General features: G+C 46.5%; 1 protein-coding gene across 3 annotated transcripts; it reads right to left on the reverse strand.

Annotated features, from left to right (window-relative positions):
- Positions 1–17,635: 17,635 nt before the first annotated feature.
- On the reverse strand, positions 17,636–119,729 carry LOC141102687 (galectin-1-like). Of its 3 annotated transcripts, none has more exons than XM_073591606.1 (4): positions 119,609–119,729; positions 31,594–31,652; positions 24,925–25,096; positions 17,636–18,352 (listed from the first exon to the last, which is right to left on the reverse strand). In XM_073591606.1, exons 1-4 carry the CDS (start codon positions 119,618–119,620, stop codon positions 18,209–18,211), a joined length of 387 nt encoding a protein of 128 aa, XP_073447707.1. In that variant the 5' UTR covers positions 119,621–119,729; the 3' UTR covers positions 17,636–18,208. The 3 variants fall into 3 exon arrangements, with proteins under 3 accessions (XP_073447707.1, XP_073447706.1, XP_073447708.1); XM_073591605.1 differs by lacking the exon at positions 119,609–119,729 and adding an exon at positions 41,589–41,710; XM_073591607.1 differs by lacking the exons at positions 17,636–18,352; positions 24,925–25,096; positions 31,594–31,652 and adding exons at positions 83,844–84,428; positions 86,656–86,827; positions 101,508–101,566 and having other exon boundaries at positions 119,609–119,666.
- Between the last annotated feature and the right edge of the window lie 24,450 nt (positions 119,730–144,179).

The raw sequence follows: 144,179 nt of genomic DNA on the forward strand, positions 1-144,179 counted from the left end.
TGGGGCACTATTCCTACCACTGACACCAATGACGGGACACTATTCCTCCCACTGACACAACAATGGGGCACTATTCCTACCGGTGACAAAATGATGGGGCACTATTCCTCTCACTGACACCAATGACGGGACACTATTCCTCCCACTGACACAACAATGGGGCACTATTCCTCCCGGTGACAAAATGATGGAGCACTATTCCTCCCACTGACACCAATAATGGGGCACTATTCCTCTCACTGACACCAATAATGGGGCACTATTCCTCTCACTGACACCAATAATGGGGCTCTATTCCTCCCACTGACACCAATGATGGGGCACTATTCCTCTCACTGACACCAATAATGGGGCACTATTCCTCTCACTGACACCAATGATGGAGCACTATTCCTCCCACTGACACCAATAATGGGGCACTATTCCTCTCACTGACACCAATAATGGGGCTCTATTCCTCCCACTGACACCAATGATGGGGCACTATTCCTCTCACTGACACCAATGATGGAGCACTATTCCTCCCACTGACACCAATGATGGGGCACTATTCCTCTCACTGACACCAATAATGGGGCACTATTCCTCTCACTGACACCAATGATGGAGCACTATTCCTTTCACTGACACAATGATGGGGCACTATTCCTCCCACTGACACCAATGATGAGGCACAACCACCCTAAATAATTATGGGGTTCCAGCCAATCCCTGGTGAGGAGTGTCCAGTAGGGGGCTGGAATGGAGATAAATAGCCTGAAGCCCTGGAGAGCAGGGTCACTTCTCCCCAGGAGGGTTCCAGAGCCAGAGGGGCTGCTGCCCCTAGGCTGCCCATGGACTGAACTTCTGCTCTTTAGGATCTCAGCAGTGCCAGAGGTGGACTTTGCTTGGAGCTGTCATGTTCCTGGTAGAAGAGCCTATCCCGATGAGGAAAGCCTCCCTTCCACCTCTGGTAGAGCAGACAGGAGGCACAGGAGTGGCAAGACTGCCTGTTGGTTTTGCTAGCAGCAGGGCTGGAGGGACTCTGTGGATCAAGCAGGGGGCAATCGTCACTAGACGACAGCGGAGCAGGAGTGCTGGATGGATGTGAGTGAGCAGGAGCAGGCTGGCACTGGTGACAGAAGACAGGCGGTGTGCAGGCACCAGAGGAATATAGGCAGAGGCTCACGGCTTGCAGTTCAGCAGCGATGGGGACAGAGTCAGACAGATCAGGTGTGTAGGCAGCAGGCAGGCCGAGTCGGTAACAGATCTGAGGATGGGGAGAAGGCAGAAGCGAGGTCAGAGGCAGGCCGGGGTCAGTGCAAGTGAAGTTTAGGAGTAGTTAAGACAAGGAGGGTCAGTAACAGGGTGCAGGTATGCACGGAAAATGCTGTAGACAAGACAGCACTGAAGCATAGCACAGGCTCAGCTTAAATAGCCCGCTGTGTTCCAATGCGAGCAACAGATGTGCGCGCATGCGCATGAATATGCGCGTGCGCGCGTACATATTTCCTTCATGCATATAAAAGATTATGAATCAGCCTGTGCCTATGCATAGGATGCCGTCCACAGGAGCCATCTTGCCTGCTGGCATGCCCTTCCTGACAGGAGCTGGTTTCAGAACCACAAGGGATCTGATCCTGAGAGGTGCCATCTCACTGACTGGACCGTGTCCGGAGGAAGCTGGAAGGAGGCAGCTGTCCTGGGGAGTTGTGAGTGGCGACCTTAAGCTGATCCCTGTAACTGGGTAGTGCCCTGGAAGCTGCACTGGGTACAGGCAGTTGTGCGTTGGCACAAGGTCACCAGATGCCAAAGACTTGCCTTCAGCCTTTGGTCCTTAGTTAATAGCACTCACAGGCTACTTTTAGATGCACCTGTTCAGTTGCTCGGTAACACAAAATTGCTAATCAGCCAATCACACAGCAGCAACTCAATACATTTAGGCATCTAGATGTGGTGAAGACGACTTGCTGGCGTTTAAACCGAGCATCAGAATGGGGGAAGAAAGGGTATTGAAGTGACTGTGAACGTGGCGTGGTTGTTGGTGGCAGACGGGCCGGTCTGAGTATTTCTGGGATTTTCACACACAACCATCTCTCGGGGTTTACAGAGAATGGTGGAAAAAAGAGAAAATATCCAGTGAGCGGCAGTTGTGTGGAGGAAAATGCCTTGTTGGGGTCAGAGGAGAATGGGCAGACTGGTTCCAGATGATAGAAAGGCAACAGTAACTAAAATAACCAACCAAGGTATGCAGAATACCATCTCTGAATGCACAACACATCCAACCTTGAAGCAGATGGGCTACAGCAGCAGAAGACCACACCGGGTGCCACTCCTATCAGCTAAGAACAGGAAACTGAGGCTACAATTGGCACAGGATCACCAACATTGGACAATAGAAGATTGGGAAAACGTTGCCTGGTCTGATGAGTCTGGATTTCAGCTGCGACATTCAGATGGTGGGGTCAGAATTTGGCGCATGGATCCATCCTGCCTTGTATCACCGGTTCAGGCTGGTGGTGGGGGTGTAATGGTGTGGGGGAGGGGGTATCACCGGTTCAGGCTGGTGGTGGGGGTGTAATGGTGTGGGGGAGGGGGTATCACCGGTTCAGGCTGGTGGTGGGGGTGTAATGGTGTGGGGGAGGGGGTATCACCGGTTCAGGCTGGTGGTGGGGGTGTAATGGTGTGGGGGATGGGATATCACCAGTTCAGGCTGGTGGTGGGGGTGTAATGGTGGGGGGGGGGGTATCACCGGTTCAGGCTGGTGGTGGGGGTGTAATGGTGTGGGGGATGGGATATCACCAGTTCAGGCTGGTGGTGGGGGTGTAATGGTGTGGGGGATGGGATATCACCGGTTCAGGCTGGTGGTGGGGGTGTAATGGTGTGGGGGATGGGATATCACCGGTTCAGGCTGGTGGTGGGGGTGTAATGGTGTGGGGGAGGGGGTATCACCGGTTCAGGCTGGTGGTGGGGGTGTAATGGTGTGGGGGATGGGGTATCACCGGTTCAGGCTGGTGGTGGGGGGTGTAATGGTGTGGGGGATGGGATATCACCGGTTCAGGCTGGTGGTGGGGGTGTAATGGTGTGGGGGGAGGGGGTATCACCGGTTCAGGCTGGTGGTGGGGGTGTAATGGTGTGGGGGAGGGGGTATCACCGGTTCAGGCTGGTGGTGGGGGTGTAATGGTGTGTGGGGGATGGGGTATCACCGGTTCAGGCTGGTGGTGGGGGTGTAATGGTGTGGGGGAGGGGGTATCACCGGTTCAGGCTGGTGGTGGGGGTGTAATGGTGGGGGGGGGGTATTTTCTTGGCACACTTTGGACCCCTTAGTACCAATTGATCATCGATTAATCACCACGGCCCCCCTGAGTATTGTTGCTGACCATGTCCATCCCTTTATGACTACAGTGTCCCCATCTTCTGATGGCTCCTTCCAGCAGGATAATGCACCATGTCACAAAGCTCCAATCATCTCACCACTGGACAATGAGGTCCCTGTACTCCAATGGCCTCCACACTCACCACATCTCATCCAATAGAGGAACTTTGGGATGTGGCGGAACGGGAGATTCAGCATCATGGATGTGCAGCCGACAAATCTGCAGCAACTGTGTGATGCTATCATGTCACTATGGAGCAAAATCTCTGAGGAATGTTTCCAACACCTTGTTGTATCTATGCCACCAAGACGAAGGCGAAAGGGGGTCCAACCCGCTACTAGCAAGGTGTACCTAATAAAGTGGCCGGTGAGACAGGTCCTCTTTAACACCGAGCTGCAGCATGTATACACCCATATGGAATGTTTACCCAGTACTGACGTTACAGCAGCGAGTTGCACGATTTCTAGGAAAAAGCCGCCAGTCCCAGATAGCAGAAGTCTGGGGGAAAGGTCGCTGCAGATTGCTCCTTTGACCTGTCATACATTCAGATTGTAAATCAGTCCCAAGCTGGCCGTTTACATCTGCAGGGGTGTAGCTACAGATCACTGAGCCCCATAGAAAAACTTTGATGAGGGCCTCCTGGTGACCTCCTTACTGTCCAAATGGAGGAGGGGGGGGGGGGGATCAGTGCATTACTATGGAGAAGAGTCGGTGACAAAACGTGTCAGGGAGGAGCAACAGTGCAAAGAATTAACTTTTACCTTCATTTCTAGCTAACTGCTCCCCCCTCCGTATCCCTCCAGTCTCTTACATCATCTCAGATCTCAATGTAAATTCTAAGTCCCCCCTCCCCCCATCCACCACCCCAGTAAGGGCTGAAAGCGGCTGGCAAGGTAAAGAAGGAAGAGTTGTAGTAGAAATCAGGGCACAAGGGGCAGCTGCCCCGGGCCCAGTCATTGTTGTGGGGGGCCCAAAACAGCTGCCCCTTGAGCCCCCCCACTGCCCTCAAATAGTTTATAAGTGGATTTGGGAGGGGCCCGAGGAAATGTTTGCCCAGGGTCCAGTCAACCACTTCACACCCCGGCTATTGTCAAATGACTTCCGCAGGAGGGATCTTCCATCCTGGGCGGGCGTCATATGACGTACTGGGCCGTCTAAGGGGTGCATGCGCGTGCCACCGGCAGCATGTGCGCGTGCCCGCCACGTTACTCGGGACCCGGTGTGCGTGCCCGGCGGCTGCGATGACCGCCGGGCACCCGCGATTGCCGGTAAACACACAGATCCACGTCCTGTCAGGGGAGAGGAGACCGATCGCATGTTCCCAGTAGAGAGGAACACCGATCGGTCTCTTCCCCTTGTGAGTCCCCTCCCCCCTACAGTTAGAATCACTCCCTAGGTAACACACTTAACCCCTTGATGGCCCCTAGTGTTAACCCCTTCCCTGCCAGTGACATTTATACAGTAATCAGTGCATTTTTATAGCACCGATCGCTGTATAAATGCGAACGGTCCCAAAATAGCGTCAAAAGTGTCCGATGTGTCCGCCGCAATGTCGCAGTCCCGATAAAAATCGCAGATCGCTGCCATTATTAGTAAAAAAAAAAAAAAAAAAAAAATCATAAAAATGCCATAAATCTATACCCTATTTTGTAGACGCTATAACTTTTGCGCAAACCAATCAATATATGTTTATTGCGATTTTTTTTTTACCAAAAATATGTAGAAGAATATGTATATCGGCCTAAACTGAGGAAAAAATTAGTTTAAAAGAAAAAAAAAAGGGATATTTATTATAGCAAAAAGTAAAAAATGTGTTTTTTTTTCAAACTTGTCGCTCTTCTTTTGTTTATAGCGGGAGGGGAAGAAAGCGACGATAGTAACGGTTAGACATGGGCACTTCCGAAAAATTATTTAGTTTTAGTTTTGTTCATTTTTTTTTTCTTTTTTTAGTATTTTGGCTTATTCGTTATGATCGCAATTTGTAAATTTGAAAATTTGTAAATTCAAAAATTCGAAAATTCGTAAACTCGAAAATTCGTAAATTCAAAAATTCGAAAATTCGTAAACTCGAAAATTCGTAAATTCAAAAATTCGAAAATTCGTAAATTCAAAAATTCAAAAATCCGCAAAATAAGAAAGGAAGTCCGAAAATTCGAAGAGAACAGCTAACTAATAATAACTAACTATTAAATTCTAGGTATTGGAATTTCCTTTCAAATGTGGCTGTTAGTGAACGTAACGAATACGAATTTATCCGAAGTTACGGATTATCTGAAAATAACGAAAGCCGCATCTAAACAAATGGAACGGAACAAATAAATAATAATAATAATAATAAAAAGTTTTTATTATTATTATTGTTATTTTTATTATTAATTTGTTACGTTCCATTCTTTAGATACGGCATTCGTTATTTTCGGATAAATTCGTGTTCATTACGTTCACAAACAGCCAAATTTGAAAGGAAATTCCAATACTTATGATTTAATAGTTAGTAATAGTTAAGTTATTATCAGTTAGTTACTATTTCAGATTTTTGGATTTTCAAATTCCGAATTTACGAATATTCTGAAAAAATTCGGTTTTCGTTAATTTGGATATTTCTGAATTAAATAATTTGTCGAAATTAGTTAAAAAAAAACAATTCGCAATGAAACGAATTGCACGTGTCTAGTACGGGTTCTTTCATACAGGCACTAAGCGTGCCGCCCTTTAAAAAGCGATCTACGGGCAGATGTCATGTTGGAATTCGCGTGGGTGACTGCGGGGCAGTAAAACCATGGCTCAGCCGGCATGCAAAGCATTCTCTGATTGGACGCAGTGGAGAGCATGACGTCAGACCCTTTGAGTCTGGGATGGATTTTAAAGTGGTATTAAAGGTTCAACTTTAAAAAAAAACAAAAAAAAAAGTGTTCTACTTACCTGCTCTGTGAAATGGTTTTGCCCCGATCCTCCTCTTCTTGGGTCCCCATCTGGCGCTCCTGGCTCCTCCCCCTTAACCAGTGGCCCCCATAGCAAGCCTCTATGGGGGAGGGGGCATTAGAGTGTAAGCTCCTCTGGTACAAAGACTCATGTGACTGGCTCAGTGATCTCTGTACAGCACTGCGGTATATGTTAGAGCTATTTAAATGTATGATAGTCGCACACTATTATTATAATACATTTATATAGCTCTGACATATACCACAGTGCTGTACAGAGATCACTGAGCCAATCACATCAGTCTCTGTACAGAGGAGCTTACACTCTAATGCCCCCTCCCCCACAGTCACACACTATTATTATAATACATTTATATAGCTCTGACATATACCGCAGTGCTGTACAGAGATCACTGAGCCATTCTGAGCTATATAAATGTATGACAGTCGCACACTATTATAATACATTTATATAGCTCTGACATATACTGTGGTGCTGTACAGAGAACACTGAGCCAGTCACATCGGTCTCTGTACCAGAGGAGCTAACACTCTAATGTCCCCCCCCCACAGTCACACACTATTATTATAATACATTTATATAGCTCTGACATATACCGCAGCGCTGTACAGAGAACACTGAGTCAGTCTCTATACCAGAGGAGCTTACACTCTAATTCTCCCCCCCCCACCAGCCACAATAATAGTATAATACCAGTGTGTGTCTGTGGGGGGGACATTAGAGTGTAAGCTCCTCTGGTACAGAGACTGATGTGACTGGCTCAGTGTTCTCTGTACAGCACTGCGGTATATGTCAGAGCTATATAAATGTATGACAGTGGCACACTATTATTATAATACATTTATATAGCTCTGACATATACTGTGGCGCTGTACAGAGAACACTGAGCCAATCACATCAGTCTCTGTACCAGAGGAGCTAACACTCTAATCCCCCCACAGTCACACACTATTATTATTATACATTTATATAGCTCTGACATATACCGCAGCGCTGTACAGAGAACACTGAGCCAGTCCCATCAGTCCCTGCACCAGAGGAGCTTACACTCTAATGCCCCCTCCCCCACCCCCACAATAATAGTATAATACCAGTGTGTGTCTGTGGGGGGGACATTAGAGTGTAAGCTCCTCTGGTGCAGAGACTGATGTGATTGGCTCAATGTTCTCTGTACAGCATTGCGGTATATGTCAGAGCTATATAAATGTATAATAATAAGAGTGTGTGTCTGTGGGGGGGACATTAGAGTGTAAGCTCCTCTGTACAGAGACTGATGTGACTGGCTCAGTGTTCTCTGTACAGCGCTGTGGCATATGTCAGAGATATAAATTTTTATATGTTGTTTTTCATGTAGCGGGGGAAATTCCAGTGTAATCCTCCTCCCCCCCCACTCCCCACTGTGGTTACAGGACAGCTTTGTTGTGCCATTGTGTCAGTTCTCAGGAAAACATGTGGGATTTTTCCATGCCTGCAGACTTCCTAGGAAAAGGTAGCGGCCTGAGCCGCCATTGGCTGCCAGGTCCTGTCAGGCTCCGCCCACAGCTTTATCAGGCTTTCTTGGAAAGGCTTCATTTCAAGAGAAGTGGGGAGGGGAGGGGGGAACTGTCACTTCTCAGGAGCTCGCTGTCTGTAATCACTTCTCTAGAACTTCTCTACAATGATCTACAGCTGCAATTATTTACCTACCACATCCGAAATTATCACAATGCGGAACATTTATAGACGTTGCGCAGCGAGTTTTATCGTTGAAATGTTGTTTCATTTCTTTGTTTGTTCCTATATGTTCTTCTGTAGAAGTGTTTGATTTATGATGTATTTTATGATGTTTATGTGGACATTTAACTTGACTTAACCACTTCCTTCTTTAAATATATATATAATATATATTTATATTTTAATTATTATTTATTTTAGTGCACTGAACATGTTATTAGAGCTCAGGAATTATTGTGCACTTTTAAAAAAAATAAATGTATACTTTTTTTTTTATATATACATTTTTATAATCTATCTTTCTTTCTTGCTTTCAGTCTTTTCCTTTTCTTTCCATATTTCTTTCTTTCTTTCCTCCCTATACATACATATTTTATGTGTGTGTGTGTGTGTATGTATATATATATATATATATATATATATATATATATATATATATATATATATATATACAGTATTTCACAAAAGTAAGTACACCCCTCACATTTTTGTAGATATTTTCTTCTATCTTTTCATGTGACAACACTGAAGAAATGACACTTGTCTACAATGTAAAGTAGTGAGTGTACAGCTTGTATAACAGTGTAAATTTGCTGTCCCCTCAAAATAACTCAACACACAGCCATTAATGTCTAAACCGCTGGTAACAAAAGTGAGTACACCCCTAAGTGAAAATGTCCAAATTGGGCCCAATTAGCCATTTTCCCTCCACGGTGTCATGTGACTCGTTAGTGTTACAAGGTCTCAGGTGTGAATGGGGGGCAGATGTGTTAAATTTGGTGTTATCGCTCTCACTCTCTCATACTGGTCACTGGAAGTACAACATGGCACCTCATGGCAAAGAACTCTCTGAGGATCTGGAAAAAAAGAATTGTTGCTCTACATAAAGATGGCCTAGGCTATAAGAAGATTGTCAAGACCCTGAAACTGAGCTGCAGCACGGTGGCCAAGACCATACAGCGGTATAACAGGACAGGTTCCACGCAGAACAGGCCTCACCATGGTCCACCAAAGAAGTTGAGGTCACGTGCTCAGCGTCATATCCAGAGGTTGTCTTTGGGAAATAGACGTATGAGTGCTGCCAGCATTGCTGCAGAGGTTGAAGGGGTGGGGGGGTCAGCCTGTCAGTGCTCAGACCATACGCCGCACACTGCATCAAATTGGCCTGCATGGCTGTCATCCCAGAAGGAAGCCTCTTCTAAAAGATGATGCACAAGAAAGCCTGCAAACAGTTTTCTGAAGACAAGCAGACTAAGGACATGGATTACTGGAACCATGTCCTGTGGTCTGATGAGACCAAGATAAACTTATTTGGTTCAGATGGTGACAAGCGTGTGTCGGGGCAACCAGGTGAGGAGGACAAAGACAAGTGTGTCTTGTCTACAGTCAAGCATGGTGGTGGGAGTGTCATGGTCTGGAGCTCCATGAGTGCTGCCGGCACTGGGGGGCTACAGATCATTGAGGGAACCATGAATGCCAACATGTACTGTGATATACTGAAGCAGAGCATGATCCCCCTCCCCTTGGAGACTGGGCCGCAGGGCAGTATTCCAACATGATAACGACCAAACATACCTCCAAGACGACCACTGACTTGCTAAAGAAGCTGAGGGTAAAGGTGATGGACTGGCCAAGCATGTCTCCAGACCTAAACCCTATTGATCATCTGTGGGACATCCTCAAACGGAAGGTGGAGGAGCGCAAGGTCTCTAACATCCACCAGCTCCGTGATGTCGTCATGGAGGAGGGGAAGAGGACTCCAGTGACAACCTGTGAAGCTCTGGTGACCTCCATGCCCAAGAGGGTTAAGGCAGTGCTGGAAAAAAATGGTGGCCACACAAAATATGGACACTTTGGGCCCAATTTGGACATTTTCACTTAGGGGTGTACTCACTTTGGTTGCCAGCGGTTTAGACATTAATGGCTGTGTTGAGTTATTTTGAGGGGACAGCAAATTTACACTGTTAGGCCTCATGCATACGAGACGCCAGTGCAAACTCTGCTGAACACATGTTTTTAAAAGCTGAAACCGGCGTTTAGAAATGCCCGTTTTGCTGCGTTTGCGTCTAGAAGCGTCTGCAGAGCAGAGAAATTGCTTGAAAAAGTGCTTGACATTTTGCGACCCAACTTTGGGGCCCCATATCTCAGGGCCACTTGGTGCTAGGAACCCCAAATTTGGTGTGCTAACACAGTGGAACTAGCACTACAACATATCCAAATTTCCTAGCACTAAGTGGCCCAGAGATATGGGGCCCCAAAGTTGGGTCGCAAAATGTCAAGCACTTTTCTGCAGCAGAGAATGACATTTTGTGACCCGATTTTGGGGCCCCATATCTCGGGGCCATTTAGGAACCCCAAATTTGGATATGTTATAGTGTTAGTCCAAATGTGTTAGCACACCAAATTTGGGGTTCCTAGCACCAAGTGGCCCTGAGATATGGGCCCCAAAGTCAGGTTGTAAAAAACACTTATAAACGCAAACGTGGCTAAACGCGGTACCGCGTTTAGCCGCGTATAGCCGCGTTTAGCCATGTTTGGCATCTGAAACGTGGAAAACTTTTGCGTCTGAACCCATTTTTTTGCTTCTGGAAAAACGAGGTTAAACGCAACTGCCTAAAAACGCCAAAAAACTAGACTGTGTACATGGACACATAGGATAACATTGACTGGGTTCAGGGGCAGTTGAAAAAAGTGTCCAACTGCCTCAGAACATGAGTTTAACAGCGTCTCGTGTGCATGAGGCCTTATACAAGCTGTGCACTCACTACTTTACATTGTAGCAAAGTGTCATTTCTTCAGTGTTGTCACATGAAAAGATAGAAGAAAATATTTACAAAAATGTAAGGGGTGTACTCACTTTTGTGAGATACTGTATATACTCCCTGATCCTGAGCTATGTATATCACAGGAGGTATATACTCCCTGATACTAAACCGTGTATATCATAGGAGGTATATACTCCCTGATATATACAGTATCTCACAAAAGTGAGTACACCCCTTACATTTTTGTAAATATTTTATTTTACCTTATCATGTGACAATGATCCCAAACACAAAGCCAAGGAAACTCTCCATTGATTGCAAAGAAAGAAAATAAAGCTGCTAGAATGGCCCAGCCAACCACCTTGGCCTGCCGCTAAAAGGATGTCATTGATGACGAAACGCGTCGGTTTGGCCTGCAGGGACGACATCATGCACGCTAAGCTGATACTCGCGGCGATTCTTCAGTACAAGCTGACAGTCTGCTGGGATCTAATACGCTTTGCTGTTGTTACACAAGTTTATCTTTTTAAGGTACTTCTTATACATTTTAAATAAAGGAACCTAAACGTAAGCAGGCTTCACTGTGATCGTTTATTCTCTGTATCCTCGATCTATTTGGAGCTACTACCGAGTAGCCACCGCCTACCCTTGATGCCGGGTTATCACATGCTTTATGACTATTATAATTTGTGGTCCATGTTATCTGGTAAGAGGCGTATGTTATTTATTGGTGTTTGGTGGCGGAGCTTGTCAATCAACTTTGTTTACACTTTGTTTGCACTTTATGGACACATCTGTGGGTTGTAATATTGGAAGGACTTTGTCCTCATTAACACATAATCTATTTGTGTGGGACTAGATCACGTATTCAATACAATAGCTCACGATTTTGGATATTGCACGTTTATGTTGTTTTTTTTTAGCGCCGCTTTTTATTCAAATTTTTTTACTGTCTACAGCTGGTATCACAGTTGGTTAAGTGGCTGCTTGTTACTTACAATTATTCCTGACCTAGCGCAGATTTTATGATTTGTTAAAGTTTTACTAGACCCAGCAGCCTGCAGAGATATCTGGTCTCCCACAGTATACAGAACATGGAAAACTGAAAGTTTCCTATCGAATACTTACCGTAATTTTCCTTTCCTGATGGACTCCATGGCAGCCTACGTGTGGTTTTACCCAGCCTCCTCTGCAATGTTATAGGACCCCACTCCCAAAAATTTGAGCTCGCTGCTAGAGACTGCGTTCTGTAAACTAGCCAACTCTTGATCCATGGGTAGGAACTCCGTCTGCCATGGAGTCCATCAGGAAAGGAAAATTACGGTAAGTATTCAATAGGAAATTTTCCGTTTTCCTAACGGATTCCATGGCAGCCTACGTGTGGGGAAATAACTAACCAAACCACACGGGCGGGTATGCTGCTCAAAAAAGAAACTTCAATTTACCCCGTCCACCGACAGGATACTTAAACCAAAGTTTACAGAAGATAAGGATGCAGGTTCCACACAATAGTGCGTCATAAAGGTGTTTATGGAGGCCCATGAGGCCGCCCTGCAGAGGACAGCTGGAGCCACGTGTCGGGCTGCCGCCCAGGAAGTAGCGGTGTCCCTGGTCGAGTGTGCCGTCACCGCTTCTGGAGGAGCCAAGCCCTTAGCCTTGTAGGTCTGCATGTTTTCCTCTATTTTTTTACGGAGAGCCCCTAAAAGAGGATGTAGCTCAAAGGTACACTTTTAGTGTTTCCCCCACATCTAGTGGATGAGCCTCCGAGGCCCCTGGAGCTTTGAATGTGAGCAGGACAATCTCCTGACTCTCATGGAAGACTGACGTGACTTTAGGTTTTGAATTGAGCATGGGGATGAGCACCACCCGGTTCAGAAAAAAGGTGAGGAAAGGTTTTTTGTGGCCAAGAGACCCAATCTCCGAAACTCTCTTGGCCGATGCGATGGCCACAAGAAAGGCGGTCTTCGCTGAGAGATCCTTGATGGAAGTTGGGTCAGATCACATGGTACTAGAATCTGTGAGAGAGTCCAGGACGAGGGGAAGATCCCACTTGGGGAATCTCGGCCCCCTTTGTGGCCTAAGTCTTGCTGCCCCTCTGAAGAACTTTCGGACCAGCGGTTGAACGGCCCAGGAGATTCCCGAGAAGGCTGATAGGGCTGAAACTTATGCCCCGTACACACGGTCGGATTTTCCGAAGGAAAATGTGTGATAGAACCTTGTTGTCGGAAATTCCGACCGTGTGTGTAGGCTCCATCGCAAATTTTCCATCGGAATTTCCGACACACAAAGTTTGAGAGCTTGCTATAAAATTTTCCGACAACAAAATCCGTTGCCGGAAATTCCGATTGTGTGTACACAAATCCGACGGACAAAGTGCCACGCATGCTCAGAATAAATTAAGAGATGAAAGCTATTGGCTACTGCCCCGTTTATTGTCCCGACGTACATGTTTTACGTCACCACGTTCAGAACAATCGGATTTTCCCACAACTTTGTGTGACCGTGTGTATGCAAGACAAGTTTGAGCCAACATCCGTCGGAAAAAATCCATGGATTTTGTTGTCGGAATGTCCGATCAATGTCCGACCGTGTGTACGGGGCATAAGACCCTAAGGAAGCTGACCGATAGAGCCAGATCTAGTCCCGACTGTAAAAATTCTAGGATTTCCTGTACTCCCGGGTCTTTGAGTGATCTTCCTGGAGGAGAACTCCGCAAACTTGGTCCATATTCTTCCATGGGGGTAGTACATGGAGTGTGCAGGGGGCTGTGCATGAAGTGTGCAGAGGGTAGTACATGGAGTGTGCAGGGGGCAGTACATGGAGTGTGCAGGGGGCAGTACATGGAGTGTGCAGGGGGCAGTTCATGGAGTGTGCAGGGGGCAGTTCATGGAGTGTGCAGGGGGCAGTACATGGAGTGTGCAGGAGGCAGTACATGGAGTGTGCAGAGGGCAGTTCATGGAGTGTGCAGAGGGCAGTTCATGGAGTGTGCAGGGGGCAGTACATGGAGTGTGCAGGGGGCAGTCCATGGAGTGTGCAGGGGGTGGTGTTCAGCTAAAAAGACATTTGTTGCACCTGTTATATTATGTTAATTTATTAAAACCTTCATTTTGGAAATCTACCATTGTTGCACTTTCTTTAACCGTTCAGCCCCGGAAGATTTTACCCCCTTCCTGACCAGAGCACTTTTTGCGATTTGGCACTGCGTCGCTTTAACTGACAATTGCGCAGTCGTGCGACGTTGCACCCAAACAAATTGAGGTCCTTTTTTTCCCCAAAAACAGAGATTTCTTTTGGTGGTATTTGATCACCTCTGTGGTTTTTATTTTTTGCGCTATAAACAAAAAAAGAGCGACAATTTTGAAAAAAAAGCAATATTTTTTACTTTTTGCTATGATAAATATCCCCCCAAAAAATATATATAAAAACATTTTTTTCCTCAGTTTAGGCCGATATGTATTCTTCTACATATTTTTGGTAAAAAAATCGCAATAAGTGTATATTGTTTTGCGCAAAAGTTATAGCGTCTACAAAATAGGGGATAAATTTATGGCATTTTTATTATTAATTATTTTTTATTAGTAAGGGCGGCGATCTACGTTTTTTATTGTGACTGCGACATTATGGTGGACGCATCGGACACTTTTGACACTATTTTGGGACCACTGACATTTATACAGCGATCAGAACTATAAAAATGAACTGATTACTGTATAAATGTAACTGGCAGGGAAGGGGTTAAACACTAGGGGGTGATCATGGGGTTAAGTGTGTCCTAGGGAGTGTTTCTAACTGGGGGGGGGGGGGTGGGCTTCCAACTGACATGACAGCGATCACTGCTCCCGATGAGAGGGAGCAGTAGATCTCTGTCATGTCACTAGGCAGAACAGGGAAATGCCTTGTTTACATCTCCCCGTTCTGCAGCTCCGGGACACCTGCGGACACTGGCGGACATCGAGTCGACGGAAACCCGCGCACGCGGTCGCGCTGTACGTGACAGTACGCGTCACCGGCAGTGCGCACGCCCACTAGCCCCGCCAATTAAAGGGGATGTACAGGTACGCCCATTTGCCCACCGCTGCCATTGTGCTGACGTATATCGGCGTGCGGCGGTCAGCAAGTGGTTAATGTAAAATCATTTTTCTTTATTTTCTTAACTTAATAAACATTTATTTTGAACATAGTGTACAGAAATTCTGTGGCGAACACATGTAATGTGGGCAGTGCAATATGTAGGTGGGGCTTTTTGTGTGTATGTGGCTCGATTGTGGATGGGGACACAGGGGGCCCTCGTGATCTTCTATTGCTCAGGGGCCCAATGAGTTGTCAGTCCGCCCCTGGCTTAACTGCACTATGGTGTCCATTTTTATCACACACCACATTCTGCATTTAACCTTTAATACCATCTGTCCTCCTAATTCTTTAACCACTTCAACGCCGAGCACTTTTACCCCCTTCCTGCCCAGGCCAATTTTCAGCTTTCAGCGCTGTCACACTTTGAATGACAATTGCAACACTGTACCCATAAGGAATTTTGTTCACACAAATAGAACTTTCTTTTGGGGGTATTTATTCACCACTGGGTTTTTTATTTTTTTGCTAAATAAACAAAAAAAGACTGAAAATAGAGGGGGGTAATATCCTGTTATGGGGGGTGGTTCCCTGCAGCAGGGACTGGAGCACTTGTCAGGATAGAAGGAAAAGTGGGCGGGGCAAATTCTTGAGGAAAATCTGCTGCCCTCTGCTGGAAGAAAGTGGTCAATGGGAAGAAGGTTTACCTTCCAACGTGACAATGACCCAAAGCACACCTCAACAATGAGCACACCGTGGTTGGAATAGAAGGCGGGGAATGTCCACCAATGAGCACACAGTGGTTGGAGGAGAAGGCAGGGAATGTCCACCAATGAGCACACAGTGGTTGGAAGAGAAGGCGGGGGATGTCCACCAATGAGCACACAGTGGTTGGAGGAGAAGGCGGGGAATGTCCACTAATGAGCACACAGGGGTTGGAGGAGAAGGCGGGGGATGTCCTCCAATGAGCACACAGTGGTTGGAGGAGAAGGCGGGGAATGTCCACCAATGAGCACACAGTGGTTGGAGAAGGTGGGCAATGTCCACCAATGAGCACACAGTGGTTGGGAGGAGAAGGCGGGGAATGTCCACCTAAGAGCACATAGTGGTTGGAGGAGAAGGCGGGGAATGTCCACCAATGAGCACACAGTGGTTGGAGGAGAAGGCGGGGAATGTCCACCAATGAGCGCACAGTGGTTGGAGGAGAAGGCGGGGAATGTCCACCAATGAGCACACAGTGGTTGGAGGAGAAGGCGGGGAATGTCCACCACTGAGAACACAGTGGTTGGAGGAGAAGGCAGGGAATATCCACCAATGAGTGCATAGTGGTTGGAGGAGAAGGCGGGGAATGTCCACCAATGAGCACACAGTGGTTGGAGGAGAAGGCGGGGAATGTCCACCAATGAGCGCATAGTGGTTGGAGGAGAAGGCGGGGAATGTCCACCAATGAGCGCATAGTGGTTGGAGGAGAAGGCGGGGAATGTCCACCAATGAGCGCATAGTGGTTGGAGGAGAAGACGGGGAATGTCCACCAATGAGCGCATAGTGGTTGGAGGAGAAGGTGGGCAATGTCCACCAATGAGCGCATAGTGGTTGGAGGAGAAGGCGGGGAATGTCCACCAATGAGCGCATAGTGGTTGGAGGAGAAGGCGGGGAATGTCCACCAATGAGCGCATAGTGGTTGGAGGAGAAGGTGGGGAATGTCCACCAATGAGCGCATAGTGGTTGGAGGAGAAGGCGGGGAATGTCCACCAATGAGCACACAGTGGTTGGAGGAGAAAGCGGAGAATGTCCACCACTGAGCACACAGTGGTTGGAGGAGAAGGCGGGGAATGTCCACCAATGAGCGCACAGTGGTTGGAGGAGAAGGCGGGGAATGTCCACCAATGAGCACACAGTGGTTGGAGGAGAAGGCGGGGAATGTCCACCAATGAGTGCACAGTGGTTGGAGGAGAAGGCGGTGAATGTCCACCAATGAGCGCACAGTGGTTGGAGGAGAAGGCAGGGAATATCCACCAATGAGTGCATAGTGGTTGGAGGAGAAGGCGGGGAATGTCCACCAATGAGCACACAGTGGTTGGAGGAGAAGGCGGGGAATGTCCACCAATGAGCGCATAGTGGTTGGAGGAGAAGGCGGGGAATGTCCACCAATGAGCGCATAGTGGTTGGAGGAGAAGGCGGGGAATGTCCACCAATGAGCGCATAGTGGTTGGAGGAGAAGGCGGGGAATGTCCACCAATGAGCGCATAGTGGTTGGAGGAGAAGGCAGGGAATATCCACCAATGAGCGCATAGTGGTTGGAGGAGAAGGTGGGGAATGTCCACCAATGAGCACACAGTGGTTGGAGGAGAAAGCGGAGAATGTCCACCACTGAGCACACAGTGGTTGGAGGAGAAGGCGGGGAATGTCCACCAATGAGCGCACAGTGGTTGGAGGAGAAGGCGGGGAATGTCCACCAATGAGCACACAGTGGTTGGAGGAGAAGGCGGGGAATGTCCACCAATGAGCGCACAGTGGTTGGAGGAGAAGGCAGGGAATGTCCACCAATGAGCGCATAGTGGTTGGAGGAGAAGGTGGTCACAGTCCGGCCCCCCTAATGTCTGAAGGACCGTAAACTGGCCTTTTGTTTTAAAAGTTTGGAGACCCCTGCGTCTAATCTACTATCCTTACACTGAGACTAAAGCTACTCCAGTAACTCCTACCCCCAGCATTGCCCCTGCCCATTCTGGGGTACTACTACATTCACTGCCACAACTACTACCCATACCCTACCACTGCCTATACCGGGCAAATCCACTGCAGCTGCTCTTTTTCTGTATGTAATTTACATAGAGTTGGACCTTGTGACATTTTAATTTTCTGCATGTAATTGTTGAAAGTTTATGGTTAAAGCTTGGAATAAATATCTGTATACAACTTTCAGTCTGGAGCCCGAAAAAATATAAAGATATAAAAGATCAGAAAGTTTTTAATTGGAAAATATAAGAAAATCAGACAGAAAATGTTGCATTAACACACTGTTGGTTACTGTGTGCCATTTATAAGTAATACAACAAACCTCCAGCAGGGGGGGGTGCAATGCAGCAGATCTGCTATCAAATTCAGCAAGCAATACAAAGTCATTATCACTAAATAATAAATTGATTGGTATGATCAAACACAATAGAGCTCATTGGATATTTATTTATTTTTTTTAAGTGTGGATGAAATTAATTTCTAGTAAATGAACTGAGCAAAGCACAATGTATGTCTACATGAGTCACAAGGATTCAGATCATTTTTTCTTCTCTGTCCACTATGGCCATTTCACAGAGCCTGGATATGGACACGTGGGGACAGGCGGCTCCTCTGTTGTGGGATTCTTCATTTTATTATAATGGACTTGAGCTGGAGTTCATCTACAGATACGTATAAGAGCTGCACTATGGGAAAGCGGAGTGGAAATGAGACAGGACGTCCGGCAGGTAATCGTACGGTGATCTTGGTATGCTCAAACGTGAAGCAAAGCTGTAAGAAAAGAGGTGGCACAGTGTCAGCTTGCTGGGCTATAAAAAGTCAATGAGTGTTGGCCGTAGAGACAAAGACTTCACCACCAAACCATTCATTTCAACACAAATCTTGTATTCTTTATTTATGTCTTGCAGAAAATTGTTAATGGAAAGAAAAATGGAAGGAGGTGCTTCTGTGCCGGAATGATTTAGTGACAGGTCTCTGATGGTGTATCTCGTCACCTAGAATAATGACTGGAGCCCTCAGGAGATCAATAGATGTTGGCGAGTTTGCAGTGCCGGTATGCCGGCCATTATCACCCAAGGTTCCTTCAGAGGTTTCTAGGGATCCATTGAGCTGTGGCTGATTAACCTCCCATTTTATGGTGCTTTCTCATTCTGGGGCCCAACACCACCTGATGGGGCCAGCTTCAAGACACCAATGATCTTTTTTGCTGCCTGTAAGAGTGGAATTTTGACCACCATTGTAAGTTGGGTATTCTTACTACTGGCCACCAATGTAAGGGGCATTTTTTTTCCACTGACTACCAATGAATTGGTACCTGAACACTTTTCAAGGGTTCCTCTGGGGCAAAAAGGTTGAGAAATGTAGCTGGCATAGAATACAGCAGCCTTTCCATTATCCTACCCCTACCACAAACATGCCAAAGGCTCGACTGTGCACTGAGGATCTGGCATTAGACAGTGATACCTAGGGGGGCAGGGCTTAATGTCAAAGGGAGCTGGGCTTAACATTTGATGTTTGTATAATAATATGAATATTATACCTCTCTCGGTTGTTATTTTCAATAATTCTGTTTTTGTCTATTATCTGCAGGGCACCACAAACAAACCACATCTGCAATGTATCTAATTCGTATGCCTTTTTCTATACTGATAAAAAAAACCCAACAATCTCCCCCTTCCAGAGGCCCCAATACACGCCTGTCCTGATAAGGGCCCCCTCACTTATGGCTCCATTTCATATGTTTCCTTGATAGGGGTCCCATCTACTATGTGTCATGAAAAGGTTCACCCGTTGATAGCGCTGTCGGTCTCTTGGATCGCAGTACCAGTGTCCACCAGCGGGTGTCTTCCATCACCCAGGACCTGTAATAAGAGGATTCACCTGCTGGTGGCACTGTTGCATCCTTGGGCTGTAGTACCAGTGTCCACCAATGGGTGTATTCCGGCAGTATGGAGCAGACAACACCTTCTGCGCTCAGGTGTAACGTGAGGGCAATTACTGCAGGCTGATAAATACCCGGCAAGCCCTCACATGCTTGCCTTGGTGTCTCTCTCCCTGCATTCTGACCTTGCTGCACTCTCTCTCTCTCTCTCTTTTTTTCTCTCTCTCTCCTTCCTTCTTTTCTCCCTCCCCTTCGTCCCCCCCTCCCCTTTCCTTCCCTCTCCTTCTTTGTTTCCCCCCTACCACCTAAATTCCCCCCCCTCTTTCTCCCCCCCCTCTTTCTTTCACAGCTGCTCCACGGATACCTATGATTCAATTTGCCCTATTTTTTCAGACAGCTATCAGCCATTTAATGCTGCAAAACGCCATACACTGGGATCTTTTTAGTATCCAGTCGTCTTGTAGAGCTATAGGACAATACCAACACCTTGAGGCGTGGGACCCCCTATCCCGACATGAGTGATCGCACTAAACTTTTGAGATGCTCTGGGAGGACGTGAGTGTTTGTGATATTCTCACTCTAGTGGAGGATATACACATCTATTATCATTGATTGTAACATTATGATTTTTGGTTTCCTAGACTGTGATGTATTTCCCTGAAGAAGACTTGTGAAATATGTATGTTGAAACGCGTTGGAATTCCACTACTCCACTCCACGGTTGTCACCAGTGACCAGCTGATAAAAACGATCCAGTCAGCTTATTCCCTAGTGGATCAGGGTTACATGTCTTTTGAAGATGTTCAGCCCCTGATACGGTTATGTGCAAAACCAGCCCTGTCATGTTTTCCCGAAGGAAGCAATGATTTCTCTCCCCCCCTTCAATTATGGCCAAGTTGAATCTGTGGTATGGTTATTAGAGGATGATCCAGCCTTTTTCAAGGAACGTTATGCCTCTTGTTCACAGCAGGTGTTGTCTGATTGCATCCATTCAGTGCAATCTCTGGTTAGTCAGGCTGTGTGCGAATCAATGTTTGTTCAACCTGTGCTACAGACATGGTCAGATCTCCTTTATTTAGCTAAGCCACAACATCCCAGCCCTGCCATTAATCACCTGCCTTCTCAAGAATCTATTCCCCCGTCGCTCATGGCAACCTCAGCTACATCCCAGTATACACAGCTTCCCACCAACTATTATTACCCAGTCTCTACTCACTGCACCTATCCTGCTTTCAATCCACCTGCCTCTCCTCCTCCACCTGTAGCAATCCCACAAACCCTCCTCCAGCCACTATTCCTTGGTCTTCCTTTTGCCCAACTGCTTTCTTTTCTTACAGCACTGCACCTACGTACAAAGCTGCAGTGGCTAAAACAAAAAAGAAATGAAAGTTTATTCCGACTCACACAATCCAGCCAGTAAACCAATCTGCCTACACACCAACCAACCTATTCCAGCCTGCGTTCACGCCAGTTGAACCTGATGACCCACCTAAGTCTGACGTCCCAGTGCCTGCTATCCAGTCTGATGTCCCAGTGCCTGCTACCCAGTCTGACGTCCCAGTGCCTGCTATCCAGTCTGATGTCCCAGTGCCTGCTACCCAGTCTGGCATCCCAGTGCCTGCTACCCAGTCTGGCATCCCAGTGCCTGCTACCCAGTCTGGTGTCCCAGTGCCTGCTACCCAGTCTGACGTCCCAGTGCCTGCTATCCAGTCTGATGTCCCAGTGCCTGCTACCCAGTCTGACGTCCCAGTGCCTGCTACCCAGTCTGGCATCCCAGTGCCTGCTACCCAGTCTGGTGTCCCAGTGCCTGCTACCCAGTCTGACGTCCCAGTGCCTGCTACCCAGTCTGGCATCCCAGTGCCTGCTACCCAGTCTGGCATCCCAGTGCCTGCTACCCAGTCTGGTGTCCCAGTGCCTGCTATCCAGTCTGATGTCCCAGTGCCTGCTACCCAGTCTGGCGTCCCAGTGCCTGCTACCCAGTCTGACGTCCCAGTTGTTTTTCCTGTTGTGCCAGCACCTGCTGTTTTGCCTGTTGTGCCAGCGCCTGTGTCTGCTGTCCAGTCTGAAGTTCCAGTACCCGCTGCCCGGTCTGATGTGCCCGCTTCCCAGCCTGATGTGCCCTACTTCCAGCCTGATGTCCCGGTGCTCGCCTTCCAGCCTGATGGGCCTGCTTTCCAGCCTGATGTGTCTGCCTTCCAGCCTGATGTGTCTGCCTTCCAGCCTGATGTGCCCGCTTTCCAGTCTGATGACTCGGTGCTTGCCGTCCCGCCTGATGTCTTGTGCCTGCCTTCCAGCTTGATGTCTCAGCTTCCCAGTCTGATGTGCCCACTTCTCAGTCTGATGTGTCCGCTTTCCAGTCTGGTATCCTGGTACCTGCCTTGCAGCCTGATGTCTCATTGCCTGCCTTCCAGCCTGATGTCTTGAATTTGGAATCTCAGCTTGAAGTTTCGGTGCCCTTGTCTCAGCCTGAAGTTTCGGTGCCCGTGTCTCAGACTGAAGTTTCGGTGCCCGTGTCTCAGCCTGAAGTTTCAGTGCCCGTTACCCAGTCTGTTGAACCGGTGCCCGTTACCCAGTCTGTTGAACCGGTGCCCGTTACCCAGTCTGTTGAACCGCTGCCCATTACCCAGTCTGTTGAACCGGTGCCCATTACCCAGTCTGCTAAACCGGAGTCCGTCACTTGGCCTGTTAAGCCAGTACCCGTTATTCGGCTTGCCAGACCAGTGCCGGTGTTCAGCTCGCTGAGCCAGGGCCCGTTACCCAGCCCGCTGGGCCGGTGCCCATTACCCAGCTTGCCTGTGATCCAGCCTGCTCTTACGGTGCTCGCTGTTCTGCCTAATGTTCCAGAGCCTGCTGCCCAGCTCGATGACCCGGAGCCTGCTGCCCAGCTCGACGACCCGGAGCCTGCTGTCTGCTCTGATGCGCCCGCTGTCTGCTCTGATGCGCCCGCTGTCCGGTTTGACGTATCTGCTACCCAGTCTAAAGTACCCGATGCCCAGACGGATGTGCCCTCATCCGTTGTTTGGTGTGTAAATTTTAAAAGCCAATATAAAATAATAGTATTGGATCGCAGTACCAGTGTCCACCAGCGGGTGTCTTCCATCACCCAGGACCTGTAATAAGAGGATTTACCTGCTGGTGGCACTGTTGCATCCTTGGGCTGTAGTACCAGTGTCCACCAACGGGTGTATTCCGGCAGTATGGAGCAGGCAGCACCTTCTGCGCTCAGGTGTAACGTGAGGGCAATTACTGCAGGCTGATAAATACCCGGCAAGCCCTCACATGCTTGCCTTGGTGTCTCTCTCCCTGCAGTCTGACCTTGCTGCCTGTTATTTTGACCTTGAGCCTGGATCTGCCCTACCCTGTCCTGACCTGATCTGATCCAATCCCTATGCCGAGCCATTCCTGGTCCTGTTCCGTCTGTTCCTGTATCCCATCCATCCATCCTCTCCCTGTTCCTGTTGGTTTCCCGTCCTTACCATCTGCTGATCTCCCGGTGTATGACCTTGGCCTGGCTTCTGTTTACGGTTCCGGTATCTCCCATTTTATTGTATATACTGTTTTGTTGTTTGTGGGTCTTGTGGTTGGTTGCGCACTGTTATATTCACTTATCTGCCACTTATGTAAATAAACACCATTTTTATTCACTTATATACGTTTCTGGTTTCTTCTGTGCAGTCCACACAGTCTGGTTTACTAATTCCTTGACACTATGACTGACTTGGGGTAAATGAGAATTGTTGGTGAGAATTTGAATATTCTGGGTCAGTTGTTTCTTATTCTACTCCATATAGAATTAAAGAGGAAGTCATTCGCATAGTAGCCCATTATGTGTCACTTACCTGAACCCGAAGCCTGCAATGTCACCGCTGTCCCCTCTTCCACGAAGCGTCCATCTTCCTTCCGGGTATCGCGGCTCTGGCGCTGTGATTGGTCGGAGCCGCGATGACGTCACTCCCGCGCACGCTCGCCGTTTCTAAAGTTGTCTTTAAGACAGACATCGTAGACATCGGCGCCCGTCTCATTTGTAAATATCTCCTAAACCGTGGAGGTTTGGGAGATATTTCGAGCACCTACAGGTAAGCCTTAATCTAGGCTTACCTGTAGGTAAAAGTGGTTGTACATGGTGTACAACCACTTTAAGCCTTCTCACTTTTAGTTTCTGAGAAATTCTGCCCCCCCCCCAGAGATGAACAGAACATTTATCAGCAGTAATATCCATTCCCTGTATCCCCCAATCACACACATTGGTATTCCATACCCCCCAACATTTTGAGATGGGAATGAGGGACACCTACTAGCAAACGTATGCAGGCATAGGAAACGCCCCCTGCCACACCCCTTAAAGGAGAATTAACCAAAAATAAAGTTAAAGTTTTTTACCACTACTATTTTTTTATATTGGCTTTTAAAATTTACAAATGCAGCAATTTAGAAATCGGATGAAAAGGTTTCACACTGGGAAAAACTTTTTTTGATAGATAAAAAGTGCATTTTATATACAACTTTAAAGATCAGACCAAAATGAGGGACAAATGAGGAGGAAAGAGGGACAGAGGGACACTGTTCCAAATCAGGGACAGTCCTTCAAAATCAGGGACAGTTGAGAGCTATGGTATTCTCCTGTATTCCTTCCCATCACACATGTTGGTAGCTCCTTCCTCTCCCCTGGCATTCACATTGGACCCTTTCCATTATTCTACCCTCAGCACCCACATTGGTCCCCCCCCCCGTATCCCATCCCCAGCTCACACATTGCTCCCTCCCCTGTATCTCCCCCATCAGACACATTGGTCTCTCCATAACAGTGGTGTAACATGATGGTGATGAGCTTCAGTTCCCGCCCCCCCCCCACTGCCCCCCAGATTGAGCCTCTACAGAGGACCTTATAGTGACATTCCATGTCAGGGATTTCCTGATCCCCATTCCCTCTTCCTATAATAATCATCTCACAAACATAATAATAACACACGCATACACCAAATAGAAATGAAATGTTACATGAAAAATTTCACAAGCCAATAATTCTGACAATCAGTGATCTGACCAACAGCAACCATTCACTAAGCGGTATATCATGGCACACAATGGCAGCATGATGGAATCCATTGGATCTTCCTATGTAGGAGATTCTCATCCTTCATGGAATGAGCTGAAGGGGCGACCATCATAGCAAAGCCTTTATACCCTTCACCTGAGCCATCACATGCTGAGAAGGATATTATGGGGTTTACTAAAACTGGAGAGTGTAAGATCTGGTGCAGCTCTGCAAAGAAACCAATCGGCTTCCAGTTTTTTTTTTTTGTCAAAGCTTATTTGAACAAGTTAGAAGCTGATTGGCTCCCATGCACAGCTGCACCAGATTTTGCACTCTCCAGTTTTAGTAAATAACCCCCCAATGTGTCCAATATGAACAGTAATGCCCCATCCAACATTTGTCCCGCCCCTCCCAGTGTAGACGTACCTTGGTGTCTGATCCCTCCTGGAAGGGGAAGAAGCTTTCCCTCTGCTCCTCTGCAAAGACACCGTCCTTCATTGAGTTCATGACTATTTTGCTCCTGTCTTCAAGATAGTCAAATCGAACATCGAAGTGTATCACTAAATTCCTACTATCTTTTCCCAAGTTTACGTTGAACCTAGAAATACATTAAAAAAAAGAAAAAAAAAAGATTTCGCTCAGCTGTCCTTGTTGGATATAATACTCGAGTCATTCACCAGTGGTCCTCCCATGTGTTTCAGAGGTACTTCTGACACATTTAATGATAGTTCCTGATAGCAAATTATGTTTACATTTTCCAAAAATCACCCAAGATATCTGCCCCAACTGTAGATAAAGTGCTTTGAGGTCCCCCTGGAAAAAAAAGTGCCTTAAAATAATTGCTGAGCCATAATATTTAATAAAAATTGAATGAAGTGTACCCCTGTGCTACGAGTAATGTGTGTTTAGTGTGTATTGCAAACAATCAGTTACAATGTAATTATTACATAGTAATAGCTGCTGCAAGCACTAAACGTTGTCCCCACAACTATGTATCATGTAAAATAGAGTCAAGTGATGCTGCGCTGCTAATATACATAAAATAAACATAAAATGAGTGAAGTTATGTGCAAAATCTTAATCCAAAAAACAATAACGTGCTCCAATATAGAATATTATCTGCAACTTAATATCTTTAATCCACAATCCCGTGTATATTGTAGTATTTTATACAGTGTGTCCTTATAGATATCCAACAAAGTGAAGTCTGTGCTAATATTGATTGAATCAGTCTAGTGGGCTCCATTTACAAAGCCGTACGTTTCCCCTTAAAGTTGAAGCAAACCTTCCTATTGTTTTCAGCCAAGGAAGCCGCCATCTTGGCCTCTGTTTAACCTCTTGCTTACTGGGCACTTAAACCCCCCCTCCTGCCCAGACCAATTTTCATCTTTCAGCGCTGTCACACTTTGAATGACAATTGCGCGGTCATACAACACTGTACCCAAATGAAATTTTTATCATTTTTTTCCCACAAATAGAGCTTTTTTTTGGTGGTATTTAATCACAGCTGGGGTTTTTATTTTTTGCTAAACAAACAAAAAAAGATGGAAATTTTTGAAAAAAATAAAAATCATGTTTGTTTGTTATAAAATTTTGCAAACAGGTAATTTTTCTCCTTCATTGATATGCGCTGATGAGGCGGCACTGGTGGGCACTGATAGGCTGCACTGATGGGCACAGATAAGGCGGCACTGATAGGCACAGTTAAGGCGGCACTGATAGGCACAGTTAAGGCGGCACTGATAGGCACAGTTAAGGCAGCACTGATGGGGACAGATAAGGCGGTACTGATGGCCACTGATGGGCGCTGATGGGTGGCACTGGGTGGCACTGATGGGTGGCACTGAAGGGTGGCACGGATGGGTGGCATGGATGGGTGGGACTGATGGGCACTGATAGGTAAGACTGATGGGGGCACTGATGGGCAGCACTGATGGGGGGCATGGATGGGCAGTGATGGGCGGCACTGATGGGCACTGGTAGGTGACACTGATGGGCACTGGTAGGTGGCACTGATGTGCAGCACTGTTGCACTGATGTGGGCGCTGATGGGTGGCACTGATGGGTGGCACTGTGGGCACTGGGTGGCACTGTGGGCACTGATGGATGGCACTGTGGGCACTGATGGATGGCACTGTGGGCACTAATGTGTGACGCTGGCGGGCACTGGTAGGCAGCACTGCTGCCTATTGCATTGTGACAGTCTGATCGCCGTGATCGGGACTGATGTCCCGATCACGGCCGCCGGTGATCGGGTATTTTTTTCCTCCTCACGCTGTCAGCGCGAGGAGGAAAAATAGCCGATTACCGGCTCTGTTTACATCACATGATCAGCTGTCATTGGCTGACAGCTGATCATGTGGTAAGGGGTCGGGACCAACCCCTTACTCTGATCTGTGATCAGGCGAGTCTCATAGACTCGCTGATCACCGAGCGCGCCGTGCGCGCCCTGCAGGGGGCGCACAGGCCGCTCGTGCACGGGACAACGTCAATAGACCTAGTCCCGGCAATTCAGATCCGCGCTGTTGCCGTCATTTGGCAATGGCCCGGATCTGAAGCGGTTAAACCCCCCTCCTGTCCAGACCAATTTTCAGCTTTCAGCGCTGTCGCACTTTGAATGACAATTGCGCGGTCCTACAACACTGTACCCAAATGAAATTTTTATCATTTTTTCCCCACAAATAGAGTTTTCTTTTGGTGGTATTTGATCAACTCTGCGCTTTTTAGTTTTTGTTAAAAAAAAATTGAAAAAGACCGAATTAAAAAAAAATGTTTTTTGTTTTTTAAATATTTTGTTATAAAATTTTGCAAACAGGTAATTTTTCTCCTTCATTGATGTACGCTTATGAGGCGGCACTGATGGGCACCGATAGGTTGCAGTGATGGGCACTGATGGGTGGCAGTGATGGGCACAGATGGGTGGCAGTGATAGCAGCACTGCTAGGTGGAACTGATTGGCACCACTGGTGGGCATTAATAGGTGGCACTTGTGGGCATTGATAGGTGGCACTTGTGAGTACTGATAGAAAAATTGGGAAATATATAGATTTTTTCTTACAGCAATCAGTACAAAAGATGCTGTCTTATTTGAAAGATGCTAAGGACGTGATTAGATTACTATCGAATGTTTCCTACTCTGGTGACCTAATTATGGCCACAGCGGACGTGGCATCCCTCTACTCCTGCATTCCACACCGTAAGGGTGTGGACGCGGTGCAATGCTTTCTTAATAGAGATGCCTCCCTTGCCTCACCCCAGGTTGGCTTTATTGTTAATTTGATTGAGTTTGCCACACAACACAACTATTTCTGGTTTGATGGAAAATTTTATCGACAGCATAAAGGGGTGGCAATGGGAGCAAAATTTGCTCCCAGCCTGGCCAATCTGTTCATGGCCAAATGGGAGGAGGATGTCGTCTATGCCATGGATAACCCACACCTTTTGTTGTGGGCCCGGTACATAGGCGACATCCTCCTCCTGTGGACTGGCAGCCATGATGGCCTAGATGATTTTGTCAGGACCCTTAATAACAGCGATAGGGGTATTGCCTTGTCTTTTGAAGCAAGCAAAACTTCAGTCCACTTTTTGGATCTGGTCATTGAGCGAAGTGAACAAAAATTTATATTTCGTAGCTACTTCAAATCTACGGACAAGAATGGGTATATACCTACTGACAGCTGCTACCACAGATCATGGATCAGATCAGTCCCTAAGAGCTAGTTCCTGCGACTGCGCAGGAATTGTACTGATCTTGACACTTTCAAGGTTCAGGCTAATACCCTAAAAGAAAGGTTTCTAGAAAAAGGTTACAACCCTTCCGACATAGATATGGAGATTGACAATGCTTGTACTACTGACCGCCTGTCATTGTTGGAGGATAAACCTCGACAGATAAATTATGATTTCAAGTGGTCTTTCTTAACGTCTTTCTCTATCCAGCATAAACATATTTAAAAAAATTTTGAACACCATTGGGACATTTTGAAAACAGATAAGATCTTGGGCCCTCTGTTGCCCAAAACTCCCAAGGTGGTTTTTAAAGGTGTTCCATCACTTCGGAACAAATTGGCACCCAACGTTATTAACCCTCCAAGTAAACCATCTTTTTTCCATGATTGGGTTGGATTTCATCCTTGCAGAAAGTGTCTAGTATGCCAGTTTAATACCTGTGGCAGGAGGGCAAGCCATAGCTTCTCTTCTACTGTAACTGGCCGTACGTATAAGATCAAACAATTTGGTACTTGCGCCACTACAGGAATAGTGTACCTTTTGTCTTGCCCATGCGGCAAACAATACGTGGGCCGGACCATTAGATCTTTCATGACGCGTGTCTCTGAACTTATAAATCTCATTAAGGCAGGTAGTACCAAACACACTGTTCCTTGGCACTACAGGGAATTCCATGATCGAAAACCTGTGGGCACCCAGTTTCTTATCATCGATAGGTATGTTGCTCCCTGGCGAGGGGGTCGACCCTAAGGGGCGTCTCTCGTTTAGAGACATATTGGATTTACGAGTTGGGGTCCCATTTTCCACAGGGGATTAACGTGGAATGGGACATCAACTCTTTTATTAATCAAGCTTAAGAACTAGTACGATCTCTCTTTTTTGTATTGTATATTTTTTTGTTGTATTTTTTTATATTCACATTTTTTAATACTTTTTATATTTACATTAAAATTGATTATTAATATTAATTTTTAATATATGTAATATTGTATGTTGATATTGCTTGTTAAAGACTTGGATAAGTGTGGTGCCCCCTACTGGCAATGTAATTTATTTTGGGGCCCTTATACGTGATCCCATTATATTATTATAATTATATTATTATAATTTAATTCTATTTTTCATTTTTTACTTTCAGCTCTGATTGTAATCATATTTAGTTGCTGGGCCAGATTGAATTTTTAAAAAATTATGTTTTTCCCCGATATACTATTTCTGGTTTTGTATTTCATGATCACAGTGAGTTTCATTTAATATCTTGTCAGAGCTGGCGCAGCTATGACGTTGCTGTGGCCAGTTGTCAGGACGCTCTCTGGTGATGACACGCAGTTCCGGTTATTGCACTCTTTGCTTGTTTTTATTTTCTTCATTGTTATCTTAAGAGACTCGTGACCGGCCTCGGATTGAGACTTGGTCCAACATTTGAAGCGTAGCGACGCCGCACTACTTGTGCGGGGAGTGATGTCGCAGCGCTACATGAAAATGAGGCTTGGTTTAATAAGTGGAGCGCAACGGCGCCGTATTATCCGTGGAGGATATGACGCCGCAGCACTATGTGGAGAGTGAGGCTTGGTTTGTCTATATTCGGAGCACTTCCGTGTTAATAGATTGAGCAATTCCGCATTGAATTATTATTCTTTTTAAGTTTTTTAATTTGTGAATAATATGGACCTTCTGAATCCTTTTCTAGTTCTATTTATATATGTGGGAGTTAAAGTATTAACTAAAGGTCTCCCCGAACCGGAAGTGACATCATTTCATTGCACTTCCGGTATCATGGCACTCCCAGTGGGGGTCATTATCTATTTATAAAGCAGTGGAGTGGGGGGGTTCCACACCCCAGATGACGGCTCCTTAGCTGAAACATGTCGAGTGGACCCCTCACGATTACCGCTATTTGATATTTGAGCTGTTTATGATCTTCTAACATGTGAGTCTATTTTATATTATTTTAATAAACCAGTATTTAAACGTTATCACGCTATGTGAGTTTCTTTACTCCTTGCATGGCATATGAATACTCGTATGGCTTTTATCAGAATATTTATGGATTTGGAAGGCGTATTGCCATGTTTTCCTTCTGCTACATACTGACGACATCTGAAGAGACGTATCATCCAGACCGGTTGGTCAATAAGCCTTTCTGACTTGTATGACGTATGTCTTTTCAAGTCATTAAGTTCCGGTAAGCCTCTTGATGTCTCCGGTGATGGCCCCTGCACCACTTTAGATCTTTTGTCTACACGTGGTTTTTCCACAGCTCACTCACCTGCCAGATCCAGTTGATTCTCTCTACTTGAAAACCTGGGGAGCTACTGATCTACCATTTTTAGTGTTTAACCTCCATAGACCTCTGGTGGTGTTTTTCTCTTCACATTTTTTCTACAATCAACATTGTGGACTTTTATGTTTCAGAACATTTTCATTTACAAACTTTTATGGTGTTAGATCTATTGGACCTTCACGGTCTCCCAATTATATTCTATTAATGTTCACATTTGATAATTAATACTTATCACCAGTGTTTTCATTTCACATTGTTTTGATTTATTAGCACAGTGTTACTTTTATGGTGTAATTTATACTTTATGGCTATACTTTAAGGTGGCAACATATTTTTACATATTGTTCACATATACATATTGAGTGTTGTTCTGATCTATATGTCTATACAATATATTAGGTTTTGACACATTTTCAATTTATTTTTGGGGCCTATAGCGCTATACTTTTTTCGTTTTATTGCCTTCCTCTGGATCAACTGTGGGTATAGAGTTGTGTATATGGGCTTGTGTTTTTATTTTTTTTGGTTGAATTGGATGGACTTGTGTCTTTGTTCAACCTGGCTAACTATGTAACTATCAATCATTTTATGTTTATTTTATGTATATTAGCAGCGCAGCATCACTTTTTTATTTTCTTTAAAAAAATGGATTCTTCCAATTTTGGAATTTTGGGGGGGTATTTTGTTCCCATCACTTCTAAAAGGTGTCACCATCCTCTGATTAACAAGAAGTCCTGGAAATTGCGCCAACCTCCATGTATGTACCATGGCATGGATGATGTCTGCCGATCAGACTGACGGAGGGATGGTAGATTCAGAGTGTAGATGGGAGTCACAGGATTGTCAGTTGTCATATTTCAGATGATGGCTGGTAAGTCAGCCAAGTTCTCCAGGATGACATTTTGTCACAATGAAGAAGAACAAATGCTTTGTGCCTCTAGGAGGGGTCAGTAGGATGTACTGTACACAGAGCACACTTTATTACTTTTGGAAGTTGTACTTTTGGAAAATCATAGTATTATACAGACAGAGATCAGGCATATATTGTATAATAAGTATCCGAGAAAAGAATTTTCACCTACCTTTTACACCCATACGGGATGAAGCCCTCCACCTCCACGTAGGAACCAGGTCTAAGAGTCTGTATGAGAGAAAGGAGAGAATTATTACACCCTGTATAATAGAGAGGGGGTATGATTATTACATCCTGTATAATAGAGGGGGGGGGATGATTATTACATCCTGTATAGGGATGAGCTTTATGTTCGGGTCAAACATGAGTTCGACTCGAACATTGGCTGTTCGCGCATTTATCTAAATACAAACATTATGGGGTGTTTGCAGTCCATTCCAGGTGTACTGTTTCTAATATACTTAAAGGCAGACAGGTGATTCAGCTAGCTGCAGTGCATTTAATATATATATATATATATATATATATATATATATATATACAGTCTCGTATATATATATATACATCCACTGTATGCAGTGTAGCTAGATCTGACTGCAGGCTGTTCCTGGTGTACTTTTTCTAATATACTGTCAGGCAGGCAGGTGATTCAGTGAGCTGCAGTGCATAAAATATATATGCAGTCTCCTACATATATATATCCACTGCATTCCAGTATAACCAAGCCTATATCTGACTGCAGGCCATTCCTGGTGTACATTTTCAAATATACTTTCAGGCAGGCAGGTGATTCAGTGAGCTGCAGTGCATAAAATATATATACAGTCTCCTACATATATATATCCACTACACTTTCAGGCAGGCAAGCAGGTAGGCAGGTGATTCAGTGATCTGCAGTGCATAAAATATATATACAGTCTCCTGCATATATATCCACTGCATTCTAGTCTAGCCAAGCCTATATCTGACTGCAGGCCATTCCTGGTGTACGTTTTCAAGTATACTTTCAGGCAGGCAGGTGATTCAGTGATCTGCAGTGCATAAAATATATATACAGTCTCCTACATATCTATCCACTGCATTCTAGTCTAGCCAAGCCTATATCTGACTGCAGGCCATTCCTGGTGTACACTTTCAAATACACTTTCAGGCAGGCAGGCAGGTGATTCAGTGATCTGCAGTGCATAAAATATATATACAGTCTCCTACATATATATCCACGGCATTCTAGTCTAGCCAAGCCTATATCTGACTGCAGGCCATTCCTGGTGTACGTTTTCAAATACACTTGCAGGCAGGCAGGTGATTTAGTGATCTGCAGTGCATTAAATATATATATATATACAGTCTCCTACATATATATATCCACTGCATTCCAGTCTAGCCAAGCCAATATCTGACTGTAGGCCATTCCTGGTGTACGTTTTCAAACACACTTTCAGTCAGGCAGGTGATTCAGTGATCTGCAGTGCATTAAATATATATACAGTCTCCTACATATATATATATCCACTGCATTCCAGTCTAGCCAAGCCTATATCTGACTGCAGGCCATTCCTGGTGTATGTTTTCAAATACACTTTCAGGTAGGCAGGCAGGCAATGATTCAGTGATCTGTAGTGCATAAAATATATATACAGTCTCCTACATATATATCCACTGCATTCTAGTCTAGTCAGGCCATTTCTGGTGTACTTTTTCTAGTAAACTTCAGGCAGTGTTTTGCTAATGAAATTTTACAGCATGTCTGGAAGGCCACCAAGGAGAGGCAGATGCTCACAGGCCACTAAAAGAGGGCAAGCAGGCTCTGTGTCTACAGCCAACAGTGCTGGTCGTGGATACGGTGCATCCTCAGCACGTGGCCGTGGGGCAGGCATGTATTGGCCATCGGGACTACCGGGAGTTTCCCGGTGGGCCGATGGCTCAGTGGGCCAGTATCAGTGACAGCCTGTCAAAATAATGGCTGCGCGGCACGCGCAGCCATTATTTTGAGCACTGCTGCACTGCCTAGGGCCGGCCCTACCATGGGACCGAGGCGGCAATTCATGAGTGGACTGGGTCGAGATGGTGCTTCAGTGTATCACTGCTTCTGTTTCCGGCCCGCCCACCACCTGTTGCACAGAGCCGATAGGTTCTGCTGCTGCAATAGGCGTCTGAAAGGTCACGCTGGTGGGCGGGGACAGAAGTCCTCCGACAGCAGCTACATCCTCCAGAACATCCCTGGTGTCAGTGTGTGGGCAGCGGCTCGGTACAGCTGCCCTAGAAGAGGGGGTTCGCACACTGCTATGTTCAGCTGTAAATCAGCCAGCTTGTGACACACCGCTTCCCGCCCCTCTCTCCCTGCCTGTGCGTTACATCGATGAAGAACAAGGGGAGCGGGAAGATTAAGCAAGTAGTCGACAGCCACATTAAAGCCCCTCCTGCACCATTTAAGTGAGTGAGCTGAGCACTGTCACTGACCAGACCCGGACCCCTCTCTCTGTCCCCCCCCCTCTCTCTGTCCCCCCTCTCTCTCTCCCTGTTCCCACTCTCTCTCCCTGTCCCCCTCTCTCTCTCCCTGTCCCTCTCTCTCTCTCTCTCCCTATCCCCCCTCTCTCTCTCCCTGTCCCCCTCTCTCTGCCCCCTCCCCTCTCCTCTCTCTCTACCTGTTTCCCCTCTCTCCCTCTGTCCCCCCCTCTCTCTCTCCCTGTTCCCCCTCTCTCTCTCCCTGTCCCCCTCTCTCTCTCTCCCTGTCCCTTTCTCTCTCTCTCCCTGTCCCCCCTCTCTCTCTCCCTGTCCCCCTCTCTCTCCCTGCCCCCCTTTCTCTCTCTCTCTCCCTGTCCCCCCTCTCTCTCTCCCTGTCCCCCTCTCTCTCCCTGCCCCCTCTCTCTCCCTCCCTGTCCCCCCTCTCTCTCCCTGTCCCCCCCTCTTTCTCTCTCCCTGCCCCCCTCTCTCTCCCTGTCCCCCCCCTCAATCTCCCCCTGCCCCCTCTCTCTCTCCCTGTCCCCCTCCCCCTCTCTCCCTGTCCCCCCCTCTCTCTCCCCGTCCCCCTCTCTATCCCCCTGCCCCCCCCCCCCTCTCTCTCTCTCTCTCTCTCTCTCTCTCTCCCTGTCCCCCCCTCTGTCTCTCTGCCTGTCCCCCCTCTCTCTCTCCCTCCCCCCTCTCTCTCTGCCCCTCCACTTTCTCTCTCTCTCTCTCTCTCTCTCCCCCCTCTCTCTCCTTGTCCCCCCTCTCTCTCTCCCTGTCCCCCTCTCTCTCTCCCTGCCCTCTCTCTCTCTCCCAGTCCCCCCTCTCTCTCTCTCACTGCCCCCCCCTCTCTCTCTGTCCCCCCTCTCTATCCCTGTCCCCCTCCCTCTCTCTCCCTGCCCCCTCTCTCTCTCTCTCTCTCTCTCTCTCTCTCTCCCTGTCCCCCTCTCTCTCGGCCTGTCCCCCTCCCCCCTCTCTCTCTCCCTGTCCCCTCTCTCTCTCTCTCTCTCCCTGTCCCCCCTCTCTCTCTGCCTGCCCCCCTCTCTCTCTCTGCCCCCTCCACTCTCTATCCCCCCTCTCTCTCCCCTCTTTCTCTCTCCCCCTCTCTCTCTCCTAGTCCCCCCTCTCTCTCCTTGTCCCCCTCTCTCTCTCCCTGTGTCCCCCCTCTCTCTCTCTCCCTGTGTTCCCCCTCTCTCTCTCTCCCTGTGTCCCCCCTCCCTCTCCCTGTCCCTCCCTCTCTCTGCCCCCTCCTCTCTCTCTTTCTCTCTGCTCCCTCTCTCCCTGCCCTCTCTCTGGCAGCAGACGACGTGGCATGTGACACACTGCATGTGGTGGCAAGCAACGGTGGCAAGTGATATGCAGCATCTGGTGGCAGGCGATGGTGGAAAGTGACACACTGCATCTGGTAACCTGTCACCATTTGAGGAGGCCACAAGGATGGTGAGCAGTGACAGTGCATGCATCAGTGGTACTCTTGTCTTCCTGTTGGAGCATACGCTTTGTGGAATAATGGACAGGGCACTTGAGGCAGAACAGAGGGAGGAAGAGGAGGACTTCCTTACCTCTCAAGGCCCCCTTTATCCAGACAGTATTCCTGAAGGCCCGCTGATCACACAGGAAGAGGAGGAGGAGGAGGATTGTGTCAGCATGGAGGTGGATCCTTGCACTCAGCATCAGCAGCAGTCTTCAAGGGATAGTTTTCAGTCCCCAGAAACCCATGGACTTGTACGTGGCTGGGAGGAGGTGGCTGTGGATCATGTCATCCTTAGTGACCCAGAGGACTCTGGATCGAATGCCTCAGCAAACCTTCACTGCATGGCCTCCCTGATCCTGCAAAGCCTGCGAAAGGACCCTCAAATTCGTGGTATCAAGAAGAGGGATTATTACTGGCTGGCAACCCTTCTTGATCCACGTTACAAGGGTAAGGTTGCGGAATTTATCCAGCCTTCGCAGAGGGAGCAGAGGATGAAACATCTTTGGGAGGCCCTGCAGAAAGGTTTGTGCAATGCGTTTTCAGAGCCTGGGAGGTTACAATTTCCTGGTCCTCCTGGACATCGTGTTGCTGAGGCTTCAGTCAGTCACAGAAGGAGCGGTGGAAAAGGTGGACGTCTGACCAATGTGTTCAGACAATTCTTTAGTCCGTAGCCCCAAGGTCTGATCTGTTCCAGCAACCATCCCCAGCATCTGATTTACATGGTGCAGGAATACCTTGAGGCAAGATCGGATTTGGAGACCTTTCCAACCGAAAATCCACTGGGTTACTGGGTCTTGAGGATGGATCACTGCTGGAGGCTTTGTAACCGATCACAGAGTGTACCTGTCCACAGGCTCAGTTGATCGACTCACCTTCATAAAAATGAATCAGTCTTGGATCACCAGCTACCAAGCACCTGATGCTGATGAATTAACCGATTAATTTTTCTATGAATGTGAGATCCCTTGAAGACTGCCTACGCTGAGTGACTATCCTGTTATGCTGAGTAAATATCCTGTTCCTCCTCAATGTTCATGTTGATAGCTTCTAAGAACATTTTTGTTTCAGGGCACCATCACCAGTGCCTAAGGCCCAATTTTTCTGCCCCTGATTAAAAGGGGCGTGTAATTACAATTTTAGCTGTAATATTTCACAGCAGGGCTCGTTCCTGTGCTCAACTAGAGTATCTGTGAGGGGTTTCAGTGTTGTGGCACCCCCACCAGTGCCTAAGGCCCAATTTTTCTTCCCCTGATTAAAAGGGGCATGTAATTACAATTTTAGCTGTAATATTTCACAGCAGGGCTCGTTCCTGAGCTCAACTAGAGTATCTGTGAGGGGTTGCAGTGTTGTGGCACCACCACCAGTGCCTAAGGCCCAATTTTTCTGCATAGCTGCATAGCTCTGACGAAGAAAGGACGTTCCCTTCGAAACGCGTTAGCTGATTGTGATGTCTGTGCGTTCCTCCATGACCTTTGGAAGGTTTTCGCTCATCCCAAGTCGCATGCTGTTTGTCGGTGCACTTTTAGGTTGTGCTTCCGCCATCTATTGCTTGTGAGTTGTTTCTTTTTGTTTTAAAGTTAATGCACAATGCGCCCTTGTTTTCTTTTTCTTTTGGTTTCTATTAGGATTCCCTATCCTTGAGGGCAGCAAGGCCTGTGTTGACGTACCATTTATATCGTGATCCACCTGTGCGCAGGAGACATTTTTCTTTTTTCTTTTCTCCAAATTTTTCTGCCCCTGTTTAACAGGGGCGTGTAATTACAATTTTTGCTGTAATATTTCACAGCAGGGCTCGTTCCTGCGCTCAACTAGAGTATCTGTGAAGGGTTGCAGTGTTGTGGAACCACCACCAGTGCCTAAGGCCCAATTTTTCTGCCCCTGTTTAACAGTGTGTGTAATTAGAATTTTTGCTGTAATATTTCACAACTAGAGTATCTGTGAGAGACTGCAGTATTGTGGCACCACCACCAGTGCTTAAGGCCCAATTTTCCTGCCCCTGTTTAACAGGGCGTGTAATTACAATTTTTGCTGTAATATTTCACAGCAGGGCTCGTTCCTGCACTCAACAAGAGTATCTGTGAGGCTTTACAGTGTTAGCCAGCTGCCAGCTTAAGGGCAGCCACCCAACTGCTTCTTGTTGACTGCTAAAAGTGGTTGTTAAGCTACTCTGACTAATTTATATCATCCGCTCTGTCTCCTAATCCTGTGTCCCCCTGTGTGTGTGTGTATGTGTGTGATTTATTTAAAAAAATGCTGATTATACCTCATTTCAGAGCGCCCATTGACGCTCTCTCCTCTCCCTGTCTGACAGCTGCAATGGGCGGGATTCCCCCACTGACGTCAGGTGTGATGAGGAGAGGAGGATAGCACTGGCTGGTCACATGAGTGCTGATCGGCACAGTGAAATGAGGTATAATCAGCTTTTCTTTTATAAATCACACACAGGGGGACACAGCATTGATATGAAAATAACACTGTTACTTCAGCAGCAGGAGGGGCGAGGGCGGGCACTGTCACAAGCTGACAGGTAGGGAGTGGAGGGGGGTAGCTCAGACAGGAGAGAGCGGATGACAGAGGCACGTAAACTGACCACAGTGTCAGGGCTCAGCAGCCATGATGAACCGTGGTCAGTTTACAGGGGGGAGAGAAGAAACTGGCAGGATGAGCCATGTATTTCAGGTGTTACGAGGGGGGGAGGGTTACACAGCACAATCACTGTGCTGTATAACATGCTTTCAGGGCTGGTGCAAGAATTTTTGACACCCTAGGAGAAACCTCATTTTGCCGCCCCCCATTAGCTCCGCCCATTACTCCACCCCCTTTGCAATATGTGACCCACCTGACCATTAGACACACACTGACCCACCTACCTGACACATAACTGACCTACCTGACTCCTATTTCCTGCACTACTCACCCCCCCATCCCCCACACCTAGTTCGATGTAGAAAGGGAGGATCCATCCTCCTCCTTACCTCTGCTTCTTTGACCATCACATCCGGACTCTCCTCAGCGCTGGTAGGGCTGTATTGCTATGGTGTCCCCACCGGCTGGGAGGTCAGCTAACAGATGCTGCACCTCTCGATGCTCCGATCTCCACCGAGCACCGCCCCTCCGCTGCACACACACAGACACACAGTGGCGCTCCAGAGGGACAGGCTGGAGCAAAGGAGACCCGGAGTGGCGCTGTGAGATTTTACTCTGTGAAGAGCGGGAACAGCGGTGCGCTCAGCGGGACACATTGGGGGATTGGAGGTATGCAGATGTGTTCCCGGGACAGGGGCGAGCTCACACTTGCCTTGAGATTCACGGGGACAGAGGCCGTGGCTGCGCCCTAGGGGGTAGTGCGCCATAGGTGGCTGCCTACTCCACCTAGTGGTAGAACCGGCCCTGCATGCTTTAAAATGACAGGATCCAGTTTTTTTAAAGTTAGCAAATGCTTTAAACCCCCTGAGGATTTGTTACCACACTACTGAACTCCAACGTGCTGGTGAAGACCGTGTTCAGGCCTGACACTCGGACTACCCTTATTCCATTATTAGTATGGTGTGAACTTACCCAACTAGAGTTTAACCCTTCACTATAGGATTAGGGCCCTTTCTAGCCATAGTCTCCCCACCAGCGAGTCCTCTTTGCATATTCAGTTACTCAGTGTTTACTATTCTCTGTATAATTAAGTGTTTTTGCTCATTACTGTTTGTTTGCCTTTTTCATCCTGAAGTTACTTAATTGTCTGGTGTTCTATCCAACCAACCCTAGATGCTGTTCCAGGGATTGACTGACTGACACCCTAAAATCTATTGTTTGCCTTATATTGACAATACAGAAATCTTCTGTGTTCAGTTTACATTGTGTCCGTGGTTCATTTAAAGGGGTATACCTCATGTCGGAACTTAGAGTGTTAGAGGGAATGGGAAGTTCCCCGGGTCAGGGCAGCACAAAAGGACAAGCAACATCCAGTGGCCCTTATGGAGGTAGCGCTACATACATGTACAGCATAGGCATGCGCGCAGGGTGTGCCACCCTTATCACCCCATGCGATGCCGATTCCCCCTGCTTCCCGTCTCCCCCCTGCAGGGCTGCCAGCTTACCTCCTCTCCTCTCAGGGCGGGGAAGGGGCTGGTAAATATTTCATTAACTGGCCTTCCTTTTCTGAATGAACACAGTGAGTGATCTGTATTGATCGCTCCTGTCTTCATTCTTAAGTGAAGCATAGTAAACTATGTTTACTGCAGACTGCAGAGAAAGAGACTGGGGAAATCTCTGTTCTCCGTTTCTTCCTCTGTCTCAAAAGTGAGACATCAGGGGTCTGTTTAGACCCTTGATATTTCACCAAAGCCCCATAACGGGGCTCCTAAAAAAATTGTAAAAAGTTAATATTAAGTATTGTAAAAAATACTGCCCCACTGACACCAATCTTTGCTCTACTGACACTGTCCACTGCTGTGTTGATATACACACATGTGTGTTTGTGCTCTGGGGTGCACACCCTAATGCAATAGGCTGTGCACACCAATGATGTACAGTATATACCTGTAGCGGTATCCCCGACCTCCAAAGGCCTAATGGTGACCTCCAGAGTCAGGGAGAGCTGACAGCTTTCTTTGTAGAGTGGGTTACTAGGCATGGTGGGTGATAGAGTCAAGATAGAGTAATTGGGCACCGGTCACTTTTTGAATGCGAACAAAATAGATTTACTGTATCTTAACAAGAACTGGGGAGAGAAGGTTAGGGCTAGGACACCCTTAGGCAGATGCAATGGTAACTGGCAGACTCCGAGGAAAAATAGGCAGGCAGCTATACAGGTTGAAGGCCTCCATAGTAGCCAATGTATTTGTAGAACTGCTGTCTCCTATGGCAACTGAACTAACAGTCAATAGAGATCTTCACACATAACTCTTAGTGACCCAGAATGGATCCCATTGAGCTCCCAGTCTATCACTAGACTTCCAGATCCCAATCATCACTGGATCCCCTGAGCTCTTCCACAGCTAACCCGCTGTATGCTCCTCAAACCTCACCCCCGCTAATCCACTGGGTCCCTGGCTTGGCACTCGCTGAAGCTTTCCCACTTCTTCACCGTCCCCGGCTGGTGTGAAGACTGCTCTGGTACTTCTTCAAGCTTTCTCAATGTAGCCACTGGTAGTCTATGTCCACACCCAGCAACAATATACTCACCATTGTCCACATCTAGCAACACTTTACCAACCACTACCCACACCCAGCAACACTATACCAACCACTACCCACACCCAGCAACACTATACAGACCACTACCCACACCCAGCAATACTATACCAACCACTACCCCCACCACCCCCACCCAGCAACACTATACTCACCACTACCCACACCCAGCAACACTATACTCACCACTGTCCACATCTACCAACACTATACCAACCACTACCCACACCCAGCAACACTTTACCAACCACTACCCACACACAGCAACACTATACCAATCACCAACAACCACACCCAGTAACATTATAACCACTACCCACACCCAGCAACACTATACCAACCACTACCCACACCCAGCAACACGATAATCACCACTACCCACACCAAGCAACACTATACCAACCACTACCCACACCCAGCAACACTATACTCACCACTACCCACACCCAGCAACACTATACCAACCACTACACACACCCAGCAACACTATACAGACCACTACCCACACCCAGTAACACTATACCCACCACTACCCACACCCAGCAACACTATACCAACCACTACACACACCCAGCAACACTATACAGACCACTACCCACACCCAGTAACACTATACCCACCACTACCCACACCCAGAAACACTATACCCACCACTACCCACACCCAGCAACACTATACCTAGCACTACCCACACCCAGCAACACTATACCCACCACTACCCACACCCAGCAACACTATACCCACCAATACCCACACCCAGCAACACGATACTCACCACTACCCACACCCAGCAACACGATACTCACCACTACCCACACGCAGGAACACTATACCAACCACTACCCACACCCAGCAACACTATACCAACCATCAACCACACCCAGCAACCCTATACTAACCTATGCCCACACCAAGAAAACCTTTACCCACCACTGTCCTCACCCAGCAACCCTATACCATCCACTACCCTCTTCCAGCAACACTATACCAACCACTGCTTACAGCCCATAGAACCCAATTGTTTAGCTTTTGCAGCTTCCATCGGTGCTCATACTCACATTATTTGCCATCCTGCTTCCTTATCAGAGAAAATTATGATCAGGTCCACCTCTACCTCTTCATATATAGGAGGTCTGCTGAAGGTGGAACCAGTCATGATGAAGGGATTACCCCGCTCTCCCTCCCACCCAAAAAAAGTAAAATATCAGAAACCACTGGTAATATTTGTTACATAAGTAGACTTTCGGTTTTACAACATGTTAGTACAAGAAAATAATGTTATACGTGGGCTTGTCACAGTTTATATATGACCTCATGAATTCAGTACTTCATCTTGTATAGTAAATACTGCATTCCATACAAGCAGAGGCGGCTCTAGGCTTTGTGAGGCCTTAGGCAAAACTTTGACAGGAGGCCCCACTGATGCCCTTGAACTATGCAGCAGGCCTTCCCGGATTGAGATCCTCATGCGGTGGATGGGAAAAGTGACGTGCGAGGACGCAACATCACTCCTCATTTGCTGGCAGGCAGAACATCAGGAGTCTTAGGTTATCGCGAGGGGTGAGTGCAACAGGGCTCAAGTGCTGCAGATCAGATATTCGGCACGCTTAAGTGAGACAGGGCTCTTAATGCTGCCTGAGCACAGCAGTGTTGAGGTCCCCTGTCAATCAAAACTGGGGTAATGTGTGTCGCGCTACCCCTGAAGGAGCCGCTTGGTAATTTTGGGTTCCCTGTTCTGCGCCTCAACTCCAAGAACACCCTCAGCCCCTCTGACACACCTGGTTGATTGAATCACTACAGACACACGTAGCGTATAGTACCGTATAAATTAGGACTAATTTATATAAGATTTATAAGCACATGTCACTCAGTCTTTTATGGTTCTTTCTGTTTTCTCACTTATATGGTATAGTGATTGTGCCAACATATTTGCATACTGTTTACAATTTTCTTTTGCACTAATTAGCACTCATCACTTTATATTTATAACTAAACACTATTGTATTGATACACTTTTAATATATTTTCTATTATAGCACCCGTCAACTTAAACCTTTAAGTGGATTAATCATTGCATTGATGCACCTGCCAATTTATAAAGGAGAATAACTAGATATCCATACTCCTTCTTTATAATACAGTGCCACTCCCTATCTTTTTAGTTCTATTGATAGTAACGTTCACCTTACTGTAGGGTATAGGCAATAAACAATTACACACGTGTTTAGTGGTAGACGCTATTTGTCTAGAATTAGGAACTTCCATAAATGACAAAAAATGCAGTTCACAAAGCAGAGTAGAACTGCCCTCAGGTAATAAAGGTAAACAAATATATCTATAAAAGCAGCTCTATATCAATAGCAAAAAAACCAATACGAGAATAGGTAAATCAATATTTAGCAACACAACTGTAATCTAAACGTGTCTAAAGGAATAGTAGTTTTCTAGTGGTTTTTCACTCGAAAAAATGAGAGAAGGTGGGGTCCCCCCTTAAATGGCAACAACAAACTGCGCAGGGCCAGTGCAAGGATTTTTGTTTACTTATCCCTGGTCCAAGAAGTGACGTCATACAGGGGAGGGCTGGCAGCCTGTCCAGTCAAATGGCCCATTGAACCACCGAATCAGCTCATCCATGCCCACCTGGTTTTTCAATGCAGCCTCACCAGTGCTGCCTCATCAGTGCCCATCAATGCAGCCTCACCAGTGCTGCCTCATCAGTGCCCATCAATGCAGACTCACCAGTGTCCATAAATGCAGGCTCACTAGAGTTGTAGTTTCCTCTGCCCTGCTAGCTTGAGCTTGCAGGGCAGGGCTTGAGCGCGGACTACAACTCCCGGAATGCAACAGCGGCCGGCTAGGCCGCTGGCCCAACTTCCTACAGAAGAAAAAAAAAAAGGCAGCGGGCAGCGGCTGCCGGCTGTTTTCAATATAGGTTACAGTGGCCTAGGGGGCAATTGCCACTCTAACCCCCCCCGGCCCAGCCCGTCCCTGAGGTCATACATGACGCTTCCCGGTCCGTGTACAGGAGGGTGGCTGAGTGGACGAAGGTCTGCTGAGCTACCGCCGCCTTTCCCAGTGCCACCCACCATGACAGCACCAGGCCTGAAGGTGGGACAGTGGTGCCCGGTAAACATGGTGAAGGGGGTTGCACATCGTGTCAGTGGTGGAAGTGATAGGCGGCTTCCCAGCCACTCGTAAAACTTCCAGATGAAAGGCGACAGTCAGCTTTACTAAAGTACAAACACTCCCAGCTGCTATAGGGGCTGGGAGTGTGTAAAAAAAAAAAGAAAACATTCAGCACTGTAAAAATCTGAATCCCCAGCAAGTAGCTGGGGATTAGGATTTTACTGCCCCCCTATCCTGGTGCCCTGAGGTGGCTGCTTAAGCCGCCATATGGTAGTGCCAGCCATAGCCCTGGGGCCACTACAGTTATAGGGCAGTCTTTAGGCTTGGTTCACACCAGTGTGCTGTGCAAATCACATGTGAAGTCTGTGCTATGCGATTTCTGCCATACAGATAGTATGCCTGAATTTGCATCGCATTTGGACCAAGGTCATGCAGATCCCTTTTTTAATCCGCACCAGAATCGCCCCCAATGCGTTCACACCCATGCGATCCGATTCATGTCTGAATTGACAGTTTACACAGCAATATGTGAACCAATCTGGGGGTGTCATTAACTTTGTATTGACACTTCCAGAGGTTCACATAAGGCAGTGTGACCCGCCTGCGAGTCAGGTGCGATGCGAGAACCCGCAGTGGATTCGCAGGGTTCTCGCATCGCACTAGTGTGAACCGAGCCTACTAAGTGTTGGTTCACACTGCAGCGATGTGGGAACCCTGCGAATCCACTACGGGTTCCCGCATCGTATGTCTCCCGGTGGCAGTTCACACTGCCCTATGCGAACTGCTGGGAGCGTCAATACAAAGTTAATGACACCCCCAAATCAGTTTGCATATCGCAGTGTGAACTGCAAATTCGGACAGGAATCGGATCACATGGGTGTGAACACCTATGCGTTCCGATTCTGCTGCAGATCAGAAAAGAGGTCCTGTGTGAGTTTGGTCTGAATGCAATACGAATTCAGCCATACAATCTGTATGTCTGAAATCGCATCGCACAGACTTCACATGTGATTTGCACTGCAGTGTGGTACAAATCACATCCGATGTTGAACGTCGCTGCAGTGTGAACTAGCACTAAGTCCTAAATCTTCATCTCTAATCGCTGGTGCATGTTGCAGCTGTGAATAGGGCCTGCGGGCAGTATTAGGGCCAAAGAATAACAGGGTGGGCAGTTCCTATAGATGGCAGTAGATAATAGCCCTCTTACCAGACCTGGGGATACAGCAACAATGGTTCCTCTGATCAGGAGTTGGCTTATTCTGGGTTGCCTGTGGCGACTCCGCTGGGGAGTGCCCAGATCTGTATTCTGGAAATAACTTCATGCCTTTCTTCAGAAGGGATGGTGCTAGGCTGTGTGGATTTCTCTCTGGTGGTGCAGTGCAGTGGGATTCTCTCTCTCTGAAGAAGTCCTGGGTGCACTTCCCCAAAATTCTCCCGAGCTGGGGACATCTGATGTAAGGACGGACTCTGCTGGGGGCACCTGATGGCATCTGGTGGCAGGTGACATGCTCAGGGGTCCCACTGATTCTGGATTATGGTGAGTTGAATGATTTCATTTTATATTACAATGTAATAATAGTAATAATGCGCTTCAATCATCCTGACACCACAACAACCATAGTGCCGGGATGATTGAAGCGCTAACACCAGGTGTTTGGAGTATCTTTATCTGCTGCTTTGTTAAAATTTGGAATACACATTTCTATTGTGGTGTAGGATCTGGGGCTGCTGTCCTTCCTACCCTCTTTCCTTCATTCTCTCTCCTTCCCTCCTTCTTTCTCTCTCCCTCCCTCCTAAAAATTGGGATTCCAACTGGGGATTTCCCTCCTGATCCCATGCCTAATGTCAACATATGCTAGCTCCCATCATGGGCGATCAATGGACGTGTTTTGGGGGTGCAACACCTTCCTCTCACCTAATTGAGTTGCGAGGAAGGGGTTGCACCCACAAAACGCGTACATTGATATCACCTGATGGCAGATAGCACATGTTGACACACTGTGTGCATCTTCAAAATTTGGCTTTTAAAATACTTTATAAACATTTTTTCTAAGCAAAAATACACGATAAAACGGTACAATTTTTGAGTGATTTATATTCTGCCTAAAAATGATGTTCTTCATTTTTTGTTGAACATCATTGATGTTTTCCTTTATATTTTCAAAATCACGATTGCATCCCATTCTCTCCCCGATGAGGATCTGGGCATTTTCACTGGTGAAATGAGATTCTTCTTCCACAACATCCACATCACCTAAAAGAAAAAAACACACCATGTATTAGAAATATGCAGGAATAGATCTATGTGGTCTCAGACACTCACCTGTTGTGACAATTTCGCCCACTTCATAAACCTCTCTCTCCTCGTCCTCTGCTTGTGGTTTTGTGATTTCCCCTTCTTTCGGAGGTGGGGGGTCCCTGGTGTCCTCAGATGTCCCGAGTCTTTTCTCCCCTATGTGAATAAAAAATAGGTATACTTAGCACACAGATATTGGAGGGCAGATAGGAATATGAAACATTGCTTGGAAGTGTCGTACAATTGTCTGTTTTGAGTTCCAAGCTGAAGAACATTTTATTTCCTTTCTAAAGCTGGAATACTTACCTTTTTTTGTTAAAGTATCACACATGTAGAGACCCCTAGTATCCACTGGAGCACCTGTGTGGGACACCCTAAAAAGTTTGATTCTGGTGTCCCACACTAGTCCTCCTGTGTCCAGTTGTGTAAATGTAGCGCTGGTAGATTTGCAATCTACCGCATGTTAGGTAAACTTAGTAAATTGTGCATTAAAAAGGTTAAAGCTTGCCTCTGTTCCAGCTTGGCTGACGCTGTGTGTGTTTCCGTGGCTGCTAAACCGGTGAGAGAGGCCTATCCAGACGAGCAAGGAGTGTGTCCCAGGAGGGGAGCGCATTTCAAATAGTATTTGAATTCTACCACGTTTTGTCAAGAGAACCCTACCAGAGAATATTTGAGTTTCTTCTGCAAGTTTCCTTTCTACCTCTTTCCTGCTACTTCCTAAGTCGTTTGTTTTAATAAAGCATTGAAAACGTACTCCAGTGTTGGTGCGTGTGTCGTCCAGAAGTAAACTCAACGGAACCCCTAGACCCGGTGGCGGTGAAACAGAGGGAAGCAGAGTGAAGGTAACAGACCCGCTTAAACCAGCAGCTCCACCGTGAGTTAGTGCTACATGTGGGGATTTGTTGACCGTCAATTATTGCAACCCAGTGGAGTGTTTTACCGGGAGTTTACAGAGAGAGCTGGACTTTGAGAAAAAAATCTTTTCAGGAAGAGGAAAGGTTACACTGCAGGACTTTGCTTCTAAGTGTGTAGATGCTATGCGCCAGAGAAAGGCCCGGGAATTACGTGACTGGAAGAACAAGTGGGAGGAGTTACTCTACTTGCTACCACGTGGGACGCGTGTATGTGTTTGGCGCCAGAGGAAAAGAGAGGCCTCGTGATCGTGCTGAGAAGATCAGAGTGTGGCCATGTCTTTTTCGGCGTTGCAATCGGTTGTGGGACCCAGAATGTTCCCTGCAAGCACCGTGATGAATGCTGTGCAATCTGGGACTCTGCTCACGGATACTGGAGTTCGATTGAAGCCCCAGGGGAAGTTTGTCCTGTATTCCTCGGGAGATGTTGAGGGACTGGGCATGACCTGCCATCGATGCGATAGATTGGCCGTGCATCGTCGTCCATTCGGCCGATGTCCACAGTGTGGAGAATACCTGTTTGTGGTGGAGCAACCTACCATGTCGCCCCGTGCCTATCGGATGGATTGGGTGACAGGTATCGCTACAGTGGAAGCTGCTATCGCTACAGAGAGGGAGCGACGGGCTTCCACTTTGCCTGTTGTTACTGACAATTTTCCAGAAAGAGACATTGTTGGTGTTGTCTCGCCTGGAGACATTACTTTAGTTCCTGAGACCACTACGCCTACTCCTATGGTGCCTACTCAGAAGAAGGTGGGCTATTTAAAGGCTTCCCGCAGCCGTGGTCGAGGCCTACCCCAGAGGATACCTGAGCCGGAGCTACCAGAGTCTACGTCCGGAACGGGTAAGCCACTGTTGGGGACTGTAAATAAATATTTTCCAGCGGAAGAATTGAGAGACTCGGAAAAAGAATCCATGCCGGATCTTTCCGGTGATGATGACTTATTTGAAACCATGTCGCAAGAGCTATTGTGGTCACAAGGCGACTATGTTGCCTCCACAATGACTTTTCCTGAATGGACTGCCATGAGTTCTGGGAAGACGTCACCCTGTGTGGAAACACACAGTACTGTTGCTGAGACTTTGCCAGAGGCTACTAGTTCACTACAGACACCGGCTGGGTCTATGGTGAGAAAGTCACTAAATTCCTGTGTGCTGCCTGGTATGGGGAGAGACAGATCTTTGCCAAAACTTGCTCGTTGTTAAACAAGCATGTGGCCGCAGAGTATGGATTGAAGTTTCCCTATGTGCCCCAGGATATTATGCGGGAGATTGAAGCTAATCGGGAACTTTGGTACAGTGAAGCTGTTTGGGACTACTTGTCTGTACCTAAGCTCTTCAGAAAGACTGGATGTTCCGTCCGGATGGATGTTTCAGCAGATGCTTTGTGCATTGGAACTTCGGTCGGCACATCTATGCCGATAAAGTGGTAATTTGCAGACTGGAAAAGGACAATGTTGTGTACTTTATTACCACTGTGGATAAAAAAGGGAAGTCATTGACCTTGCCAGATCCTCGGTTTTACTGGTAATTATGGACAATAGGACTTTGAAACTACCTAGCTAGATAGTGTCAGGGTAAAGAGATCTGCGTGGTCAAGATCTACAGATCCTGTTGAGTGTTTAAATCCAAGGACTTCTTTTTTGCTAGCCGGATTTCTTTTATAGAAAAAAAAAGTTCTTATGCAGGGATGGACTCCTAATGTATATCTTTTTTCTAGTATAGGTTGTGGGAAGAGAGTTTCATTTTTAATGAGGCTTTGCTCCTACTGTTGTATAGGATGTATATGTGTGTGTCTAACTATGTTTCCTTTTCAGGGATTATCGGATCATATATAGAGCTGTGAGGCTTTTTAGCTAGTTAGTTAGTGAGGTTGTGTACCATTATACTGTGGTTTTGTTTGCGGCTGTTAACATAATGTTTTATAGATATAAGTCTCATAGTGTCTTTAAACTGTCTTTTCTCTCCCTTTGCCTATCCAAAGTTATAAGAAACTCAAATGCTTACTCTCAGGCTTGAGAGTTACTGTTACAGTGTCGGGACAGACGTTGGGGACAGCGTCTATTGTAGTGGGGGGAGTATGTAGTGCTGGTAGATTTGTTAGGTAAATTTAGTAAATTGTGCCTTAGGAAGGTTAAAGTTTGCCTCTGTTCCAGCTTGGCTGACGTTGTGTGTGTTTCCGTGCTGACCGGTGGGTGTTGCTGTTGCCACTGGTCAGGGTTGGAAAGGCAAGGTGTTAAAGCGTATGGATGCTCCTCTGTCCCAGAGGCATGCTCGGTGGAGGTGGTCCTCTGAGTTGCATTCTGGGCGAGGATATTTATGGGACAGACGCCATATTTTGGGGTTCATTTTACAGCCACCCGCTGGCCCTCCTGGCCGATAGGTATGCGTTAAGGAGCTACCTCGTGGTCCTCCGTTCGGGAGGCCCATGATACAGCGGCGCAGGGGTGGGTCGAGGGGCTTGTCTGGAGCCTACCACCGCAGCCGAGGAATGGTCCTGAGCTGTCGGTCCTGTGTGACAAAGCTGGACAACCGAGGAGATCCCAGGGGAGGACCCATCTTGGAGAGATCACGCAGCGTGCTGGTCTATAGAGGGGCCTGGTGACTCGGTTGGAGGACGTATCCAAAAGTAACTATACAGCATAGTGTTGCCGGCTCGGCTTAAAGGTTCAGGCACTGTGACTGACTTTCACTACAGAAAATCTGATACATCCTGTGGCAGAGGATCGTACGAATTTTATTCCCAAACAAGTCTGTGGCAGAGACTTTGATTCGTGCTGCGTACTGGCTGCTAGACTGGTGAGAGAGGCCTATCCAGACGAGCAAGGAGTGTGTCCCACGAGGGGAGCGCATTTCAAATAGTACTTGAATTCTACCAGGACATTTTGTCAAGAGAACCCTACCAGAGAATATTTGAGTTTCTTCTGCAAGTTTCCTTTCCACCTCTTTCCTGCTACTTCCTAAGTCGTTTGTTTTAATAAAGCATTGAAAACGTACTCCAGTGTTGGTGCGTGTGTCGTCCAGAAGTAAACTCAACAGAACCCCTAAACCTGGTGCCGGTGAAACAGAGGGAAGCAAAGTGAAGGTAACAGACCCGCTTAAACCAGCAGCTCCACCGAGAGTTAGTGCTACATAAACAGCTGCTGAGTGTCCTCTCCTTACACTGAATCAAGTTTGCATTTCATTCTAGTTACAAACCCATCTAGACAACAAACTTCTTTTAATACAAATAGGCCTGAACAAATGTAGTTAACCTGTATCTGCCAAAAACATCTTAGAAGTGGGCGAACGAACAATGTTTCCTACGACCGATGAACATGAAAGTTGCCATTTTAAACTGTACAACATGGAGCAGCATGCAAGTAATAATAATAATAGGAGCACAAGACAAATACTTTTTAGAAGCAGTTTCCTGATCTTTCTGTACTGATCGTACTCCCTCAATTTGAGGTCTGATCATTGTTTCCTCAATTGATCCTTGGATCGCCGTACCCCAAAATTCCTGTGCAGACTCTTCACAACTTTAGGCATGATCTTGGCCTTTCTCACATTTGGGTTTGGGTACGGTCCATACTTCCCATTATAGTCAGCCCTCTTGAAGATGTCCACCATCTCCACCATCTCTATAAAGGCCATAATGGAGGCCTTCAATCTCCTCTGGGATCAGGAGGTTCGGGGCTCTGGCCTTTTGTCTTTGCAGCTGTTGTCTCTCCGCCATGTGCTCTCCCTCCTCGCCGAAAGACAGGGGGCGGGGAATAGACTAGAAAGAACGTCAGGGGCGGGCGGGGTTTCACGCATGCGCAGTGTATATAAAGCGTAACACGCCTGCGTCATACGTACGATCTGTGAATGGAGGACGGAGTAACGGAAGCAACGATCGTTATAACAAAGGTACAATTTTAACTTGGTGCATCAGTGGCCTATGCTGCTTATAGATTGAGGCCTATTTTGGGTCAAGATTAGGAGAGTTTCGCCTGACATTAGGGTTTGTCTTGTGTTGTGTCTTGCAGAGAAAATGGCTCCCTTCAATGATTGGGAATTTCTAAGAATAGTCATTGATATGTTCAGGGAGCTGCCCTGTCTGTGTCAGGTGAACCACCCGTTTTATAATAATCCAACAAAGAGGCAGGCAGCGCTGGAGAAACTGCTTGAATTTGTGAAGCCGGTGATCCCCACGGCAGACATCAAGCATTTAAAGTCCAAAATTGGTGCCATGAGGAGCACTTATAATAGGGAGCGCCAGGCCCGGATTTACTCCCTTTGCCGCCCCAAGGCCGGGTCCTTCAATGCCGCCCCCCCCACACACACACACACCACCAGTCTTGTCCTTTATCGATGACTGCTACAATAGATCAGTTAAAAACATATCTCCACACACGAGAACACTGAAAATAACTGACTTTAATTGTACAGACTAAAAATACTTCAGGGTAAGCGCGCGAGGGGTAATGATTTTTCAGGGCAATTTTTCAGGGCAATGGCTGGTGTTAGTGCTTCAATCATCATCCCCAGCACCATGGTTGTTATGGTGTCAGGATGATTGAAACACATTACTTCTATCATTACATTGTAATGTAAAATGAAATAGTTCAACTCACCATAATGCAGAAACATTGGGAGCCCTGAGTGTGTCACTTGCCACTATGCCTTCCACCAGATGGAGATGTCACTTGCCACACTGCCTGCCTGCCACCAGATGGAGATGTCACTTGCCACACTGCCTGGCTGCCACCAGATGGAGATGTCACTTGCCACGCTGCCTGCCTGCCACCAGATGGAGATGTCACTTGCCACGCTGCCACCAGATGGAGATGTCACTTGCCACGCTGCCACCAGATGGAGATGTCACTTGCCACACTGCCACCAGATGGAGATGTCACTTGCCACGCTGCCACCAGATGGAGATGTCACTTGCCACGCTGCCACCAGATGGAGATGTCACTTGCCACACTGCCACCAGATGGAGATGTCACTTGCCACACTGCCACCAGATGGAGATGTCACTTGCCACGCTGCCTGGCTGCCACCAGATGTTGATGTTACTTGCCATGCTTCCTGGCTGCCACTAGATGTTGATGTCACTTGCCAGGCTGCCTGGCTGCCACCAGATGGAGGAGGGTGGAACAGCGGTGCGGGCAATGAGAGATGTCATCTCTCTCCCCCGCCGCCGCACCGCTGACATTACTCCTCGATCTTTTCAAAAATGGTGCCGGGCAGCGCAATCACGCTACTGCGCATGCGCCGCCCAGCCGAGCACGTACGAGCTTTCCCGAGTCCGGCCGGCTTCGGAACGGCGCATGCGCAGTAGTGGGCGGCTCGCGGCCATCATTTCTAAGGGCACCGGTGCCCTTAATCGACTTTAATGGGCAGCCTGAAGGGGGGGGCGGCCACGAAGTCACCGCAGGAGTGGCGCCGCCCCTGCACCACTGCCGCCCCGAGGCCTGGCCTCGGTGGCCTTGTGGCAAATCCGGCCCTGGGGAGCGCAAGAAGGTCTTGGATCCCCTGAGATCAGGAGCTGCAGCAGATGACATTTATGTACCCAGGCTGTGGTACTATTGTGGAGGAATGTAATGTACATAATGATAATCATAAAAATGTCTATTTTCTTATGTGTATACATGTTTTTATGCAACTCCTTACTCATTACATAGTAAAACAGCTTTGCTTTGGAACCGAGAAAGATGGCGTCTATCCCCTCCTGCCCCCGCATTGAAAGAATGCGGAAGTGACGATAGTACAAGCTTCAACCAAGCTTCAAGCATCAAGTTTCTGCATTTTGTCTTCTATTTCAACCAATGAGATGTACCTATTAGACTGACATAGCAATGACGTATAATCTTTTATTCTCTCTGTATAAAACATTAGCACCGCCCTGCAATAAAGCAGAAGTGTGGAAGTAACCGGGCTGAACATGTGTCAGAGAGTGTTTGCTTCCAGCGCGCATGCACATTTACACTTTCTAATTAGAAACAGCAGCAGATAACCTTGAACTTGATTGTTCTTATCAATTACACTATGACAGACTGCATTTTCTGTCAGACCAGAGGGAACCCAGGCCAGCACCCTCCAGTCTTCCTTCAAGGCTTTCTTCCCCCCCCCAGCTGAGGCTTCCGACGACCAACCTGGGCCTTCCAGGCAGCAACATGTGGAGGAGCCCAGCTTGAGTCAGGTATAGCATTCTTCAAAATATTTCTGGTTTCTAAATTCATGATGTTAAATATATGTTAGTTTTGATAACTAATTTCTGATTTCACAAAGTGTTTTACATATGAATAGACAGTATTGGCCACAAATGTTTGGGACAAGACTGAAAAATGCTGGGGTCAGAATGATAGTCTTTTCTATTTATTAACATTCAATTTGCAACAGTCATTAGCTGAAAATTGTGTGTGATTGATGAACCAAAAAAGAAAACTATGTATCTTTTTCATACACAGGAAAGTCTCAGCCAGGAGGAGGCCGTGGAAAGTGGCAGCCAGGAGGTGGCCGGGCCCAGTAGCCTGCCTGAATCCCAGGTCCCTCCCCTCGGCCTACCACAAAAAAGTGCCAGGAAGAGGAGTAACCTGGAGGAGGCAGCACTTGGCCTATTTCTGAAGGCTACTGTGGCCCTCAGAAACCCTCCCAGTCTTCAAGAGGACTATGCCTACATGACAGCCTGCAAAATGTTGGAAATGGAGGAGGGCCAACGCCTCTTATGTGAGGAAGTGATCTTGCAAGCCCTAAATAAGGGGTTGAGGCGTGAACTCACAAGCCAAAGCCACATTTGTGAGTTGAACCATGGTCCTCCTCCTCCACCTCCTGCCACAACTCCAACACCAGAGCCACAGCCTGGAAGGAAGCATGTAAGGAAGACCAGAGAGTGATGGCCTGGGTTCAGTCTGGTCTAACAAAAGATGCAGGCTGTTGTATGACCACAGCCTGTATGTTGTATGACCACAGCCTGGGGACAGATATGTCATCTGCTAATGTTCCTGATCTCTTGTAGTCCTGGACCAAATTGTGTTCACTATTATATGGACTCCTCAGGCCACCAATTTTGGCTGGCAAATAGTTGATGTGTGCCCTGGGGTACAAGGGCTTCGCCAATTTCAGCAGTTTCTCCAGCGTTGCCTTTATCTTTATTTTGTTATGACCCAGAAAAAATGGCATTTTTTTTTCAGAAATACTTGCCTATGTGTTTTACTTCAAAAAGGACAGTTTGTTTGTGAGTAGGCAGGTACGTTTCCTAAATACAATGTCAAATTAACAAGGGACACTAACCAACCTCCTTGAGGTTAAAAAATACAAGATAATAATGGTGTTGTAGTAACTTGACACACAAAATGAGAAATAATATTATGGAGAGCATAAAAAAAAAATTATAAACATTAATATAGAGATCTGACGAAAAACAAAATTAATATTATTCATGAGATCACGAGAAATAACAAAGGAATCATTTTTTGAGAACTCTGTGTGAATATGAGCAGCAAAACAACTTCATTCTTCTAGCATTCTAAAGAAGAAGAGAGTGCGCTGCATTAAACTATTAAAAAAATTGCAGCGTGACGAATGTGCTATCTCCATTACGAATGCTAGTTTTACCAGACCGAGCGCTTACGTCTCGTAATTTATTCTGAGCATGCGTGACACTTTGTGCGTCGGAATTGTGTACACACGATCGGAATTTACACGAATGGATTTTGTTGTCGGTAAATTTGAGAACCAGATCTCAAATTTTGTGCGACGGAAATTCCGATGGAAACTGTCTGATGGAGCCTACACACGGTCAGAATTTCCGACAAAAGGCTCCCATCGAACATTTTCCGTCGGAATCCGACCGTGTGTACAGGGCATTACAGTAAAGAACCCTCTACGTAGTTTAAGGTTAAACCTCTTTTCTTCTAATTTTAATGAGTGGCCACAAGTCTTGTTAAATTTTCTTTCTGCAAAAAAGTTTTCTCCCTATTGTGGGGTCACCAGTACGGTATTTGTATATTGAAATCATATCCCCTCTCAAGCGTCTCTTCTCCAGAGAGAATAAGTTCAGTGCTCGCAACCTTTCCTCATAACTAAGATCCTCCAGACACTTTATTAGCTTTGTTGCCCTTCTTTGTACTCGCTTCATTTCCAGTACATCCTTCCTGAGGACTGGTGCCCAGAACTGGACAGCATACTCCAGGTGCGGCTGGACCAGAGTCTTGTAGAGCGGGAGAATTATCGTTTTATCTCTGGAGTTGATCCCCCTTTTTAATGCCAATATTCTGTTTGCTTTGTTAGCAGCAGCTTGGCATTGCATGCCATTGCTGATCCTATCATCTACTAGGACCCCCAGGTCCTTTTCCATCCTAGATTCCCCCAGAGGTTCTCCCCCAAGTGTATAGATTTCATTTTTGCCACCCAAATGCATTATTTTACATTTTACTACATTGAACCTCATTTGCCACGTAGTTGCCCACCACATTAATTTGTTCAGATCTTCTTGCAAGATTTCCACACCCTGCGGAGAAGTTATTGCCCTGCTTAGCTTAGTATCGTCCGCAAATATAGAGATTGAACTGTTTATCCCATCCTCCAGGTTGTTTATGAACAAATTAAATAGGACTGGTCCCTGCACAGAACCCTGGGGGACCCCACTACCCACCCCTGACCATTCCGAGTACTCCCCATTTATCTCACCCTCTGAACTCGCCCTTGTAGCCAGTTTTCAATCCATGTACTCACCCTATGGTCCATGCCAAAGGACCTTATTTTGTACAGTAAACGTTTATGGGGAACTATGTCAAATGCATTTGCAAAATCCAGATACACCACGTCTACGGGCCTTCCTTTATCTAGATGGCAACTCACCTCCTCATAGAAGGTTAATAGATTGGTTTGGCAAGAATGATTCTTCATGAATCCATGCTGATTACTGCTAATGATACCGTTCTCATTACTAAAATCTTGTATATAGTCCCTATCATCCCCTCCAAGAGTTTACATACTATTGATGTTAGGCTAACTGGTCTGTAATTCCCAGGGATTTATTTTGGGCCCTTTTTAAATATTGGTGGTACATTGGCTTTTCTCCAATCAGCTGGTACCATTCCAGTCAGTAAAAATGAGGAACAATGGTCTGGCAATTACTTGACTGAGTTCCCTAAGTACCCTTGGGTGCAAGCCATCTGGTCCTGGTGATTTATTAATATTAAGTTTCCAAAGTCTAATTTTAATTATGTCCTCTGTTAACCATGGAGGTGCTCCCTGTGATGTGTCATGAGGATAAACACTGCAGTTTAGGTTACTGAAGACCCCCGATAAATAAATAAATATAAATAAATGTAAATTGAATAAATTCAATACCTTCGCCATCTCCCCATCCTTTGTAACCAGATGTCCTTCCTCATTCTTTATGGGGCCAATATGGTCAGTCCTCCCCTTTTTACTGTTTACATACTTAAAGAATTTCTTGGGATTTTTTTTTGCTCTCCTCCGCTATGTGTCTTTCGTGTTCTATCTTAGCCGTCCTAATTGCACCCTTACATTTCTTATTGCATTCTTTATAAAGTCTGAATGCTGATTATCATCCCTCAACCTTGTATTTTTTGAAGGCCTTCTCCTTTGCTTTTATATGCATTTTTACATTGGAGTTAAGCCATCCAGGACTTTTGTTAGCTCTTTTATATTTATTACCCAATGGGATACATTGGCTAATGCCCTTATTTAATATGCTCTTAAAGCAAACCCATCTCTCCTCCGTGTTCTTTGTTCCTAATATTTTATCCCAATTTATGCCTTCTAGCAAGGTTTAGGGAAGTTGACTCTTTTGAAATTCAGTGTCTTTGTATTCCCCTTATGTTTCCTATTTGTGTGATTTATACTGAAGCCAATTGACCTGTGATCGCTGTTTCCTAAATTGCCCCGTATTTCCACATTCGTTATCAGGTCTGTATTGTTGGTAATCAGTAGATCCAGTAACGCTTTATTTCTAGTTGGTGCGTCTACCATCTTACCCATAAAATTGTCCTGCAAGACATTTAGGAACTGGTGAGCCTTAGATGAATGCACAGTTCCCTCCGCTTGGGATGGGCTTAACACCCCCCCGTTCGGTTCACACCAGAACATGCGAACAGGCAAAAAATTCATGCGAACACCGTTAAAGTATATGGGACACAAACATCAAAAATCAAAAGTGCTAATTTTAAAGGCTTATACGCATGGTATTGTCTTAAAAAAAACTGAAGTTTTTTTGGGAGCAGTGATTTTAATAATGCTTAAAGTGAAACAATAAAAGTGTAATATTCCTTAAAATTTCGTACCTGGGGGGTGTCTATAGTATGCCTGTAAAGGGGTGCATGTTTCCAGTGTTTGGAACAGTCTGACAACAAAATGACATTTCAAAGGAAAAAAAGTCATTTAAAACTACTGGCGGCTATTAATGAATTGTCGGTCCGACAATACACATAAAAGTTCATTGATAAAAACGGCATGGGAATTCCCCACAGGGGAACCCCGAACCAAATTTTTTTAAAAAAATGGCGTGGGGGGTCCCCCTAAATTCCATACCAGGCCCTTCAGGTCTGGTATGAATATTAAGGGGAACCCCGGCCAAAATTTTTTAAAAAAATGGCGTGGGGGTCCCCCTCAAAATCTATACTGGTATGGATTTTAAGGGGAATCCATCCATGTAGTACCCCCTTTTCCAGTGGAGATACAGTGCACGTAAACTTTTGGCTCTGTGCCCACCTCCAGCACTGGACTCACCTATACCAATCAACCAGGCAGAAGGAGGGGTGGAGATGGGAGCATCCCTCCGGGCATTCCAAGCCCTTTGGTGGAAACAGTGCTGGACAGCTGGGCTCACCATGACACCATCCACAATGCTACTTCCGCAGGTGGGCTTTCAGTGCTGCCGAATCAGCAGCTCTCTCTCCAGCTCCTACCCCGCAGCCTTCGAGTCCCGAGCATTCAAGCTGCATGGGGTGGGGTCAGAGCATCACTGGTGCTCCAGCCCCGACCCTCCCTGCTGGCTGTGAAATAATAAGTATCGTTCTGCACAGCACGGCACACCACTGCCAGCCTGCCTCCCCTGTGTATCCATCACTCTCAGTGCCATCATGAGGCCCCAAATTTCCGGGCAGAGTGCGCTCAAGGACCAACTGCTTTGGGGAAAGTGCAGGGGCCCCCCATGCAGCTGGGGCCCCTGGGCAGTGCCTAGGTGTGCCCATTCATTAAGACAGCCCTGTATGTGGGGTATCTCAGACAATGGGCAGGGGTTTTCTTGAATCCCTTGGCCTGCTGGGAGAACCTATATATTCAGGTGGAGTCAGGTGATTTATGTTCTGTGCCACCTGGATGGCTGTCTGGGTGGTTGTGTGTCGTACGCCCCGGGCTGCTAGGAGATTGGGCCTATCCTGGGGGCAAGAGAGCAGCGCAGGGTTGGGATTGCGGCTTGCAGTCCAACCAAAAGTGACGGTTCTGCTGGCCAAAAAGAGAGTCCCGGAGATAAGGACAAGAGAGAAATGGGTGCAGGAACGGCATGACAGTGCTGGACAGCACAGTTGCTGTTTTAAGAGCAGTGTTTCACCTTTTAGAAAAGGGGGAGAGGCTGGGTGAGGGCGGCGCTCAGAGCTGGAGAAAGGAAGGGAGAGGGGGAAGTGACGTCAGTTGCAGAGTGGAGGAGGAAGCAATTGGAGGCCTCACCCTCACGGACTGGCTGCGGGTCCAGATGGCAGCTGGAGCGGCTGATGGTGGAGGGCGGCAGCACCTCGTGCGCAGTCGGTAAGGTTTAGCCTGGCTGCAGGCCATGGAAGCTCACAGAATAAGTAACAGGCAGCAGAGAGGAGTGAACCCCCGACCTCCAGTGCACAGGGAGCCAGAGGACAAAGTGCAGGGAGAAGAGGATGACCTTGCAAAGAGGCAGGGGCACAGCGGGAGGGGGGGAGCCCTCTGCTGGGTACGGCCCTGCTCCCATGGCTTGTCGCAGGAGCACAGTGCAGGTGGCTGGGCTGCGGGGGGAAGATCGGGGCAGCCAGTCGGCCCAGCGAGGAAACACCAAACTTCAGGATGGGGGCTAGACAGTCAGCACGGCCCACAGTCCCACGCAGCCTGGAAGAGGAGGAGCACTGGGTTGTGGGGAGTGGCGGCAGAGGTTGTGCGATGAGGACCCAGCCAAGCAGCAGGCAGGAGCCCATCTCCAGGGACAAGCAGGTCTGGCGGGACGGGTCGGAGAGCAGGGCGAGAGCAGCACCACTGACCTACAGCAAACGGAGCGGGTCCATCAGGGATGCAGCCTGTGGTCGGATGGAATGGGTAGCGACAGATCGGAGGGTGAACTGTCCGGGTCGGAGGGTGGTGATGACCAAGGACATCCAGCAGCGGTGGTTCCCGAAGTGACGGCTGGTGGGCCCTGGCCTGGGCGGCCTGGTGAGTGTACTTCTTTACTTTTATTTCTACTCTACTGAATAGTCTGTTGGATCAGGGTAGTCAACCGGGGCCATTAGGTATAGGGGTAATTACGGGAGCCGGGGTGACAGGTCTACTCCCGTACCGCCCAAAAGAGACAGGACTCGAGACAGGAACCATGGGGGCTAGGTAGTTAGCGGTAGGGCTCGAAGGAGTTGGTGCAACGCTTTGAGCTTGGCACAGGAGGTAGTCCGGGGCAGGCATGGGCACCGACGCATGTCACACATCCGGCAGGGGGCGCCCCCAGGGTTGCAGGCGATACTGCTGCGACAGCAACTAGGACGGCCACGGCAAGACAGGGGATGAAAAAGCGGACTCGGTCAGGTTGGCGGATTCCGCGAAAAGCGAAGTATACATCTGTTTTGAGGGCCCCCGGAGGCCCCCATGTGCAGAAAGAAATACCTAAAAAATTTGACAAGGTAAATGTGTAGAGATATATAACATGGATTGATGCGCTCTGATACAAAGTTCAATCAATGTGAGAAAAGAATTTTTGTGCTAAAAAACCAATGTGAAAAAAATTGCTACCAAATCGCTAAAAAATCGCATATATATAAAATCGCAAATATATGAAAAAATCGCAAATATTTAAAAACTGTGTTCCTCCAGTTATACAAATCCACTGGAAGTGGTGCAATATCTCCAAAGTAAACTAAGCAACATTTGTGTATAGATATACTAAAAATGCGTTTGCAAATAGTAAGCAATCCAAATTAGTGCCAATAAATAAATAAATTAGATATATTCCCTGTGATAAGTGTTGAATCCTCCATAATAAAAAATAAATAAATGATATGTTTAAAAAAGGTGCAATATATATACAATTGATGAGTATAAATAGATAAATAGTGCCAATAGAATCTGATTAAATAAAGATGATTAAATTCATGAGATAGGATAAGTAACAGGCGACAGTTCAATCCTCAGTAATCTGGGTTATCTGGATTCCTGCACTACTTATTTGTTCACCCTCTGAGCTATTTCTTCCACAGCCACAATGAATGGTAATTTTCTCAGTATCAAGTGGTTTTATGTAAAATAAACAAAGAGAGAAAACATTGCGCAATATTGTTACAATAAAAGTTCACAGGCAAAACAGCACAGTGATACACTCACGTGTGCCTGACTTGTTTTAGGCATGCAGATAAGCAGATAGGCAGATCTCAGCTGGCTTGTAAGGACAAGGCTTGCTATGCAAGCTGCTGCTGCTTGATACAATGTATTCAGCAGACTGTGTCCTAGGCTCCTCCCACGCGTTGCATCACTGACACGTGACTTTCTCAAGGCCGCACATTGGAGACAGCAGCTCCGCACTGTGTTCCATCTGCATTCCACTTGTTTGTAAAAACAGGAAATGACGTAGCGTGCGTGGCGCCGTTGTATGCGTTTCTTCATAGACGTCCTTAGCGACCGTCGAAACGCGTACAACGCGTACGACTTTCTCCAATGTGCAGCTTAGCCTTCACCTTGTATTTTTTTTTTTTTTTTTGCTACTTCAGTTCTTTTGGGGTACTACTAAATTCACCTTATCAGTTCATTCTGTTCCCTGCTCAAGTCACATCATAGTAGCTCTTATTCCCTTTTTTTTTTTTTTTTTCCTTTTAGTATTATGCAATCTCCCCTTTCCCCCTTTTATTTTTGTATTGAAAAATGTATCTAGTGAATACAAATACCTTTGTTCCTTCGTACCAACGCTAAGTCTTATACCTCCCCCTCCCCGCTACCCCCCCCCCCGGCTCCCCTATCTACCAGCCCTAATTCCGGACCTCTCCCACAATTTCTCTTCAATGTTCCTCTTATTGTTTACCTATATTTTTCTTCTATTCCTTTTCTATTCTCGTCCCTAAGCTCCCATGACTTCGGCGTATCTCATTGTTAGTTTGAATTTAACCCATTCCTGCCATTTTTCCTCGTAGGCTTCCAACCCTTCACTATCGCTGAACCTCAGATATTCCAAGTTTTGAATCTCATTTACTTTATTGCACCAGTTCCTCATTGTAGGTCATAATGGTTCCTTCCAGTGTCTAGGTATAAGACTTTTGGCTGCATTTAGAAGTGGTGGCAGTAGGGTTCTCATATATTGTTTAGTTGGCATATTTATCCCGTGAAATAAGCAACACCACAGATCATCTGGGATCGTTATGTTGGTTCTTTCCCCGATTGTTTGCCTTATCTCGTCCCAATATTTATTAATTTCCGGACATTGCCACCAAATGTGGGACATCGTCCCAGTTTCTTTACACCCTCGCCAGCAATATTTCGACTTTTCGTCTTGATATTTATGTTCTTTATCGGGGGTAATATACCATCTAGCTATGCATTTATAATTTGTTTCTATCATCTTCCAGTTTACTGTCGTGACGTGCACCCGGCGCAATATTTGTTTGATCTCTTCTTTGTTCAGCGATGTTCCGAGTTCGGTCTCCCATTTTTCAACATACGGTGGTATCTCTGGTCCTATTTTTTCCAAAAGTACTCTGTATATCCTTGAAATCACCCTCTTCTTTCCCTTATCGACACAGATTTTCTCTAGGGGAAGCAAATTTGTCTCCGTTCTTATTGGCTGGGGCAGGGACTCTGTGAAATGTATTAATTGGTTATACTGCCATTCGTCTATCGCTCTCCACTCCCCTTTGCTCTTTAACTCATGGTAAGTGTAAATTTTACCTTGCTCCGTGATGTCTTTCAGTTGTGCGTTTGCTAGTGTTATCCATTTCCCAAACCATACTTCCATTCCGGGGATAAAATATTCTGTGTTCGTAAGTGGTATTAGTGGTGAATTATATTCCCATTTTTCTTTCTTGGTTATATGATCCCTTATTTTTAGTGCGTTGCTCGTGATATTATTTGTGCCCTTCCCTAATTTTCTAAATCGTGGTGGGATCCAAATTATTTTACCTAAATTAACTGTGCTCATTGTGCTTTCCATCTTAACCCATCTCTTTTCTTTGTTTTCTTTTGCCCATTCTACTATCCGTGACAATATTACGGCATTATAATAATTTCTAACGTCTGGTGCACCCCAACCCCCTCTTATCTTTTATTTGGTTAACTGTGTCAAACTTATTCTTGCTTTTTTCCTTCTCCATATGAATCTAATGGGGCGTACACACGGTCGGACTTTTCACATGCAAAAGTCCGACGGACGCCGCCGGACCAAATCCGGCGGACAATCCGACCGTGTGTGGTCTCCATCGGACTTCCGACGGACCGTTTCGGCCGGAAATCCGACGTACTTTAGATTTGAAACTTGCTTCAAATCTTACGTCGTAACTCCGCCGGACTCAGTTCCTGACGGAAAGCCCGTTCGTCTGTATGCTGGTCCGACGGACCAGATACGACGGAGGAGCAGGGTACTGCATCTCGCGCTCGCTGCAATAGGAAAAACAAATTTTTCCATTGCGGCGAGCGCGGGGGGGCATCCCAGGCCCTTAGGTCTGGTATGGAACTTTAAGGGGAACCCCCTACGCCGAAAAACCGGCGTGGGGGTCCCCCCAAAATCCATACCAGACCCCGATCCGAGCACGCAGCCCGGCTGGTCAGGAAAGGGGGTGGGGACGAGCGAGCGCCCCCCCCTCCTGAACCGTACCAGGCCGCATGCCCTCAACATGGGGGGTGCTTTGGGGGAGGGGCACCTTGGCGGTGCCCCCCCACCACAAAGCACCTTGTCCCCATGTTGATGAGGACAAGGGCCTCTTCCCGACAACCCTGGCCGTTGGTTGTCGGGGTCTGCGGTCGGAGGGCTTATCGGAATCCGGAAGCCCCCTATAATAAGAGGGCCCCCAGATCCCGGCCCTCCCACCCTATGTGAATGAGTATGGGGTACATGGTACCCCTACCCATTCACCTAGGGAAAAAGTGTAAATAATAAAACACAACACAGGTTTTTAAAATATTTTATTAAACAGCTCTGGGGGGGGATCTTGCTCCGGCTTCGGGGGTCCCTCTTCTCCCGGCGTCCGGTTGGTTCTTCGGCCGGCCCCTCCGCTGTCTTCAGGTAGCTCTATTGCCAGCGGAGGTCTGGATTTCTTGTCTTCTCTTCTCCAGATGTTGACATGACGCTCTCTCCGGCCTCTTCTCCCGGTGTTCCAGGTCTTCGGCCGGCCCCTCCGCTGTCTTCAGGTAGCTCTATTGCCAGCGGAGGTCCGGGCTTCTGGGCTTCTGGGCTTCTCTTCTCTTCCCCAGATGTTGACACGACGCTCTCTCCGGCTGGACTGGTCTCTGAGGGCTCCGTTGTGACTTATACAGGCGGAGACCCCGCTCCCATATGATGTCACAGTCCCTGGGCATGCTGGGACTGTGACGTTTTAGGGGGCGTGGTCGACAGATTAAAATGGTGGGTATTTCATTTTTTTTTCACACAGTATTTACGCAGCGATTTTTCAAACGCATTTTTTGGGGAAAAAACACACTTTTTACAATTTTAATGCACTAAAACACACTATATTGCCCAAATGTTTGATGAAATAAAAAAGATGATCTTAGGCCGAGTACATGGATACCAAACATGACATGCTTTAAAATTGCGCACAAACATTCAGTGGCGACAAACTAAATACATTTTTAAAAGCCTTTAAAAGCCTTTACAGGTTACCACTTTAGATTTACAGAGGAGGTCTACTGCAAAAATTACTGCCCTCGATCTGACTTTCGCGGTGATACCTCACATGCATCGTGCAATTGCTGTTTACGTTTGACTACAGACCGCCGCTTGCGTTCGCCTTAGCGCGAGAGCAGGGGGCGACAGGGGTGCTTTTTTTTTTTTTTTTATTTATTTTTTTTTGCCTTTTTATCTTATTTTTAAACTGTTCCTTTCATTTTTTATTTTTTTTATCATTTTTATTGTTATCTCGGGGAATGTAAACATCCCCTATGATAGCAATAGGTAGTGACAGGTACTCTTTTTTGAAAAAATTGGGGTCTATTAGACCCTAGATTTCTCCTCTGCCCTTAAAGCATCTGACCACACCAAGATCGGTGTGATAAAATGCTTTCCCAATTTCCCAATGGCGCTGTTTACATCCGGCAAAATCTAAGCCATGAAATGCTCGTAGCTTCCGGTTTCTTAGGCCATAGAGATGTTTGGAGCCATTCTGGTCTCTGATCAGCTCTATGGTCAGCTGGCCGAATCACCGGCTGCATTCTCAGGTTCCCTGTTGGGACAGGAGAGCCAGAGAAAAACATGGAAGACGGTGGGGGGATTTCCTCCCACTGCTTGTAAAAGCAGTCTAGAGTCTAATTAGCCGCTAGGATTGCTTTTACACGAAAGCCGACCGCTGGCTGAAAAGAATGATACCAAGATGATACCTAAACCTGCAGGCATCATTCTGGTATAACCACTCAAAGTCCAGCAACATACCAGTACGTTGCTGGTCCTTGTTGGGCATATATTGTAAACTTTTTTTTCATGCAGCCTGTGGGCTGAACGAAAAAAAGATATTGATCTGTGGGTATGCCCACCATTAGAATACCTCCCTTCATCCACCCACTTCTAATGATGGGCATACATGCACCGTATATATATGCCGAAGCATGTATGCCCATGGGGGCATCCTCCCGCAAAAGTTAGGAGCAAATTGCTCCTCCGCCCACTGCTGCCCCCACGCTTCGGCATGTATGCTGAAGTATGTAACTGTGGTGGTGAAATCACCTCCGACAGCGCTGGAGTCACGGCTTTATGTATCGTGGGAGCAAACGCTGTTGCTGTCAAGATAAATAAATCCGCGCTGCAACTGAATGGCGTACCTGCTAAGCAAATGATGGTTAACAAAAAAACAAAGTAACATTACAGTATAACAGTAATACTTACCATACCTGCAAAGCAAATACAAAAAAAAACATAGTAAAAAATAAAACATTTAACGCAACCTGTGCCTACCTAAAATATATATATATGCTGAAGCATGGGGGCATCCTCCCGCAAAAGGCAGGAGCAAATCGCTCCTCCACCCACTGCTGCCCCCACGCTTCGGCATATATGCTGAAGTATGTAACTGTGGTGGTGAAATCACCTCCGACAGCGCTGGAGTCACGGCTTTATGTATCGTGGGAGCAAACGCTGTTGCTGTCAAGATAAATAAATCCGCTCTGCAGGTGAATGGCGTACCTGAAAACAAAAAAGTGGTTAACAATAAAAAAGCAAAGTATAAAAAAATTGCATACCTATAAAGCAAACATGATAAAAACATAACAATAAAACATTGCAGTATAGAATACAATAAAAAAGAGCAGAACAATAGAGAGAGAATAGAGAGAGAACAATAAAACAACAACTATTTTTGTTTTTTTATTTTATATTTTTTTTATTTTTTTAAATTTTTTACACTTTTTTTAGTAACTTTAACTTTTTTAACTGGTACCAGGTTTGGGTCTCTCAAAATGCGATGGCATCTTGGGAGACCCTGTGGAAGTGTGTCCTAGTCTGTGCAGTGCTGTACCCTACGCTAATACTCAACTAGTGTATGGTAGCGTTCAAAACATTCACCAATGCATAGACCAGGATTGTCAGGACAGGAGGGACAACAATACCGGGTGTCACGCCTAAATCCGCGCTTGCTGCAGACACGACATCTTTTTTGGGGGGCTCGTTGGGTAGGGGTACTCAGGAGGACATAAGGAAAATGCCTCTCATGCAGCCGGCTTACTGCATTTGGTTGGGGATGGTGAGGTGGAGAACCGTCTGGATACAGAAGGGCTCTGATGATCTCTTCCTGGAATTTAAGGAAGGATCCAGTCCGTCCTGAAGCTCTGTATAGCACATGAGCATTCAGCAAAGCCAATTGAAATAAATAAACAGACACTTTTTTGTACCAGCGTCTGGCCTTACGGGCAACTAGGTACGGCGCCAACAACTGGCCGTTGAGGTCCACCCCTCCCATATTAAGGTTATATTCGTGGACACAGAGGGGTTTCTCCACAACACCAGTCGCCGTAGTAATTTGGGTCGTCGTGTCTGCATGAAGGGAGGTGAGAACGAAAACATTCTTATTGTCCCTCCACTTCATAGCGAGCAAATTATTACACTGCAAGCAGGCTCTCTCCCCCAGCCTAAGACGGGAATCTACAAGCCGTTGGGGAAAGCCCCGGCGATTAGGTCGCACGGTGCCACATGCTCCAATCTGCTGATCAAACAAGTGACTAAAAAGTGGCACGCTCGTATAATAATTGTCCACGTACAAGTGGTACCCCTTTCCGAATGAGGGTGACACCAAGTCCCACACTATCTTGCCAGCGCTTCCTATGTAGTCAGGGCAGTTTGTCGGCTCTACATGACTATCTTTGCCCTCGTAAACCATAAATCTACATGTATAGCCTGTGGCCCTGTCACAGAGCTTATACATCTTGACCCCGTATCTGGAACGCTTGCTGGGAAGGTACTGTTTAAATGACAAGCGGCCAGAAAATTTAATCAGGGACTCATCAACGCAGACAACTTGATGGGGAGTAAACAAGTCTGCAAAACGCTGGTTGAAGTGGTTTACGAGGGGCCAAATTTTGTAGAGCCGATCGTATCCAGGGTCTCCACGAGGACGACAGAGTTCATTGTCATTGAAGTGCATGAACCGCAAAATCTGCTCGTATCGTGCCCTGGTCATGGAGGCAGAGAACAAGGGCATATGGTGAATTGGGTCAGTGGACCAATATGACCGCAACTCACTCTTTTTGGTTATGCCCATGTTGAGGGAAAGGCCCAGAAAGATCTTAAATTCGGAAACCGTAATTGGTTTCCAATCTCTGGCAAGGGAGGACTGGGGATTAGTGGCGATGTGTTGACCAGCGTACAAATTGCTTTGGTCCACAATAGATCTATAGAGATCTTCGGTGAAAAACAGCGAATAAAAATCCAGTGGCATAAAATCAACTGTTTCAACCTGAATTCCGGGTTGGCCAGTGAAAGGGGGAAGTACGGGTGTTGCAGAAGTGGTGGGTTCCCAATTCGGATTGGCGAATGCAGCAGGAAGGGCACTATGGGCACAACGGGCCTGTGTTCGTCTTCTTGGTGGCAGCGGGACACTACTTGTGCTTGCCACCTCGCCAGCTTGAACTGCACTTATGGGACTCGCCACGTCACCACGTGTTACTGCAGTGCTGGATGTACGACCAGGGTGTACTAGGCTGCTGGTGCTTGCCAGTTCACCAGAAGGAATAGCGGCACTAGTACTTCTTAATTAGTTAATTAGTTAACCTTTTTTAGGGGAGGGGGGTTAGGGGGGTACCCTGGACCTAAAGGGGGCTAACCTAACTGCCCTAACACTTATAACTGTCACAAACTGACACCAATGCAAAAAAAAAAACTGCTATTGGTGTCAGTGTGACAGGGGGTACAGGGGGGTGATCGGGGGGTGATCGGGGGGTGATGAGGGGTGAAAAGTGTGCCTGCGTGTTCTACTGGAAGTGTAGTGTTGGTGCACTTACTTGGATGTCTTCTCTCCTCGGCGCCGGAACGAAAAGACCGGCTCGAGGAGGGATGACATCACTTCCTCTCCCTCTGTTTACATTACAGAGGGAAAGGAAGCGTTTTCATTCGCCGGGAGGGATCGGGAGGGGGTGGCCAACAATGGATGGCCTCCCCCTCACCTCTCATCGCCCACGAATAAATGCTGGCTGCCTCTGGCACCGGGGGGGGGTCCGATTGGACCCCCCACCCGCGGGAGGCAGATCACGTATGGGTAGGGGATTCTGCCTGCCCGTGCCATTCTGCTGACGTATATCAGCGTGAGGCAGTCGGCAAGTGGTTAAGAGTGTTTTTTACTTATATATATTTTTTTTGCGTTGATGTTTTTTAATAAATTCCTAATGATTTATTACACTATGTGAGTCCACATCTCTTTCCTTTTATGAGGAACCAACCACAGAATATACCACATCTCATTTGAAGGCGGAAATTTACCTTGGATATCGTAACAACTATGGGGGATTAATCGCATTGATTGCATCTATATGCGCATTGCCCCTGTGGGGGCGAGTGGATCTGGTGAGTGGGGACCCTGGTGGGGAGCACAGAGTCACCAGAAGATATTGAGAGCACTCAAGTCACCATTCAATTTTATGTCACATCATTTGAAGAAATTTACATGCATATCATATGGACTATTATTTATATGATTATATATGGACTTTTTTGCACATGTCACATAAACAGAGTCACAGTTTATAGTGTGTCCCCAATATTGCGGTCTTATATTGTTTACGGCACTTTCTAAGTTAGTTTAATTCTTATTGTTAATCAGATTTACAGGTGATACCTTATGTATGTAGGCCGTTTTATGAGGTCTTTTCTTTTTAGTAAGGTCACATAAGGACTTGGAAGTAACTAGAGTATGTGTAGCATGCCATTGCTTAGGGGGCTGTATATGCATTGGTTGAGCCTTATGCCTTTATGTTTTTGAGCTCATATATATTTATTTATTTATTTTGATGTTGGTGCACCAAATGTTTGTATGCCACTCTAAGGTCACACACATATTCACCCTTAATACGTTTTAATTTACTTATTGGGCTTGAGCCCATATATTTTTATTTTTTTTTATTTTTTATGTTTGTGCACTAAGTGTTTGTATGTCACTGGAAGGCCACACACATATATACCCTCAATTACGTCTCAATCTCGTTATCTTTAGGTAGCGCCAATCACCCCTTGTTATTATTTCTTTCTGTTTTGGAGACCCCTTAGGGGAGCTCCATTAGGGGAGGCAGCAGACCTACGGTGTATCCTAAGCGCAGTCTTGCACACTTGCTATAGTTTGTATACTTGGTCACTCCTAAGTTTATTGGGGGGTCAGAAGAGCGGAGATTCGGCCGAATGGTAGGCAGTCACCTATCCCCAGGCTGGTGGCTCAGGTCAGGTGCAACGGGGTCCCAGGCATGCGGTGGAACAAGGTGTTGGGGGAAGTTTGCAGGTTCTCCCACTTGTACACGGCCCCGGATGTTTGCTGTTACATGTGGGGGAAAAGGGTAGGGGAGCCAGATCTATGAGGGACCTCATTCGTGACGTAAAATGTGATTTTTACCTTTATGAGCGGCTTACCCAGGTATGGTTATAGTATGGTCTGATATGGTGGGCAGGATGTCATAGCAGTGGGCTCAGTCAACTAAGAAGGTGGACAGGGCCCGTATAAGGAGGTGAGCAGGTTTTTCATCAAAAAAGGGGGTTGGCCATACGCCACAGAGAGCTGGAGGTGGATACATTGAGGTATCTGAGGAGTGATGGGGTACATCTTAATGATGTGGGGACTGTTTTGTGGGCACTGGACCTTGTTGGGTCGCTGGAGAAGGAGAAGATAGAGGTTACATGTATGGAACATATTGTACCCATCCATGGGATGGGGGTTGTTTCTGGTACCCATCCATGAAAGGATGGGGGTTGTTTCTGGTACCCATCCATGAAAGGATGAGGTTGTTTTTGGTACCCATCCATGAAAGGTTGGGGGTTGTTTCTGGTACCCATCCATGAAAGCATGGGGGTTGTTTCTGGTACCCATCCATGGGATGGGGGTGGTTTATGGTACTTTCAGGTTACGAGGGGTTAACCTGGAAGGGTTAAAAAGGGTAGGTCACTACGAAGGTTGGGTACCGCCTCCGAGTCAGGGGTTTCCGACTGGAGGTCAAAAGTTTAAAAGAAGTTGTTCGCAGTGACCAGTGGTATGTTGTTTCCCTCTATGACACTAAAAGTATATTAAAGTTTAATGGTTATTTATGAAGATGTTATTTATTTATTTTATAATTTGTTAATAAAAAGGCCATCAAGGCCATTTACTCCAAAACCTGGTCAAGTCATTTGTGAAGGGTTTGGAGGGGGGGAAGTTTGGGGGGATAAAAGGTGTGATCAGGAGACTGGGCTTAAGTCCTACAAATGTCATGACTGCTCATTGTCTCTGAGAGTGATATATGGAGGTCTGGCAGCAGGGTGATATGGTGGAAGATAGTAACTAGCAACCATCCGCCACAGGTAGATTATCCCAAGCCTTCAGAAATTGCTTAGTGGAGGCTAGCAAGTTGTAAAGATTTAGTATTGTGTATTCAGTAACATTGGGAGAGATATTAATACCCAGATATCTCATGAAGTCCATCCATGCAAGGGGCAAAGACGGGTCTGCTCGGGCTCCTGTGTCTATAGGTAGAATCAGGGATTTGTTCCAATTTACCCGCAACTCTGACAGCTCTACATAATGGTTAAAGATCCACAAAGTTTCACATAATGAGGGTCCTGGGTCGTTAAAGTATGGTATAGTACAAATAAATAGCATTAACTAACAGCTTTTCTTTCATTCCTGTGTTGCACCGTTTTTGCTGTATCCCAATTCCAAGTTCTGGTTAGCGCTGAGTAACGGTCCTCCTCAGGTTTGAAAGTTTGGTGTCGGTGGTTACATCTGCAGTGATCTGCCCCCTCCTTCTCTCCTCCTTCAGCTGTCAGCTGTGGCCGCGATTTACCCAAAGAGCCACAAGCTGGAATAGGTATGCTTGTCATGCGCCTCTGTCTCTATAACATCACATTGTTAACAAGAAATGGAGGCACATAACAGTATGCTGAGCCGTGGGATTTTCGAGAGAAGCCAGGCGTCAGCCTCTTCAGAATTATTGAAGAACCTCATCGAGCCACCATGAGGAACATGAAACTGGGGTATAACATACTATACTTCACCCTTTTCTCCCGGAGTTTCCGGCGCACCTCGGTGAAAGACTAATGGGGCTTACACACGGTCAGACTTTTCGACCGGACTGGTCTGACGGACGCCAACGGACCAAATCCGGCGGACAATCCGATCGTGTGTGGGCTTCACCGGACCTTCAGCGGACTTTTCCAGTCACAAATCTGACGGACTTTAGATTTGGAACAGGCTTCAAATCTTTACGTCGTAACTCCGCCGGTCCCGGGAAATCCGCTCGTGTGTATGCTAGTCCGACGGACAAAAACCGACGCTAGGGCAGCTATTGGCTACTGGCTATCAACTTCCTTATTTTAGTCCGGTGTACGTCATCATGTATGAATCCGTCGGACTTTGGTGTGATCGTGTGTAGGCAAGTCCGTTCGTTAGAAAGTCAGTCAGAAGTCCGTCAAAAGTCAGTCGAAAGTCTGCTGAAAAGTCTGTCGGACCAGTCGGGTCGAAAAGTCCACCCGTGTGTACGCGGCATTACACTTCCTTTGCAGCTCTGTGGAAAAATTAGGGAAGAAGTGCACCATGTTATTTTCATAGGGCAGTGTTGGATGTTTCTGGGCCTCATTAAGGATCAGATCCCTTTCTCTGTAATTGTAGAAACGGACCAGGAAGGGCCTAGGTAGTGCTCCTCGCGTACCCTTTCCAGTAGGAACCCTGTGAGCGTGCTCTATCATGTAGGTTTGAGAGACTTTAGTGAGGGTGTCAGGGCTGGGCTCAGCCCTTCCTTCTCTGAGCTGACCGCTCAGCTGTTGGCTAATTGCCAGCTCCTTTCTCTCTACGGTGACTCAGCTGTTGATGATCTGCTCATCAGTCCTGGCTACTTAAAGCCATCCAGCTCACTTCATCTCTGCCTTCGCCTTTGTCAACATCACAGAGACTTTCTCCTGCATTACTGTTGAAGACTTGCTCGGCTGACGTCCCTTCTGGCTCCTGATCCTGCTTGCTGTACTACTACGTTTATCTCTGGCTCTCTGACATTGGCAATGGCTGGCTACCCGATCTGGTTACTGAACTCTGGCTATGTATTGACTACGCTTACTTACTGTACTTCTGTATTGGTCTGATTCATGGTTTCTGACAGAGGGCCAATATGGATTTGAAAAAGGTATCTGCAAAGTCTGCTGGATTTTCTCCTTTAGCTACCTCCAGAAGGCCCTGCAAGCTGATATTATTCCACCGCAGTCTATTCTCAGCGCTGTCTGATTTACTCACCAGCGACTGTACTGTACACTGGAGAGATTGGAGAAGATCAGCATGTCGTATAGTTGTGTCTTCAGTGGTAGAAATGCACGATTATTTGTCCGTCTGGTGACATCTGATCTTATCAAGATCGTTTTGGATTAAATTGCATTCTTCCACCAGATGGTCAATGCGGATCAGGAGAGAGATCTTACTACGCTCAATAGCCTGCAGGATGACCTGTGTATATGTGTCGGAAATTCAGTCTGGAGAACACACTGGTTGCTCAGAGATGCTGACAGCCTCCATCTCTGCTAGCTGGGCATGCAGCCTGTCAGCCAAGATGGCATCGGAACACAAGGTCGCAGAAGCCGACTGCTTCTTTCTGGATCATGGACCCATGGATCGGATACTAGATGGCATGATCTTCAGCTCACAGGAGGTTTCCCGAGCAGTCTAAAGGGAGAAAGCTGCTGAAAATCGTCGAGAAACGGCCTGGATTTGGTTAGGATGTAAGGAGCTCCCCAAGCTGATGTCTGCCGCGCTCTACATCCAAGCCACACCCCAATATTATTTATTTTATTGTACATCTTAACTATATATATATATATATATATATATATATATATATATATATATATATACATATATATATGTAGCATGTGTATGTAGCAGAATCTCTGACCTCTTCCAGTCTAATTGGTAACCTTCAAGGCCAAACATAGCTGACATCCTTCAACATGTGGTGGGTTGTTGTGAGGCATAGTGGGTGCAAAGATGGTAAAAGTCATTGGGCACCAGACACTTCTTGGATGTAAAAGAGGTTTTATTTCTTTAAGAGTCCTTTTTAGATTTTGCAAAGGAAAGAGGGTTAGGGTCAGGACACCCTTAAGTAGTTTAAATTTCAAATGGCACACTCCGAGACTTCAACAGGAGGACAGCCATACAGGGAAAAGCCCCAGCAAGGTGCCACTTCTGCACGTGCAGGATTGCTGTCTCCTATGGCAACAGCACTTAAACAGTTCCTAACTCAAAGTAACAGTTCTCTCAGCTGTATTACAACTTCTCCTTGTAGTTCTTTGAGCTCCTGATCTCTCCTGGACCCTCTGATTCACTACTCTGAATCCCATGGCTTTTGCGTTGGTATCTCCCTCAAGTGTCACCCATGCTTCCCTGCTGGGTCCCTAGCTTGGCAACCTTCAAGCTTCACCCCTGCTGACCGGCTCGGTCCCTAGCTTGGCACACAAGGCTGCTCTGCAAGCGTCACCTCTGCTGGTTGGGTCCCTGACTTGATCACCGCCTGAAGTTTCCTGATACTCCACCGTGCCCGTTCAGTGAGAATACTGCTCCGGGACTTGCTTGAGTTACTCAGTATGGTCCCTGGTAAAGGCTATTCGTTCCTTAGTGGTGACAGCTTCCCCTCTACCTCTGACCACTGACAGATTCTCCGGCCAACAGAACCGTCACTTTTGGTTGGACTGCAAGCTGCAGTCCCAACCCTGCGCTGCCTTCTTACTTCTGGATAGGCCCTCACACAGCCTGGCAGCCTGATGCCCTCGGGATAGGCCCAATATCCAGCCTAGCAATCCAGGGCAAATGACACACGTCCACCCAGACGGCGGTCCGGGTGGCACACAAGAACCTGGATCACCTGACCCCACCGGAATATATAGGCTCTCCCAGCAGGCCATGGGATTCAACAAAATCCCTGCCCATTGGCTGAGATACCCCATATACCCATAACCTGACCTTGAGTTGTCCTTCTCAATCTAATACCTCCAAGTGCCCGGCCACCTGGTGGTAGAAGAGGAAAGTACAACTAGGCTAAACTTAGGGAGAAGTCAATGGATCCCTAGCAAATGACTGCAGTAGCTACTCCTGACAAGGAATTTAGTGTGGAGCTCCCTGACTAAACCCCAGGGCGCTACATCTATATATAGTGTATATAGAGTATATACAGTACATGGAGTGTGCAGGGGGTAATGCATGGAGTGTGTAGGGGGTAGTGTTCAGCTAAGAAGACATTTGTTGCACCTGTTATATTATTTTAATTTATTACAACCTTCATTTAGAAATCTACCATTGTTGCACTTTCTTTAATGTAAGTTTATTTTTCTTTATTTTCTTAACTTAAAGCGGAGTTCCACCCAAAAGTGAAACTTCCGCTCATTGTACTCCTCCCCCCTCCAGTGCCACATTTGGCACCTTTTGGGGGGGAGGAGAGACAGCATACGTATTGACGTCACAGCTGGGGCTCCCTCCTCCTCCCCTCTCCTCCCCCTGTCGCCGGGCAGGTAGGAGAGAGGAGCGGAGCCTCGTGCATGCGCAGTAGAGGTCCTGGCGTGAAGCCAAAAGGCTTCACTGCCGGGTTCCCTTACTCGCAATTAGGGATGAGCCGAACACCCCCCGGTTCGGTTCGCAGCAGAACTTGCGAACAGGCAAAAAATTTGTTTGAACGCGCGGACACCGTTAAAGTCTATGGGACACGAACATGAATAATCAAAAGTGCTCATTTTAAAGGCTTATATGCAAGTTATTGTCATAAAAAGTGTTTGGGGACCCAGGTCCTGCCCCAGGGGACATTTATCAATGCGAAAAAAAGTTTTAAAAACGGCAGTGATTTTAATAATGCTTAAAGTGAAACAATAAAAGTGTAATATTCCTTTAAATTTCGTACCTGGGGGTTGTCTATAGTATACCTGTAAAGGGGCGCATGTTTCCCGTGTTTAGAACAGTCTGACAGCAAAATGACATTTCAAAGGGAAAAAAGTCATTTAAAACTACTCACGGGTATTAATGAATTGTCGGTCCGACAATACACTTAAAAGTTAATTGATAAAAATTGCATGGGATTTCCCCACAGGGGAACCCCGAATTAAAATTTTTTAAAAATGGCGTGGGGGGTCCCCCTAAATTCCATACCAGGCCCTTCAGGTCTGGTATGGATTTTAAGAGGAACCCCGCGCCAAAAAAAAAAAAAAAATGGCATGGGATCCCCCTAAAAATCCATACCAGACCCTTATCCGAGCATGCAACCTGGCAGGTCACAGGAAAAGAGGGGGGATGAGACACACATGCCCTCAACATTGGGAGGGTGCTTTGAGGTAGCCCCCAAAGCACCTTGTCCCTATGTTGATGAGGACATGGGCCTCATTCCCACAACCTTTGGCCGGTGGTTGTGGGGGTCTGCGGGCGGTGGGCTTATCGGAATCTGGAAGCCCCCTTTAACAAGGGGACCCCAAATCCTGGCCCCCCTGTGTGAATTGGTAACGGGGTACAATGTTAAAGGAGGCTTCCATATTCCGATAAGTCCCCCGCCCGCAGACCCCCTCAACCACCAAGGCCATCAACGTGTGGTCAAGGTGCTTTTGGGGGCTACCTCAAAGCACCCTTCCAATGTTGAGGGCATGTGTCCTGGTACGGTTCAATGGGGGGGGCTCTCTTGTCCCCCCCTCTTTTCCTGCAGCCTGCCAGGTTGCGTGCTTGGATAAGGGCCTGGTATGGAATTTAGGGGGACCCCCATACCATTTTTTTTTTACATTTTGGTTCGGGGTTCCCCTGTGGGGAAATCCCATGCCGTTTTTATCAATGAACTTTTATGTGTATTGTCGGACTGGCAATTCATTAATAGCCACGAGTAGTTTTAAATTACTTTTTTTCCTTTGAAATATCATTTTACTGTCAGACTGTTCTAAACACGGGAAACATGCGCCCCTTGACAGGCATACTATAGACACCCCCCAGGTACGAAATTTAAAAGAATATTACACTTTTATTGTTTCACTTTAAGCTTTATTAAAATCACTGCTCCCGAAAAAACGTCCGTTTTTAAAAATTCTTTTTTTTGTCCCGAAAAACTTTTTATGACAATACCATGCATATAAGCCTTTAAAATTAGCATTTTTTATTTCTCCCATAGACTTTTAAAGGGTGTTCCGCGGCTTTCGAATTTGCTGCGAACACCCCATATTGTTCGCTGTTCAGCGAACTCGCGAACAGCCGATGTTCGCGTTGAACATGAGTTCAACTCGAACTCGAAGCTCATCCCTACTCGCAAGGGAGGCGGCATGCACCTGACAGCTGATGGAAACATCAGCTGCGGTGCCGACATCACTGCACTCCAGGACAGGTAAGTGTCCGATTATTAAAAGTCAGCAGCTGCAGTATGTGCTTCTGGCTTTTAATTTTGCAGTGGTGGGCGGACCTCTGCTTTAATAAACATTTTTCCTGACGCCACCATGGCAGCATACTAGTGATAGGCTCCGCCTTTCTCCCCTCCCTCAGGACCAATGAAAAAGCATAAATTAAAGGCCAGTTAGGCCCCGCCCTATTCTTCTTTTTGTCCTCATACCTCCACGCCCAGTGAAGAGTAAGCAGTACTATGTTCCCCCCTCTGCCTCCAGGCAGCTACTGGCTGGGTTAAGCCTCTCCCAGTATGAAGTCCCAGTATCAGGCTGCTAAAAGCACCAGAGTAGCTTGGGAGCTCCTTCTGTGGGTCTTGATGGAGCTGAGCAGTTTTTCCTCTTTAGGAATTAAATCTGCCTTTAAGGTTGGTGACTGCAATGCTTGTTGGGTTTGGGGAGGCCAGCTTTGCATCCTTCTTACCTTTGCCTTTGTTTGTCTCCTGTCATCTTCTCATTTTTCTGCACCTCCTGTTCTTTTCCTCCTGCAGTGGCACTGGTCTGGGTACATTACTCCCCCTAGACAGGTTCTCTGTCCTTTGCTGTCCTAGGCCAGCTGTAGGTATAGCTTTTATTTGTAGGTTGTGTATTTATAGGTTTGGGGTAGGTGGGTATGTGTGTGTGTATATGCATATGTATGTGTAAGTGTGTGTATATATATATATATATATATATATATATATATATGGATGTATGTATTGTAGGGGATCAGAGGGGTGGACAGCTGGCTCAGAGACAGCCCATTAAAACAAAAGTGGCTTTATTCAGCAAAATGGCAAAATAAACATAGATAAGACAGACCTGTCTTGTCACACGGTTGTGCACACAGGTACAGCTCACAGTTCAGCAGCACATAGGCTTGTAGGTAACAGGTCATGGCTCCAATCAGAGCTACAGTCTTTATGTGGTTAAGCTCACCCAGCACACCTTCCAGCAATGGACATTTTCACACAGCATGCTGCTGTGTCTCTCTCCTACTCAAACAGCTCCTCTCTGAGACTTTCAGCCCAGCTGACAATTAGCAGGTCTGAAGGGGAAATTCCTGCCCTCTTCGATTAACCCCTTCTTATCCCTGCCCCAGGCTGACCCTCTGCAGTATGTGTATGTTTGTGTATATATGTGTGTGTTCTTATGTTGGTTGGTATGTATGTATGTGTGTGGGGGGTGTTATATGGAGCGGTATGTGCATGTATTTTTATATGCATGCATATTGTTTTAAAAAAAAAAAAGAAGGGGAAAGGAGAGAGTGTGTACATGTATATATTTAGATATATATATTTAGGGAGAAGCAAAGTCGCTGTTGCCTTATCTATTTTTCCTCTTCTCGGTCTTTCTGCGGCTGTCCGTCTCTCAGCTGGTCGTCCCATTTCTCCACGGTTCGAGTATCAGTCACCACCCATACAAAAGACCCTCAACACTTAGGGTGGGGACCACCATGTCGGTAAGTTTTCAGGAAAAGAGTGCCCTCTCATGTGGATCGCTTTGATTTGCTTCAGCTCCGCGCACCCACACTCTCAAAGGCCAGAGCCAGAGGCCATAGAAAGGCGGACTGTGACAGACCTAGCCAGAACAGAGGCTGTTGGAGAGGACTGTATGCAAGCCTGTTGCCTTTTGATTATGGGCCCTGGATTTTTAATGGAACAATACTCTTTGTGAGGTGAATGAGAAATCCAGGCTGAACTGTACTAATCGGACTCAGTCGTGTATATATGTATATATTGTATGGGGACTCCTTACTGTAGATTTGTGTCCCTCAAGAGGGAGGGGGGATTCCTCCAGCAGCCCCCTGCTGATAAGACTGATTCATTCTGTTGGGACACATCCTGTGAAGAGATGCTGGTGTCATCAATTCCAGCTACCTGTGTTTATGTTAATTGAATGAGCTGATGACATTGTCCTCTATACAATGTAGGAGACGGGACGACTGCTATTGTGTTGATATAACTGTGTGAAGCTCGGTGACCACAAGTCTGGGCGAAAGGTCATGTCTCAGTCACCTAGGCTGTATAAAGGATTAGATAATTAGCTCATGTTAATTAAGTTACAGTTGTATTGTTAGAGGAGGTTCCAACGGCATATAAAGTCTTGTAATTTTGATTCTAAAAAGTGAGTTCTTGGTAGCAACAAGCAAGTGTCGCCTTGTTTTGTGCTCAGAGAGGTTGGGATATCTGTATACGGACTGGGAGGAAGTGGTATATGACGGAAGCACTCAAGCGGAGTGTGGGACGTTCCGTGACACGGACGTTCTTCAGAGAAGCATAGCTTGGATGCCGCTCCTACTCAAGAGAGAGGTTCCAAGGAAAATGTCTTAGCTCTTCTTTCCCAAACCCAGCACCCCAACAAGAGTCCTGCAGGACCTGTGGCGCAGTGCCTATGCCCAGGAGGCTGGTGAGTAAAGTCGGCCTGGTTGAAGTTTGCAGCTGAAAGGTAATACCGAATGTCCTTATTACTTATAAGGTGGCACAAAACTTCTGTTTTAAACTCACTGTAATTACTCTAGCTAGTCAGCCCCCTTGTTGCAGGTCTAGCCACTAGCAGAACAACCTGCCTCATGGATCACTCATCCTCTCAGTACTCCTGAGGAGGGGGCGCAGCCTGCAAATGATTTTAGCTCCCTTGCACCAGAGGAAGATCTGGATCTACTTGGTGTCAGTTTTTCTTTGGAGAACTGTGCATCCAGGCAGTCATGCAGACCATTACATGAGTTAAAAGACAAAGTCATATTTACCCTTTCAATGAGCAATCACTTTTCCATTCGGAAACTGGTTTAATTCTAAGCGGATATAGCATCGCTGAAATCCATGCCTACAGTGGGACCGGCTGTTGTCCAATAGGGTGGCGGCTGGGAAGGGCCTGCCACTCAACAGAGGCCCTTACCTTGGTGACGGGTACTTTGGGTTTCTGCTCCCAGGATATGGTTGGAGAGGAAATCCTTGGGGGTGATATCTTGGGACCTGGCCAAGAAGTATCGGCAAATTCCACTTCGGAAGCAGCAATAGTCTCAACCTGGTGCCTGGCCAAGGCAATGCTATACTCAGTTACGGCTAGGGGTACCCAATGGGTTGAGACCCGGGGCTGTGTTTGGCTTCCTAAAAACAAAATTGGAATAGTCACTTTATAGTGCAAGATCTCTGTTTGATATGAAACCAGAGACAGCCATGTCGGAAGTGACAGGAGGAGGGTCTGTTCTTCTCCCATAACAGAAAGCAGGAAAGTAAAAAAATATATATATATAACTAAAAATAAATAATAAAAAATAAAGGGAGAAATATGTTTCTCCCGCTAGGTTCCACTCTTCTAGGGGCAACCTTTCATAAGGTCCATAAACAAATAATTTTGGGTGTACCGCAGGTACCCACAAAACCCTTTTACCGGGTGCATGCCCAGACTTTTAAGGTAAGTTCCAGTGGGCACGCATCACGGGTTACTGGACAGTGGATTGTGCAGATCCTTGGAGGATAGGCACTCATGGTCACTTCGGTGGATTCCTCACTGTTCCTTCTCCGGACCTTTTTATTCCCCTCGGAGCTGCCAGATCCACCGCAACCATGGTGGTTACAATACTTACAGATACTTCAGACTCAGAGGGGAGCTGTCCTGGTCCCATCTCACAGGAGAGATTGTAGGTTTCCTACCCACCCCTGTTTGTAGGTCGTGGGGGTTGGAGAGAAGCATTCGCTTGCAGCAGATGGCTGGAGGCTTTCGCTAGAAATGTTTTCTTTTCTTTTTTATTCCAAAGTAAGTAAATTTGTCGATTGGTTGGACACATCTCCGCTTTATCAGTCTACCTTTTAAGACTATGAATATCTCTAAGAATATTCACAGAGGTTTCAGTGCCATGTAAGTTCCTCTTGGAGAACAGGGTCTCCAGATTCGCCACTACCTGGGCGTCATTCCTTTCTACATAAAAAAAAAAATGCCAACGTTTGTTTTCCAACAGTTAAAGTGCCTGTGGGGGCTCTACTGGTTCCTCTGTTTTGCTACCATCAGAAAAGGACGGTGATGGTCATAAGGAGAATTCTGAGACCTTCTTCCTGGAGGACTTCTAGGTGTCTCAGCCTCCTGGCTGTAATGTTGTCATTCATACCGATGACTCCTTGGGTACATGGGCACCGTTGCTAGTTTCAACTACAACAGAGGAAACAGGATCCGGCGCAGCTATGGTCAGTGTCGCGCAGTATGTATAGCAGTCCGCGGTGATGGAAAGACTATGAGGATGTCACAAACCATCTGACTGGATCAATGTAATGAATCATATCGGCAAGACAGCCTGGAAGGCGCACTGCGAGGGTCTGTCGGTCAAGGCAAGTGGAGTTTGCTAGCCAAGGAAGGTAGTCTCGAAAGCGCTGGAAGGTCAGGCAGCCTTTTTTTATCACTTTGACCTTGCTACACAGAATCAAGGGTGACCAGTCATCTTGCGGTTGAGCAACAGGACAGCAATTGAGTATTTTCAGCTCCAGGGAGGATCTCGCGGCAATATGCTATTGAGAGATGTAGAGCCCAGAATGTCTGGGTAGGAAGATCACCAGCAAATTCCGAAAGCAATTTACCTCCTAGGGAACTGGAATACACGGACATACTGTCCATCATGCAAGCTTGCCAGAGCTTGTCCACAGGTGGCCTACCACAGACAGGCTTCTCTGCTTCTCACAGCAAATGCCAATTTAAGAAGAGGCCTGACTCGGTTTCCGCTCCCCAGAGCAGAGAATAAAGGCTGAGTTTCTCCATGAAACTGCAATCAAGCCTACTGTATATGTTTCCCCAACTTCTCTCATAAAGAAATTTGGAAGCTGAAAGTTGTCAAGAATGAGCATGGTAGTCACGACCACCCCTCCATTCTGACCATAGGTCAGTGCTTCCTGGCTATCTACTTCAGAATACAGAAGTCGATTCCCCTTCACACATGCACAGTCCAGAGATGCAAGCATAATGGCGGGAAGGGGAAGCCCCAGAACCTAGATTGCTCCAGAGTTGCTCCAAGAGTGAGCTCTACTTTGGGGGGTGCGAAAGGCACTCTACTAACAGCCTCTATGCCAAGATCTGGAACAAACTTGTGTTTTTTTCTATTTTGCATGGCAAGATATTATTCTTACCGCGCCTCTGGTGGCAGCTGTTCTGGTCTTCTTGTAGGTCAGATTGGACATGAACCTTACCCTATACTCTTTTGAGGTTGCAGGTGTCAGCAAGAACAAGGTTTAGTTTGGCCAAAGACCCTTTAGTTTGCAAAATTTTGAAGACAGTCAGGAGGTTTCGTCAACCGCGAGAGAAAATCTTTCACAATTAAAATCTTTGGATGCTGTTGGGATTTCTTTTAACTGTTTACTCCAATAGGGCAGTGTTCGGTTTAAGACATTGCTTACTGACCAGTATTTAGCGCAAATCGTCAAACAAAAGTCGGTTTGAGTTTCAAGCCCTTAGAGCTTCAGAAAAGCATATTGCTTTTGTTACAGGAGTAGAGCTGCATCCTGTAGTTCAGCTTATATCAGAGGTAGCGTCAGCCCTCCATCTATCAATCATCTGTCCATTGCCTACATTTCCAGACGTTCAAGCAAGAAAACCACACAAATTGGTCATTCCCAGAGCTTTAAAGAAGTTTCTGTCCCCAATTGCTCTTTTCAGTTCATATGATGTCTTTCACTGTTCCAGATGGAATTCATCAGGCAAGAGAGGTTGCCTCCTGGACTTTAGCAAGATTGGTTGTGCAGATGGGAAATGGGTCGTGAGCTTCCTTCAGTGGCAGGATGCATTCTCTTCGAGAGGGGTTGAGGCCTCATAGGCAGCCCAGTTGAAAGCATCTATGGATTCATTCTAAAGGAAAGTGGCATGCTTTTCCCAGCATACCTTTTCAACCTTTACAGAATAGATCTGGGTGCCTTGTCATCAGTGGGCTTCGGAGGACATACTGTTCAGTCTTCTGTCCCATTTAAAAATATATAAAATAATTATTTTGGTTTGTTAAATATAACCCACCCTGTCAGCTAGGATATGTATCAATAGTATGTTGCCATGGTGGCGTCAGGAAAATGAAAAATTGTATCATACTTACCGTAATTTTCCTTTCCTGATGCCAATCCATGGCAGCATACGGACCCACCCTTGTGCGTTTCGGTATCTAGCTAATTACGAAGAATAGGGCGGGGCCTAACTGGCCTTTAATTTATGCTATTTCATTGGTCCTGAGGGAGGGGAGAAAGGCGGAGCCTATCACTAATATGCTGCCATGGATTGGCATCAGGAAAGGAAAATTACGGTAAGTATGATACAATTTTCCGTTATTTTGAACATATTGTCGAGAAATTCTGTAACAAACACATGTAATGTGGGCAGTGCAATATGTAGGTGGGGCTTTGTGTGGGTGTGGCTTGAAGGTGGGCGGGGACACAGGGGGCCCCATGATCTCCTATTGCCCATGAGTTGTCAGTCCACCCCTGGCTTAACTGCATTATAGTGCCCATTTTATCACACACTTCGTTCTGCATTTAACCTTTAATACCTTCCGTCCTCCATTCAGTAGCCATTTCTGCTCCTGACCATTGGTGGCCAGTGGTAATTTTTTTTTGGGGGGGCGGCAAACAGTGTCACCTCCCCCCCTGTCGGTCGGGTCTGGAGCACTTACCCCATCCATTAGAAGGCAGCGCTTCTCCCGGGCTTCACCACTCTCCACGGTAATTGCAGCGCCTTCCCCTTCCCATGCTCTCCGCGGCCATCATAAAGTTGGATGGAACTCCGCTTTAAGATTGCTTACTTCAATATTTAGTGAGGTAGTGATGCTATTTAAAGGTTGACTAAAATCTTCTTTTGGGCCTTTGCTGATATATTTGGAACTTTTAGACCCCTTTTACACTGGGGTGTTTTTGAGGCCCTTTTGGGCTAAGATTAGGACCTGTAAAGTGCCTGAAAAATGCACCATTTCATCCACTGATTCTAACAGCGGGGCATAATCCCCCCAATGACACCAATGACAGGGTCCATTTTCTACCAAAGACGCCAACGATGAGGCCCAATTTCTACCATTGGCACCAACAATGGGGCCCGATGACACCAATGATGGGGCACTATTCCTCCCAATAACATCAACAATGGGGCACAATTACTTCCACTGACACCAAAGAAAGGGCATTGTGTTTTTCCCACTGACATCAGGACCTGTTCTACACCCAGTGATCACAGTCCGGCCCCCCTAATGTCTGAAGGACTGTAAACTGGCCCTTTGTTTCGAAAGTTTGGAGACCCCTGCATCTAATCTACTATCCTTACACTGAGACTAAAGCTGCTCCAGTATCTCCTACCCCCAGCATTGTCCCTGCCCATTCTGGGGTACTACTACATTCACTGCCACAACTACTACCCATACCCTACCACTGCCTGTACCGGGCAAATCCACTGCAGCTGCTCTTTTTGTGTATGTAATTTACATAGAGTTGGACCTTGTGAAATTGCATTTTTCTGCATGTAATTGTTGAAAGTTTATGGTTAAAGCTTGGAATACATTTCTGTATACAGCTTTCAGTCTGGAGCCCGAATAAATGTAATGATATAAAAGATCAGAAAGTTTTTTATTGGAAAATATAAGAAATCAGATAGAAAATGTTGCATTAACACACTGTTGGTTACTGTGAGCCATTTAAATGTAATGCAACAAACCTCCAGCAGGGGGGGGGGGTGCAATGCAGCAGATCTGCTATCAAATTCAGCAATCAATACAAAGTCATTATCACTAAATAATAATTTGATTGGTATGATCAGACACAATAGAACTCATTGGAGTTTTTCTTTTTAATGTGGATGAAATTAATTTGTAGTAAATTAACTGAGCAAAGCACAATGTATGTCTACATGAGCAGCAAGGATGCAGATTGGAGAGGAGGGGGGTTACAAAGGAGGATTAAATAATTTTTTCTTCTCTGTCCACTATGGCCATTTCACAGAGCCTGGATATGGACACGTGGGACAGGCGGCTCCTCTGTTGCGGGATTCTTCATTCTAGTGTGATGTACTTGGTTGTAAGGCCCTCCACAGATACGTATGTGATGTCTGTTATTGGAAAGCGGACTGGAAATGAGAGAGGACTTCCGGCAGGTAATTGTATGAAGATCTTGTCTTTCTCAAACGTGAAGCAAATCTGTAAGAAAAGAGATGGCACAGCGTCAGCTTGCTGGGCTATACAAAGTCAATGAGTGTTGGCCGTAGAGACAAAGACTTCACCACCATACCGTTCTTTTCCACACAAATCTTTCCATAAGATGATATGTGTATGTAACTTATCTTATGTATTCTTCATTTATGTATTGCAGAAAATTTTTAATGGAAAGGAAAAATGGAAGGAGGTGCTTCTGTGATGCAATGATTTAGTGACAGGTCTCTGATGGTGTATTTGTCACCTAGAATAATGAATGGAGCCCTCAGGAGATCAATAGATGTTGGCCAGTTTGCAGTGCCGGTATGCCAGACATTATCACCCAGGGTTCCTTCAGAGGTTTCTAGGGATCCGTTGAGCTGTGGCTGATTAACCTCCCATTTTATGGTGCTTTCTCATTCTGGGGCCCAACACCACTTGGTGGGGCCAGATTCATGACACCAATGATCTTTTTGCTCCCTGTAAGAGTGAAATTTTGACCACCACTGTAAGTGGGGTATTCTTACTACTGGCCACCAATGTAAGGGGCATTTTTTTTCCACTGACTACCAATGAATTGGTACCTGAACACTTTTCAAGGGTTTCTCTGGGGTAAAAAGGTTGAGAAATGTAGCTGGCATAGAATACAGCAGCCTTTCCATTATCCTACCCCTACCACAAACATGCCAAAAGCTCGACTGTGCACTAAGGATATGGCATTAGACAGTGATACCTAGGGGGAAGGGCTCATTGTCAAAAGGGGCTGGGCTTAACATTTGATGTTTGTATAATACAAGAGAATGTTATACCTCTAGGTAATACTGTTTTTGTCTATTATCTGCAGATCACCATGTACAAACCATGTCTGCAATGTATCTAATTCTTACGCCTATTTCTATACAGATAAAAAAGAAACAAAAGAAAAAACAACAATCTCCCACTTCCAGGGGCCCCAATACACGCCTGTCCTGATAAGGGCCACATCTGCCCAGCCATGGCTCCAATTCATATGTGTCCTTGATAGGGGTCCCATCTACTATGACTGGCTTGGGGTAAATGAGAATTGTTGGTGAGAATACCATTATTCTGGGCCAATTATTTCCTATTCTACCCCATATAGAATTAAGCCTTCTCACTTTTAGTGTCTGAGGAATTCTGCCCCCAGAGAGAAATGTAGATGAACAGAGCATTCATCAGCAGTAATATCCATTCCCCGTATCCCCCCCAATCACACACATTGGTATCGTCCTGTTCTCCTTCCCATCACACACATTGGTAGCTCCTTTGTACTCCTCCCCCCTGGAACACACATTGGATCCTTTCCATTATTCTATCCTCAGCACCGACAATGGTCCCCCATGTATCCCATCCCCAGCACACACATTGGTCTTTCCATAACAGATTTGTAGCATGATGGTGATGAGCTTCAGTTCCCGGGCAGCCCCCCCTCTACTCCCCATATTGAGCCTTTACAGAGGACCTTATAGTGACATTCCATGTCAGGGATTTCCCGATCCCTGTTCCCTCATCCTATAATAATCGTCTCACAAACATAACAATAACACATGAATACACAAAATAGAAATGAAATGTTACATGAAAAAATTCACAAGCCGATAATTCTGACAATCAGTGATCTGACCAACAGAAACCATGCACTAGGCGGTATATCATGGCACACAATGGCAGCATGATGGAATCCATTGGATCTTCCTATGTGGGAGGTTCTCATCCTTCACAGAATGAGCTGAAGGGGCGACCATCATAGCAAAGCCTTTATACCCTTCACCTGAGCTGTCACTGGCTCCCTACTGAACCTTTCGTGGATGGATATTATTTTTTAAATTTATTTAATTTTGGTACCTATATAGCGCCGTCAATTTACATATACATTGTACATTCACATCAGTCCCTATTCTCAAGGAGCTTACAATCTAAGGTCCCTAACACACATTCATACATATACTAGGGCCAATTTTATGGGATTTACTAAAACTGGAGAGTGTAAAATCTGGTGCAGCTCTGCAAAGAAACCAATCGGCTTCCAGTTTTTTTTTTGTCAAAGCTTAATTGAAGAAGCTGAAGTTAGAAGCTGATTGGCTCCCATGCACAGCTGCACCAAAATTTTGTACTCTCCATTTTTTTTAAATAACCCCTCAATGCGTCCAACATGAACAGTGATGTCACTTTGCCCCATCCAACATTTGTCCCGCCCCTCCCAGTGTAGACGTACCTTCATCTCTGATCCCATCTGGAAGGGGAAGAAGCTTTCCTTCAGCTCAGTTCCCCGGAAATTTTCCTTCATTGAGTTCATGACTATTTTGTGCTTGTCTCCAAAATAGTCAAATCGAGGTTCAAAGTGTATCACTACATTCTTATCATTTTTTCCCAATTTTATGGTGAACCTAGAAATACATAAAAAAATGATTATTTCGCTCAGCTGACCTTGTTGGATATAATATTCGAGTCATTCACCAGTGGTCCTCCCATGGGTTTCAGAGGGACTTCTGACACTTTTAATGATAGTTCCTGATAGCAAATTATGTTTACACTTTCCAAAAATCACCCAAGATATCTGCCCCAACTGTAGATAAAGTGCATTAAAAAAAATTGCTGAGCCATGATATTAAAAAAATATATTAATGAACTGTACTCCTGTGCTACCAGTAATATGTGTTTAGTGTGTATTGCAAACAATCAGTTACAATGTAATTATTACATAGTAATAGCTGCTGCAAGCACTAAACGGTGTTCCCACAACTATGTATCATATAAAATAGAATCAAGTGAAGGTACTCTTCCGCCGTCTGACAGTTCTTAAATAACTAAAGGGGCGATGTCATGTCTTTAGCCTATGAAGGAAAAATAATATCTTCTGGACTCGCAATATCAACATTGCCCACTAGATGCCACTCTCAACAAAGGACTATTGATGGGTAGTGTTCTATGGTTAATAGACATTTCCTGTCATAACACTAGGAACTAGCCCACCTCCTATTGCAACTCTTTCATCTTTACCATGAGGAGGACAGACTGCAATGGAGCCAGCTAAGCCTGTACTACATGGGTCTCCAAACTTTCTAAACAAATGGCCAGTTTATTGTCCTTCAGACTTTAGGAGGGCCGGACAGTGGCCAGCAGGAGTGGAAATTTTCCTGGCATCAGTGGGAATAAACATCGGCACATTTGTTATATGCTGGAGGAATAGTGCCCATCATTGGTATCACTGGGAGGCCAATTGTTGGTGTCGATGAGAGAAATGGTGCCCCATTGTTGATTTGATGTCAGTTGGCATATAAGTGTCTTGCATCAGTGGGAGAATAGTGCCTCAAGGGCCAGATAATGGCAAGCAAAGGGCCGCATCTGGCCCCCGGGCTGCAGTTTGGAGACCACTGCTGTACTACATGTTCAGAGGAATTCCCAGTCCTTCTAGGGCAGCATCACTGGTATGCTAAAGACAGTTTGTTTGTATACCTAGTAGACATTTGTTATGTTCATGTAATTCTTATATATGTTCATTGTCTGTTTATTCCTAGTTTCACCGCGCATGTGTACATCCTATTCTTATAGGACCACCACCTGTTCATTGTAATAAAGATCCAAAGTTACAGACAGTCTGGTTATTGTCGGATTCAAGATTTAACCTGTATGTTGAGCTGCATACACGCCAGGGGCAAACGTGTAGCGAGAACAGAACAGTGAAACAGCGGCTATCCAGCAAGTGGGATTTAGGACAGTGACTACACAGAGGCCTGCTACCCTGTCAGCGCAGTCTCCTGCATATGGCAATACAGCAGTCTCTACACAGTCAAGCATTCCTACAAGCAACATGTCACATAGCCAGGCATCCTCACTCAAGACAAGGTACTAAGTTTTCGGCTCCTCTAGATCTTCCTCCGCAAGCAATGCACTCACTATCGCACGTGCAAAAGCTGAAGCCGCCAAGGCCTGAGCAGCCTTTGCTGAGCAAGAAATGCAGATTAAAAAGGAGAAAGTGAGACTGAAGGCCGAGAAAGCGCAGCGACAGTTAGAGGCCTGAGAAAGCGCAGCAACAGTTAGAGGCCGAGAAAGCGCAGCACGCAGCAACAGTTAGAGGCCGAGGAAGCCCTCCTAGAAGTAACCCTAGAGAAACTCACTGTAGAGAAAGAAGCAGCAGCCGCCATAGCCGAAGCAGAGGCCTTAGAATTAGCTGTATACCCGAGAAGTGAATGCAGCAGACGCAGCAATATTCTCGACCCATAAGCTGAAACTCAAGATTCTCTACAACGAACTTCAGATTACATCAACCAACATTTTAAGCCAAGCAGTGACAAAGATGACATCAAAGAGACAAGCCAAAGACACTGCACAGTACCGCCGCAAGTCAGCGATAAGCCTCAAGTCTGCAAACAGGAGAAATCCATGCAAAGTGATGCCTCCTATGAAAGACTCCCTAAATGTGAGATAACAGAGCCTTCTAATCGCCCTCCAGAACCAACATCCAAGTCAGAACAGTACGACAGAGGTCGGCTTGACACCCTCAAAAGGTATGACTAAACACAGCCATCTCACCGTGGCAACACACAGTGGGCTAACCAAGCCACCATAGACTTTGCAAGGTTCTTTGCACGATGTGAGTTAGTCACCAAAGGACTTGAAAAGTTTAATGACTGCCCAGAAAGCTACAGAGCCTGGCAGTCTTCCTTTCAAAATGCCATCAGAGACTTATGCCGCGTACACACGGTCTGACTTTTCGGCTACAAACGTCCGACAGCCTGTCCGACAGACTTTCAATGGACTTTTGGCAGACTTTCTTACGAACGGACTTGCCTACATACGATCACACAAAAGTCAGACGGATTCGTGCGTGATGACGTACACCGGACTAAAATAAGGAAGTTGATAACCAGTAGCCAATAGCTGCCCTAGCGTGGGTTTTTGTCTGTCGGACTAGCACACAGACGAGCGGATTTCTGGGTCCGGCGTAGTCACGACATAAAGATTTGAAGCATGTTTCAAATCTAAAGTCCGTCAGATTTGAGGCTGCAAAAGTCAGCTGAAAGTCCGCTGAAAGTCCGGGGAAGCCCACACACGATCGGATTGTCAGCCAGCTTTAGTCCGTCGGCGTCCGTCAGACTTTTGTAGATGAAAAGTCCGACCGTGTGTACGCGGCATTAGATTTGTCTTGCAGTGAAGAGATAGACCTCCTGATCAAATGGCTTGGAAATGAGTCTGCCGAGCATGCCAGGCGAATCAGGACAATAAATATAAACCACCCAGACACTGGTCTTAAAATGATTTGGGATAGACTTGATGAGTGTTATTGTTCAGTAGAAGCAGTAGAAAGCGCACTATTCAAAAGACTTGATAACTTCCCCAGAATACCTAACAAAGCCTACCAGAAACTTAGGGAGCTAAGTGACTTGCTAATGGAACTTCAAGTAGCTAAATCAAGGACTTGCATTCCTTTACACAGCCAGAGGTGTCAACCCCATTGTACAAAAGCTACCCTATAACTTGCAAGAGCAGTGGATTACACATGGATCCCGATTTAAAAGACAGTATGATGTTCAATTCCCTCCTTTTTCTGTTTTTGTGGACTTTGTGTGTCAGCAAGCTAAAACAAGAAATGATCCAAGTTTTGATTTTACATTGTCATGTGCTGCTCCTTTCAGGACTTAATCCTCGTAAACCTCCAGTAGCAGTACACAAAACTAACGTGACTCCTCCAGATTCTTTTCACAGGTCTGCCAGCTTCTCAAACTCAGAGACAAAGGTCAAAGATCCTGGTAAGCAGTGTCCCTTGCATCGGAAGCCACATCCTCTCCTAAAATGCAGAGCCTTCAGAGAGAAACCCCTGCAGGACCGCAAGGCCTTCCTCAAGGAGAACCACATCTGCTACAGGTGCTGCTCTTCCACATCTCACCTCGCCAAGGACTGTAAGGTCAGTTTAAAATGCACAGAATATGGCAGCTCAGATCACAACACAGGTTTACATCCTGGGCCAGCTCTATGGACTTTACAACACACTTTCAGCACTAGTGAGCATGGCGGGGAGGAAGAGCACACCATTACAACTACACCAGAGATCACTTCACAGTGTACAGAGGTCTGCAGAGGAGTCATAGAATGCAGGTCCTGTTCCAAAATCTGCCTAGTCAGAGTCTACCTAGCAAGCCCAAAAGACAAAGCTATTAAGCTTTACGCAATTCTGGATGACCAAATAACAAGTCATTAGCCAGCTCAACCTTCTTTGACATCTTTGGCATTAAAGGCCCCAGCATCCCCTACTCCTTAAAAACTTGTGCAAGAATAGTGGAGACGGCGGGGAGGAGAGCATCCGGCTACCAAGTTGAGTCTATTGACGGACAATCATGCTTATCTTTACCAACTCTTATCGAATGCATCCAGATCCCCGACCATAGATCTGAAATTCCTACACCAGATGTGGCTGCTCATCAACCACACTTGAAAATCATATCGCATCTGATACCAGAACTTGATCCTCAGGCTCAGATTATCCTACTCCTTGGGAGAGATATCTTACGAGTCCACAAATCAAGAGCTCAAATTAATGGTCCCAACAACGCTCCTTATGCTCAGAGGTTAGACCTTGGATGGGTCATCATAGAAGATGTCTGTCTAGGAAGCGTGCACAAACCTAACTCCATTAGCAGCATGCTCACAAATACCCTAGAGAATGGGCGTCCCTCTCTTTTCCAGCCATGCCACAACCACTTCCTTGTTAAGGAATCGCCCTACACCACCCACTTGTCTTGTCCCTTCACAAGCCCCACTAGTGCCAAATTTGCCTGTGAAAAACAAAGGGGGGGGGACTAGGACTTTATAGGCACAGTGACACAAATTATATTACAAAAATAGTTTATCGAAAATACATAAATGAACACTGATTGTTAAAAAACTACAAGTTATCTATATACAAAAACACTTTGTGATGTTGTTGCTATACAAAACCATCTCTATACATGAAGACTCGGATGTAGGGATGAACTTATCCAGAGTAGGTAAATATCCGAGGATATGGTTGCACAGCAGATCAACAATAAGTTGTTTCATATCAGAAAAATGCTCAACATGTTACGCGTGCCTTTACGCTTCTTCAGGAGCAAGGACAGTTGTGGCTAACAGGATAGATAAAACTATTATATAGTTAATATACAATAATCGAACCACAAGGTAAACACAAGGGGTATAAAGACAATCCAAACAGTTTAAAGACCTAAGCTGGCCGACCACAGCAACAGGGGCTGAGCACCCAAAAGGGGCAACAAAAAGTCACCACAGGGGCGTGCAAAACATAGTATTAAGTGTATATAGGAAAGGGGGTGCTAGATCAATATGGGGAATAAACATCCCAATTGATGGCCAGATAAGAAAAGTAGTATCTCTAGGATAGTGGGGAAGGAGGGGAGAGGAGAAGAACAAAGGAGAAGGAAAATTAGAGAAGGGGGTGGGGGGGGGAGGGAAGGGATTTATTGGGGTGAAGGGGGGAGGGGGGAAAAAAGGAAGGGGGAGGGGAAAAAAAGGAGGGGAGGGGGGGAGAATAAAGAGGAGGGGGGGAGGGGAAACAAGGAGGGGGAAAAAGAAAAAGGAGGGGGGTGGGATGTGAGAAGGAAAAAATAAGATACTTACTATAATAAATATGTGTAAAATCAGATACGCAGCTGTTGAAGAGACGGTGGAAAGAGACTGGACAACATACATAACGTACAGTATGGTCTAAAATAGGTATGAACAATCACATTGCCTATAAAGAGATATATATAAAATAAATTTAAATGGACAATGATAATGGCCTAGATGTCTCACTTATAGTAGGACAGCTCACCAGTCGATGAGTTGCTCTGAAAAATTTATATAATCTAGAGATGGAGTGTCCTGTCAGGAGTGTTGCTGGATTAGCACATATCAATGCATAAAAGGAGAGAGTTCTAGAAAGGGCATAAGCACTATATATAAAGCGTCCATAGACAGTAAAGAGGATGAATCTGGACTCAGGACACCATCCACCTAAGATATAGATAAAATAGGCCAATAAGGTAAAATGATGAATAAAGTGGCTTAGATGTTAATAAGGTCAGTACATAAGGAAGGATGAATTCTACCTGGATAACATGGAGTCAGCGTCTCACCGCAACCATCTGTGGTATCAGCTGGTGCACAATGATAGGACGTAGTCCTATTTGAATGCACGTCCCGCCCGCAGTCAACAAATCGGCGTAGCCGACGTGACGTCATCCGGACCGGTCGAGAGAGTCCAGTGCGCATGCGTCCCGCTCGGCTGTGAGCGTCATCAAAGATTTGACGATGCTCCCGTCCAGAGGAAGGGGCGCACGTAGCATGGAATAACATTGGCCAGGAAGGGGAGAGCAACGGGCTCCCCCACTGGCCAATGTATGCGTCACAACATAGGATGGAAAACATGGTGTGACGCTGGGCGGCCGCGAGGTAACTAAGAACTCGCCCCCAGAGGGCGCCCGCCCAAGCATAGCAGTCGGACCTGCAAAGGAAACAGTCTGACAATAAAATATATATAACAGATTAAGAATTGTATAACCAAAATATATAAATGAATAAACATCAGTAGTTGTCCATAACAACAGTGCTCGGAACCTAAGAATAGGAGCCGAGCGGTGAAAGACCAGTAAACCAATTATAATTATACGGAATATATACATACACCGATGGACTAAAATCGCACATTAGGACTGGAGACACAGAAACACAAACTGGCGACATGTATATAGAGATAGGACTAGAATATTTGACATGGCAAACTTTCTGTACTAAAGAAGGGCAGATAATGTAAGAAAAGTGTGGTTATATAATTTGTGTCACTGTGCCTATAAAGTCCTAAAGTCCCCCCCCTTGTTTTTCGCTAGAATAGTTTTAGAACGCGGCACTTTTATATTGTTTATGTATCCACAGTACCACTCTGTGTTACGATACATCTCCATTTGATATAAATTTGCTGTGACAGTGACCAAGACCATTTAGGGTGCACAGTCTTTCAAAGAACTAAAGATAACAACCGTGTGGCAATGTCTATTGAGTCTATTGTCTATGTCTATTGAGGACAAACTCTTCTTAGAAGTAATGGAGCAAGAACTAATCAAAGATAGCACAAACAGCTGGGTCACACCTCTTCCCTTCAGACCACAGAGACAACACTTACCCAATAACAGAGAACAAGTGCTACAACATTTCACTTCCCTTAGACGTAATTTACAAAGAATGCCAGAGATGAGAGAACATTTCTTTTCTTTCATGGGGAAGATCTTTGAGAACGGTCACGCTGAGATAGCTCCCACCCTAAAGACTCTGAAGAGTGTTGGTACCTCCTTATATTCGGAGTGTACCATCCTATAAAGCCAGGACAAATCAGAGTAGTGTTTGACTCTAGTGCCAAATTCAAGGGTATCTCCTTGAACGATGTCCTCTTGACAGGTCCAGACCTCAACAACAAACTGCTGGGAGTGCTCTTACGCTTCCGCAAAGATTCTATTGCCTTCATAGCTGACATTCAACAGATGTTCCATTGCTTCCTGGTCAGAGAGGAAGACAGAAACTTCCTAAGGTTCCTTTGGTTCAGAGACAATGACATCTCAGAGTATCGCATGAGGGTACACATCTTTGGAAATAGCCCTTCACCTGGAGTATGGCTCAGATGTAAAGCAATTTGTAGAGAAAGACTTTTATGTAGATGACTTCTTGAAATCCTTACCTTCCAGTGAGTCTGAAATCTGTCTTCTTAAAAGAGCACAGGAAATGCTTGCTTGTTCTAATCTCGGGCTTCACAGGATTGCTTCCAACAGCAAAGAGGTAATGGAAGCTTTCCCTGCTCAAGACCATTCTAACGATCTAAGAGACTTAGATCTAGGTACTGACTCTTTACCTGTACAGCGCAGTCTAGGTCTACTTTGGGACTTAAAATCTGATTCCTTTACCTTCCAAATAAATGGAGAAGAAAAGCCTTTGACTCGCAGAGGTGTCTTGGCCACAATCAATAGCCTATACGACCCATTAGGATTTGCGGCCCTGTTACAATTCAAGGTAAAGCCCTACTTAGAGACTTGATTCGTGAAACATCCAACTGGAATGCCCCACTACCCCCTAAGAGGGACTCTTGGGTAGAGTGGAAGAACTCTCTATCACTCTTATCCAATCTCCATGTTTCACGCCCATATGCTCCCATACCTTCTACACAGACACAGAGCCAAAGCCTTTGCATATTCTGTGATGCTTCTATCAAGGCAATAGCTGCTGTGGCCTACTTAAGAACTGTTGACACTACAGCATGATGCCATGTAGGATTCATCATGGGCAAGGCAAAGATAGCTCCACACCCTGAGCACACTGTACCTAGGCTAGAACTTTGTGCTGCAGTACTAGCTGTTGAACTAGCAGAACTAATAACCTCAGAGATGGACATTGACCTCAAGGATATCCAGCTCTACACTGACAGTAAGGTAGTGCTAGGCTACATCTACAATGAGACCAGGCGTTTCTATGTTTACGTCAACAACAGCGTGTTGAGGATTAGGAGAGCCACTCATCTAACACAATGGCGCTACGTACCTACTGACCATAATCCTGCAGACCATGCTACAAGAGCTGTTGCTGCATGTAACCTTAAATACACAACATGGTTTACAGGACCTGCATTCTTGTATAATGCAGAACAGACTGTTCTTAGGAGTGACACTATTGAACTAGTAGATCCAGACTCAGATGCTGACATCTGTCCTGAGATCTTGACATTTCAGACTGCAACTTCAGACTGCCAGCTTAAATCTAACAGATTTACCAGATTCTCAAAATGGAAGATGCTTGTTTGAGCTATTTCTTGTCTTATCCATATATCGCACTCTTTCAAGGGCGACTCAAACAGCTGTGACCACAAAGGATGGCATCATTGTCAAAGGATCAGTTCAGCATTAGAACTCCAACAGTCTCAGGATCTTATCATTCGCACTGTACAGCATGAAGCCTATGCTAAGGAGATTTACTGTATCTTGAACAGAAAACCTATCCCCAGTGACAGTGCCCTGAGAAAATTTGACCCATTTCTTGATCAAAATAGACTATTGAGTGTAGGTGGTCGTCTAAGACAAGCCAACTTAGAATCAGATGAGAGAAACCCTCTAATAGTTCCTGGTTACCACCACATTGCTTACTTGATCATATCACACCATCACCTCCACGTCAAACATCAAGGAAGACTGTTCACAGAGGAAGCTTTACGAGCTGCCGGCCTATAGATAGTTGGAGCTAAGAGATGTGTGAGTAACGTGATCTTTAAATGTGTTACTTGTCGCAAACTTCGTGGCATGCTACAAACAGAAAAAATGGCCAACCTTCTAGCCGACAGACTTGCTCCAGACCCTCCTTTCACCAATGTTGGCCTTGATGTCTTTGGCCCTTGGTCTGTTGTTGCACGTCACACCAGGGGAGGTCATGCAAACAGCATACGCTGGGCAGTCATATTTACCTGTATGGTCATCAGAGCAGTGCACATTGAAGTTATTGAGCCTATGGACACTTCAAACTTTATAAATGCCCTCAGGCGCTTCATTGCTATCGGAGACCCTGTAAAACACATCCGCTCAGACAGAGGCACTAACTTTGTTGGAGCAGCCAATGAACTGCATATTCCTTCAAACATGAACACCAAAGGGGTAGAGCGATACCTCAGAGACCAGGGCTGTTCATGGACTTTCAACCCACCTCACTCCTCACACATGGGTGGAACATGGGAAAGAATGATAGGCATAGCCCGCAGAATTCTGAACTCTATTTTTCTGCAGATGGGGACCACAAGACTTACCCACGAGAGTCTGGTAACCTTCATGGCAGAGGTCTCAGCCATCCTCAATGCCAGACCTCTAACTCCAGACTCAAATGACCCAGACGAGCCTGTTTTACTCACACCAGCAGCACTCCTTACACAGAAAACTGGAGTAATCAGTGCTCCCCACTGGAATTTCACCACTAAAGACTTACACTTACACCAGTGGAGACAAGTACAAAGTCTGGCAAATACCTTCTGGGACAGGTGGAGGAAGCAATACCTCTCCACTTTACAGCCACATACTAAATGGCAAGACAACAAGCCCAACTTAAAAGGAGGAGACCTTGTTCTTGTTAAGGACTGTCAGTCCCAAAGAAATGAGTTTCTTTGGGTCTCATCACCAACACCTATCCACGTGAGGATGGAAAGGTTAGAAAGGTGGAAGTCAAGATTCATAGAAACAATGAGACAAAGTTGTTCCTCAGACCAGTTTCTGAACTAATCTTGTTGTCATTTGAGGAATAAATAGTGGTATCTGATGATACCAGACGGGGAATGTCATGCCTTCAGCCTATAAAGGAAAAATAATATCTTCTGGACTTGCAATATCAACATTGCCCACTAGTTGCCACTCTCAACAAAGGACTATTGATGGGTAGTGTTCTATGGTTAATAGACATTTCCTGTCATAACACTAGGAACTAGCCCACCTCCTATTGCAACTCTTTCATCTTTACCATGAGGAGGACAGACTGCAATGGAGCCAGCTAAGCCTGTACTACATGTTCAGATGAATTTCCAGTCCTTCTAGGGCAGCATCGCTGGTATGCTAAAGACTGTTTATTTGTATACCTAGTAGACATTTGTTATGTTCATTTAATTCTTATATATGTTCATTGTCTGTTTATTCCTAGTTTCACCGAGCATGTGTACATCCTATTCTTATAGGACCACCACCTGTTCATCGTAATAAAGATCCAAAGTTACAGACAGTCTGGTTATTGTAGGATTCAAGGTTTAACCTGTATGTTGAGCTGCATACATGCCAGGGGCAAACGTTTAGCGAGAACAGAACAGGCGAGTTTATAAGAAACAAATGCCCCGCTGTGCCATAGAAAGGACTACACTGAGTCGATATCCTGCTAGGGATCTTCTTACAATTTTATATTTGCAAACTCCTGATAAGAAAGAGCAAAACATTAATGTTGGAATTCTAATAATAAGCAAAAGACACATTTATGCAACTTCGTTTCAGGGCACCTACTTTAGGACGTCTACCAATATATATACCGGAGCACTGGGAGATATACTGAGAGGGTCCCTAGTGGGCAGAGGAAATTGGAGGACCAGCAATTTTGACATAAATATTTATATGCCAACTTACACGTGGATTGGAGGTGAGAGTTCTGAGAGCACAATGGTGACATGGGGGGAAAGTAATACTGTTCATAGGTGTTGGGATGTCACATCATGGGGAAAAACACACACTTATATAAGAGACTGATTCAACTAATATTAGCACAGACTTCACTTTGTTGGATATCTATAAGAACATATATAATACCACAGTATACACGGGATTGTGGATTAAAGATATTAAGTTGCAGATAATATTTTATATTATAGCACGTTATTGTTTTTGCACATAACTTCACTCATTTTATGTTTATTTTATGTATATTAGCAGCGCAGCATCTATTGATTCTTCTGATTTTGGAGGGACAGTTTGTTACCATCACTTCTATAAGGTGTCACCATCCTTTGACCAACAAGAAGTCCTGGAAATTCAGCCAACCTCCTTGGGGTGTATGTACCATGGCAGGGAAGAGGTCTGCCGATCAGACTGATGGAGGGATGGAGGACCGGTAGACTGAGAGTGTAGATGTCACAAGATTGTCAGTTGTCATATTTCAGATGATGGTTGATAAGTCAGACAAGTTTTATCCAGGATGACATTTTGTCACAATGTAGAAGAACAAATGTTTGAGCAAAATTTGCTCTGAGAAAAACAATCTGATGTCAGGTATTATTTGAGGGACCACACACCCCAAATTCCCAGTGAGGAGGGGTTAGCAGGATGTACTGTACACAGAGCACACTTTACTTTTGTAAGTTTTACTATTGGCAAATTATAGTGTAGCAAGGTCTCAGTCTTATGCCTCGTACGCACAAGCGGACTTTCCAGCAGACTTGGTCCGACGGACTTTCCGGCGGACTACCTGAACGGACGGACTTGCCTACACACAACCGGACTTTCCGGCAGGCTAGGTCCGCCCGTCTTTTCGCCAGACTTTCGCCGGAGTTACGGTGGACTTTCAGAATGAACGGACTTGCCCACACACGGCCAAGTCCATTCATTTTGAACGTGACTTGGGTACGACGGGATTAGAAAAGGAAGTGAATCTCGCCGCTTTTATCGGCGAGATTGACACCTTGCGAGCCCCGTCGCAGGGCATACCAGGCCCTTAAGTCTGGTATGGATTATAAAGGGAACACCCTACACCGAAAAAACGGCGTGGGGTCCCCACTAATATCCATACCAGACCCCGATCCGAGCACGCAGCCCGGCCGGTCAGGAAAGGGGGTGGGGACGAGCGAGCGCCCTCCCTCCTGAACTGTACCAGGCTGCATGCCCTCAACATGGGGGGTGGGTTCTTTGGGGGAGCGGGGTGCCCTGCGGGGCTCCCCCACCTCAAAGCACCTTGTCCCCATATTGATGAGGACAAGGGCCTCTTCCCGACAACCCTTGCCCTTGGTTGTCAGGGTCTGTGGGCGGGGGGCTTATCGGAATCCGGGAGCCCCCTATAATAAGAGGGCGCCCAGATCCCAGCCCCCCACCCTATGTGAATGAGTATGGTGTACATGGTACCCCTACCCATTTACCTAGGGAAAAAGTGTCAATAATAAAACACACTACACAGGTTTTAAAAATAATTTATTAGACAGCTCCGGGGTCTTCCTCCGGCTTCGGGGGTCTTCTTCCGACTTCGGGGGTCCCTCTGGTCCTCTTCTCCCGGCGTCCGGTTGGTTACTCTCCGCTCTCTCTGGCCTCTTCTCCCGGTGTTTCAGTTCTTCTGCCAGCTCCTCTGCTGTCTTCATGCCGCTCTTTTGCCAGTGGAGGCCCGGACTTCTGGCTTCTTGTCTTCTTGGCTTCTTCCCTCTTCTCTTCTCCAGATGTTGACACGACGGTCTCTCCGGCTGGACTGCTCTCTGAGCGCTCTGCTGTGACTTATAAAGGCAGAGACCCCGCCCCTTATGCCGTCACAGTCCCTGGGCATGCTGGGACTGTGACGTTTTAGGGGGCGTGGTCACCGGGTGAACCAACCGGACGCCGGGAGAAGAGGAACCGGAGGGACCCCCGAAGCCGGAAGAAGACACCCTTAGCCGGAGGAAGACCCCCGAAGCCGGAGGAAGACCCCCCCGGAGCTGTCTAATAAATTATTTTAAAAACCTGTGTAGTGTGTTTTATTATTGACACTTTTTCCCTAGGTTAATGGGTAGGGGTACCATGTACCCCATACTCATTCACATAGGGTGGGGGGTCGGGATCTGGGGGCCCTCTTATTATAGGGGGTGCCCGGATTCAGTTAAGCCCCCCGCCCGCAGACCCCGACAGCCAATGGCCAGGGTTGTTGGGAAGAGGCCCTTGTCCTCATCAACATGGGGACAAGGTTCTTTGGGGTGGGGGGGCCCCACAGGGCGCCCCCCCTCCCCCAAAGCACCCGCCCCCCATGTTGAGGGCATGTGGCCTGGTACGGTTCAGGAAGGGGGGCCGCTCGCTCGTCCCCACCCCCTTTCCTGACCGGCCGGGCTGAGTGCTCGGATAGGGGTCTGGTATGGATTTTAGGGGGGACCCCACGCCGTTTTTTCAGCGTAGGGGGTTCCCCTTAAAACCCATACCAGACCTAAGGGCCTGGTATGCCCTGCGCTCGCCGCAATAGGAAAATTTATTCTTCCTATTGCAGCGAGCGCGAGATGCCATACCATCCTTGCGTCGTATCTGGTCCGTCGGACCAGCATACAGACGAACGGGCTTTCCGTCAGGAACTGAGTCTGACGGAAAGATTTAAAACATGTTTCAAATCTAGGTCCGGCGGATTTTTGGGAAAAAAAAAGTCCGCCGAAGCCTACACATGATCGGATTGTTCGGCTGACTCTGGTCCGCCGGACCAAGTATGCCGGAAAGTCCGCTCGTGTGTACGCGGCATAATGAGTACTTTCCAGGCCAAATATAGCTGACATTCTTCTGTAGTGGTGGGTTGTGAGGCATGGTGGGTGCAAGATGGACAAAGTTTTTAGGTGCCAGACACTTCTTGGATGTAAAAGAGGTTTTTTATTTCTCTTAACAGTTCTTTTTGTATTTTTGGGGGAAAGAGGGTTAGGGCCAGGTAGTGGCAAATCCAATTGGCAGACTCCGACACTTCAATAAGAGAACAGCCGTGCAGGGAAAGGCCCCAGCAAGGCGCCACATCTGCACTTGCAGGAATGCTGTCTCCTATGGTAACAGTCTTTAACAGTTCCTAACTCAAACGTAACAATCCTTTCAGCTTCACTACAACTGCTGACCGGCTCGGTCCCTGGCTTGACACACAAGGCTACTCTGCAAGCGTCTCCTGACTTGGTTGGGTCCCTGACTTGATCACCGCCTGAAGTTTCCTGATTCTCCACTGTGCCCTTTCGGTGAGAATGTGATTCCGGTACTTGCTTCCATAACTCACTGTGGTCCCTGGTAAAGGTGGTTTGCCCTATTGTGGTGACAGCTTCTCGTCTACCTCCGACCACTGACAGGTTCTCCGGCCAGCAGAACCATCTTTTCTGGTTGGACTGCAAGCTGCAATCCCAACCCTGCGCTGCTCTCTTACTTCTGGATCTCACACAACCTGGCAGCCAGATGCCCCCCGGAATAGGCCCAATCTCTGGCCTAGCAGCCCAGGATGTACAACACATTTCTACCCAGACAGCCATCAAGGTGGCACAGAACATAGATCACCTGACTCCACCCAAATATATAGGTTCTCTCAGCTGGAGTTGCCCTTCTCAAGCCTGACCTTGAGTTGCCCTTCTTATATCTAGTACCACCAAGTACCCGGCCACCTAGTGGTAGATGAGAAAAGTACAAAAAGGCCAAACTTAGGGAGAATCAATAGATCTCTATCAATCGACCAAGATAACTACTCCTGGCAAGTACATTTGTGAGGAGCTCCCTGACTAAACCCCAGAGTGCTACATCAGTATTATACAGAGAGCAGACATATATTGTATAATAAGTAGCCGAGGATAGAATCTTCACCTACAATTTACAGCCATGCGGAATGATGCCCTTCACCTCCACGTGAAAACCAGGTCTCAGAGTCTGTATGAGAGAAAGGAGAGAATTATTATACCCTGTATAATAGAGAGGGGAGGATTATTACACCCTGTATAATAGAGAGGGGAGGATTATTACACCCTGTATAATAGAGAGGGGGGTGAATATTACATCCTGTATAATAGAAAGGGGGGGGTGATTATTACACCCTGTATAATAGAGAGGGGGGTGAATATTACACCCCGTATAATAGAGAGGGGGGTGAATATTACACCCCGTATAATAGAGAGGGGGGTGAATATTACATCCTGTATAATAGAGAGGGGGGGTGATTATTACACCCTGTATAATAGAGAGGGGGGGTGATTATTACACCCCGTATAATAGAGAGGGGGGTGATTATTACACCCTGTATAATAGAGAGGGGGGGTGATTATTACACCCCGTATAATAGAGAGGGGGGTGATTATTACACCCTGTATAATATAGAGGGGGGGGGGTGATTATTACACCCTGTATAATAGAGAGGGGGGGTGATGATTACACCCTATATAACAATAATTGCAGCACTCAGAAATTATAATAAGCACATATTTCACATAAAACACTCGTGCAAATAATAATAGTATCTGTATAAGAATATTGAAATGTAATTCAATTGATGTGTGATGACATCACAAGTGAAGAGTCCAGTGAATCAATAGTCCCAGAATGGCTTTCTCACCCTTCACCATACAAGTAACAACCGCCCGCTGTGACCTGCCTTCACCATATAGGAAGATTGCTCCCTCATCAGAATGTATTGCTGTCTATGGATAGAACAGCAAAATGCGCCTATTGGTCACAATATTTCTCCATTTCTTCAGTTACGTTTGTTAACTGCGATATTGTTCTCTCTCCAAAGGTGTATCCCTCAGTTCCATCACAAGATTATGACCAGCACTCTCATCTTGTTCTTAAATTAGCATCATTTATGTACACAGTAGGGTTGCCACTTTTTCTTCAAGCCAAACCCGCACACTTTAGTGGCACACAGCAAAAAAAAAAAATTCTTACTATACACTATAGGATTGTAACAGACCTGGGTCACCTTTGGGCGCTCCAAAGAGAATATTGATGCGGTACACATAGTGCCCCATCACCCTCCTATCAGGCCCTGTTTTGAGCCACATTCCTGTATGAATAATGTGTCCGGGCTTCAGGCAGACTGAAACCCGGACTGTCCGGGTGCATCCCGGACAGGTGGCAACCCTAGTACACAGTCCAAATCCCTTTACACACCGCCTTATAGTAATGGCATTAATCAATTTCATAGGTGACTAAAAATGTTTTCCTTTTTCCTATCCTGTTAGTTTGTTGTGTACATCAAATATCTGAACGGTCTGGAGTATCCCACCTACCCCCTTCCCCACCCCCACCTTCCATCTTGCATGGAGAGAGGTAATGATCTGCCACAATGGAGTAACCCAGAGGGGTGAGACATGTCACATCTCAGAATAGGACCATTATGTTTATAAAACCGCACTGACTGCACAGAAAATGGTTAATATAATCACACATGAATAAAAAGATGAGAAGGGGGAGATATGGAAGTAATGAGTCACTAAGGGCAAGTGTGAAGGGGAGGAGTGTCTGAGCCATACCATTATATACATGTAGCCAGGTGCCAGCTACAATATCATGGACACAGCGGACATTACCTTCATAACTGCACACAGGTTAGTTTCTCCCTCTAGTGTTGCACTCAGACTGTTTAGATGATATCCTGAGCCAAGAAGCAAGGAACCATGGGACTTGTAGTCCTGTGTCATCCATGACTGGACACCTGAGTCTTCCTTAGCCTATACCTCCCAGCAAGCTGCTAACAGAATGGGGATCATGGGAAAGGCTACTTAAAGTGATACTAAATGTTCAATTTTTTTTTTTTAAAATAACAAACATGTCATACTTACCTCCACTTTGCAGCTCGTTTTGCACAGAGAGGCCCCAAACGCCATTTTCTGGGGTCACCTGGCAGCTCTCTAGGGTCCTTCCCACATCAGGTAACCCCCTATGAGAAGCACTCTCCCGATGGGGGTTACCTTTCGGCCGTGCTCCTGAGTCCAGCATTTGGCGTCCATAGCCGCCAAATGCAGGACTCGGCCCTGACCCCGGCGCCCGCGTGGATTTGATTGACAGCAGCGGGAGCCAATGGGTGCGCTGATATCAATCTATCCAATCAAGAGCCGAGGACCCTGGGCAAAGATGCAGCGCGTCCTCGTCGTGGGGCATTCCAGGGCTCAGGTAAGTAAAACGGGGGGGCTGGGGGGCGGGTAACTGTCAGATGTTTTTCACCTTAATGCATGGGATGCATTAAGGTGAAAAAACAGGAGGGTTTGCAACCCCTTTAAGGAGCTGTTTTCTGTGTGCCCCACTCTATTCTCCCGGGACATTCCAGTGAGTATCAAAGCCATAGCTCCCAACTATCCCTGATTTCGAGGGACTGTCCCTGATTTGGAGCGATGCCCCTCTGTCCCTCTTTCCCCCTCATTCGTCCCTCATTTTGGTCTGATCCATATAGTTGTACATAAAATGCACTTTTTAGCTTTTAAAAAAGTGTTTCCCAGTGCTAAACCTTTCATCCAAATTCTAAATTGCCGCCTTTATAAATTTTAAAAGTCAATATAAAGGAATAGTAATGGTTAAAAAAAGCCCTTGTCGATTTAATTAACTTTTTTGGGGGGTTAATTCTCCTTTAAGGTTGTGTGGCATGGGGCGTGTCCTATGCCTATATACATTTGCTAGTCGGTGTCCCACATTCCCATCTCAAAATGTTGGGAGGTGTGTCAAAGCTGTTGTCCGGCTACAGGAACCACGGTCTACCAAGACCCTGTGAGCCATAGCTGCTGCTGCACGGTTGAACCTGCATTACCGGGCACCATTAAAAGATCATTTGCTTCTGCCTGGCGATCGGTGGACCTCGCAGTGGTGCCGACCTGAACCACTGTGTTCCACATCTAACCGACCTTCAGCATCTACCCATCCACCGGTTGGTGTGGGGACCCTGCATCCCTGTGTGTGCTGACTACTTCCAGGACCTGGTGAGCGGGCTTAGGCCCCAACCCCCCTTTTCTTCAGTAACACTCAGCACATGGACACTGCATACAGACAACATAACCTGAATTACAAAGGAACTTTCCACTTCTGCTATACCCCCTTCTTACTTGTTGACTGCTAAAAGTGGTTGTTAAGCCTCTCTGACTAATTTATACCATCCGCTCTGTGTCCTAATCCTGTGTCCCCCTGTGTGTGATTTATAAAAAAAAATGCAGATTATACCTCATTTCAGAGCGCCCATTGACGCTCTCTCCTCTCCCTGTCTGACAGCTGCAATGGGCGGGGTTCCCCCACTGACATCAGGTGTGATGAGGAGAGTGCTGGCTGGTCATGTGAGTGCCGATTGGCACACTGAATTGAGGTATAATCAGCTTTTCTTTTATAAATCACACACAGGGGGACACAGGATTGATATGAAAATAACACTGTTACTTCAGCAGCAGGAGGGGTGGGGGGGGGGGGCACTGTCACAAGCTGACAGGTAGGGAGTGGAGGGGGGAGCGCAGACAGGAGAGAGCGGATGACGGAGGCACGTAAACTGACCACAGTGTCAGGGCTCAGCAGCCATGATGAACCGTGGTCAGTTTACAGGGGGGAGGGAAGAAACTAGCAGGATCAGCCAGGTATTTCAGGTGTGGGGGAGGGGGGATTACACAGCACAATCGCTGTGCTGTATAACATGCTTTACAAAAGAGGGGATCCAGTTTTTTTTTTAAGTAAGCAAAATGCTTTTAACCCCCTGAGGATTTGTTACCACACTACTGAGCTCCAACGTGCTGGTGAAGACCATGTTCAGGCCTGACACTCAGACTACCCTTATTCCATTATTAGCAGGGTGTGAACTTACCCAACTAGAGTTTAACCCTTCACTATAGGATTAGGGTTCCCTGAGTAAAGCCCTTTCTAGCCATAGTCTCCCCACCAGCGAGTCCTCTTTGCATATTCAGTTATTCAGTGTTTACTATTCTCTGCATATTTAAGCATAATTGCTCATTACTTTTTGCCTTTTTCATCCTGAAGTTACTTAATTGTCTGGTGTTCTATCCAACCAACCCTAGATGCTGTTCCAGGGATTGGCTGACTGACCCCCTAAAATCTATTGTTTGCCTTATATTGACAATACAGAAATCTTCTGTGTTCAGTTTACATTGTGTCCTCATTCCGACTTCACGTCGGAACTTAGGGTGTTAGAGGGAATGGGAAGTTCCCCGGGTCAGGGCAGCACAAGAGGACAAGCAACATCCAGTGGCCCTTATGGAGGTAGCGCTACATACATGTACAGTATATACCTATAGCGGTATCCCCGACCTCCAAAGGCTAGAGTCAGGGAAAGCTGACATCCTTCTTTGTAGAGAGGGTTACTAGGAATGGCGGTGTAATGCAAGATAGAATAATTGGTCGCCGGTAACTTTTTGAATGCGAACAAAATAGATTTACTGTCTCTTAAAGCGGTTGTATACCCGCAAAATTATTTATTTTTTTTTAACCCTGTAAAGCAAAAGGCAAAATGAGCTAGTATGCACCGCATACTAGCTCATTATGAAATACTTACCTTAGAACGAGGCGTCAGTATCTTACCTGGTCCACGCCGAGGGAGCTGTCATGTTGCCTCGGCGTGTCTTCCGGGTATCCCGGTTCCAGCGCTGTGAGTGGCTGGAGCCGCGATGTCATCACTCCCGCGCATGCACGCGGGAGATTTCTTACCCGGCAAGGTCCGGCAGTTGCCGGGCTTCAGCTGAGAATCCCCTGTGCGCATGCGCTGCTGCAGTCAGCGGCTCATAGCAAGGGGAATATCTCCTAAACTGTAAAGGTTTAGGAGATATTTTTTTTACCTACAGGTAAGCCTTATTATAGGCTTACCAGTAGGTAAAAGTAATAAAAAAGCCTATACAACCACTTTAACAAGAACTGGGGAGAGAGGGTTAGGGCCAGAACACCATTAGGCAGATGCAATGGTAATTGGCAGGCTTCGAGGAAAAATAGGCAGACAGCTATACAGGTTGAAGGCCTCCAGCCGGATGTAGCCAATGTATTTGTAGAACTGCTGTCTCCTATGGCAACTGAACTAACAGTCAATAGAGATCTTCACACATAACTCTTAGTAACCCAGAATGGATCTTCTTTCACATCTCACAATATCCCATTGAGCTCCCAGTCTATCACTAAATTTCCAGATCCCAGTCATCAATGGATCCCCTGAGTTCATTCACAGCTAACCCGCTGTATACTCCTCAAAGCTCACCCCCGCTACCCGCTGGGTCCCTGGCTTGGCACTCGCTGAAGCTTTCTCACTTCTTCACCGTCCCCGGCTGGTGAGAAGACTGCTCTGGTACTTCTTCAATCTTTCTCAATGTAGCCTCTGGTAGTCTATGTCCACACCAAGCAACAATATACTCACCACTGTCCACATCTAGCAACACTATACCAACTATTACCCACACCCAGCAACACTATACCAACCACTACCCACACCCAGCAACACTGTACTGACCACTACCCACACCCAGCAACACTATACTCACCACTACCCACACCCAGCAACACTATACCAACCACTACCCACACCCAGCAACACTATACTCACCACTACCCACACCCAGCAACACTATACCAACCACTACCCACACCCAGCAACACTATACCAACCACTACCCACACCCAGCAACACTATACCAACCACTACTCACACCCAGCAACACTATACCCACCACTACCCACACCCAGCAACACTGTACTGACCACTACCCACACCCAGCAACACTATACTCACCACTACCCACACCCAGCAACACTATACTCACCACTACTCACACCCAGCAACACTATACCCACCACTACCCACACCCAGCAACACTGTACTGACCACTACCCACACCCAGCAACACTATACTCACTACTACCCACACCCAGCAACACTATACCAACCACTACTCACACCCAGCAACACTATACCAACCACTACCCACACCCAGCAACATTATACTCACCACTACCCACACCCAGCAACACTATACTCACTACTACCCACACCCAGCAACACTATACCAACCACTACCCACACCCAGCAACACTATACTCACTACTACCCACACCCAGCAACACTATACCAACCACTACCCACACCCAGCAACACTATACTCACCACTACCCACACCCAGCAACACTATACCAACCACTACCCACACCCAGCAACACTATACTCACCACTACCCACACCCAGCAACACTATACCCACCACTACCTACACCCAGCAACACTATACCCACCACTACCCACACCCAGCAACACTATACCCACCACTACCTACACCCAGCAACACTATACCAACCACTACCCACACCCAGCAACAGTATACCAACCACTACCCACACCCAACAACACTATATTCACCACTACCCACACCCAGCAACACTATACTCATCACTACCCACACCCAGCAACACTGTCAGGAAATGTTCCATCCTCTGGTAATATCTGTCATTTGGCGTGCAGTACTGAGGTCCACCAGCAGGTGTCTCCTGGCAGTTTGGAACTGTCAGAAGAGCTTTTCCCTGCTGATGTTATGTCATCTTTGGGCCGCAGTACTGGCGTCCACCAGCGGATGGATCCTGGCAGTGTGGAGCAGACAGTACCTCCTACAATCAGGTATCACTTGAGGCCAATCACAGGCCTATAAATACCCGGCAAGCACTCACATGTTTGCCTTGGTTTCTTCATTGCGCCCTGACCTGCTAGCTTGTGATCTGATCCTGAACCTGTTCCTGAGCCCTGAACCTGTGACCCGTGTTTCTGATCCTGTCTCCCTGTCCCGATCCTGTCCCACCTGTTACCTTGCATCCCTGCCTGCAGTCTGATCCATCCATCCTCTCCGTCCTGTGTTCAAGACCCCATCTGCTGATCTCCCTGTGTATGACCTTGGCCTGGCTTACGTTTATGTCTCCGGAACATCCCCTGTCCATCTGCTGATCTGCTGTGTATGACCCTGGCCTGGCTATTGTTTATGATCCTGGTATTTCCAATTTATTGTACTTTTCTGTCTGTTGTTATTTGTGGGTCTCCGTCTGTGGTTGGTTAATGCACTGTGTCATATTGGAGGTGGTTGTACTTATATTATTCACTTACTTTAACCACTTGCCGACCGCCGCACGACTATATACGTCGGCAGAATGGCATGGGCAGGCAAAAGGACTTACAGGTACGTCCTTGCCTGCCCGCGGGTGGGGGGTCCGATCGGACCCCCCCCCCCCCGGTGCCAGCGGCGGTCGGATCGAGGTCAGGGTCGATCGAAGGTGAGGGGGAGGCCACTCATTCGTGGCTCCCCCCTCGCGATCGCTCCTGGCCAATGATGTGCTTCCTCGGCTTCTGTGAATGTAAACAGAAGCGGAGGAAGTGATGTCATCTCTCCTCGAGCCGGTCTTTTCGTCCGGCGCCGAGGAGAGAAGACATCCAAGTAAGTGCACCAACACTACACATACAGTAGAACACGCAGGCACACTTGTCACCCCCCTGTACCCCCCAATCACCCCCCGATCACCCCCCTGTACCCCCACACATACTGACACCAATAGCAGGTTTTTTTTTTTTCTGATTATTGCATTGGTGTCAGTTTGTGTCAGTTATAAGTGTTAGGGCAGTTAGGTTAGCCCCCTTTAGGTCTAGGGTACCCCCCTTAGGTCCAGGGTACCCCCCTAACCCCCCCTAATAAAGTTTTAACCCCGTGATCACCCCCCGTCGCCAGTGTCACTAAGCGATCGTTTTTCTGATCGCTGTATTAGTGACACAGGTGACGCTAGTTAGGGAGGTAAGTATATAGGTTTGCTGTCAGTGTTTTATAGCGACAGGGACCCCCATATACTACCTTCTAAAGGTTTTAACCCCTTGATTGCCCCCTAGTTAACCGTTTCACCAGTGATCACCATATAATTGTTACGGGTGACGCTGGTTAGTTGGTTTGTTTTTTGTAGTTTATTATAGTTTATTACAGTTTATTATAGTTTTAGGGCACCCGCCATTTATTACCTTATAAAGGTTTAACCCCCTAATTGCCCGGCGGTGATATAAGTTACGTTTTTAGGGTCAGATAAGGTCTGCGTCACCCCAGGCAGCGTCAGGTTAGCGCCAGTACCGCTAACACCCACGCACGCAGCATACACCTCCCTTAGTGCTATAGTATCTGAGCGGATCGATATCTGATCCGATCAGATCTATACTCCCCAGCAGTTTAGGGTCCCCCAAAAAAACGCAGTGTTAGCGGGATCAGCCCAGATACCTGCTAGCACCTGCGTTTTGCTCCTCGGCCCAGCCCAGCCCACCCAAGTGCAGTATCGATCGATAACTGTCACAAAACACTAAGCACACATAACTGCAGCGTTCGCAGAGTCAGGCCTGATCCCTGCGATCGCTAACAGTTTTTTGGTAGCGTTTTGAATCAGTCGCTGACAGTCAGGAGCTTTTTTGCCTGTGAGTCTCACTAGTGTACCCCTAAATTTAGAGGCCAAAATGGCAAATCGAAGGTACACTAGTGAAGAGGCCTACACGTTTCTGAGTATGACAGATAGTGAAGAGGAAGTCACTCATCTGTCAAGTTCAGGCTCAGAATACGATCCTGTAGAGGACAGCGGCTCCATGACAGATAGCTCTGACGACGGAGTTGTGGTCCCTGCTAAGGTCAGGCGTACCAGACCCCGAACTTCTTCTTCTGTCCTTGAAGTGCAAGAACCGCAGGTCCCTCGTATGGAGCAGAGCAGTACTAGTGCCGCTACTCCTTCTGGTGAACTGGCAAGCACCAGCGGCCTAGTACACCCTGGTCGTACATCCAGCACTGCAGTATCACGTGGTGACGTGGCGAGTCCCATAAGTGCAGTTCAAGCTGGTGAGGTGGCAAGCACTAGTAGGGTCCCGCTGCCACCAAGAAGACAAAGACAGGCCCGTCGTGCCCATAGTGCCCTTCCTGCTGCATTGGCCAATCCGAATTGGGTACCCACCACTTCTGCAGCACCCGTATTGCCCCCATTCACTGGCCAACCCGGAATTCAGGTGGAAACAGTTGATTTTACGCCACTGGATTTTTATTCGCTGTTTTTCACCGAAGATCTCTATAGATCTATTGTGGACCAAAGCAATTTGTACGCTGGTCAACACATCGCCACTATTCCCCAGTCCTCCCTTGCCAGAGATTGGAGACCAATTACGGTCTCCGAATTTAAGGTCTTTCTGGGCCTTTCCCTCAACATGGGCATAACCAAAAAGAGTGAGTTGCGGTCATATTGGTCCACTGACCCAATTCACCATATGCCCGTGTTCTCTGCCTCCATGGCCAGGGCACGATACGAGCAGATTTTGCGGTTCATGCACTTCAACGACAATGAACTCTGTCGTCCTCGTGGAGACCCTGGATACGATCGGCTCTACAAAATTCGGCCCCTCGTAAACCACTTCAACCAACGTTTTGCAGACTTGTTTACTCCCCATCAAGTTGTCTGCGTTGATGAGTCCCTGATTAAATTTTCTGGCCGCTTGTCATTCAAACAGTACCTTCCCAGCAAGCGTGCCAGATACGGGGTCAAGATGTATAAGCTCTGTGACAGGGCCACAGGCTATACATGTAGATTTATGGTTTACGAGGGCAAAGATAGTCACGTAGAGCCGATCAACTGCCCTGACTACATAGGAAGCGCTGGCAAGATAGTGTGGGACTTGGTGTCACCCTTATTCGGAAAGGGGTACCACTTGTACGTGGACAATTATTACACGAGCGTGCCACTTTTTAGTCACCTTTTTGATCATCAAATTGGAGCATGTGGCACCGTGCGACCTAATCGCCGGGGCTTTCCTCAGCGGCTTGTAGATTCCCGTCTTAGGCTGGGGGAGAGAGCCTGCTTGCAGTGTAATAACTTGCTCGCTATGAAGTGGAGGGACAATAAGAATGTTTTCGTTCTCACCTCCCTTCATGCAGACACGACGACCCAAATTACTACGGCGACTGGTGTTGTGGAGAAACCCCTCTGTGTCCACGAATATAACCAAAATATGGGAGGGGTGGACCTCAACGACCAGTTGTTGGCGCCGTACCTAATTGCCCGTAAGGCCAGACGCTGGTACAAAAAAGTGTCTGTATACTTATTTCAATTGGCTTTGCTGAACGCTCATGTGCTATACAGAGCTTCAGGACGGACTGGATCCTTCCTTAAATTCCAGGAAGAGATCGTCAGAGCCCTTCTGTTTCCAGACGGTGCTCCACCTCACCTTCCCCAACCAAATGCAGTAGGCCGGCTGCATGAGAGGCATTTTCCTTATGTCCTCCAGAGTACCCCTACCCAACGAACCCCCCAAAGAAAATGTCGTGTCTGCAGCAAGCGCGGATTTAGGCGTGACACCCGGTATTATTGTCCCTCCTGTCCTGGCAATCCTGGTCTTTGCATTGGTGAATGTTTTGAACGCTACCATTCACTAGTTGAGTTTTAGCGTAGGGTACAGCACTGCACAGACTAGGACACACTTTCACAGGGTCTCCCAAGATGCCATCGCATTTTGAGAGACCCAAACCTGGAACCGTTACAGTTTTAAAAGTTACAGTTATAAAAAAAAAATGTAAAAAAAAAAAAAAAAAAGTAAAAAAAAAAAAAAAATACACAAAAAAAATATAAAATAAAAAAACCAAAAATAGTTGTCGTTTTTATTGTTCTCTCTCTCTCTATTTTCTCTCTATTGTTCTTCTCTTTTTTACTGTATTCTATTCTGCAATGTTTTATTGTTATGTTTTATCATGTTTGCTTTTCAGGTATGTAATTTTTTTATAGTTTAATGTGTTTTAACCATTTTTTTGTTTTCAGGTACGCCATTCAGCTGCAGCGCGGATTTATTTATCTTGACAGCAACAGCGTTTGCTCCCACGATACATAAAGCCGTGACTCCAGCGCTGTCGGAGGTGATTTCACCACCACAGTTACATACTTCAGCATATATGCCGAAGCGTGGGGGCAGCAGTGGGTGGAGGAGCGATTTGCTCCTGCCTTTTGTGAGAGGATGCCCCCATGCTTCGGCATATATATATTTTAGGTAGGCACAGGTTGCGTTAAATGTTTTATTTTTTACTATGTTTTTTTTTTTTTTTGTATTTGCTTTGCAGGTATGGTAAGTATTACTGATATACTGTAATGTTACTTTGTTTTTTGTTAACCATCATTTGCTTAGCAGGTACGCCATTCAGTTGCAGCGCGGATTTATTTATCTTGACAGCAACAGCGTTTGCTCCCACGATACATAAAGCCGTGACTCCAGCGCTGTCGGAGGTGATTTCACCACCACAGTTACATACTTCAGCATATATGCCGAAGCGTGGGGGCAGCAGTGGGTGGAGGAGCGATTTGCTCCTGCCTTTTGCGGGAGGATGCCCCATGCTTCGGCATATATATATTTTAGGTAGGCACAGGTTGCGTTAAATGTTTTATTTTTTACTATGTTTTTTTTTTTTTGTATTTGCTTTGCAGGTATGGTAAGTATTACTGTTATACTGTAATGTTACTTTGTTTTTTGTTAACCATCATTTGCTTAGCAGGTACGCCATTCAGTTGCAGCGCGGATTTATTTATCTTGACAGCAACAGCGTTTGCTCCCACGATATATAAAGCCGTGACTCCAGCGCTGTCGGAGGTGATTTCACCACCACAGTTACATACTTCAGCATATATGCCGAAGCGTGGGGGCAGCAGTGGGTGGAGGAGCGATTTGCTCCTGCCTTTTGCGGGAGGATGCCCCCATGCTTCGGCATATATAAAACGGTGCATGTATGCCCATCATTAGAAGTGGGTGGATGAAGGGAGGTATTCTAATGGTGGGCATATCCACCGATCAAGATCTTTTTTTCGTTCAGCCCACAGGCTGCATGAAAAAAAAGTTTACAATGTATGCCCAACAAGGACCAGCAATGTATTGGTATGTTGCTGGACTTTGAGTGGTTATACCAGAATGATGCCTGCAGGTTTAGGTATCATCTTGGTATCATTCTTTTCAGCCAGCGGTCGGCTTTCATGTAAAAGCAATCCTAGCGGCTAATTAGCCTCTAGACTGCTTTTACAAGCAGTGGGAGGGAATGCCCCCCCCCACCGTCTTCCATGTTTTTCTCTGGCTCTCCTGTCCCAACAGGGAACCTGAGAATGCAGCCGGTGATTCAGCCAGCTGACCATAGAGCTGATCAGAGACCAGAATGGCTCCAATCATCTCTATGGCCTAAGAAACCGGAAGCTACGAGCATTTCATGACTTAGATTTCGCCGGATGTAAACAGCGCCATTGGGAAATTGGGAAAGCATTTTATCACACCGATCTTGGTGTGGTCAGATGCTTTGAGGGCAGAGGAGAGATTTAGGGTCTAATAGACCCCAATTTTTTCAAAAAAGAGTACCTGTCACTACCTATTGCTATCATAGGGGATATTTACATTCCCTGAGATAACAATAAAAATGATTAAAAACAAAAAAATGAAAGGAACAGTTTAAAAATAAGATAAAAAAGCAAAAAAATAATAAGAAAAAAAAAAAAAAGCACCCCTGCCCCCCCTGCTCTCACACAAAGGCGAACGCAAGCGTCAGTCTGGCGTCAAATGTAAACAGCAATTGCACCATGCATGTGAGGTATCACCGCGAAGGTCAGATCGAGGGCAGTAATTTTAGCAGTAGACCTCCTCTGTAAATCTAAAGTGGTAACCTGTAAAGGCTTTTAAAGACTTTTAAAAATGTATTTAGTTTGTCGCCACTGCACGTTTGTGCGCAATTTTAAAGCATGTCATGTTTGGTATCCATGTACTCGGCCTAAGATCATCTTTTTTATTTCATCAAACATTTGGGCAATATAGTGTGTTTTAGTGCATTAAAATGTTAAAAAGTGTGTTTTTTCCCCAAAAAATGCGTTTGAAAAATCGCTGCGCAAATACTGTGTGAAAAAAAAAAATGAAACACCCACCATTTTAATCTTTAGGGCATTTGCTTTAAAAAAATATATAATGTTTGGGGGTTCAAAGTAATTTTCTTGCAAAAAAAAATAATTTTTTCATGTAAACAAAAAGTGTCAGAAAGGGCTTTGTCTTCAAGTGGTTAGAAGAGTGGGTGATGTGTGACATAAGCTTCTAAATGTTGTGCATAAAATGCCAGGACAGTTCAAAACCCCCCCAAATGACCCCATTTTGGAAAGTAGACACCCCAAGCTATTTGCTGAGAGGCATGTCGAGTCCATGGAATATTTTATATTGTGACACAAGTTGCGGGAAAAAGACAAATTTTTTTTTTTTTTGCACAAAGTTGTCACTAAATGATATATTGCTCAAACATGCCATGGGAATATGTGAAATTACACCCCAAAATACATTCTGTTGCTTCTCCTGAATATGGGGATACCACATGTGTGAGACTTTTTGGGAGCCTAGCCGCGTACGGGACCCCGAAAACCAAGCACCGCCTTCAGGCTTTCTAAGGGCGTAAATTTTTGATTTCACTCTTCACTGCCTATCACAGTTTCGGAGGCCATGGAATGCCCAGATGGCATAAACCCCCCCCAAATGACCCCATTTTGGAAAATAGACACCCAAAGCTATTTGCTGAGAGGTATAGTGAGTATTTTGCAGACCTCACTTTTTGTCACAAACTTTTGAAAATTGAAAAAAGAAAAAAAAAATACGTTTTTCTTGTCTTTCTTCATTTTCAAAAACAAATGAGAGCTGCAAAATACTTGCCATGCCTCTCAGCAAATAGCTTGGGGTGTCTACTTTCCAAAATGGGGTCATTTTGGGGGGTTTTGTGCTATCTTGGCATTTTATGGCCTTCGAAACTGTGATGGGTAGTGAGGAGTGAAATCAAAAATTAACGCCCTTAGAAATCCTGAAGGCGGTGATTGGATTTCGGGGCCCCGTATGAAGCTAGGCTCCCAAAAAGTGCCACTCATGTGGTATCCCCGTACTCAGGAGAAGCAGCAGAATGTATTTTGGGGTGTAATTCCACATATGCTCATGGCCTGTGTGAGCAATATATCATTTAGTGACAACTTTGTGCAAAAAAAAAAAAAAATTGTCACTTTCCCGCAACTTGTGTCAAAATATAAAATATTCCATGGACTCAACATGCCTCTCAGCAAATAGCTTGGGGTGTCTACTTTCCAAAATGGGGTCATTTGGGGGGGGTTTGTGCCATCTTGGCATTTTATGGCCTTCAAAACTGTGATAGGTAGTGAGGAGTGAAATCAAAAATTTATGCCCTTAGAAATCCTGAAGGCGGTGCTTGGTTTTCTGGGCCCCGTACGCGGCTAGGCTCCCAAAAAGTCCCACACATGTGGCATCCCCGTACTCAGGAGAAGCAGCAGAATGTATTTTGGGGTGTAATTCCACATATACCCATGGCATGTTTGAGCAATATATCATTTAGTGACAACTTTGTGCAAAAAAAAAAAAAAAAATTGTCACTTTCCCGCAACTTGTGTCAAAATATAAAATATTCCATGGACTCAACATGCCTCTCAGCAAATAGCTTGGGGTGTCTACTTTCCAAAATGGGGTCATTTGGGGGGGTTTTGTGCCATCTTGGCATTTTATGGCCTTCAAAACTGTGATAGGTAGTGAGGAGTGAAATCAAAAATGTATGCCCTTAGAAATCCTGAAGGCGGTGCTTGGTTTTCGGGGCCCCGTACGCGGCTAGGCTCCCAAAAAGTCCCACACATGTGGTATCCCCGTACTCAGGAGAAGCAGCAGAATGTATTTTGGGGTGTAATTCCACATATGCCCATGGCCTGTGTGAGCAATATATCATTTAGTGACAACTTTGTGCAAAAAAAAAAAAATTTGTCACATTCCCGCAACTTATGTCAAAAAATAAACTATTCCATGGACTCAACATGCCTCTCAGCAAATAGCTTGGGGTGTCTACTTTCCAAAATGGGGTCATTTGGGGGGGGTTTGTGCCATCTTGGCATTTTATGGCCTTCAAAACTGTGATAGGTAGTGAGGAGTGAAATCAAAAATTTATGCCCTTTGAAATCCTGAAGGCGGTGCTTGGTTTTCGGGGCCCCGTACGCGGCTAGGCTCCCAAAAAGTCCCACACATGTGGTATCCCCATACTCAGGAGAAGCAGCTGAATGTATTTTGGGGTGCAATTCCACATATGCCCATGGCTTGTGTGAGCAATATATCATTTAGTGACAACTTTTTGTAATTTTTTTTTTTTTTAATTTATTTATTTTTTTTTGTCATTATTCAATCACTTGGGACAAAAAAAATAAATATTCAATGAGTTCAACATGCCTCTCAGCAATTTCCTTGGGGTGTCTACTTTCCAAAATGGGGTCATTTGGGGGGGTTTTGTACTGCCCTGCCATTTTAGCACCTCATGAAATGACATAGGCAGTCATAAACTAAAAGCTGTGTAAATTCCAGAAAATGTACCCTAGTTTGTAGACGCTATAACTTTTGCGCAAACCAATAAATATACGCTTATTGACATTTTTTTTACCAAAGACATGTGGCCGAATACATTTTGGCCTAAATGTATGACTAAAATTGAGTTTATTGGATTTTTTTTATAACAAAAAGTAGAAAATATCATTTTTTTTCAAAATTTTCGGTCTTTTTCCGTTTATAGCGCAAAAAATAAAAACAGCAGAGGTGATCAAATACCATCAAAAGAAAGCTCTATTTGTGGGAAGAAAAGGACGCAAATTTCGTTTGGTTACAGCATTGCATGACCGCGCAATTAGCAGTTAAAGCGACGCAGTGCCAAATTGTAAAAAGTGCTCTGGTCAGGAAGGGGGTAAATCCTTCCGGGGCTGAAGTGGTTAATAAATTATTATATTTTCACCAACCACCAACCACACCCAGCAACACCATACTCACCACTAACCACACCCAGCAACACTACACCAACAACTACGCACACTTAAAAACACTATACTCACCACTACCCACACCCAGCAACACTATACCAACCACCTATCACACCCAACCACACTATACTCACCACTACCCATACACAGCAACAGTATACCAACCACTACCCACACCCAGCAACACTATACCAACCACTGCCCACACCCAGCAACAGTATACCAACCACCTACCACACCCAACAACACTATACTGACCACTAACCACACCAAGCAACACTATACCAACCACCAACCACACCCATCAACACTATACTCACCACTACCCACACCCGGCAACACTATACTCACCACTACCCACACCCAGCAACACTATACCAACCAATGCCCACACACTGCAACACTATACTCACCACTACCCACACCCAGCAACACTATACCAACCAATGCCCACACACTGCAACACTATACTCACCACTACACACACCCAACAACACTATACTCATCACTACCCACACCCAGCAACACTATACCAACCATCTGCCACACCTAACAAAACTATACTTACCACTACCCATACCCAACAACACTATACCAACCACCTACCCCACCCAACAACACTATACTCATCACTACCCACACAGCAACACTATACTCACCACTACCCACACCCAGCAACACTATACCAACCACCTACCCCACCCAACAACACTATACTCATCACTACCCACACAGCAACACTATACTCACCACTACCCACACCCAGCAACACTATACCAACCACCTACCACACCCAACAACACTATACTCACCACTACCCACACACAGCAACAGTATGCCAACCACTACCCACACCCAGCAACACTGTTCTCACCACTACCCACACCCAGCAACACTATACTAACCACTACCCACACCCAGCAACACTATACCAACCACTACCCACACCCAGCAACACTATACTCATCACTACCCACACCCAGCAACACTATACCAACCACTACCCACACCCAGCAACACTATATTCACCACTACCCACACCCAGCAACTCTATACCGACCACTGCCCACGCCCAGCAACACTATACCAACCACCAACAACCACACCCAGTAACACTATACCAATCACCAACAATCACACCCAGCAACACTATACCAACAACTACCACACCCAGGAACACTATACCAACCACACCCAACAACACTATACCAACCACCTACCACACCCAACAACACTATACTCACCACTACCCACACACAGCAACAGTATACCAACCACTACCCACACCCAGCAACACTATACCCACCACTACCCACACCCAGCAACACTATACCCACCACTACCCACACACTGCAACACTATACTCACCACTACCCACACCCAGCAACACTATTCTCACCACTACCCACACCCAGCAACACTATACCCACCACTTCCCACACCCAGCAACACTATACCAACAACTACCACACCCAGGAACACTATACCAACCACCTACCACACCCAGGAACACTATGCCAACCACACCCAACAACACTATACCAACCACTACCCACACCCAGCAACACTATACCAACCACTACCCACACCCAGCAACACTATACCCACCACTACCCACACCCAGTAACACTATACCCACCACTACCCACACCCAGCAACAGTATACCAACCACCTACCACACCCAACAACACTATACCGATCACTACCCACACCCAGCAACACTATACTCACCATTACCCACACCCAGCAACAGTATACCAACCACTACCCACACCCAGCAACACTATACCAACCACCTACCACACCCAATAACACTATACCGACCACTACCCACACCCAGCAACACTATACCAATAACCAGCAACCACACCCTGTAACACTATACTCCCCACTACCCACACCCAGCAACACGATACCAACCACCAACCACATAAAGCAACCCTATATTAACCTATGCCCACACCCTCCAGCCTATGTCCACACCAAGCAAACCTATACCCACCACTGTCCTCACCCATCAACTCTATACCATCCACTACCCTCTCCCAGCAACACTATACTGACCACCGCTTAAAGCCCATAGAACCCAATTGTTTAGCTTTAGCAGCTTCTATCGGTGCTCATACTTACTTTATCTGCCATCCTGCTTCCTTATCAGAGAAAATTATGATCAGGTGCACCTCTACCCCTTCATATATAGGAGGTCTGCTAAAGGTGGAACCAGTCATGATGAAGGGATCACCCCGCCCTCGTTCCCTCCCAAAAAAATTAAAATATCATACACCACTGGTAATATGTGCTACATACTCAGACTTTTGGTTTTATAACATAACGTGACAAAAGCCACGTATCAGTACAAGGAAATTTACGGTCATAGTTTACATATGACCTTATGACCTTAGTATTTAATTATGTATAGTACATAGCTGAAGTTAGCAGAAATACTGCATTCCATACAAGATTCTGAGCATAGTTGTGCGCAGCCTACTGCATTAGGGTCTGCACCCCAAAGCTCAAACACACATGCGTGTGTCTATATATGTATATAAACTGATCGTGTCAGTAGAGCAGTGGACGATATCAGTATAAATATAAATCCCCCAGTCATACCCCCCAGTCATACCCGAGCTAACTATTTTTTGGTAAATAGGGGTATTCCACCAAACCGGGCCTTGTTCCTTAATCTGAGCATTTAAGGCGTGTCTAATTGGTAAATATTTATAAAATGTATGTTTAGGTATATCATATTCCTCTCTCAATGCTGTGAATGCTTTCAGCGTTCTTCCCTCATACAGCTGGGCCAACCTATCTATTCCTTTCCTTTCCCATTCTTTAATCCTCCCTATAATCTCCAGTTCCCAGAGGTTCCTATTACCCCAGAGGGGAGTATGTTCTGTCACCCCACCTTGTCCCCTAAGTGATTTTACTGCTTTCCGTATTTTAATGGCTAGCCCCACTGTAGGGGTTTTATTAACAAAGGAATCAGCCTCCAATACCTCCACTACTGTCTTATTAGGTGTCCCTAATATCATTAATTCCTTGTTTATACATCCTTCAGGGTCTTTACTCCCACTTTGTTGCAGTTGGGCTGCCAAAAAGTAACTCTGTGGGTGTGGGACCACCATACCCCCCTCCCTTGTTGATAGGGTTTGTAAGCTTATCCTGGTTTGGCCTCCTTTCCATATTAGTCCTCTAAACAGAGTATCAATTTTTTAAACTATTTCTTGTGTATCCAAATCGAGGAGTTATGCAATAGATACAATAATTGTGGCATCCACAACATTTTAATCAAATTGCATCTCCCTGCGATCGATAATGGAAGACGCCGCCAAATTTCGGCTTTACTTTTAAACTTGGCCAGAAGGGGGACTATGTTGTTATCTATATACTTATTTGGGTCTCTTGTTATATGTATACCCAGGTATTTCATTAACTCAACTACTTCCACTTGGGGGTGTTTCTGAATATATTCGGTTCCCGATGGTGTCCAATGGCATAAGTGCTGATTTCTCCCAATTTATGACTAATCCAGAGAGTCTTCCAAATTCTCTGAAAGTTCACATCGCCTGCCTGAGTGATTGCTCTGTATCTCCCAGGAAGTCTTGTTAAACTCCCTTCTGCAAAAAAGTTTTATCCCTATTGTGGGGTCACCTGTAGGGATGAGCTTCCTGTTCGAGTCGAACCCATGTTCGACTCGAACATCGCGTTTTCGGCCGTTCAGAGAATTACGAACGATATGGGCCGTTCGCGCCAAATTCGAGTGGCACGTCACAGCCCATAATTCACTGCGGCATCGCAGTGCATTTCTGTCTGATGATTGGCCAAGCATGCACTATGACCCGCATGCTTGGCCAATCACAGCGTCGTCTGTACAGAGAGCCGTAATTGGCCAAAGCCACGGTGGCTTTGGCCAATTATGACTCAGGGGGTTTAGTACATGCCCTACACTATATAAAGCCGCCTGCACGGCTGCCCTGTGTAGTGTGTTCCGGTGTTGAGAGAGAGATAGATAGACAGAGAGACAGTGTCATTTCATTTAAGTTAGATAGAGTAGGCAGGCGAGTCAGTTAGCTGCACTTACAGTGTATGGTGTATATATATACATCCTAGGTGTTGTATGTATATATATACACTGTATTCAGTTTAGCTAGATCCGTTCCTGTTATTTTCTTCCTACTACTGACAGGCAGGCAGGTGTTTTTACAGTATTTACAGCTACCTGAAGAAAATTGCTGGTGTTATTCTGATCCTATTAGTCCTATTAGCTACAGTATTTACAGTTAGTGTAGTGCGTTCTCTGCACAGTGTGCACCTAACGCTACCTGAAGAAAATGAGTGGTGTTCTTCTGATCCTATTAGTACAGTACCGCAGGCAGCTGCAGTATTTACAAGTTAGTGTGGTGCATCCTCTGTACAGTGTGCACCTAAAGCTACCTGAGGAAAATGAGTGGTGTTCTTCTGATCCTATTAGTACAGCACTGCAGGCAGCTGTAGTATTTACAAGTTAGTGTAGTGCGTCCTCTGCACAGAGTGCACCTAAAGCTACCTGAAGAAAATTAGTGGTGTTCTTCTGATCCTATTAGTACAACTACCGCAGGCAGCTGCAGTATTTACAAGTTAGTGTAGTGCATCCTCTGCACAGTGTGCACCTAAAGCTACCTGAAGAAAATTAGTGGTGTTCTTCTGATCCTATTAGTATCGCAGGCAGCTGTAGTATTTAAAAGTTAGTGTAGTGCATCCTCTACACAGTGTGCACCTAAAGCTACCTGAATACAATTGGTGGTGTTCTTCTGATCCTATTAATACCGCAGGCAGGCAGCTACAGTATTTACAGTTAGTGTACTGCGTCCTCTGCACAGTGTGCACCTAAAGCTACCTGAAGAAAATTGCTGTTGTTCTGCTCCTATTAATACCACAGGCAGGCAGCTACAGCTACCTGAATTATATTGGTGGTGTTCCTCTGATCCTATATTAATACCACAGGCAGGCAGCTACTGTATTTACAGTTAGTGTACTGTGTCCTCTGCACAGTGTGCACCTAAAGCTACCTGAATAAAATTGGTGGTGTTCTTCTGATCCTATATTATTACCACAGGCAGGCAGCTACTGTATTTACAGTTAGCGTACTGTGTCCTCTGCACAGTGTGTACCTAAAGCCATTTGAATAAAATTGGTGGTGTTCTTCTGATCCTATATTAATTCAACCTGCAGGCAGCTACAATATTTACAGTTAGTGTACTGTGTCCTCTGCATAGTGTTCACCTAAAGCTACCTGAATAAAATTGGTGGTGTTCTTCTGATCCTATATTAATACCACAGGCAGGCAGCTACAGTATTTACAGTTAGTGTACTGCGTCCTCTGCACAGTGTGCACCTAAAGCTACCTGAAGAAAATTGCTGTTGTTCTGCTCCTATTAATACCACAGGCAGGCAGCTACAGTATTTACAGTTAGTGTACTGTGTCCTCTGCACAGTGTGCACCTAAAGCTACCTGAAGACAATTGCTGGTGTTCTCATACTAATAATACTACAGGCAGGCAGTTGATTCTGCTAGCTGCAGTATCAGTATATATATACATCCCAGCTTTGTGCAGCTACATCTCACTGCAGGCCATTAGTATGTCTGGAAGGCCAACAAGGAGAGGCAGACAGTCACAAGCCAATAAAAGAGGGCAAGCAGGCTCTGTGTCCAGAGGCAACAGTGCTGGTCATGGAGACGGTGCATCCTCATCAGCACGTGGCCATGGGACACGCTTGTCCTTTTTTTCCGCAGCTGGCCGTGTTGAACTGCAACATGCAGAAGACTTGGTAGAGTGGATGACCAAGCCATCCTCATCCTCCTCATCCTCTCTCACCCAGGCTCAGGGTACTTTGTCTGGCAAAGCAGCTGCCAACGCGGCCTCTTCCCTCGGCTCAATGACATCAGTCACTCCTTCCCTAGCCCCACCATGTCCTCCTGAGGATTCCCCTGAACTGTTTGACCACAGTGTTGGGTACATGCTCCAGGAGGATGCCTAGCGTTTTGAAGGCTCCGATGATGGTACCCAGCTAGAGGAAGGCAGTAACGTGAGCCCAGAGAGAGGGGGTGCCCAAGAAGGACAGCAATCTGACAGTCATGTTCCCCCAGCTGCAGCATACTGCCAGCTTTGCTCCAGTGATGAGGAGGGAGGGGATGATGAGGTCACTGACTCCACGTGGGTGCCTGATAGGAGAGAGGAGGAGGAGGCACATCACCAATGAGGCAGGATGCCCTTCAGGGGCTAGCTTAAGGGCAGCACACCTACTGCATCACACCGCAGAGCTCCGCATGTGCAGGGCGCTGCTGTCTCTGCGCGTTATTCCAAAAGTTCTTTGGTGTGGGCCTTTTTTGAGATGAGTGCATCAGATCGCACTGCTGCTATTTGCAACATATGTCTCAAGCGTATCTCGCGTGGCCAAAACATCTCCCGCTTGGGCACCACATGCTTGACCGGACATATGTTGACCTGCCATGCAATTCATTGGCAAGCGTACCTAAAAGACCCACACCAAAGAACAAAGAGGACCTCTCCTCGCTCCTCATCAGCTAGGATCTCCAACCCCACTATACCTTCAGTCCTCTCTAAGACCTGCACTGAGAGGAATGAAGGTGTAGAATTAGGTGTGTCACAGCCAAGTACTTGGGGGCAATCTGCTATCGGTAAACCAACGTCAGATTGTACGAGGCAAATTTCCCTGCCCCAGCTGCTGCACCACCGAAAGAAGTTCGCTCCCAGCCATCCACATGCCCAGCAGTTGAATGCTAGCTTGGCTAAATTGTAGACTCTGCCCCCTTCTGTGAGTTTGTGGAATGTGCGGTTCCTCAGTGGCAGGTTCCCAAACGCCACTTTTTCTCACAGAAGGCGATTCCGTCTCTCTACCGGCATGTGGAAGGCAATGTCTTGGCCTCCTGGACAGGGCAGTCAGCGGTAAGGTGCATATTACCACTGACTCATGGTCCAGCAGGCATGGACAGGGACGTTACCTATCTTTCACCGCACACTGGGTGACTCTTCTGCCAGCTGGGAAGGATGCAGGACAGGGTGTAGTAGTGTTGGAGGTTGTTCCGCCACCACGCCTCCAAAATACTACTAGTGGTGATTCTGCCACACCTCTCTCCTCCACCCCTTCCTCTTCTTCTTCCTCCATGGCATCTTCCTGTTCTGATTTGTCTTCGGAATCAGCGGTGCTCTGTAGGTGTTCAAGGGGCTACGCAAGCACGCAGGCGAAAATATGCCATGCGGTGCTTGAGCTGGTGTGCTTGGGGGACAGGAGCCACACTGGGGCAGAGATTCTGTCAGCTCTGCAGGGGCAGGTTCAGAGGTGGTTGACGCCACGCCAGCTTAAGGCAGGTATGGTGGTTTGCAACAATGCACCAACTTCCTCTCCGCCCTCCGACAGGGACAACTGACCCATGTGCCCTGTTTGGCTCACGTTCTTAACTTGGTGGTGCAGCGGTTCTTGGGCAGGTACTGGGGCTTACAGGATGTACTGAGGCAGGCCAGGAAAGTCTGTGTGCATTTCCGCAGGTCATATAATGCCAGTGTTCGGCTGGCTACCTGTGCGACCATGGCACCCGGACAGGGTAAGGGGAGCTTGTTTTTTTTTCCCCACGCCAGTGGGCCATGATCAGGGATGCATGCACTGTCCTGTCACCATTTGAGGAGGCCACGAGGATGGTGAGCAGTGACAGTGCATGCATCAGTGACATTGTCCCCCTTGTCCACCTGTTGGAGTACACGCTGCATGGAATAATGGACAGGGCACTTGAGGCAGAACAGAGGCAGACTTCCTTAGCTCTCAAGGCCCCCTTTATCCAGACAGTGTTCCTGCATGCCCGCCGATCACACAGGAAGAGGAGGAGGAGGAGGAGGAAAAGGAGGATTGTGTCAGCATGGAGGTGGAGCCTGGCATTCAGCATCAGCAGCAGTCTTTATGGGATCATTTACAGTCCCAAGAAACCCATGGACTTGTACGTGGCTGGGAGGAGGTGGCTGCGGATAATGTCATCTTTAGTGACCCAGAGGGCAAACCTACACTGCATGTCCTCCCTGATCCTGCAAAGCCTGCGGAAGGATCCTCGGCTTCGTGGTAACAAGGAGAGGGATCAATACTGGCTGGCAACCCTTTCTTGATCCACGTTACAAGGGTAAGGTTGCGGACCTTATCTTGCTGCCGCAGAGGGAACAGAGGATGAAACATCTTCGGGAGGCCTTGCAGAAAGGTCTGTGCAACGCGTTCCCAGAGACTGGGAGGTTACAAACTCCTGTTTCTGGACAACGTGTTGCTGAGGCTTCGGTCAGTCAAAGAAGGAGCGGTGGAGAAGTTGGCTGTCTGACCAATGCATTCAGACAATTTTTTAGTCTGCAGCCCCAAGGTATGATCGGTTCCAGCAACCATCGCCAGCGTCTGTTTTACATGGTGCAGGAATACCTAGGGACAAGATCTGACTTGGACACCTTTCCCACCGAAAATCCTCTGGGTTACTAGGCCTTGAGGATGGATCACTTGCCAGAGCTTGCACAGTATGCAATTGAGCTACTGGCCTGTCCTGCATCCAGCGTTCTTTCGGAACGCACCCTCAGTGCTGCTGGAGGCTTTGTAACCAATCACAGGGTGCACCTGTCCATCGACTCGGTTGATCGACTGACCTTCATAAAAATGAATCAGTCTTGGATCACCATCAGCTACCAAGCACCTGATGCGGATGTAACCGAATAATTTTTTTTGAAATGTCAGATCCCTTCAAGACTATCTATGCTGATGCTGAGTGACTATCCTTTTATGCTGAGTGACTATCCTCTTCCTCCTCAATGAACATGCTGATAGCTTGTAAGAATATTTTTGGTTCTCGGCACCGCCACCAGTGGCTAAGACACAATTTTTCAGCCCCTGTTTAACAGGGACGTGTTATTACAATTTTTGGTGCAATATTTTGCAAGGAGGGTTCGTTGCTGCGCTCAACTAGAGTATCTGTGAGGGGTTGCAGGGTTGTGGCACCAGCACCAGTGCCTAAGGCCCAATTTTTCAGCCCCTTTTAAACAGGGACATGTAATTACAATTCTTGATCTAATATTTCACAGCAGGGCCCGTTTCTGCGCCCACCAAGCGTAACTGTGAGGACTTACAGTGTTGTGGCACCAGCAGCACCACCACCACCACCAAAGGCCCAATTTTTCTGACCCTGTTCAACAGGGGCATGTAATTACAATTCTTGATCTAATATTTCACAGCCGAGCCCATTTCTGCGCCCACCAAGAGTAACTGTGAGGGCTTACAGTGTTGTGGCAACACCAACACCTAAGGCCACAATTTCTGCTGAGTATATAGGGCAGGCCCCTATTTTCAAACATCCAATTTACAAACAACTCCTACTTGCAAACGAAAGGAGACAATAGGAGGTGAGATGAAATCTACCCCTAGGAGGGGAAATTCTCTCCTGTAAGAGTTAATATGGGAAAAACGTTTCTCCTTTCCACTGATGCTTTATCAACAATCCTTGTTTCACTAAAAACCCCAAATTGTCCAAAAACATTTGTCATTGGGACAGAAAGTGAGGTGAAATCTTCTGAAGAGGTGCACAGACAGCAAAACAAATGTCACAGGGTTGATAACCCTTCCCTATGTTTTCCAAAAAGCTTAAAAATAGATATTTTGGCTGGAGCTGCACTTTAAAAATGTACCAGTTCAAAATTACAAACAGATTCTACTTAACAACAATCCTACAGTCCCTGTCTTGTTTGCACCTCCTGTATACTGCTGTTCAGAGTATATAGGGCCTGGGGGCCCCACGCCTTTCCGTTTTTTAATTTGGGTGCGGGGTTCCCCTGAATATCCATACAAGACCCAAAGGGCCTGGTAATGGACTTGGGGGTACCCATGCCGTTTGTCTCACTGATTTTCATCCATATTATCAGGACCGGACATTACATTAAAGCCGCAAGCAGTTTTAAATGACTTTTATTCCTTTAAAAATGTCATTTTGTGCAGGGACTGTTTTAAGCACGGGAAACACGTGCCACTTTACAGGCATACTATAGACACCCCCCAGGTACGATATTTAAAGGAATATTTCACGTTTTTTTTCACTTTAAGCATCATTAAAATCACTGCTCCAGAAAAAACTTCAGTTTTTAAAACTTTTTTGCATTGATCCATGTCCCTTGGGGCAGGACCCGGGTTCTCAAACCCTTTTTAGGACAATAGCATGCAAATTAGCCTTTAAATTTAGCACTTTTGATTTCGAATGCTCGAGTCCCATAGACTTCAATGGGGTTCTAAAGTTCAAGCAAATTTTCGGTCCGTTCGCGGGTTCTCGTGCAAACCGAACTGGGGGGTGTTTGGCTCATCCCTAGTCACCAGTAGGGATGAGCTTCGCTGCCTTTGACGTGCCCGGTGGTGTGGGCGTGCACGCTGGTGTCGGGGGCACGCTCGGGCGCGTGCGGGTGCGCGGCGCACCTTGGCGAATCGGCACACGCACGAGCGCGGCGTTTTGGCGCCAATCAGCCTATTTGAAGCCTGCCTCAGCACTGACTCGGTGCTGCCTGATCAAACAGCTCTGTGTATTGTTCCGTGATCATCCTGTGTTCCTGTATCTCCGTTGTGTTTACCCGTTGTGACCCGGCTTGCCTTTGGACCTCCCTTGACTGCTGCCTGAACCCGACCCCGGCTCGTTTGACCTCGTTTCTGCCTTCTCCCTTGTACCGTTGCCGCCAGCCCGCTGCCGACCTCTGCCTGTGTGTGACCAAGCCTGATTAACTCCTGCTCAGCATCTGCTCTATCAAGCCTGAAGCTCTGCCGGTTGCTTGCCAGACCACTGTGCTCCAGGACTCTAACTTCAGGCCCTCATACCATTCCGCACTCGCGGGCCTCCTGTCTACTCTACCAGGGGCCCCGAATCGGATACGTAAGGGAGCCTACCCTCTGCCCAAGTGGACTCATCTGTCTGGTAAGTGTGGGACCTGACAGTATCAGGCAGCCATGACTGAGTCCGGGCAGGGGGCCTCCCCCATGGATGAACTGTGCAGGCACCTAGCGGGCCTTACTCAAGCCGTTAAAAGCCTACAGGAAGGCTATACCAGACTGGAAGGACAGGTCCAGGCCCTCTCAGCCTCTCCTCCAGGAGCAGTATCTGCCAACCCTGCCTCAGCGCCTTCTGTAGTGATGCTTCCACCAGAGCCCAGGGTACCTACACCCGAGAAGTTTTCCGGAGAACGCAGTAAGTTCCGGGCGTTCCGTAACGCATGCGAACTATACTTTGCTCTACAACCCCGTACGTTCTCCCTGGAGGCTACTAAAGTGGGGTTCGTCATATCCTTGTTGACCGGCGAGCCTCAAACCTGGGCCCACCATCTATTGGAGCAAAAGGCTCAATCCCTTGACTCCCTAAGTGACTTCTTTCTAGCCATGTCTCAGTTGTATGAGGACCCCCAGCTAACTGCCACGGCAGAAGCCGCCTTGCATTCCCTTCAACAAGGCCGCAGAGCTGCTGAAGATTACGCTGTGGAGTTTAAGCGTTGGAGCTCAGATAACTGGAATGACGCAGCCTTGCGTCACCAATATCGGCTGGGTTTGTCTGATCCCCTAAAGGATGAACTAGCACGAGTGGGGGTACCTCAGACACTAGAGGAGCTAATCAATCTGTCCATCCAAATCGACTGCCGCCTCAGGGAGAGACGCTCGGAGAGATCTGTTGGTCACCCACGCCTCACCTGGATGTTGCCTAGGGCCCCTAGTGCCCCGAACCAAGCTCCGCTTGCCTCATCTACTCCAGTCCCGGAGGTCCCTGAGCCCATGCAGTTGGGACTGCTCCGTCCCTCTCTGACTCCTGAGGAGAAGACACGCAGACGCACACTCAACCTGTGCTTGTACTGTGGGGAGCCTGGTCACTTTGCAAAAGCATGCCCCAATAAAAGACGTAAGTGTCTGCCGTCTTCCTCGTTGTGTGCCCCTGTCCTACCTAGTGCCGGTAACCATTTAACATTTTCCATTGTATTACAGTTACCTGGAAGGAGCATCCCAGTACCGGTCATCATTGATTCGGGAGCATGCAGTGGATTCATTGACCGGACCTTCGTCGAAACCCATCATATCCCCACTCAAACTAAAGCTCAAGGACTGGCAGTTTTTCTAGCGGACGGCTCCACCCTCCGCTCCGGACCCGTCACCCAAGAAACGGTTCCTCTATTGGCCACCATTGGCCTGGATCACCAGGAACTTTTACGTCTAGATGTCATCTCCTCTCCTCTCTTCCCAGTCATCCTAGGAATACCTTGGCTACAGGCTCACAATCCTAGCATCAACTGGTCTACGGGCAAGATCCAGTTTTCTTCGGAATATTGCAGACAACACTGCTTACGGGGGACCCCATTAACTTCCTCCCAATGCCTGTGCATAGACTCAAAAACCAAGTCCTACCAAGATCTGCCCGAACCTTACCGGGATTTCCTAGATGTGTTCAGAAAAAAAGGGGCAGAAACCCTTCCAGTACATAGACCCTATGATTGCCCAATAGAACTTTTACCAGGTACCGAAGTCCCTTTTGGGAGGATCTTCCCTCTAACTGAGCAGGAGCTGGGCACCTTAAAAACCTATATAGATGAAAACCTGAAGAAAGGGTTCATCCGTCCTTTCCACGTCTCCAGCTGGGGCAGGCATCTTTTTCGTGGAAAAGAAAGATCGCTCCTTACGTCCCTGCATTGACTATCGGGAGCTCAATAAAATCACTATTAAGAACAGATACCCGCTACCCCTGGTTCCTGAACTATTTCAGAGATTAGGATCTGCTACCGTTTTCACTAAGCTAGACCTCCGTGGAGCCTATAATTTGATCCGCATAAGAGAAGGAGACGAGTGAAAAACGGCCTTTCGTACTCGATTCGGACATTACGAGTATCTTGTCATGCCTTTTGGTCTGTGCAACGCACCGGCGACATTCCAGCATTTTGTCAACGATGTCTTTCATGACTTACTGGACTTATATGTCATCGTTTACCTGGACGATATCCTGGTTTTCTCTGCCTCCCTGATGGAGCACCGCAAACACGTTCGAAATGTACTCTCCCGGCTGAGACAACATGGGCTGTACGCCAAACTTGAAAAATGTGAATTTGAGCGCCAATCTATCCAGTTCCTGGGCCTGATCATTTCCCCTGACGGCATTAAAATGGATCCACAGAAAGTATCCGCTATTCTGGATTGGCCTGCACCGACTGACAAGAAAGGAGTACAACGTTTTATTGGCTTTGCCAATTTCTATAGGAAATTTATTAAGGGATTTTCTTCAATCATAACTCCCATTACAGAGCTTACTAAACAAGGATGCCGGTTCTGCTGGACCCCTGAGGCACAAGAGGCCTTTGAAAGACTCAAGGCACTGTTCACGTCAGCCACTATTCTTAAGCATCCCAGCCCTGCCTTGCCTTTCGTCTTAGAGGTGGATGCCTCCGAGGTTGCAGTTGGAGCTGTACTTTCACAGAGGCAGGGTGCCAAAGCACTCCTGTATCCGGTGGGATTCTTCTCACGTAAACTCTCTCCTTCCGAGAAAAACTATGATGTGGGTGATCGGGAACTTTTAGCCATTAAAGCAGCTCTGGAGGAATGGCATTATCTCCTGGAAGGTGCAGCACACCCTATTTTGGTCTACACGGACCATAAGAACTTAGAATACCTAAGAACAGCCAAGAGATTGAAACCCCGGCAGGCCAGATGAGCACTTTTTTTTTTCCCGATTCCATATTACTTACAGACCCGGATCCAAGAATGTTAAATCCGATGCCCTTTCCCGAATGTTTCTCGACTCTGAAAAAACCGTGTCCCCAGACGCCATCCTCCCTTCTGGAAATTTCCTAATCCTACAGGAGGATCTAATTTCTCAAATCAGATGTGCCTCTATGGGAATGTCTCCACCTGTTGAAGCCTGTACCAAGGATGGACTGTTCTGGTTCAAGAATAAGATTGTGGTTCCTGAGGAGCTAAAGGTACGGGTGTTAAGCTTGTGTCACGATCACAAACTTGCTGGCCACTTCGGCACACGGAAAACAACTGACCTCGTCCAACGCACCTTTTGGTGGCCTTGTCTTACTAAGGATTGCAAGGAATATGTGGAGTCCTGTAATACGTGTGCCAGAAACAAGACTAGCCGGACAAGAGCATGGGGCCTGTTGAGACCATTGCCAGTCCCAGAAAGACCATGGGCCATGATTTCAATAGACTTTATTGTTGAACTCCCACCATCAGAAGGTTTTTCGTCCATTTTTGTTGTGGTAGACAGGCTGTCTAAAATGGCCCATTTTCTCCCCATGAAGGGCACTCCTTCAGCCATGGAGACCGCTTCCATCTTCATTAAGGAGATCGTCAGACTGCATGGAGTCCCGACCAATATAGTTTCAGACAGGGGCGTCCAGTTCACCTCCAGATTCTGGAGGGCCCTTTGTGGCGCTCTTGAAATCGAGTTGTCATTCTCTTCGGCCTACCACCCTCAGTCAAACGGACAAACCGAGCGGACGAACCAAACCTTGGAGCAATGCATCCGCTGTTTTTCCGCATTTTCCCAGGATGATTGGACTTCCCTGCTTCCCATCGCAGAATTCTCCTATAATAACTCTCTACATTCAGCCACTAACCAGTCTCCATTTTATGTCAATTACGGTTTCCACCCATCCTTCTTGCCTGGATCATTCCCCGAGTGCCCTGTTCCTGCAGTATCCAAAACTTTGGATTTTTTCGCTAACAACAACAAATTGCTGCAGGAAACCATGACCAAGGCTCAGGAAGATTACAAGAAGATCTTTGACAGGAAGAGACGGGGGGGAACTTGTTCTAGAACCCGGCAATTCTGTCTGGCTGTCTACCGCTAACCTCAAGTTGGCCTGCCCATCCAGGAAATTGGGCCCCAAATACCTGGGTCCTTTCTTGATCAAAAGGAAAATCAATAATGTGGCATACGAACTTGACCTTCCTAATTCCCTGAGGATACATCCAGTATTCCACGTGTCCCTCCTGAAGCCGGTCACCCCCAACTTCTTTCCTGGTCGCAGCATTGGTCCACTCAAACCTGTTATGGTTGATGGCGAGGAGGAGTTCGAAGTGGAGGCAATTCTAGATTGCAGAAGAAGGCGTAATCAGGTGCAATATCTGGTAAAATGGAAGGGCTATGGACCCGAAGATAATTCATGGGAGCCGGAAAGCAATTTACATGCCAGAGAACTCCTGCAATCCTTTAAAACCTCTCATGCCTCAAAGATGGCCCAGCTGGGCATCCGGAGTCTGCCCTTGAGGAGGGGGCACTGTCAGAGAGGTCACCTGGTTGGGCGCCGGTGCGCGCCGGGGCGCGTTGGTGCTCGTGTCCCTGTGCGTGCTGGGGCGCGTGTCCCTGGGGGCACCGGCGTGTCTGGGCTGACCGGCCGTGGCGTGCGGGGTGGCGTCCGGGCGTTCGTGCGTATGCGTGTTCTCGCTGGCGCGCGTCCGCCTGTGGGTGCTGCCTTTGACGTGCCCGGTGGTGTGGGCGTGCACGCTGGTGTTGGAGGCGCGCTCGGGCGCGTGCGCGGCGCGCCTTGGCGAATCGGCGCGCGCACGAGCGCAGCGTTTTGGCGCCAATCAGCCTATTTGAAGCCTGCCTCTGCACTGACTCGGTGCTGCCTGATCAAACAGCTCTGTGTATTGTTCCGTGATCATCCTGTGTTCCTGTATCTCCGTTGTGTTTACCCGTTGTGACCCGGCTTGCCTTTGGACCTCCCTTGACTGCTGCCTGAACCCGACCCCGGCTCGTTTGACCTCGTTTCTGCCTTCTCCCTTGTACCGTTGCCGCCAGCCCGCTGCCGACCTCTGCCTGTGTGTGACCAAGCCTGATTAACTCCTGCTCAGCATCTGCTCTATCAAGCCTGAAGCTCTGCCGGTTGCTTGCCAGACCACTGTGCTCCAGGACTCTAACTTCAGGCCCTCATACCATTCCGCACTCGCGGGCCTCCTGTCTACTCTACCAGGGGCCCCGAATCGGATACGTAAGGGAGCCTACCCTCTGCCCAAGTGGACTCATCTGTCTGGTAAGTGTGGGACCTGACAGTCCCCCTCAAAATCTATACTAGACCCTTCAGATCTGGTATGGGTTTTAAGGGGAACCCCGCGCTAATTTTTTTTTTAAAAATGGAGTGGGGTCCCCCCAAAAATCCATACCAGACCCTTATCCGAGCACGCAACCTGGCAGGCCGCAGGAAAAGAGGGGGGACGAGAGAGCGCCCCCCTCCTGAACCGTACCAGGCCACATGCCCTCAACATTGGGAGGGTGCTTTGGGGTAGCCCCCTAAAACACCTTGTCCCCATGTTGATGGGGACAAGGGCCTCATCCCCACAACCCTTGCCTGGTGGTTGTGGGGGTCTGCGGGCGGGGGGCTTATCAGAATCTGGAAGCCCCCTTTAACAAGAGGACCCCCAGATCCCAGGCCCTCCCCCCTGTGTGAAATGTTAAGGGGGTACAAAAGTATCCCTACCATTTCATAAAAAAACTATCAAAAATGTTAAAAATGACAAGAGAGTTTTTGACAATTCCTTTATTTAAATTCTTCTTCTTTCTTTTATCTTCTTTATTCTATGTTCTACCTTCCTTCGGTTTCTTTCCCTATCTTCTTCTTCTTCTGGTTCTTCTGGTTCTTCCTCCGGTGTTCTCGTCCGGCATCTTCCTCCGCAGCGTCTTCTTCCCTTCCTCAACTCGGGCGGCTCCGCATCCATGATGGCATGGAGGGAGGCTCCCGCTGTGTGACGCTTCTCCTCTTCTGACGGTTCTTAAATAACGGGGGGCAGAGCAACCCGGTGACCCCGCCCCCCTCTGACGCACAGGGACTTGACGGGGACTTCCCTGTGGCATTCCCCATGACGTCAGAAGAGGGTGGGGTTACGTAACGGGTGACCCCGCCCACCTCTGAGGTCACAGGGAATGTCACAGGGAAGTCCCCGTCAAGTCCCCGTGCGTCAGAGGGGGGCGGGGTCACCAGGTGTCTCCACTCCCCGTTATTTAAGAACCGTCAGAAGAGGAGAAGCGTCACACAGCGGGAGCCTCCCTCCATGCCATCATGGATGCGGAGCGGCCCGAGGAGAAGAAGAGAAGAAGACGCCATGGAGGAAGATGCTGGACGAGAACACCGGAGGAAGAACCAGAAGAACCAGAAGAAGAGGAAGATGGAGGAAGAAACCGAAGGAAGATAGAAGATAGAAGAAAGAAGATAGAAGAAAGAAGAAGAATTTAAATAAAGGAATTGTCAAAAATTGTCTCTTATCATTTTTAACATTTTTGACAGTTTTTTTGTGAAATGGTAGGGTAGGGGTACAAGTAACCCCTTACCATTTCACACAGGGGGGGGCTGGGATCTGGGGGCCCCCTTGTTAAAGGGGGCTTCTAGATTCCGATAAGCCCCCCGCCTGCAGACCCCCACAACCACCGGGCAAGGGTTGTGGGGATGAGGCCCTTGTCCCCATCAACATGGGGACAAGGTGTTTTGGGGGCTACCCCAAAGCACCCTCCCAATGTTGAGGGCATGTGGCCTGGTACTGTTCGGGGGGGGCGCTGTCTCACCCCCCCCCTTTTCCTGCGGCCTGCCAAGTTGCATGCTCGGATAAGGGTCTGGTATGGTTTTTTGGGGGGACCGCACGCCATTTAAAAAAAAAATTTAGTGCGGGGTTCCCCTTAAAATCCATACCAGACCTGAAGGGCCTGGTATGGAATTTAGGGGGACCCCCACGTAATTTTTTTTTTTACATTTTGGTTAGAAGTTCCCCTGTGGGGAATTCCCATGCCGTTTTTTCAATGAACTTTTATGTGTATTGTCGGACCGGCAATTCATTAATAGTCGTGAGTAGTTTTAAATGACTTTTGTTCTTTTGAAATGTCATTTTGCTGTCAGACTGTTCTAAACACGGGAAACATGCGCCCCTTTACAGGCATACTATAGACACCCCCCCAGGTACGAAGTTTAAAGGAATATTACACTTTTATTGTTTGACTTTAAGCATTATTAAAATCACTGCTCCCATAAAAAACGGCCCTTTTTAAAACTTTATTTTGCATTGATTCATGTCCCCTGGGGCAGGACCCAGGTCCCCAAACACTTTTTATGACAATAACTTGCATATAAGCCTTTAAAATTAGCACTTTTGATTATTCGTGTTCATGTCCCATAGACTTTAACGGTGTTCGCGTGTTCGCACAAATTTTTTGCCTGTTCGGAAGTTCTGGTGCGAACCGAACAGGGGGGTGTTCGGCTCATCCCTAGTCACCAGTATGGTATTTTTATATTGAAATCATATCCCCTCTCAAGCGTCTCTTCTCCAGACCCTTTATTAGCTTTGCCATTCTTTGTACTCGCTCCATTTCCAGTACATCCTTCCTGAGGATTGGTGCCCAGAACTGGACAGCATACTCCAGGTGCGGCCGGACCAGAGTCTTGTAGAGCGGGAGAATTATCGTTTTATCTCTGGAGTTGATCCCCTTTTTAATGCCAATATTCTGTTTGCTTTGTTAGCAGCAGCTTGGCATTGCATGCCATTGCTGAGCCTATCATCTACTAGGACCCCCAGGTCCTTTTCCATCCTAGATTCCTCCAGAGGTTCTCCCCCCAGTTTATAGATTGCATTCATATTTCAGCCACCCAAATGCATTATCTTACATTTTTCTACATTGAACCTCATTTGCCATGTAGTTGCCCACCCCATTAATTTGTTCAGATCCTTTTGCAAGGTTTCCAGATCCTGCAGAGAAGTTATTGCCCTGCTTAGTTTAGTAGCGTCCGCAAATACAGAGATTGAACTGTTTACCCCATCCTCCAGGTCGTTTATGAACAAATTAAATAGGATTAGTCCCAGCACAGAACCCTGGGGGACCCCACTACCCACCCCTGACCATTCCAAGTACTCCCCATTATCACCTCTGAACTCGCTCTTGTAGCCAGTTTTCAATCCATGTACTCACCCTATGGTCCATGCCAATGGACCTTATTTTGTACAGTAAACGTTTATGGGGAACTGTGTCAAATGCTTTTGCAAAATCCAGATACACCACGTCTACGGGCCTTCCTTTATCTAGATGGCAACTCACCTCCTCATAGAAGGTTAATAGATTGGTTTGGCAAGAACGATTCTTCATGAATCCATGCTGATTACTGCTAATGATACCGTTCTCATTACTAAAATCTTGTATATAGTCCCTTATCATCCCCTCCAAGAGTTTACATACTATTGATGTTAGGTTAACTGGTCTGTATTTCCCAGGGATGTATTTTGGGCCCTTTTTAAATATTGGTGCTACATTGGCTTTTCTGCAATCAGCTGGTACCATTCCAGTCAGTAGACTGTCAGTAAAGATTAGGAACAATGGTCTGCCAATTACTTGACTGAGTTCCCTAAGTACCATCGGATGCAAGCCATCTGGTCCTGGTGATTTATTAATGTTAAGTTTCTGAAGTCTAATTTTAATTCTGTGCTCTGTTAAACATGAGGGTGCTTCCTGTGATGTGTCATGAGGATAAACACTGCAGTTTTGGTTACTGAAGCCCCCCGATTCCCTTGTGAAGACTGAGGCGAAGAATAAATTCAATACCTTCGCCATCTCCCCATCCTTTGTAACCAGATGTCCTTCCTCATTCTTTATGGGGCCAATATGGTCTGTCCTCTCTTGTTTACTGTTTACATACTAAAAGAATTTCTTGGGATTTTTTTTGCTCTCCTCCGCTATGTGTCTTTCATGTTCTATCTTAGCCGTCCTTATTGCACCCTTACATTTCTTGTTGCCTTCTTTATAAAGTCTAAATACTGATGATGATCCCTCAACCTTGTATTTTTTGAAGGCCTTCTCCTTTGCTTTTATATGCATTTTTACATTGGAGTTAAGCCATCCAGGACTTTTGTTCGCTCTTTAAATGTATTACCCAATGGGATGCATTGGCTAATGTCCTTATTTAATATGCTCTTAAAGCAAACCCATCTCTCCTCCGTGTTCTTTGTTCCTAATATTTTATCCCAGTTTATGCCTTCTAGCAAGGTTTGTAGTTTAGGGAAGTTGGCTCTTTTGAAATTCAGTGTCTTTGTATTCCCCTTATGTTTCCTATTTGTGTGATTTATACAGAAGCCAATTGACCTGTGATCGCTGTTACCTAAATTGCCCCGTATTTCCACATCCATGATCAGGTCTGTATTGTTGGTAATCAGTAGATCCAGTAACACTTTATTTCTAGTTGGTGCGTCTATCATCTTACCCATAAAATTGTCCTGCAAGACATTTAGGAACTGGCGAGCCTTAGATGAATGCGCAGTTCCCTCCGCCCAGTCTATGTCTGGATAGTTAAAATCCCCCATAATGATAACACTTCCCATCCTTGCTGCTAATCCAAATTGTGATAGGAGAACTGTCTCCCCTTCCTCCCTCAGATTAGGGGGCCTATAGCATACTCCAAGTATTTTCCCCTTAGCTTCACCCCTTTGGAGCTCTACCCATAAGGATTCCACCTCCTCCCTAGCTCTCTTAGTGATGTCATCTCTCACATTTACTTGTACATTATTCTTGATACATAGGCATACCCCTCCCCCTTTTTTACTCTCTCTATCCTTGCGATAAAGGGTATACCCTTGAATGTTTGCCAGCCAATCATGAGAGCTGTTGAACCAGGTCTCTGAAATTCCCACAAAATCCAAATCCTCCTAGTACAACAGTATCTCTAGTTCACCCATCTTGTCCGCCAGGCTCCTGGCATTGGTGAACATGCCACGTAGTTTAGACCGGTCACATATTATCGTCTTATTAAGTTATGATGTCTACATATAACATATAAAGCCTAGAGATCCATATTCAGAAGGACACACACACACTAGGAGGGATCACACAGACTAACGCCTAAAGATACTAAAATATTAGATATCCTCAATATTTTTCACAGACCTTTCACCATTTGTATTCCCCTTCTCTGGACCCGTTTTATCTTATCAATATCTATTTGTAAGTGAGATCTCCAGAACTTGACACAATATTCTAAATGAGGTCCAACTTAATGTAGCAATAACTCTCGGTGGAGCTGCTGGTTTAAGCGGGCTTGTTACCTTCACTCTCGATACCTCTGTCTCACCGGCACCGGGTCTAGGGTTCCATTGAGTTTACCTCTGGACGATATAAGCACCAAACACTTGAGTTGGTTTTCCAATGCTTTAATAAAACGAACAAGGGAAGTAGCAGGAAAGAGGTAGTAGGAAAGCTGCAGGGAAGCTCAAATACCTTTCTGTTGTATTTCTTTAGAACATTCTTTGTAATTGAACACTTGTAATTGAATAGTCCCCCTTTTTGTAGGATTTAATCTTTGCCTGTCTGGATAGACATCTCTCACTTGCCTAGCAGCCAGCACGTAGCACGAACAAAAGTCTCTGCCACAGACTTATCTGGAATAAAACCCGTACGATCCTCTGCCACAGGATGTATTGGTTTGTGATGAATGTCAGATACAGTACTTGAACCTTTAAGCCAACCCGGCAGTACTATACTGTATGATTACTTCGGAATGCGTCCTCCAACCGAGTCACCAGCCCCCTCTCCAGACCAGCACTCTGCATGATCCTTCCATGACGGGTCCTCCCCTGGGATCTTCACGAGGTGGTATTCCTAGTGCATACCTGTCGGCCAGGAGGGCCAGTAAGTGGCTGAAAAGAGACCCTAAAACATGGCGTCTGTCCCATAAATATCCTCTCCCAGAATGCAACTCTGAGGACCACCTCCACCGAGTTTTCTCCGGGACAGAGGAGCACTCATTCGTTTCAACACGTTGCTTTTCCAACACCTGTCAATGGTGACAACGACACCCACCGGCACAATGTGGAACTACATGCAATGTCAGCCAAGCTGGAACAGAGGCAAATCTAACTTCCTATAATAAGCGACTCACTAAATTTACCTATCAGCGGTAGATAAAAATCTACCAGCGCTACATAAAGATCTATATAGAGACGAATCAGGACCTCCTTCCTCCTGATGGTGACCCCTCTAGTGATATAAAGATCTATATAGAGGAATCAGGACCTCCTTCCTCCTGGTGGTGATCCCTCTAGTGATATAAAGATCTATATAGAGACGAATCAGGACCTCCTTCCTCCTGATGGTGACCCCTCTAGTGATATAAAGATCTATATAGAGGAATCAGGACCTCCTTCCTCCTGCAGGTGACTCCTCTAGTGATATAAATATCTATATAGAGGAATCAGGACCTCCTTCCTCCTGCAGGTGACTCCTCTAGTGATATAAATATCTATATAGAGGAATCAGGACCTCCTTCCTCCTGCCGGTGACCCCTCTAGTGATATAAAGATCTATATAGAGGTATTAGGACCTCCTTCATCCTGCAGGTGACCCCTTTAGTGATATAAAGATCTATATATAGGAATCAGGACCTCTTTCCTCCTGCAGGTGACTCCTCTAGTGATATAAAGATCTATATAGAGGAATCAGGACCTCCAATACATCACATGACACACGTGATATCACAGGAATGGTCATTACTGATCATAGTATGGGGGGGAGATGGCACAGCCAGGTGTCCCATAGTGGACATTTTCTGCTAAAAATGGATCTCTTAACTCCTTCATCACCAGAACTCTCCTCACGGCCGGTCACACTCATCCTGCAGGAAGATACATTCCACTACATGAACATGAAACCCCCTTCATCCCCGTTTGACTTGTTCATGTTTATGTGCTGCAGCGTAGAACACGGGACATGCTGAATTTTTGCACATTTAGATACATTATGTGGGCCTATTGAAATGAATGATATATGCTGATATTATGTAGTGTTGTATGTTTTTTCTTCTGTCTCACCTGTATGTATTTTTTCTATTGTTGTACTAAACTGTATCAGGTTACTATTCTGTTGTATGCTGACATCTAGTGGTCGTTTAGGACCACTACAACTTGTTTACGTATGTGATTTGCTATCTCCCTGTATCCTCCCCTCCTTTTTAGTGCTAGTTAGTGTAGTCTTAGCTAGACACTCCCTGTTTCTACCATAGTCCCTCAGTCAGTGTTAGTTCTTCTCTGAGACACAATGCAGGAACGTCATTGTCTTCTTATACTTCAAAAGACTGGACACACATCTGTACTGCTCTTATCTGAAGTAAAATTGCTTTGCATTCCATTATTGATGAGGAAAGCTGCCTGTGGATGGCGCCATGTCAGCAGGTGATTATACTGTCTGGGCAGACTGGGCGGACTATTGAAGTACGGCAATGCATAAAGCAGCATTGGAAACAGAACACAGATTCACCATGAAAAGTTCCTGTTACTGCTGATACAAAGTCTGAATTGGCTTCACAAATAGTTGAATATATCTTTGTATGGATTGTGCATTGAAAAAAGTACAATATTATTTAGGGGCCAAATAAACAACTCTATGGGGCTGCCCATGGCCGTCATGTTGTGTTTGGACTTGCTGCAATATGGATGATGCGCTGGTGTTGGAAACCTGAACTCCGACCCGCCATCAGAACCGGCCACTCCATATAATCCATGGCCACTTCAGGAGCCAAGAACCTACCTCACAGCAGGGGGTAATACACACTGCGGTATATGTCAGAGCTATATACATGTATAATAATTATAGTGTGTGACGACATTAGAGTGTAAGCTCCTCTGGTACAGAGACTGACTTGACTAGCTCGGTGTTCTCTGTACAGCACTGCGGTATATGTCATAGATATACATTTCTATATGTTGTTTTTCATGTACAGTTGCATCTCAAAAAAATTTGAATATCATCAAAAAGTTAATTTATTTCAGTAATTCAATCAAAAAGTGAAATTCATATATTTTATATAGATGTGTTACACACAGAGTGATATATTTCAAGCATTTCTTTCTTTTAATTTGGATGATTATGGCTTACAGCTAGTAAAAACACAAAATTCAATATCTCAGAAAATTAGAATATTACAAAAGACCAATAAAAAAAGGATTTTTAATACAGAAATGTTGGCTTAGTGAAAAGTATGTCCATGTACAGTATAGTATAAATGTAATACTTGGTTGGGGCTCCTTTTACATGAATTACACATCAATATGGCGTGGCATGTTGTTTTTCATGTGTGGTGACATTCCCCTGTCTATGTAATCCTCCTGCTCCCACTCCCCGCAGCTATTCCCAGACAGCTTTGTGCTGCCATCAGTGTCAGAACAACATCATCCAGTGCCCACGGCAAAGATGCCAAACTGTGCTCCCCCCCTTCCCTTAGGGTTAGGTCACCCCTATCCCTGCAATAAACCATTGTGCCCAGGGCAGCCGACCCTCCTGCCCACCCCTTGTCTTGGCCCTGGTTGGATGGCTCTTTTCCAGAGAAGTAGGGGGAGGGAGAGAGGTCACTTCTAAGGAGCTCGCTGCCTCTAATCACTCCTCTAGAACGTCTCCACAATGACCTACAGCTGCAATTATTTACTTGCTCATTGTGCTGATTTCAGATGTAGATCTGATGTTTATAGAAGTTGCGCAGCGAGTTTTGTTGTTGAAACGTAATTTCTTTTTTTTTTGTTTGTTCCTGTGATGTATTTTGTGATGTTTTTGTGGTCATAAATGCCCTTTTTAGGTTTTTATGGTTGTGGACTGTAAGTATGTCTTCATATGCACTTCTTTAGAAGTGTCTGTTAGTTATGATGTATTGCAACCTTTCTATGTACATGGGTATGTGCATTCTCTCCTTATACATACTGTACATATTGTGTATATCTCTGTGTATTTATATATATATATATATATATATATACAGAATGTTGCTTAATATAGGGGGACTACCTTGTTAATAAAGGGTTTCCAGAGGTCTACAGTGGGGGCCTCCTTGGACTTCCATTTGAGGGTAATGGCCTTACAGCCATAAAAGAGCAATAGACCAATGAGAGTCCTGAGTGCCCGATGGAAGGCCAGAGGGCCCACCAGGCCAAGTAGACACACCTCAGCACTCAACGGGACCTCTGTAGTAGTTAAAGAAACAATGAATCGGGTGATTTCAGACCAGAAGGTTTGAATTTTTAAACAGGCCCAGAAGATATGCTAAAAGTCAGCTACTACAGTTCTACTACAGATCGCCAATATTGGGTATATTCTGCGTAACCTGTAGGGGGTTAAATAAACCCCATGTAACAACTTGAACTATTTCAGTCTATCTCTGCAAGCTTGCAATAGAAACAATAACTTAGCGCCAAAGGGAAAAATGTGTATCAAAAACACAGATAGCAGCGTAAATGTGAACTATATCACATCATTAAAAAAAAAATAGGATAAATACTGTGCTAGTACAAATATAAAATAGTCCAAAATATAAAACAAAGTCCCACAATGTGAAGAAAGTGCTGGTGCTCAGAATTCAGACAGACAGATGAGCGTTACGCTGCTTAGTGGTCAAACTAGGTGCCCCACATGGATGTAAACTCCCCCTAGATATTTACCACCTATCTCTAGTGTGGTGACTTGCGCTTTGTGGGGAAGGAGACAAAACCCCTAGGTCAGTGGCAGTGCTGCCCCCTCTCTCCAGCGGCCACCCCCCTATATGTATCCACGGCCGCCGCTGCCACCCCCTATTCAGGCGTCCGGCCCCTTTTTGGATGCCGTGCGCCTGAATTCCAGTGGTGGGGGTGTTTTTTTGAAGCACCATAGGCTCTAATAGGCTTAAAAAAAGGTGGACTTGTGGCGCAGAGAATTGCGCTTGGAGTCCACCCATATGTGTTAGAAAAGCAAATCAATATTCACTTTTCTAACACTGAACCGCCTCTCAGCCAATCAGGAGGTGTGGGTCTGTTACCCATCACCTGATTGGCTGAAGGCACAAGTGATCCCATTGGCTGCCTAGCAGAGGACAGGAAGAGATGCACGGAGGACACAGGAGCCGCTGCCTGACCCATGCTACCCATCCCACAGCTCGCCGCTGTCATCTGCTGCCAAACCCACCACTAGGGATGAGCCAAACACCCCCCTGTTCGGTTCGCACCAGAACATGCGAACAGGGAAAAAATTATTCGAACACGCGAACACCGTTAAAGTCTATGGGACTCGAACATGAATAATCAAAAGTGCTAATTTTAAAGGCTTATATGCAAGTTCTTGTCATAAAAAGTGTTTGGGGACACGGGTCCTGCCCCAGGGGACATGGATCAATGCAAAAAAAAGTTTTAAAAACGTCCGTTTTTTCGGAGCAGTGATTTTAATAATGCTTAAAATGAAACAATAAAAGCGTAATATTCCTTTAAATTTCGTACCTGGGGGGTGTCTATAGTATGCCTGTAAAGGGGCGCATGTTTCCAGTGTTTAGAACAGTCTGACAGCAGAATGACATTTCAAAGGAAAAAAAAGTAATTTAAAACTACTCGCGGCTATTAATGAATTGCCGGTCTGACAATACACATAAAAGTTCATTGATAAAAACGGCATGGGAATTCCCCACAGGGGAACCCCGAACCAAAATTTAAAAAAAAATGGCGTGGGGGTCCCCTTAAATTCCATACCAGGCCCTTCAGGTCTGGTATGGATATTAGGGGAACCCCGGCTAAAATAAAAAAAAATGGCGTGGGGGCCCCCCAAAAATCCATACCAGACCCTTATCCGAGCACGCAACCTGGCAGGCCACAGGAAAAGAGGGATGAGAGAGCGCCCCCCTCCTGAACTGTACCAGGCCACATGCCC

The sequence above is a fragment of the Aquarana catesbeiana genome, linkage group LG07 (genome assembly GCF_042186555.1).
Source record: "Aquarana catesbeiana isolate 2022-GZ linkage group LG07, ASM4218655v1, whole genome shotgun sequence".
Taxonomy (NCBI): domain Eukaryota; kingdom Metazoa; phylum Chordata; class Amphibia; order Anura; family Ranidae; genus Aquarana; species Aquarana catesbeiana.

Coding starts and splice junctions, on each gene's coding strand:
- LOC141102687 (XM_073591606.1), bottom strand. Junction 25,097..31,593: donor ATCCCGTATGGGTGTAAAAG/GTAGGTGAAAAT, acceptor ATGTATTTCTAG/GTTCAACGTAAACTTGGGAA. Junction 18,353..24,924: donor AGGAGGGATCAGACACCAAG/GTACGTCTACAC, acceptor CTTTTCTTACAG/CTTTGCTTCACGTTTGAGCA.